The sequence below is a fragment of the Hyperoodon ampullatus genome, assembly GCF_949752795.1.
Source record: "Hyperoodon ampullatus genome assembly, chromosome: 13".
NCBI lineage: Eukaryota > Metazoa > Chordata > Mammalia > Artiodactyla > Ziphiidae > Hyperoodon > Hyperoodon ampullatus.
Window position 1 is genome coordinate 47,600,742 of NC_136926.1, and position 144,179 is coordinate 47,744,920.

The 144,179-nt window shown below is 41.5% G+C and overlaps 2 protein-coding genes and 1 pseudogene across 5 annotated transcripts; 2 read left to right on the forward strand and 1 right to left on the reverse strand.

Moving 5' to 3' along the window:
* Window positions 1-16,738: 16,738 nt before the first annotated feature.
* On the forward strand, window positions 16,739-23,240 carry TTR (transthyretin; the record flags this gene model as incomplete). Its single annotated transcript, XM_079718173.1, is given in 5 exon segments — window positions 16,739-16,807; window positions 17,821-17,944; window positions 17,947-17,950; window positions 21,737-21,872; window positions 23,133-23,240. Coding segments are annotated over 5 exon segments (441 nt in total).
* Window positions 23,241-43,125: 19,885 nt separating this feature from the next.
* Window positions 43,126-112,773, reverse strand: B4GALT6 (beta-1,4-galactosyltransferase 6; the record flags this gene model as incomplete). 3 transcript variants are annotated; one of them, XM_079718260.1, is made up of 9 exons in its annotated part: window positions 43,126-43,273; window positions 43,798-43,899; window positions 44,187-44,309; window positions 47,504-47,691; window positions 53,784-53,900; window positions 68,042-68,190; window positions 86,629-86,742; window positions 94,460-94,576; window positions 112,536-112,773. In XM_079718260.1, 9 exons carry the CDS (start codon window positions 112,648-112,650, stop codon window positions 43,126-43,128), a joined length of 1,173 nt encoding a protein of 390 aa, XP_079574386.1. The 3 variants fall into 3 exon arrangements, with proteins under 3 accessions (XP_079574386.1, XP_079574384.1, XP_079574385.1); XM_079718258.1 differs by having other exon boundaries at window positions 68,042-68,166; window positions 112,536-112,650; XM_079718259.1 differs by lacking the exon at window positions 94,460-94,576 and having other exon boundaries at window positions 68,042-68,166; window positions 112,536-112,650.
* Window positions 112,774-130,425: 17,652 nt separating this feature from the next.
* LOC307062461 (gamma-secretase subunit APH-1B-like) lies at window positions 130,426-135,847 on the forward strand (annotated as a pseudogene). Its single transcript has 4 exons — window positions 130,426-130,494; window positions 132,159-132,213; window positions 134,931-135,382; window positions 135,723-135,847. The product of its transcript is annotated as a gamma-secretase subunit APH-1B-like (transcript).
* The last annotated feature ends 8,332 nt before the right edge of the window (window positions 135,848-144,179 follow it).

Below are 144,179 nucleotides of genomic sequence, written 5' to 3' on the forward strand. Positions count from 1 at the left end.
CACCCAGAGGGTGGTAAAGGCAGGATTTGAACACAGGTCTGTCTGACCCACAGCCCATGTTCTTTCCTTGACTCCATGCTACCCTTATGTAAATACTTCCCCACCTCATCTTCTACTTGGGGTAGAAGGAGACATCAAAATGCTGGGAACAACTTAACAATACAGCGTGGTTGCCTAAGGAGATTTTCTCTGCAAGAACAGAGCATAATGACTCCTGCTAACAAATGAGAGAAATCCCAGAGGGAAGTAGAGATATGAATACCTAAGAAGGTTCACAGCCACAATGTTACGCCAGCAAGACAGCACTGAATGAGAGTCTGTCCTGTCTTTTTTGAGAAGAGGAGTGTGTTCTGAGTGCCTCTCAGCCCTGATTTCCTGCTGATCCAGCGGCTCCAGCCCTAGAGCTAAGAGGAAACAGCGATGAGAAGACCAATCTTCCTGAGTTCTAATGGCGAGACATGTCTCCCTTGTGTAGATATCATTTCCCTCGTATTTACTGGCTGTCACTGGCCCAATTTGGCCCCCGCAGCCTGTGTAAGCCCTGCAATTGCAACCCTTATACATTCAAGTCCAGATTATCCTTCTTAAAGGGAATCAACCATTGTTGAAATCCCCAGGTAATCCCCCAAACTCATTTGCACCATTTTTTTATACTGTTTTCCCAGAAAGCCCAAGCTCTAAATTGAAAGAACAAGCAAAGAGAGGTTGATGGCTTTGAATGTCAAGTCTAAGCCAAGAATCCAACCAAACATGGTACCAGGGTCCCAAGGAGTTCCCACATTCCCCAAGAGCTCCCAACTCTCAAGCCCATTCCTCTTCAGAAAGTCACAGACCTGTGCTTACAGCCCCAGAAGAAGCAAGGAGGCCAAGCTGGAGGAAGCAGATGCAGTGCAGCCCCCTCCCATGAGTCCAGGTCAGAACACAGGCTGGCTGCCTCCGAGGTTTGGATCTTAATGTCTGATTTAAAAGCATCCAGTGCAATAACTGTAGGGCAAAACCAGGAAATAACTAATAAGAAAGAGCCAGAGTGGTTTCCAGAGCAATTATGCCTGAGGGTCCTAAACACTGAACAGAGAGCCTGGGGACTTTGGGCCAGGATGGTCCCCCATGTCCCTCTCCCCAGGATCCCACCTTAATCTGGTCCCCAGCTAAAGCCGGAAGCACATGGCGGCTGACTCAATATACCCTTGTGTGGGAGAGTTACATGCCCTGACTCTCTGCTAGAGGTAGTAGCCAGCCCCAAAACAGAGACACTGAGCTAGCAGGATGGACAAGAGGTGAGTATGAGAGAGGAGGGGAAAGTGAGGAGGGAGAGGAAGGAAAGCTGGGATAGTGAAGATGGGGTCTAGACTGGCAAAGATTCATGGAAACGTCAGGATCGAAAGCCTGTCTTTCTCCTCTCCCCCCCCAAAAAAAAACCTCCCTGCCTCAGTCTTCATCACAGCCACAACCCCACAATGGCACCTGTCTTTCCCCCAAGCTTATGGGCAATTTCAGTCAGCACTGCCAGCCAAGCCCTTGATTACATGATTTCAAGCGTATAAACCTGTTTCCTCTCTCCTAGCAAGAGGTTTCAGTTGCTTGAGGACAAGATTATGCTTGAAACGTCCCTTGCAGCTAAGAGCTGGTACTGCAGGTAAAGACCCTCTCCGCGAGACGTGTGTTGACTCACTAATTGCACTGGCTCCTGCCAGCACGGGCTCCTGCCAGCACCTGTCCTAGATGAAGTCTTTGGCAGAAGGATGCTCGAGAGTTCCCCCTGCAGGAACATCTGCAGATTCAGGGGCCTCATAGGTAATGAAAATACATAGGGCCTGCCAGCCCAACCATTAAAGGGGATTGACGTTGATATTTCATCCAGAAATAGATGGTTATTTTTCAAACACACACACACACACACACACACACACTTGATTTATAAAATACAAAGTCATTTCAAGGCACTGCTGACCTCTTATTAACTTTATGTCATAGGGTTTTTTTCCTAAACAGGTAGATATTAGAAGTTCAGGTCCAAGACTTTTTTTTTACCTTAGAAAAAGAATTTCTACGTCATATTAGAAGGGGTTGGAACGCCTGAGCCACACACCGAACGCTGAAGCCTCCCCCAGTTCAGTCAGGCAACATGCTGCTCACTGGAGCCCAGGGTCCCGAGTCCCCATTTATGATCTCAACCTGATGCAGAGTTAGTGCCTCTGAATGAATATTTTTTGAACCTGCCAAAGAAGCTCTTCTGAATGCACAGAAGCCCAAAGCTCAGGGCAAAATTTAAATATTACTGATGCAACTGTCACCCTTGACCTGTTTGCAGGGAACTGCAATCATACACAATCTAGAAACGTGATTGAAACAGCTCTATTTTAGCTGACAATCAACAACAACGTCCAGCTCCAACCCATCCCCCTCTCCAGGGCAGATTATTTAGAGCCCCATCCTGGAATTCCCTGGTGGTCCAGCGGTTAGGACTCCGTGCTTCCACTGCAGAGGGCACATGTTCAATCCCTGATTGGGGAACTAAGATCCCACATGCCACTCGGCCAAAAAATTAAAAGTTTAAAAATTAAAGAAAAATAGGGTTTCCCTAGTGGCGCAGTGGTTGAGAGTCCGCCTGCCGATGAAGGGGACACGGGTTCGTGCCCCGATCCAGGAAGATCCCACATGCCACGGAGTGGCTGGGCCCGTGAGCCATGGCCCCTGAGCCTGCGCGTCCGGAGCCTGTGCTCCGCAACGGGAGAGGCCACAGTGAGAGGCCCACGTACCGCAAAAAAAAAACCCACGTACCACAAAAAAAAAAAAAAAAAATTTAAAAAAATTAAAAAAAAATAGAAAAGAACAGAGCCCCATCCTTGCATGGCCAGGAGGAGGGGACCACGAAGCTTCCTCATATTTCCCAACAACCACAGAGGCAGCAGAGCTCCTCCCATTCCTTTGACCTCATTTACGACCTTGATTTTTACAAACTATCTGGCGTGATATCCATGTCGCATAGTGAAGCCCACTGAAATAAACGGACATCACTCGAATGTCACGATTATTACTCACATTTCTACATGATTCATAATCCAAGAGGTAACTACTAAGTTAATAAGTATCCAAATTCTGACAGGACTTCCATATTTTATGATGTCAACATTTGCATTTGGGCAAAAAGGTAACAGGTCTTCAGTTGAGGTATGATATAGTGATTCCTAGCCTAAAAGCTGGGAACTGGAAGCGGACAGCCATGGACTTGCAACAAACAGAGCCAAAGTTTAAATTGCTTAAACAAAATCAAGGCAGGCCAGCCAACCCCAGACCTCATCCACCTCTACCGACTAGACCAGCGTTTATGAATTACTATGTGCCAGTCACCATGCTGTGCTTCTTACCCATTATTGCATTCAACCCTCCCTAACAGGCAGATTATGCTATTCTTATCACTGTTTAGCAGATAAAGACATTAAGCCTCAAGGGTAAGAAAACCCGGGTAAATCACCTCGTACGCAGCAAAGTCGGACTCAAACCAAGATTTTCGGACTCCAAAGTTCATGCATTGTCTACTATGCTACGTTGCCTCTCAAATAAAATAGTATTTCTTTGCCGAGCAGCCCTCACAGCCAGGGTGGGTGTGGGCAGATTTGGAGATGGCTCCAGCAGAAGAAAGTGGGGAGATGCTTAGAATGCTTTAAAAAAGTGGTGGCACAAAAATTCAAACTGTCTCCTTCACACATGCTCCAGCCAGGTTTTTAAATCCGTATGCCCTCAACTGGCCCTGATAACAAAGAGATTTCAAAAACCAAATATGAGCAGACGTGTCCTACTTACTCTTATTTGTGACCTTCTTAAAAAATGGACAGTGAGTCCCCAGTTTGGGCTTCTAAGTGCAGGTGCCATGTCTATAGCCCTTGAGGTTTCTAGGTGGAGGCCAAGTCAGAGAAGGACTCCGGAGATGGATGGGCATGGTGCCAGGCAGGGCGCTTACCTGTCTCGGGAGCTGCCTTGAGCCTCACAGTGTCCCCAAGAATGGGGATAAGAGATTGGGAACGCTGTGAGCTGATTGCAACTGTGCGACTAGGAACACTGTTCTATTCAAATCAGCCAGCAGCAGCCCTTGTATTCATGATGACTTTGGAGCAGTTCTCAGAACTAAGCAGTGGGGAGAAGGCTAAGTGGGGTTAAACATGACTCAAATAAAGCTATGGATAAATTTATTTTGTCTTTTATGAGAACATTTGTCCCAACTGAAGAATTACAGTGTTGGCATGAATATGCATTAAAAGAATAGAAGCTGAGTGTGTTCCAAGGGACTTGTATTGACTATACAGGCAGCTAATGACATGGTTTCCTTCTTTAAAAGAATCAGCTCATTTTCAGAGTGACCTTGTAGTTTAAACTTTTGAAATGGAGAACACGATGAGCAAGCTCCTCTGCTGAATTCATAAGTAAATAACACACAGCAGCACTGAACCACTATCTGGGTAACCCTTTTGCCTGTCGAAATCTGGGTTGATCATTGTTCATGCATCAGCCCTCCCAAGCTACTAATATCTGCAAATAGTTCTTTCTTTACAGGTTAAAGACTCCCTAATTCAATAGTAGCCACATGTCATAGATGATTTGCTTAGCCACTCTCAACAGAGAACTTGGGTATGGAGGCAAGGAAGTTTCTTATTTGCTTCATAGACACCTGGTCAAATGGATTTGTTTCTGAGCAAGGTTAGGGGAAGTTAGCCATGTACCTGGTCACTAGCCAGCCTAGCCCTTTTAATGTATCTAGCCAGCCCTGAACTCTGGTTAACTGAACCCATTGAGGATTTGTATTGTCTTTGTAGGTGTTCACAGAGCCCGAGAATACTATGACTCAAATTTGTGACCAACTGACCCCCAAATTTGAATCTTATTAAAAATAAAACTAAGGGGCTTCCCTGGTGGCACAGTGGTTGAGAATCTGCCTGCTAATGCAGGGGACATGGGTTCGAGCCCTGGTCTGGGAAGATCCCACATGTCGCAGAGCAACTACGCCCATGAGCCACAACTACTGAGCCTGCGCATCTGGAGCCTGTGCACTGCAACAAGAGAGGCCACGATAGTGAAGAGGCCCGTGCACTGCGATGAAGAGTGGCCCCCACTTGCCGCAACTAGAGAAAGCCCTCGCACAGAAACAAAGACCCAACACAACCAAAAATAAATATAAAAATAAATAAATAAAAAATTACTATTAAATAAATAAATAAAATAAAACTAAGGATCCAGGAGGTTAAGTAACTTGGCCAAGGTTACCCAGCTAGGAGGTGGTGGAGCTGTTAAAGAAACCAGACTCTGGACTCCATGGCCCAACCTCACTCCTGTGCATGAGTTGATCCAAGACAGTGGTTTTCAGACTTTCGAGCACATCAGAATTCCCTGGAGGCCTTGTTAAAACACAGATTGTTGGGCCCCACCCCCAGAGTTTCAGATGCGGTATTTCTGGGGTGGAACTCTAGAATTTACACTTGCTACTAAGTTCTTAGGGAATGCTGATACTGTTGGTCTGGAGCCAACACTTTAAGAACCACTGATCTAAGATGTGTGATAAGAAAGGAGAAATTGCTCCTTGGACCCCAAAGACACAACAGATTCATTCAAAAACTTAGAATAAAGCAGTTTGTTCCAGTTTCCAAATCTGTTCTGGGCTAAGTAAGTTAGGTGAAATTGTCTGCTAGAATGCACGTTTTGGAAGCAATGAAATGTCAGGGAAAAGACTTCTGCCCATCCTGCTGAACCATAGTAAAGGAGTTTGGGATTTGAGTCTGGAATCAATGAATGAAGAAATGAATCCTCAGACAAATGCAGAAGACAGATAGAGGCCCGTGGAAAATAATCAGTGTGAAGACGGCAGGTGAGCACAGGTGAGTGGGCAGGAAAACAAAGGTACTGGTCAGAGGCTAAAACGAGGAGCACTGGAGCTCAGACTCAGTCTGGCTCCATCTGGCATGTGCAGTCAAGAACATGGAACAATGTTGGTGCAGCCCTTGTGGAAAACAGTATGGAGGTTTCCCCAAAAACTGAAAAGAGAACTACCATATGACCAAGCAATGCCACTCCTGGGTATTTATCTGAAAAAAAACCCCACAAAAACATTAATTCAAAAAGATACATGCACCCCAATGTTCATAGCAGCATTATTTACAATCACCAAGATATAGAAGTAACCTAAGTGTCCATCAACAGATGAAGAAGATGTGATACATACATACAATGGAATATTACTCAGCCCTAAAAAGGAACAAAATTTTGCCATTTGCAGCAACATGGATGGACTTGGAAGGTATTATGCTAAGTGAAATAAGTCAGACAGAGAAAGACAATTACTTACTGTATGATACCATTTATATGTGGAATCTAAAAAATACAACAAACTAGTGAATGTAACAAAAAAGAAGCAGACTCACAGATACAGAGAACAAACTAGTGGTTACAAATGGGGAGAGGGAAGGGGAGAGGGGCAATACAGGGGAACGGGATTAAGAGGTACAAACTGTGAGGTATAAAATAGGCTACAAGGATATATTGTACAATATGGGGAATATAGCCAATACTTTACAATAACTATAAATGGAGTCTAACCTTTAAAAATTGTGACTTCACCTGTAACATATTATACAGCTGTAACATAAAATATTGTACAGCAAGTATACTTGAATTTAAAACATGTTTTTAAAAAAAGAACATAGGAAAATGACAGTTAGATTGTTGATCTGCCATCAGAAATGCCAAAAGTTGGGTGTGAAGGGCAATGCAAGTTTTGGTTCACTGAGAGAGAAAGCAAAACCTACCTGCAACTGGAGGTGACTCTTCCTTCATTTACTGAATTATTTGGTCAGCATTTTGGGGGGTGTTTCCTGTGTACCAGGCCCTACAATAACTAAAGACTAGGACGCAAAAAAAATCAGAAGGCATTGCCTCTGTTCTCAAGGCACTAACGCTCCAGGAAAGAGAAGTTGTGAATACACAGCTCTGACAAATGGCATAAATGTTTGAGGGAGTAACAGAAAGAAGAGAGGTAACTTCTGCCTAGGAAGAATCTAGGTTTCAGGCTTCTCTTGTTCTTATCATCGACTAAATGTTACTTTACCCCAGAGTTCTATCCTCAGACTTCTTACCATTAAAGTCTATCGGTGACTTCCAAATGCTGGATCCACCCCACAGGCTCGTGACCCTGAATCTCCATCTCCAACCTGATTTCTCCCAAGCTCCGTCTCCCAGGCTATCATTTCCAACTGTTATCAGGGCTTGGATGCCTGGATATCAACCCTTCAACCTCAACATGTCCAAAGCTAGATTCACTTTCTTTCATATTTCTAACTGAATAAGCCAATGGCTTTATCTTCTAAACAGCCTCCCAAGCTAAAATACTTGAGTAGACCTTGGCTCTTCCCTCTCACCCATTTTCTGTTCGTGATGTCAGCAGAATCTCTTATTTCTTTTTTTTTTTCTTTTTTTTTTTTTTTTTTGCGGTACGTGGGCCTCTCACTGTTGTGGCCTCTCCCATTGCGGAGCACAGGCTCCGGACGCACAGGCTCAGCGGCCATGGCTCACGGGCCCAGCCGCTCCACGGCATGTGGGATCTTCCTGGACCGGGGCACGAACCCGTGTTCCCTGCATCGGCAGGCAGACTCTCTACCGCTGCGCCACCAAGGAAGCCCAGAATCTCTTATTTCTACCTCTAGCACTGTTGCTCACCTGGCCTTTTCTCTCCATTACCATTATCTTCATCATCACTTCCCTGGGTTACTGAGACCACCTCCTCTCTGAAACCTCTGCCTCAAGTCTCACCTCTCCCTAGTGGGTTGCCTTTCACACACTAAGAAGCCTCTGGGCAGCTCTGTTTGCTCCTTTGGGCAGTTAACAGGATGAGAAAGGAGTGAGGGCCCAGGGGTAGCATGTCACAGGATCTGTCCAAGGTCTAGCTAGTGTTTGAAGGACCATTGCTGTCAACGGAGATGGAGTAGAACCGAGTTTTGGCCATCTCTGAATGTCAGGCAAAGGACATTCGACTTTATTTAGCTGGCCATGGGGAGTGAGAGAAAGCTTTTGAAGAGAGATGTGATGTAATCAGAGGTATGCATTAAGAAGATTAATTTGGTAGTAGCTTATAGAAAAGATTATATGGAAAATAGATTAGCAGGAAGGAACCCAATTAAGAATACTTGCAAAAGACTATGTGATGAGAAATGAAGGTTTGAATTCCGTTGGCAGCGGTGGAAACAGAAAGTAAGAAATGGAGGAAATATTTCGGACATAGAAGTGTTATTACTTTTTGAAGTTTGGTGCCAAAGAGGGGGAGAATTCAAAAGTAACTCCTGAAGTTTTAGCCCTGACCAACCGAGCAGAGTAATGTCACTTGGAGAAAGAGTGATGGGGGAGGGGAGAAGGAGGGAGGTGATAGGGGACATGGGGCTCACATTTAGTCATGTTGTTGGAGGCCTTATTGGGATGCCCAGAGAGGCAGGAGATCAGGGGACAGATGAGTCAGGCCAGAAAATGGAGTTGGCTGTTCTTACTCAGAGGATATAGAGCAGCTGTGGAGGAAAGGATCAAGACGGAAGGCTGCTAGGATACCTCTAGTTTAGAGATGACACGAACATTTGGAGTAAAAACTATCTTGTAAGAGGGAAGTAGTAGGGAAACCAGACTGTCATCACTGCCTTGCGTGATAAGAAGGGAGAAGTGACTACTCTTTAGTGGTGATAGGAACGGAAGGATGGGAAGGAGGTGTCACATTGGGTGCCGTGAGTTAGTTTTCAGGCATAAAGGAAGGAAAGAGGTGGGGAGAAGAGTAGGTAATGGATAATCTTAGAAGAAGACAAATTGATAAGATCAAGGTCAAAGTGGGAACATTAGTCTAGAAATGTGAAAAATGGGGGGGGGGGTGATTTAGAAAAAAATCATGAACTCTCTCCTGAATGGGGGGATGAAAGCAGGAGGGTCACGGAAGAGCTCATAGTAGAAATGAAGGTTAAAAGTTTAACACTAAAGTAAAAATACATAGAAATGGAAACAAGGAATCAGTAAGATTTGGATATGGATATAAGAATAATAGAGCTGAAATGAGGGTTACACAAGAATTAAATGAATTTTTTGAGGACATGATCAAGATAATTCTGTCACTTTTCCCTGAAGCAAGCTTAGCACATTGCCACCTTCCATAGGTGTCCTCCAATCAGATGGTGAGGAGACACTCGAATGGAGAAATGGCAGAAGATTAAGGAGAAGAGGTATCTAGGGTGCCTGGTGAGAGAGACACGTGTGTCCCCTGACCACGGGACACAGGCTGGGAGGGAAGGCAACACATCCCCAATGGGATTGATGAGGGCTCCAGGGTTTCTTGGTAGTTGGGAAATTTGGTACCACTAAAGAAAGCTCAAGGGAAATGGAGTCACTCGAGAGACCAGATTTCAGTTAAGATGAAGAGGTACACAGAGCACTTGGGACACCAGCTAAGGAGAGTTTGGGCACAGGAGGATTGAAGTTTTCTGGAACTCAGTGGAAGGGATGGGCAGGGGTGTGATCTAAGTGGCAGTGAGCACGAGTGAACAGAAAAGCTGAAAAGGAAGAGAAGAGAGAAGAGTTTGCACCTGTGGGGATGCAGGAGAGCAAGATGATTTGTAGGTTAACCCCTTTTGCTCATGTAGCAGGTCTCGAGGTCAAGTCAACTGGAAAAATCAATCATACTTCTGCATCTTTAAGTGATGAAGCATATCGATCTAAGAATTCCCCCATTGTTACATTCTCACAGCTCAGTGGTCCAGGATGGCCTCTTCCAGGACACTAAGGACCTTGTTTTGGGAAAACGTGGCTGCTGCTAGGACATCGGACTTGTGTTAAACTTGCATTTCTCCCTGGCCTCTGCCTTTAAATATTCAAATGACTGCTCTTTCCATAAATGAGAACTGCGGTTTACTCGGCTGTTGTTTTAGTTCACTGCCTTCTGTCTTTCTGTTGAGGAGCACCTGTCTAATCTTCTCAGGTTCTAAATACTGGAGAATCATCTACCACTACATCTTCAACACCCTGTCCCTCTGGTCTCTGCCTGCTTAGCACTGTCTGTTGTATCCGTCCCTTCTTTCTAGGTGACACCACACCAGCCCGACTACTATTGTTGACATTGTAAGAGGGGCTTTTGCTAAGATCGGGTCTCCTGGTGGACCCCAGCTGTCCATCTCCCTAGGGGGCGTTTCCTGGGTGAATTCGCCAACTCACATGGGCTGACCAATGTCCAAAGTCAACTGTGCAGGCTCAGAAACACCGTTTCATCTGCAATCTCAGAGATGGACTCTCGCGACCAAGCTCACAAACACTGAAATATAAATAAGAATTCAGTGTAGTGACATCCCATAAAAAACCTATCAGCCCCACAGGCCAGAATGATGGGTAATTTCTCTACTTCTGTGGGAAGTCTTTGTGACACTCTTCCCTACATCAGGGAAAATCCTGTTTGTAAAACTATAAATCTTCATGCCAAACAACAAATATTACAACTTCTTTTTTTTTTTTTTTTTTTTTTGCGGTATGCAGACCTCTCACTGTTGTGGCCTCTCCCATTGCGGAGCACAGGCTCCGGATGTGCAGGCTCAGCAGCCATGGTTCATGGGCCCAGCCGCTCCGTGGCATGTGGGATCTTCCCGGACTGGGGCACGAACCCGTGTCCCCTGCATCGGCAGGCCAACTCCCCACCACTGTGCTACCACGGAAGCCCACAACTTCCTTTTTACTTCCTTCCACTGCTAACCAATCTCAGGGATAACTCCCATTTTCTCACCTTGTATATGCTAGTAGATTCCATTAGGTTACAGCCATGCCATGCTGGCCTGGGGTCCATTCCATCTCTTTCCTCAGAGTTCTTAACCTCATTGTGTGTAAAATTAAATACAGTACAAAGGAACTCAATAACACTGAAATGACACTTTAAAATATTTTTCAAATTGTGATATAATATGTGTGCATCTTTATTAATTACAAAATCTAGCACTGGGTCTAATAACTACCATAACTCCAAAGTAGTGATGAGCATAAAGAATATTTTAAAAGATATCCACCCAGTAGATGTGTATGAAAATATCTGTGATTTCCATTGGTAACAAAGTCACAGATACTGCTAATAACTACTTTTGGTTTGTTGTCTACATTTATAATTTAAGGAAGTGCTGAATTTCAGTCAGGGATTTGTATAAATAAAGATGTAATTTTTTCGTATCCAATATCACAGGTTTTCTGAATTTTACCCACAGACACAAACAGTTTGTGGACCCCAGGTTAAGAAGCCCTATTAAGATGACTTGGCATGTCTCTGCATTTTTACATTACATGCTGATTTTATAATGTGCTTCTCACATCACAGGTTCTAAGTTCTTCAGGCAATTCATTCCAGTCTATATATACTACCTACAGTTCTCAGATACATTCTCCTTCTTTTTAAGAACATCGTTTCTTACATGTAAAAAGTATGAGATAATCATCAAAAAGTGGAAACAACTGAAGTACCCACCAAATGCTGAATGGATAAACACATTGTGGTATATCCAGTCAAATGAGTACTACTCATAAATTAACAGGAAAATTAATGAAACATGCAACAACATGGATGAAGAAAGAGAATTATATTAACACAAAGAAGGCTACAAAAGGCTAATCAAAAGGCTACATATTGTATGATTCCATTTATATGATTGCCTGCATGGGCAGTGAAAGAATGGGAAACAAAGGAAAAGGCTTTTTCCGTATTTATTCAGCCATCCCCGGAGGAAAGACACACTAGATAAGACAGAAACAAGCATTCCGAGCACAAGAAAAGTGTAGTCTGTTGTGAAGTAAGGAAATTTTCTAGGCTCTCCTGTAGGCTGGATGAAATAGTTTCAAAAAATTAGTCAAGTCCCTTTGCTCTAATTCCTTGCTTACTTGGCAACCATCTGACTGTTAATTAAATTGGTATTATGGTTTTAAAATGAATCTTTTATGATTACCTTACTATTAATGGAATCTTCAGGGCTTAGTCACCTCAAGGGGAGCTGACAAAATTGAATTCTTCAGCCTGCAAAGATCCAGGGCCCCAAAACACTGTCTTTCCCCCCTACCCACCCCTCTCCTTCATGAGACCCAGTCCAAACTCCTGGTCAACCAACTCTCCATTCTGGCTAATCAGCTTACTCACAAGAATATTAGTGGGCATTTCAGGGTCAACAGATCACTGGCTAGCAGTTGACATGCACCCTCAGAAAATAAATGAAGAAGAAAGAATGTATCTATGATACTTTTAAAAAATTAATAGATAAACTTGTCCATTAGAAGGGAGACGGCAGAAGAATCTTAAACAGAGAGCAGTCCTGAGCTGTTCATTAACTACCACATATTTCTGTAGTAAAAGGAGGAATAGCATCATCAAATTAGTCTTTTTTACCTCAGCTAAACACCTAGGCTTCAGCCCCATGCTCAGAATGTGAAGAAAAACAGTACATGGCTAAGAAAAGACATACATTTATAGCAGAAATGTTTCACTACTGCACCTTTGTTTTCTGGCACTTGATCCTACTGCTGTTGATATTCGCTCTACAGAACACTGTTTCTACAGCAACCACTTAAGGCTCTGGGAATGTGGTGACCCTTGACCTTAATTCATCCCTCTTGGTGGACCCCATGTAACCATCTTTCTAAAAGAGCTTTCACAAACTCAGATAAACATGGAAAGGCAGGCCCTCTTATCTTCGGGAGTTTATGTTTATCCTTATAACCCCCTTTCATCACAAATTGCCTGTCAGGCAAGAAACATTGGACTTTTCTTGTATTTGTCATTGCCATTTGTTCCATACCAGTATTCCTTTGACTAAGAATGCATTCCCACTCTCTTCATTTCTTCCTTCCTCCTCAGCTTTGCTCTTCTCTCACCTAAAACACCATAAGCTTCTTCTCCTGAGGCTCTCTTACTTTTATTTCATATTTATCTACATTTGCTCTTTAGGTCTCTGGCAGAATTTTCTCTTCTTTTTATATTAAAAATCATCTCTATCTCTTTAAGTTATTGATGATTCCACAATCAGATTCGGGATGCTCCCTGTACTCTCACTTTCCCTCTACCTCCTTGTCTTGTTCAAATTCAAATTCTACTAATGATTTCCAGGTCAATGATAGTTCAGAAGGCAGCAAGTCAAAGTGGCCAAGGGCATGAGGCTTGGAGGGTGTGCTACTGCAGTGAATAACAGAATCTACTATTAGGGGATGTAAATGGATGGAGTGGGGGTGTAACTAACATGAGGAGATAGGTCAGGCATAAATATAAGTTCCTGTATTTAGGTGAAAATTCATAAATGGTAACCGCAGGAAGATATCACCTCACATCTGTTAGAATGGCTATCATAAAGAAGAAAAGAGATAATAAATCCTTGCAAGGACGTAAAGAAAAGGCAATATTTGTGCACTGTTGCACTGCTGATGGAATGTAAATTGGTACAGCAACTATGGAAACAGTATGGAGTTTCCTTAAAAAAATTTAAAATAGACCTAGCATACAATCCAGCAATCCCACTTCTGGCTATATATCCAAAGGACGTGAAAAATGGATCTCGAAGAGATATCTGCACTCCCGTGTTCAGCATTATTCACAACAGCCTAGATATGGAAACAACATCAGTCTCTGTCTAGGGGTGAATGGATAAAGAAGCTATGGTATGTATGTACACAGTGGAATATTATTCAGCCATGAGAAAGAAGGGAATCCTGCCATTTACAACAACATGGATGGACCTCGAGGGCATGATGTTAAGTGAGATAAGCCAGACAGAGAAAGACAAATATTATATGACCTCACTCATATGTAGAATCTAAAAAAGTTGAACTCATAGAAACAGAGAATAAAAAGTGGTTGCCAGGGGCTGAGGGGTGGAAGAAATAGGAGAGTTTGGTAAAAGAGTACAAACTCACAGCTATAAGATAAATAAGGTCTGAAGACCTAACGTAAAACATGGTGACTATAGTTGATAACACTGTCTTATATAATTGAAATCTGCTAAGAGAGTAGAACTTACATGTTCTCACTAAAGAAAAAAGATAAATATGTGAAGTGATGAGTGTGTTCATTAACTAGATGATGGGAATCCTTTCACAATGTATACATATATCAAATCACCACTATGTACGCTTTAAATATCTTAAAATTTCGTTTGTCAATTATACCTCAATAAAGTTGAAAATAAGATTCATAAACGAAAAAAGCAGAGATGATGGATAATATATGGTGATTTTTGATCATTGCGACCAAGAGGTCATGATGGGTAGTGTTATGTTGCGGGGAATGTGGTCGCAGCTATTACAGTTACGAATGGGTTCAGGTTGCATCATTTGCAGTAGAGCATCTTCCAAAGAAGGTTACTGTCTCAAAGTCCTGTGTACTGGCCTGATTCTACCTGGAGCACGTATCCAGTTCAGAGCATCACATTTGAAAAGAAGCACTGACCACCGATGGGAGTGTATCAGAGGAGGAAGTTCTGGGTGATAAGGATTCTGGGAAATGTGTCTGAAGAGGAATCATTCAAAGAAGCTGGAATGTCTATTTGGCAAATAGAAAATAAGCTGTCACTCACCACTCAAATGGCTATAAGGAGACCAGCAATTTCAAACTCAAATTTCCAGGAGGCCAGGAAGGAACACAGAGGAGAGAAACAGGACATGTGTAAGGAGAGAAAAAAGCTCAAGCATGAGAGTGCCACTAGAGATGTTACCTAGCCTCAGAGTTGAAGGAGAGGCCTGGTCGTTGTAATGTCTGAGAATGACAGCCCAAAGATTATCATCACATGTGAGAATAGGCCTAATGCTACATTCTTTTCTGATTTCTCAAGAGAAGCCAGAAATCCACATTTTCATGCAATATGTCTCAATTTTTAATTTTAACAACTATTTCGAAAAAAATTTTAAAGACAGATTTCTCAGGCCAAACATAACATGTCTATGGGCTGGTGGCAGCCCAGTGTTGCCAGGTCATGATGTCTATGGGACACATTTCTCGGTTTTAACAGAAAGTAGCGCAAAGATGCATAGATGGAAGATTGACTTGGGACATGAGAGCACATTCGAATGTTTAGAATTCACAGTCAGAAAACAGACTCTCCACCCAAGCTCTGAGCATTGGGAAATAGTCCAGAGAATATTAGATGACAATATATGAAAGATATAAGAGAAAGGATTTTCTCCTTAGCAGAGATGTTGAACTAAATTATAATTATATTTTATACCAGAATAGTGGCTTACAGGTTATCAAGCGCTTTTGTATTATCTCATGTAAAAAGTTATTAGAATAGTTCTTTGAAGTAGAAAAGTATGTATTTCTCTTTTACAAATGCATGAGCTGGGTATCTGAGATATTACATAATTCACAGAAGGTCATCCTGGAAACTGGGCAAGAGAATTAGGACTCAGGTCATCGAACTTCAAATTCAAAACTCTTTCCAGTGCTACTTCAGAGTCAGACTCTAAGGCTATGAGATTCCATTCCTAGCTATGCTCTGAACTGGATTTGCTCCTTTGTTATTTTTCTGTGGTCAGTTTCCTCCCCTGCATATTTCCATATTCCTGGAATGCCTTCCTGTCCCTTCCACTACTCCCTGAAAGCCCTTATCCTTCATCACCTCTTGTCCAGTTTCTTCCAAGCTGTCACCTAAAGGAATGCTCCCCCAACTCTCTGTGCTCCAAACTGGACTCACCCTTGACATGTGATTGTCCAAAATTTTTGTCTATCTTCTTTGCATCTTCTACATATACATCTTTATCAGGACAAAACCTGTCTTAACCCATAACAAAGCCACATGCACTTATGTGCACACACATACACACAAGAGCTGGTACTTGATCAATGAATCATCAAATGATTATAATTGCTGGACTTGTAAACTGGTCAGGAGAAAGAGAACCTTTCGTCAACCATGGCTTCTAATTCTCACAGCCATTTCTACTTCCTTCCAGAAACTTTGATTCTGACAAAAGCCAGCTGGGTAGCCTTGTTTCGGCACATTCAGTGCAGGAGAGGCCATAAAAACTATCTGGTTCTTTGTATTTCAGGCTCGTGGATGCCAGTTTGAAATGTGTCATTATTCCTTGGGTCGAGAACCTTGTCTCAGAAGAACACAAAAATCATGGAGAAATTGCTGACTAAGTTAAGCTTCCAAATGACTTAGTTTGGCTGAAACATAGGTTTTTCAAATGTAAGCACTGCCAAAGGTTTTTCCTCGTTGACTCATGGATATAGCTCGAGTGCAACGATGCTTTCTGATGCACTATATTTAAGCCTGTGTAGCCAAATGTCATTCCATGTGAAATAAGTTATTACAATTTGCATCTATCATTTAAAATGAATGATAAAATGTATAGAAAATGGAAAACATGCATAGAAATAATAGGTAGGGAGGAATAAAATCTCCAAGAATGTTGCTGCATCCAGCCACGCACGGAGAAGAGTATTCTTGTTTGTTTTGATTGTTTTGTTTTGGTGATCTAGCTGGTCAAATGACCTGTTAAGAATATTTCATAGAGCTAATGTTCTGATGCTCTAATCTGTCTAGGTAAGTTTCATATTTGTGTGGGTTACTTATCCTCCCTTTGTTGACAAAGTCAGTAATCAGAATCAGCAGGTTTGGAGTCAGGTTGGCAGGGCTCAGGAGGCTGGCTGGGGAGAAGTGAGTATAAAAGCCCGAAGCTGGGAGCAGCCCTTCTCAGAGACCCACCAGTCCTTGGCAGAATGGCTTCTTCCCGTCTGTTCCTCCTTTGCCTCGCTGGACTGGTATTTGTGTCTGAGGCTAGCCCTGTGGTGAGTGTTCGACTCTTTGAAGTCCTTTCTTATGTCTCCTGTGGACGAAGTAGAAGGGACTCCTTCCTGCTTTGCCAACCAGCTTTTGTTAGTAGGGCCAGGGCACCCAGCATCTATTTTTAAACATAATTGATTCAAACTTCAAAAAGAATGAAATTCTGCAGAGCTCACTGAACTGGGGCTTGGATCCTGGGCGCTCTCCTCTATGGCTTTGCAATGGTGCCTCAATTTCCTCAGATAAATGGTAGAAATAAAGATCCGATATTCCAGAAGCTATTACTATTGAGTTTTCAGAAGCTTGACATTTGATAAAGTTGATTTCCCTTTAGCTAATCAAAAAGTATGTAGTGATTAACCTCTGAAAGGTTTGGCAGACAATGTTCTAGTCAGATATCTAACTCTTAAATCCTGAGAATTCCCTGGTGGTCCAGTGGTTAGGCCCCGGCCCTTTCACTGCTGCGGGCCCCAGTTTGACCCCTGGTTGGGGAACTAAGATCCCGCAAGCTATGCAGTACAGCCAAAAAGAAAAAAAAAACAAAAATTCTTAAATCCCCTAGGAGAATTAACTAAAACTATAAAAAGGGTCATGAAATCATCTGACATTATTTTACAGCAACTAGTAAGAGGGAATCACTACAGCAACAACTGAGTAAAATGCTCTCAGGTAAAACTATTTAGTCCTATGGCACAGTACATCTTTGCCATAATTCCACTCAAATGACGAGGCTTACTGAAGCAACTGTTCTCAGAGGGCCTATTTTCTCCCTTCAAGTTCGTTATACACACCCCCGCTGGAGCGCAGCACGTCCAGAGGCAGAAACCATTCCTTCTTTGGAGACAATCACGTCTCTGCTACACTGAGTGAGGGAAGCTCATTAACCATCAACACTTCCGTGGCTGGAAGTGGGATTCGCATGTCCTTTCTGCCTCGCTCCAAATCAAAGACCACAAAGGACGCATCCTGTCGCTCTGACCAACTTTGTTGACTTTTCACTTGTCTTCTCTCTGCCCAGGGCTCTGGTGAATCCAAGTGTCCTCTGATGGTCAAAGTCCTAGATGTGGTCCAGGGCATTCCTGCTGTGAACGTGGGCGTGAAAGTGTTCAAAAAGGCTGCTGACGAGACCTGGGAGCCATTTGCCTCGGGTGAGCTGCCCGGGGAACCCAGACGGAGGACTTGGTTATACCTTCCCATCGCCCTGCCACTTGTTAGAGAGAGGGGCTCACATTGTTACCAGAAGGGGGGCCCCTTCCAGGGCCCGAGAGTGGGCTCTAGTCTAACACTCGGAAATGAACTGTCCGAGGAGACGCACGTGCTGACAAAGCAAGAGACTTTACTGGGCAGGAGCGCCCGGGCAGAGAGCAGCAGGGTAAGGGAACCCAGGAGGACTGCTCTGCCACGTGGCTCGCAGTCTCAGGGTTTATGGTAATGGGGTTAGTTTCTGGCTGTCTCTGGCCAATCATCTTGCTTGTCCCCATATTTGGTCTGACTCAGGATCCTTCCTGGTGGCAGGCACATCTCTCTGCCAAGATGGATTCTAGCTCGAGGGTTTCTGGGAGGTCGGCAGGACCTATGGGCTGGCGTCTCCTCCCTCCTTTTGGCCCCTCTCGGGTTCTCCCAGTTCGTTTTCTGAGGCAGTGCCGTGTTCCTTATCGGGACCTCCTGTTGTGAGACAACTCATGCAAGCAGTTGTTGTCGTACCGGGCCAAGGCGGGCGGTTTCGGTCAAAGGGTCCCTAACAACATCATTCACTAAAGGTCCACCAAGTAAACTGAAAATGTGGGCAGAGGGAAAGCGGATTCTGAGAAGGATGCCCTCTTGCCTTGCTCAGCTGCAAGTGACCAGGATCCTGAACAGCATTCCGGGCAGCTTCCTACTCCCCACTACACTTCACCACATTTTGGGGTCATGAACCACATGAAAAGGGTGATGAAAACTATGAACTCCATGCCCAGAAAAATACACATATACACACATACAAAAATATGCATATAATTTCAGGAATTCCAGATTCCTTGATGCCCTTGCATAACACTCCTTGTCTTGGAATGTTAGGAAGGATGTAGACTTTGTGGTGATTTATTAATGAAAGGAATGGAATCTAGGGGCTGCATGGAGGAGGTGACTGTCTGTAGTGTATCTGGATCATCCAGAGTCCAGGGCTGTTGTCTAGCAAACCCTGGTGGAGCATCTACTCTGTGAGGCTGGGGCTATCGAGCTCCATAAGAAAAGACACGGAAGAGAAAGACACATGATAGCAGGCACAGCCACAGACCAGCCTCACCATGCCCCACTGCTGGGAGCCCAAATGACTTCTCACCTTCACCAGATGCTCTATAACTTTCACAGAGTTCTTCCACCTCCACTAGCAAGAGTTTCAAAGAAAATGCACATTAGTAAAATCGAAACCAACCAACTAAAAGAATGAACAACGAAGAAACACTCAGCACCAAGCGATACTGCTAAGAGTTTCTGTCCCCTGAGAAGAGAGTTTCTATGGGTTTTCAATGAATCCCAAGAATCTCATGATGATTCTTGAAATAGAATTTTTTTTTTTTTTTTTTTTACACATGATGATTCTTCATCCATCATTGGGAAGGCCATTTTCTTTAGTGTGGTTTCCACTGAGTTTTTATTTGTTGGTTCATTTATGTTTCTATAAAATGCCAAGAACACTGTGGAAATGCCAAGTTAAGAGAATATTCTAAGCACGAGACAGAATGGATGCCAAAAACATTCAGATGAAAATAAATAAATAAAATAAAAAGGTAAAAAAAACCAAAACAACATTCAGCTGTTTGTGGGAATTTTTTTTCTGATGATAAGACAAAAAAGGGAAATCCAATATTTTCTTCCTGGCAAGGAAGAAAGGTGGGAGGGTAATGAACAGAGTCAATAAAGACAACTTCCATTTTTACCTGTCTTAGTTTTTGCTATCTGATGGAGAGTGATTTCTAACACCAGCCATTGAGCAGGTACTTACATAGAAACAGAAGTTGCCTACTTTAAAAACAAAAAGGAGTTGCCTAGTATTTGTTGATGGCAAAGAGTTACCAAGGAGCCTAATCATATAAACAATGAAAAAGTCAGATATGGGTTTCTCCTTGTATTTTGGGGTTCCCATTATGTGTACAAATGATACCACCTCTGGAAGATACCCTCACACAACAGGAGAGAGAAGTGAGGCCCCCAGGTTCCCCAAGGGAACCGCAGTCAGAGAAGCTCTTGGCCACTTCCAGGGGTAGTTAACGAACCTTCGCCCAAACACCAACCATGAATCGTAATGACTATTTTTTTTTTTTTTGTAATGGTAACTGTCTGGTAATTAGTTTACTGAAACCTAAATTGGAACATGTAGACACAGAAGTACATTGAAAAGATTTTTAGCTTTCGGGAAAGGAAACCCATTGCAATAAAACGTCAGTCTTTTCAACTGACAGCAAGAACTCCTCTCAGTTTTCTATGTATGAACAAAATCCCGTCACATCAAATTATCCAACAAGTTAATAAAAACAAATTTTCCTGAAACTGCACATTATTTAAGTCCTCCAAATTAGCGGCAGTCAGCTCAATCTGTGCTTGGTGTTTCCCGGGGACTGTGGACCCATAGGTCAGGCTAGCTCTGCTGCAGGCTACCTGGGTGCCAGGTGGGCCCCAGGGAGGTCACAGCTTCAGTAACTGCCTTCCTGAGTGGCCTGGGATGTCCCTCCTCCCCCACCATGATGGTTAGAGCTTCTTTGACCTTCCCACGCCTCACCCACAAGCCCCAAGTTAGCCCAGTTCAAACGCTTCCCTGAGTTTCTAGATGTTCCTCTATCTCCTGCCATTGGCCTGGAACCAGGGTTTTCATCTACAACTTCCCCCTCAAAACACAGAGGAGACAAGGCCCCTTGCTGGGGAAGCCATTTACTTTCCTCCTTACTTTGTACTGAATGGGGAAGGGGCCAAAAATGTGTTTTTTGTTTATTAGTAATGGGTCCTGTTGGATTGAATGACTTAAGAACGTGTCTACTGCAGTTAAAAGAGGTATCGTGTTTATATTAATGCTTTAAAGTTTGGTCACTCCGGGAGCATCAGTTTACAGGAGTGTAAATAGGTGATAATGAATGCAATGAAGGACCCCACATTAAAAGTGTACCTCTCGGGCTTCCCTGGTGGTGCAGTGGTTGAGAGTCCGTCTGCCGATGCGGGGGACACGGATTCGTGCCCCGGTCTGGGAGGATCCCACGTGCCGCGGAGCGGCTGCGCCTGTGAGCCATGGCCGCTGAGCCTGCGCGTCCGGAGCCGGTGCTCCGCAACGGGAGAGGCCACAACAGTGAGAGGCCCGCGTACCGCAAAAAAAAAAAAAAAAAAGTGTACCTCTCTAGAAAATGTCAGTGTGGTTTTTTTTTCTTTTCTTTTTTTTTAATTGGAGTAAAATTGATTTACAATGTTGTGTTAGTTTCTGCTGTACAATGAAGTGAATCAGCTATATGTATACCTATATCCCCTCCCTCTTGGACCTCTCTCCTACCCCCCATCCCACCCACCTAGGTCATCACAGAGCACCGAGCTGAGCTCCCCGTGCTATATAGCAGGTTCCCACCAGCTATCTATTTTACACATGGTAGTATATTTATGACACATGGTAGTGTATTTATGCATAATGACTTTTTTGAAGTGAAACCTCATAAGAGAAAAAATCTACAATGAGCGTTTTGAAATATTCCTGACAAATTTCCTGTCAGTTAATTTTAGACAGTTACTAGAATTTTCCCTGTCCTGACCTAGTTGAGAAAAAAATATATATATATATATATATATACATATATATATAATCACATACACAAACTGCACTTGTGTGTGTACGTGCATGTGTGTGTGTGGTGTCACCTCAAAATGGCATTTATTCCCTCAATGCCTAACTTAACGTGGACTTTTGCACCTTCTAGGAAAACCAGTGAATTTGGGGAGCTCCATGGGCTCACAACAGATGAAAAACTTGTAGAAGGAATATACAAAGTAGAATTAGACACCAAATCCTACTGGAAGTCACTTGGCTTTTCCCCTTTCCATGAATATGCAAAGGTGAGTGGATGGATGCTTGTGTTGTTTTTTATTTTTTGTTTGTTTTCAATCCCAGAAAATGCACCGTTTGCACTTTGCACACCTTGGAAAAGTCGGAAGGAACGTACTGGACTAGCACAGCTTCCCTTTCCCATTTCTACAATCAGAAATCCACAAAACTCTGAAAAGCAAACTTTTTCTCTGTTTGATGATAACTCATTTAGTAACATGACCTGAACTTACAAGATGCTCTTTAGAGACTTCATTCCTTCCACTGACTCCTATTGTTTGTCTGTTGAAGAAATATTAATATGTTGGTTTATTAGGCAACCCTCCAGACCCCACTTAGGGTGTTATACAGCAAAAAATAAGTGCATCATTTTACTTCTCTAAAATCTGACAATTTTTTCATTGCAAAACACAACTGGCTTCCAGAGGTTTGGAAAAGTGATTTCGGACAATGCATACAGAGACATTAAATTCATAATAATAATAGCAGCACAATAGATAACACTTTTCAAGCATATACTACCACTGTTTTCTATATTTAACCTATGTAATCTTTGTAAGCAACCCACTGGAGCCATTCCTATTATTATCCTTATTTTACAGGTGAAGAAAGTAAGGCACAGGGAAGTTAAATAACTTGTCAAGGTCATGGGGCCAGTAAGGGGAGGAGCAGTAATATTTACCACCAGGGCCCAGGCTGGGTTTAGCCTCAAGGTGTGCCTCAGCTTTCTTCCTGTGAGAAGTCACGCTAAAAAAAAATAAATAAAGCCACATTTGTAACCCTTGGTTCACACTCTATTCCTCTGCTTATGAGGTAGTGGGAACCTCAGAGTTATCCATGTGCCCAATCTCCTTGCGTCTTCCTTGTCTGTAATAATTCCTTAAGTCATGTAAAATAGATGGCTGCTGTGGAAATAGAATGCAGACATGTCGGTCAGCGTTAAAGATCAACTAATTGCACGAGCAATTAGGAGCTCTGTGATCTCCCTCGGTCAGGTTAGGGCCACCCTGATTTTTAGTGCGAATTTGCCAAAAAAAAAGAGAGAGACCTGATTATACAGGCGGGAGTAAAGAATCTGGTTGAAAGGGCTGCGCAAGGCTCCAGCGGCTTAGCTGGCCAGCATATTTGGAGTTTTGCCTTTTGCTCACACTGTTCCAGAAAACAAAATAAGAAAGTAAAAATAATTTCTTTGGACTTGGAGTGGTCTCTCTGTCTGTGACTCATATTTGGAGGCTCTGCTGAAAAGCAATCCGGTCTGTGTTCCTTCCTAGGAGGTGTTCACAGCCAACGAGTCTGGCCACCGCCACTATACCATCATGGCCCTGCTCAGCCCCTACACCTACTCCACCACGGCCCTCATCAGCGGCCCCAAGAAGTGAGGGGCACCTGCTTCGGTGGACTTGCAGGATGAGGGACAGGACTTCGTGTAACCAACAACATTCCATTTTTATTAAAGCAGTGCTTTCACTTTATAGGCTATGTTAGAAACTCGGGCAGAGACAATAAAACATTCCTATTAAAGCACTTCCCATTTCACCATTTGAACTTGTTTTTTTAAAATTCCCCTGTTGTCCTCTCGAATAAAAAAAAGAATAAGAATCCAAATTTGACAGAAATGCAAAGGAACTCAACTTCTCTGGCTGAACTCTGGGGGAAATCCAAATTTCCAATGTTTTCCAAGCTAAGCACATATTCGACCTCGTCCGCAGCTATTAAAAACACACATTCTGAAAATGAGAGAGCTTCCTTTTCCTTTCACCTTTGGTGAATAGCAAAAGGCAAATTCTAAGGGTCCTCTTCTTTATTATGTGCATTTCCTTTAAGTGCTTCGCTGATTTCAAGAGTAGCCCAGCTCCACCGGGACAGACTTACAGTGACTCAAGCCCTCTAATCCGGTTCAGAATGACCACAGCCCACAGGCAGCTGACTAGGGGATGTGATCAGAGAACGCTCGCACCCCCAACTCACTTGGACTAACCCGAAATTCATGTACTGAGAGACTGCTGTATGCCAAGCATTCCTTTAGATGCTTTGAACCTACAGAATAAGATCCAGTGCCTGCGTATAAAGAGTTCACATTCTTTTAAGAAGATAACTATGTCAACGTGATTTGACAAGGGCTATGGCCCAAGGCACCATGCCTTGGTGGGAGGGTGGGAATGAGGGAGTAGCAAACAGCCTGGAGAAGTCAGAGAGGGACTCAGAATAAATTGCACTTGTTTGAAATTTGACTCTTAGCCATTTATCGGGTAGAAAAGGAGGAGGTATTCTAAGTAAGGAGAGCAGAGATTGCAAGAGCAGGCCAAGGGAAAGAGCTTGATAAATTGAGAGAACAGATGGGGATTAGAATGTTGGATCGTAGGGTGTATTGAGGTGCACTAGGTTGTGCTGCTGTAACAAACAACCCCAAATCTCTGTGCCTGAACACAAAGTTTATTTCTCATGAGTGCTAAGTCCAATGCAGAAGTTCATGTTCTGGTGACCCTCAAGGTGGCTTTCCTCCAGATGGTGACTCAGGGCCCCAGTTTGATTTATTTTGTGGCTTCAAGGGACACCTAGTCAGCAGACTGGAGGAAGAAATTATGGTATTAGCTGCCTCTGCACTGAAGTGTCACACATGATTCTCCCTGACATTTCACGGGCCGGAACTAGTTACATGGTCCCATTCAGATGCACTGAGCAATATGGTCCCCAGCTAACAGTCATTTCCCAGAACAACTCTACAGTCTGGAAAAAAAGCACTAAAAAATCTGTGTTGGTCAACAACCATTCCTGTCACAGTAGGGTTGGGAGTGGCGGGAAATGAGGCTGGAGTGAAGGCTGATGGCCCTGATGTCACCTTGATTTGGGGCTTCTACCCTCCAGAACTGAGAGAGAGAACCATGTGTCTCTGCCTTCATATGGCTGCCTTCTTACTGGATTATAATCTCATCTTTTATTTTTTAAATATACATTTTATTGTGGTAAAAAAACACATAAAATTTATCACCTTAACCATTTTTAAGTGTTCAGTTTGTAGTGTTAAGTATTTTCACATTATTGTGAAACAGATCTCCAGAACTTTTTCATCTTGCAGATCTGAAACTCTATACCCATTAAACAACAACACCCCTTTGCCCCCTCCACATGGCCCCTGGGGACTACCATTCTGTCTTCTGTGTCTATGAATTTGAATTTGAATTTACTTTAGATCCTCATATAAGTAGAATCAAACAGTATTTGCCTTTTTGTGACAAGTGTGACCTCATCTTAACCAATTACATCTCCCATGACCCCATTTCAAAATAAAATCACATTCTGAGGTACTGGAGGTTAGGACTTAAACATATATTTTGAGGGGGACACAATTTAACTCATAACACTTGTCTTTCATGACATTGACAGTTTTGAACAGTACTGATATCCGTTATTTTGGAGAACCACCCTCAGTCTCGACTCACCTGGCATTTTTTCAGGATTGGACTGAAATTATTGTTTTTGGTAAGAATACCACAGAAGTGATATCAGTGTCCATCTGAGTGCATTATAGTTAGGAGTTGATGTTGTCAATACGTCATATTCTATGCCCCATTTTGGATCAACAGAAAGTCTCACGTATTGTGCTGGTGTGGGTGGGAAGGAAATCTCATGGCAGCGAGGAAGAGGAGACAGAGAGGAAGAACCCTGGAACCTAGAAACACAGCCATGACGTTGTTGTTGTAGCTTTATAGGCTGGTGATGAAACCAAGATTCAACAAATGGAGAGAGGACAGTGTGTCAGTACTCTCCAGCCCAAATCCACCAGGAACACGTGTGTAGCTGAACCATTTGGACTTACTACTCATCCCGGCAAGAGAGAACACACAACACTCTCACTAAGACAGTATTAGACAGACCCTATCACAGGGTTTGGGCTTTGCTTGGGTGACTTGGAGGAGAGTCTAAGAAAGTGGTACTCCACTCTCTAGACTGGACGCCATCAGAAAGTGGGGACAATTCTATGGCTGAGATCTCAACAGTTCATCTGTAGGGAAGGCAGACCAGAGCAGACACAAAGCTGTGACTGGTAAAGCAGAAATAGTTACTCCTTTTAGAGAAAAGGGAGGTTTGGGATTTTGTGGGTTTCAGCGATTTTTTTTCTTGCTTTGTCGTGGTCTTAGACCGACATTGTTTGATGTTCTGTGAGATTGTCGTATCCAACAGAGCAACGATGGCCCAAACTAGCTTGTAATAAACTTGAGGCCAGTTTCCGAATGCCAGCAGCTGCTTTCCCACCCTCTTCCTCAATGTCTATAGAGCTGTTGAGAACAAAAAATCAGAAAATAGTGGTGATAGCTTTGCTGTGAAAGGGGAGAGAATTAGAGGAGTCCATGAAATTTTAGGCATCAATCGGTCCTGGCCAGCAGATTGAACGGACCACCCAGTCACTGAGCTCGGGAATGTGGGCAGAGGGCAGATTTGTAGTCAGCGATGGGTGAGTTCAATTTTAGCCACGGTGAGCTTGAATTCATCAAGCCAGTTTTCAGTCTCACACCTTGGAAGTCAGCATTGTGTGCACACATACAGGCAGAAAACAAAACTCGCTAATATTAAAATACCTCCTGAAACATTTGGATAACACCTGCCAAACAAGGAAATTTAGGGTGTTTATGCCTTAACCTGTATTTTGTTCACAAAGGTGACACTTCTAAGAACTTTTATTTCTCACCCAAACCCTCAGTCTTATGACCATTCCTTCCTTTTACTTCTCATTTCAGAGAAGACAACACTCCCGCCCCTGCTTCAGCCCCATGACTTCTTCTTCCTGCCTTTCAAAATGGAAATAAGCTCAGAATCAATTCCATTTTCCTAGCTTCCCATTCTCTGTGGGTTAGAACTGCCCCAGTTAATTTAAAGCCAAGGCAGATGGTAATTCATCTTTGGCAATCAGTGCAAATGCTGAAGGTCTGTTCCGGAATCACTGTCAGCCAGCAAGGAGAGAGGGGTTACCTGCAGCTGCTTAAACAAACACTGAGATGTGGAGCTTCCCCAGGGGCTCAGCAGTCACCCACCCACTGCCGCTGCCACTAATGTCACTCCCCAGGAGGCTGAAGGTTGGAAAACTGCGTATAAGGCAGGAATGCAACGGTGGGCTTGGGAGAGAACACTGGGGCTGGCACGCAAGCCCTGGTAGCTGCCCAAATGAGGACTCACGCTGAGCTGAGCGGACACGACTCGACAGCCTTCCTCAGGAGAGTGATTTGGAAAATACCCTGGAATATATTTCCAAGTATGTGGAGGACAGTCCCTAGCACATAGTCAGTGCTCAGTAAATATCTGCCAAAGGAATGAATGGAAAGGGTGGATCCAGGTAGGCAAATAGTTCTCATCTGAGCCCTTAAAGTCCTTGGGTTTTACCAGGGTGTTTTTCCCTCTCATATAGACGTGTGAGAAATGGCACCATGGAATGGACCAGTTTGTTGGGAAACACTAAAAGACTACCAGCTCCTGGGAGTAACCTCGTTCAAATATTCAGTGTCAGGATCTGCATCCTTGGATTGATTTCAAGAACTCAGTCACCGAGAATGTCTACCATACAATCAGTCGATTTTAAATGTCCCATTGGGTGCCTGGCCAGCTCAGTTGGTATAGCGTGAGACTCTTAAAGTTGCCACTGCCTAGGCCCAGGGCCAAAAGAAAAAAGTGTTCCTTTACTCAAAACTACAACTAAAGCCTACTGAGTGGATTTTGCCTCATTGTCTTGAAAGGCAGAGAAGCTCTGCTATTCCAGGCCTCCCCACAGAGAAGCAGCATGGGATGGGGGTCCTGCCTGGGGCCGGCACTGCAGGGGAGTCGGAGCCCTGCATGGAAGTTGGGGGCTTACCAGGAGTCAAGACCCTTCCTGTCTGGACTTCCTCTGTGCAGATCCAAATACTCAGCAAAATCCACGAATACTCTATAATGAATATTCCAGCCACATTGCCAGCAACCACTCCATCCATCCGTCTTCCACGGGGTAGCAATGGAAAAGCTCTCACCCTTAGTTCCTGGAGAAGGGGAGTGGAAGCTTCTCCACCTAAATCAATCAGTGAAATCTCATCATTTTTGCCCTGGTGTTTAGCCAGGGCCACTCAGGACCTAAAATGGCCCAATCAGAGGGAAACCCAGGACTTCTCTTTTATGGTGAGATCAAATGAGGTGCCTCCCTGGAAGAATGCAGCCCTGGCAGGTGCTGGCAGCCATCTATGACCACGAGGGGAGTGATCCTCAGGAGAGAGCCAGTTCCAGAAATGTGGCAGGTCAGTCTTAGTGACAAGGTGAAGCAGCTGAAGCATTTAATATTTCTCAAATTTTCACGGCCTTAACCAGTAGTTTCCTTATTTTTCAACAGAGTTTGATTCATTTTCTGTAAATCAATTTTTTTTAGAACAATGACTTTTTAAAATGATATATACTTTTTTAAAATAAACTTTTTAAAAAACTTTTTTTAAAACAAACTTTAATTTTAGGACAGTTTTAGATTTACTAATTTAGCTATTTTGTTACTTGTGACCAAGAATGTCTCAGTTGATACAGCTGTAGAAATATTCACCTTCCCTTGTTAAAAAGAGTACAAAAAAGTCAGGAATGGTTCTAAAATAGCCTTTCTCACATATATCATTAAATTGAAAGAATTCATCCTATGGTTTATTAAGAATAAAGTTGGCAGTTTTTTCAAAGATATTATAATAATGTCCAAGAAAGTAAAATTATAGTAACCCCTAGTTGTACAATAGAATTTATTAATAGACTATGATAAACATATTTAAAGTTGTAACCATAATGTGAAATTATTTTCATGCTCTAATTATTTTCCCATAAACATTTTCTCATATTTCTATGTGATCTTTATAATTTTTATTTTTTGAAAAATTTATCACCTTATGTACTACAGTTTAATTACACCACGCTCGTAATGTGATTATACTTAGTCTCAATTTTTGCACTTGTAGTTAGTGCTGTAATGAACATCTTTATGAAGCATACAGATTTTTTTTTATTAGTTTCTGCTTTATAACAAAGTGAATCAGTCCTACATATACATCTGTTCCCACATCCCTTCCCTCTTGCGTCTCCCTCCCTCCCACCCTCCCTATCCCACCCCTCAAGGCGGTCACAAAACACCGAGCTGATCTCCCTGTGCTATGCGGCTGCTTCCCACTATCTATCTACCTTACGTTTGGTACTGTATATATGTCCATGCCTCTCTTTCGCTTTGTCACAGCTTACCCTTCCCCCTCCCCATATCCTCAAGTCCATTCTCAAATAGGTCTGTGTCTTTATTCCTGTTTTACCCCTAGGTTATTCATGACTTTTTTTTCCTTAAATTCCATATATATGTGTTAGCATACGGTATTTGTCTTTCTCTTTCTGACTTACTTCACTCTGTATGACAGACTCTAGGTCTATCCACCTCATTACAAATAGCTCAGTTTCATTTCTTTTTATGGCTGAGTAATATTCCATTGTATACATGTGCCACATCTTCTTTATCCATTCATCCGATGATGGACACTTAGGTTGTTTCCATCTCCGGGCTATTGTGAATAGAGCTGCAATGAACATTTTGGTACATGTCTTTTTTTGAATTATGGTTTTCTCAGGGTATATGCCTAGTAGTGGGATTGCTGGGTCATATGGTAGTTCTATTTGTAGTTTTTTAAGGAACCTCCATACTGTTCTCCATAGTGGCTGTACCAATTCACATTCACACCAGCAGTGCAAGAGTGTTCCCTTTTCTCCACACCCTCTCCAGCATTTATTGTTTCTAGATTTCTTGATGATGGCCATTCTGACTGGTGTGAGATGATATCTCATTGTAGTTTTGATTTGCATTTCTCTAATGATTAATGATGCTGAGCATTCTTTCATGTGTTTGTTGGCAGTCTGTATATCTTCTTTGGAGAAATGCCTATTTAAGTCTTCTGCCCATTTTTGGATTGGGTTGTTTGTTTTTTTGCTATTGAGCTGCATGAGCTGCTTATAAATTTTGGAGATTAATCCTTTGTCAGTTGCTTCATTTGCAAATATTTTCTCCCATTCTGAGGGTTGTCTTTTGGTCTTGTTTATGGTTTCCTTTGCTGTGCAAAAGCTTTGAAGTTTCATTAGGTCCCATTTGTTTATCTTTGTTTTTATTTCCATTTCTCTAGGAGGTGGGTCCAAAAGGATCTTGCTGTGGTTTATGTCATAGAGTGTTCTGCCTATGTTTTCCTCTAAGAGTTTGATAGTTTCTGGCCTTACATTTAGGTCTTTAATCCATTTTGAGCTTATTTTCATGTATGGTGTTAGGGAATGATCTCATCTCATACTTTTACATGTCCCTGTCCAGTTTTCCCAGCAACACTTATTGAAGAGGCTGTCCTTTCTCCACTGTACATTCCTGCCTCCTTTATCAAAGATAAGTTGACCATATGTGCGTGGGTTTATCTCTGGGCTTTCTATCCTGTTCCATTGATCTATCTTTCTGTTTTTGTGCCAGTACCACACTGTCTTGATTACTGTAGCTTTGTAGTATAGTCTGAAGTCAGGGAGCCTGATTCCTCCAGCTCCATTTTTCGTTCTCAAGATTGCTTTGCCTATTCGGGGTCTTTTGTTTTTCCAAACAAATTTTGAAATTTTTTGTTCTAGTTCTGTGAAAAATGCCAGTGGTAGTTTGATAGGGATTGCATTGAATCTGTAGATTGCTTTGGGTAGTAGAGTCATTTTCACAATATTGATTCTTCCAATCCAGGAGCATGGTATATCTCTCCATCTATTTGTGTCATCTTTAATTTCTTTCATCAGTGTCTTACAATTTTCTGCATACAGGTCTTTTGTCTCCTTAGGTAGGTTTATTCCTAGATATTTTATTCTTTTTGTTGCAATGGTAAATGGGAGTGTTTCCTTGATTTCACTTTCAGATTTTTCATCATTAGTGTACAGGAATGCAAGAGATTTCTGTGCATTAATTTTGTATCCTGCTACTTTACCAAATTCATTGATTAGCTCTAGTAGTTTTCTGGTAGCATCTTTAGGATTCTCTATGTATAGTATCATGTCATCTGCAAACAGTGACAGCTTTACTTCTTCTTTTCCAATTTGGATTCCTTTTATTTCCTTTTCTTCTCTGATTGCTATGGCTAAAACTTCCAAAACTAAGTTGAATAAGAGTGGTGAGAGTGGGCAGCCTTGTCTTGTTCCTGATCTTAGTGGAAATGGTTTCAGTTTTTCACCATTGAGGACAATGTTGGCTGTGGGTTTGTCATATATGGCCTTTATTATGTTGAGGAAAGTTCCCTCTATGCCTACTTTCTGCAGGGTTTTTATCATAAATAGGTGTTGAATTTTGTCGAAAGCTTTCTCTGCATCTATTGAGATGATCATATGGTTTTTCTTCTTCAATTTGTTAATATGGTGTATCACATTGATTGATTTGCATATATTGAAGAATCCTTGCATTCCTGGAATAAACCCCACTTGATCATGGGAAGCGTTCAGGTTTTTGTTTCTGTTGAATTAAGTGAATGACTTAACATTTCTAGGCATTTATAACTCTTAGGCTGAGTGGGGCCTTGGGCATCAAACCTCCTGGGAAAGAGTCCTGGCTCCACCATTACAAGCTGTTTGATCTTGGACAGATTACATAAACTTTCTTTGCCTTGGTTTTTTATTTTTTGTAAAATGGGAATAATCATAGCACCGCCTCCAGAGAGTTATTTTAGAGACTAATTGTCATAAGACATGTAAAGGGGCTTAAAACATTGCACAGTACATATTAAGTTCTCAAGAGCTGTAACTGCAGATATTATTTGCAATAAGAGTATGAACACATTAATGTCACAGATTCTATCTCACTGAAGCCATACTAGTTCTTATTTTAAATGTTTTGCTGGGCTTCCCTGGTGGCGCAGTGGTTGGGAGTCCGCCTGTCAATGCAGAGGATACGGGTTCGTGCCCCGGTCCGGGAAGATCCCACATGCTGCAGAGTGGCTGGGCCAATGAGCCATAGCCACTGAGCCTGCACGTCCGGAGCCTGTGCTCCGCAACGGGAGAGGCCACAACAGTGAGAGGCCCGCGTACCGCAAAAAAAAAAAAAAAAAAAAAATGTTTTGCCACTTATATATATATTATTATATCTCATGATTACTTTACTTTTTATTTCTTTGATTACTAAGGATGAAAATTTCTCCTGTATTTATTCTTTATGTGTATTATCTACTCCCCTTGATAAGTTTTTATTTTATTCAAGTATAGTTGATTTACAATGTTTTGTTAATTTCTGCTGTACAGCAAAGTGATTCAGTTATACATATATATATTCTTTTTCATATTCATTTCCATTATGGTTTATCACAGAATATTGAATATAGTTCCCTGTGCTATACAGTAGGACCTTGTTGTTTATCCATCCTATATATAATAGTTTGCCTCTGTTAATCCCAAACTCCCAGTCCATCCCTCCCTCCTCACCTTGGCAACCACAAGTCTGTTCTCTATGTCTGTGAGTCTGTTTCTGTTTTGTAGGTAGGTTCATTTGTGCCATATTTTAGATTCCACAAACAAGTGATATCATATGGTACTTGTCTTTCTCTTTCTGACTTACTTAGTATGATAATCTCTAGGTCCAACCATGTTGCTGCAAATGGCATTATTTCATTCTTTTTTATGGTTGAGTAATATTCCATTGTATATAATGGAATATTATATCTATAATATATATGTATGTGTGCATATATATATATATATACACACACACCATATCGTCTTTATCCATTCATCTGTCGATGGACATTTAGGTTGCATCCATGAATAAGCAAGTTTTTAAAGTATGTCTAATAATCTAAAATGTCTGTGACTTATTAATTCATATCGGCACATGTATTACTTTCCCCTTGCCACTGCAATACCACAAGTTCAGTGGCTGAAAACAACCCAGATTTATTCTTACTCTTCCGGAGGCCAGAAGTCCAAAATCAAGGTGCTGGCAGAGGTGTGCTGCTTCCGGGTACTTGGCCTCCAGAAGTGGCTGTCGTTACCTTCTTAAACTTCTGGAGGCCACTTGCCTCCTTGGCTCCTCGCCCCTTCTGACAAGGCCGCTTTTGGTTACATTGGGTCACTCAAATAATCCAGGAAAATGCATCCATCTCAAGAGCCTTAATTTAATCACACCTGCAAAGTTCCTTGCAAAGCTTCCAGGAATTAGCATGTGGACATCTTTGGGTGGCCATTATTCAATCTCTGACACCATACGGGTATTGATGTATCCAACACACATTGATTGAGACCTGGTGCTAGAGCTATAAGGATGCATTAAGACACAGGGTTTTCCTGCAAGGAACTCACATTGTTAGCAATGCAGACAGGCATGAAAGAGACAGAGAAGGAAGGAGGGAAGGAAGGGATGGAGGGAGGGAAGGAGGGAAGGAAGGAGGGAGCAAAAGAGGAAAGGAGGGAGGGAGGAAGGGTGGAAGGGAGGGAAAGGAGGGAGGGAAGGGAGGGAGGGAGGGAAGGAAGGAAGGGAGGCAGGGAGGGAGAGAGAGAGGGAAGGAGGGAGGGAAGGAGGGAGGAAGGGAAGGCAGGAGGGAAGGGAGGGAGGTAAAGAAGGGAGGGAGGGAGGAAAGTCAGTATTGCCATACAAATATTAAAATGCTATGGTAGCATAATAGGAAAAAAAACTTGTTCTGATTCCTGGGGGCCTGGAGGCCTCAGAGGAGAGGACAGATGAGCTACTCCTTAGAAGCTAAGTAGGAGGCACCAGGCAAATAAGGAGGAAAAAGCCATTTCTGGAGAGAAGACTGAATTGCAGGGGAACAAAGATTTGAGAGTGCATTAAATATGCAGAGAAAGGCAAGCAATTTGGTTTAGTTAGAGGCTAGGAGGTTTCACATCAAAGTAGCAAAAGACTGAAGGGCTATGCTAAAAAGTTAAAGACCGGTAGGCAATGGGGAAGCTAGTGAAGGTAAATGATCTGCTCTGACCCAGCTTTTTCACAGCCCAGTCTTGTGTCTGGGGTGGACTGAATGCGGGGAGCCTGAAGGCTGTCACAACTGTCCAGTGGAGGGGTGGTAAATACCATTTATATTTCTTTTTTTAAATTGATAGCTAGTAAAAGAAATGGAAAGAAAAGAACTAGATGATTTTTGTTTATTTTTGGCTGTGTTGGGTCTTCGTTGCTGCATGCGGGCTTTCTCTAGTTGTGGCGAGCGGGGGCTACTCTTTGTTGAGGTGCGTGGGCTTCTCATTGTGGTGGCTTCTCTTGTTGCGGAGTATGGGCTCTAGGCACATGGGCTTCAGTAGTTGTGGCACATGGGCTTCAGTAGTTGTGGCACATGGGCTCAGTAGTTGTGGCGCATGGGCTTAGGAGCTCCGCAGCATGTGGGATCTTCCTGGACCAGGGTTCAAACCCATGTCCCCTGCATTGGCAGGCGGATCTTTTTTTTTTTCTTTAAAAAATTTTTATTTTTTAATATTAGTTTTTATTGGAGTATAGTTGATTTACAATGTTGTGTTAGTTTCTACTCCACAGCAAAGTGACTCATATACATATACATGTTATACATATCTCCACACTTTTTTACATGCTTTTCCCATTACAGGTCTTTTAAGTGATAGGCAGGTGACATTACAAAACAGCTGTCCATCCTTCTCAGCCATGGCCCAAGTCAATCCTTAACCAGCTCAAGTCTTCCAAGGCTTGGGATGCTAAATCATTGAAGGATTCTCTTCTCAAAGCAGATGGGAAGGGAGTCTACTGCTGCCCCTTAATGCAACTTGTTCCCTGATTCAATCCTAGTCCTTCCCTGGAAACGCCAGGTGGGCCAGGAGATGAGTCTGATTATGGTTTTGCCAGATCATGTGACACAAAAGAATGTCATTAGATGAACTAACTCCCAATTAACAAGGGCAGATACTTGGGCTAGACCGTGTGGCATCTTTGAAGGTCTACCACAGAACTCTGATTTCAGGGGCGCACAGCCTGAAGAGGAGTCCTGACTTAACAAGAAGCCAAGTAAAAAAAATTATGGGACAGGGGACTCTTCTGAGGAAGGCCAATAACAGATTGAAGGGAAAGCCATTTGAAAAGCAGTGAAAAAGTAAGAAGAAAAAAGACATTACCTACTGTGTCCACACCCTCTGGGGATGGGGTATAAATGCTCCCCAGAGGCAGGAGACTCACTGGCTCCTTGAAGACCTTCGACTCGGTCTTCAGCCGGGCACCTCACTCCCTCCAACACCATGCCTTACAACTTCTGCGGCAGGCGGATTCTTAACCACTGCGCCACCAGGGAAGCCCACAACTAGATGATTTTAAAGTTCCCTTCCTGATCTAAAGTTCTGTGGTATCATGATTCCTATTCAATTTGTTCTCCCAGTGGGATTGGGAATTATAATACTTTAGCTACTAGGCTTAGAATAAAAAAATCTATTTGCTGTACGCCCAGTAAATGACTCATAAAAGAAGTTTTTAGATAAATAGCTACTAACATTTTTTATTAAACAATTACTCAATTATTTCCTCTGATGTATACTAACAAGCCTTTGAATAGTTTTTTCCCTTACGAATGCACACTATAAAAGCAATGCCGTATTTTTTGTAACTTCGAAGCAGCAAAACCCCTCAGACTGCAGACTCGGAAGAACAAGCAATGTTTGCTGTTTAGTTTTTTTTTTTTTTTTTTAACTTTAATAAGTTGTTGGACTTTGAAGTTAAAGTCTAGAGTCAGGAATTAGTTTCTAGAAAGGTTTTTATAAGACCTTAACAATACAAACTAAACTGTGTACAAAAAAAAAAGAAAAACAGTAAAAATGGGAAGAACACAAGACCCTGCAAAAATGCATTAGTGACGTTTATATAACGCAGCAAGAACAACGACTGAGTAGGAATCTTTCTACTTGTTAAGGTCGATCATTAGCTAATGAAGGATAAACTCATTTGTTCTGCTCTGCTCAAATAATTTTTTAAATGTTTCTGTTTAAGATCGATTTTAGGGTTTGCTTTTTAAATTGTTTTTTGATTACATAAAAACATTGACATGGTTCCAGTTTCTATGTAAAAATCTAAAGAATCAGTCTCACTGCCAGCCCTGTGCCCTCCACCCCTTGCCAGCCTCTCCCCCCAAGGCCATTTTATTAGTTTCTGGTTTTTCCCGCTAGTCACTGCTTTGTTTAAAACAACAAACAAACATATATTTTTACTTCCCCTTCTTTCATTCACAAAAGGTAGCATTTTAGATATGTGTGAACCTTATTATTTTTTCCCACAGGATACTATCAGTCTGGAAATCAGTACATATCAGAACACAGAATTTGTGCCTCCTCTTTTATATGCCTGTGGAGGGCCCCAGGGCATGGTGACCAGAGCCAATTCAACCAGCTGTCCCTCCGCAGGCATTCAGGTGCTCCCAAACTTTTGCTACTCTCATGCCTCAATGAATAAACTTGTACATATGTTGGTTTCATAGTTGTAGGGATGTGTCTTTAGCGTAGATGCCTAAAAAAGGATTTCTGGGACAAAGGGTAAATTCTTTTAGTCATTTTGCTAGATACTGCTAAATTCCCCTCCATAGAGGTTGTGACCTTTTGCATCCTATGTATGAAAGTGCCTGATTCTCCACTGTCTCACCAACAGTGTTGGTGAAACCTCTGGACTTTTGCCAATCTGATAGGTCAGAACTGGTACTTTGATGTAATTTGAATCTGCATCTCTCTTATTGTGAGTGGAGTTGATTATCTTTTATATAGGACCTTTGAAGTCATAAATTCTGAAGTCATTGTAGATGCTCATGCAGTTGTAAGAAATAATAGAGGGAGATCCCTGGACCCTTTACCCAGCCCTCCTCCCTGTGGTCGCACGGTACAAAGTTATATACAGTGCAATGTCACAACCACTAAATTGACATCCACACAGTCAAGTACAGAACAGCTCCTTATCTTTCTTTTTATGTGACATTTTTATGTGAGTTGGACGTGACCAGGTAAACGCATTCCATTCACTTCTTCCACTAATTACCAAACAACAACAAATGAAGCCTACCAGAAGATTCCGAAAGGTGGGGTAAGGAAGACCAACTGCCCAGAGACACAGAGAGTCGAGGAACAACCCAGCCATGAGTCCTGGTTCTTTTCTTGCCTCTCTGATATCCCAGCCTGGGTGCTAGAGAGGTCAGCAACCAGAAATGCCCATAACTGACCCAAAGAGAAAAAGCCCCTCAAGAAATGCCTGCTCTCCACATCCTGAGAACCTAGAAGGGCACAGACCAGCAGGCACCGTTCAACCATACTGTCTATTCTCCAGAAGGGCACCCTAAGAATAGCCAGGGCCTTTCCCACCCCCACTGAGGAGCAGAGGTGGCCAAACCCTATCGCCCCACCCACTCCCCGCCCCCATCTCCTCCGTGGTGATAAGCCTGTGGGTGGAACTCTGGGAACTCCCCTCTTTTATGTGGCCTGAGACTTTTGCCCCTTCTTCTGTTGGGTTTCCAAGTAGGTTATAAGATAGAGGAAAAGAGGTTGGCTCCCATGAGAAGCCCTTGGCGAGCATCTCCCTTACTTGGCTGTAGCCTCCTTGGGGGAAGGAACCGGGTCTTAAGTCATGCCACCAGAACATCCCAGTGCTTGAGACACAGCAGGTGCTTAATAAATGCCCTAAAATACTGGGGTTGGAGAGACTAGAGACCAGCCTGCCAGAAGCTGCTAGACAGGCTGGAAGACTGCATAATTATCCTATACAAAATGACATTTATACAAGGTCAAGGGATAATGGAATAACGTGGGGCGAATCTGGTTACTCATAGTGACCCTGTTCTGCCTGAACAAAAGCACTCATGGGATTTCATTAAGACTCCAGGGAAACTAACAGCCACCATGATGTTTCCTGATTCTAACAGTGGTGGTGGTAGAAGAAGAAAGGAGAGCAGGTAAAGGAATGGAAGAAGGGGAGGAAGGATGTGTAAAAGAAGTTGAATCCTTGGAAATTAACTAAATATGCTTTAAAAACCACCTCAGAAGGAAATGATGTCCCAGAGGTAAATTGACGCCTTCTCCTTGATAAATCAAGCAGGTGTTTTCAGGATCTGCTCTCAAACTCTTTCATCACAGTATCTGCGCCTTGTGACAACATTTATTTTGTGGTATCATTCTTAAAATATGACCCAAGACAACTGTCATGAAAGAAAAACTTGTCACTCTAAAGCTGACAACTGACTTAATATAAGCCAAGCTTCTGCTCAAGAGTCCAGGACTGTGCTAAGTGCTCTACTAGAATTAGCTGCTTTCATCATTTGAACAATCCTCAGGTAGTTCCGATCGTCCTCCATTGAGAGACCAAGAAATTGAGGACCACAGAGGTTTAAAATTTTGCTATAATTTCACAGCCAATAATAAGGAATCTGTGAATTCAAACTCAGATCAGTCTGAATCCAGAGTCTTTGCTTATAACTACCACCTTCCACACAGTTCTACTAAGAATTAACTGCAAATATTCAAGGTCTATTGCAGAAAAGCACTGATCTCAGCTATCCTTCTGAAGTGTAGCGTTTCCAGCTGAGAAATACTCAGCACGTGCAGAAAAGCTGCTCCTTCAAGATGCTCTGTTGGCTCTTTAATATTGCATGAGTGAAATATAAAACTGAGTTTGCAGAGGGCACAAAGGAGCACCTCATTTGATAGGATGTGGGTTTTCAGGTGTTTCCAGTCTCAGTTTTACACACAGAGGACAGTAAACTCCTTGAGGGTAGGTAATGTCTGCTGCTTCTTGGAGATCCTCCAGAGCACAGACTTCAACTAATGGAGTTGGAAACATTAAATTAGCAATGCAATTCAGGCCCACCAAAACATGTTGTAGGAATGTGCTGAGAAAAATACAAGTTTTATTTTTCAACCCATATATTTTTCTTTTAATTGTAGTATAATTTTGAGTGATATAGCACTATCTTTTCTGAAGTCACTTAAATCAATAGCAATAGAGTACTCCTTAATAAACGCCTTTTCTAAATAAAACAATTTTGGTCCAGGATATCTCCACAGCCTTAAATTCATACAAGGAAAAACTTTTTTTTTCTTTTGCATCTTTATGAAATGATGGGTGTTTAATCATATCATTATGCTGTACACCTTAAACTCAGACAGTGCTGTATGTCAATTATATCTCAATAAAACTGGAAGAAAAAATAAAGACAACAAAAAAATTATAAAACCATTAAATTAAGTTGGCATGATTCATCAGAAGATACATTAATACCATAGGCAGGAACCTGGGGCAGACTAAGCGAACTCTATTTTATGGCTTTGCATGACTACATGATTATGACTTAATGATTGGCTTTATTTGTGATATATAGTGGACAATATTCTGGTAGCTCGTACTATGCATACAGATTAATAGTACTGAGAATTCATTACACAAATAATTAAAGTTGATAAAAGTCATAATCTCACCGTCTAGTCCCAAACGCAAATCTAGTTTTGAGGTATTTTTGAGATTTGACTGTTTGCCTTAAAGATATTCAGACTCCTAATATCTGAAAAACAAGAAGGGAATTGCCCACAACACACCAGTTTAGTTTACTGAAGTTGTGCAGGGAGAAGAAAGGTATGCTAAAAATGACTTCTTAAATATTCATTTTGATACAGTAGATTACTAATTGCATTGATGAAAAATATTTAAATGTCACGGTGTCTCTTCTGAGGTCCAAGCTATGAGGTGATCTCTAAATGTATTTAACAGACACTGTTGCAAAGGCATGTGTGATCACCTTACACTCATGGTGTAATCCTAGTGCAACCAAGGTATTCACCAGCAATTCACCTGGAATTCAGGAACACAAACACAACAAAACCCCAGATAACCCAAAAAAAGTTCCTGAGAGAAAATAATTACATCATCACACCAGGTCTTTAGAACATTATATTTCATAAAAGACAATGATAAAAAAGTACAAACATTTCCATGAGAAGCAAAAAAAAAAAAAAAAAAAAGAAAAAAAATGAGAGTACAAGAAATTACTAGCATTTATTTCAGTGCATTTATATAGAAGCCTTTCAGATCTTAATAAATAAAATAATCTTAAGTACACTTCCTTTTTCTGATAAACACCATGACCATTTTAGTTCTCTCATTGGCATATCTGCAAATAAAAGATAATAAATCTAGAGTACCAGTATTTGTCTGAAAAGTACACAACGAAATACAAAAGAGATAAGCAAAGGCCAAATAAAATGACACAAAGTCTGCTTTCACGTGTACAGAGCCTCCAAAAGAAGGAGAATATTGTATTGGATATTTTCCCATTTTGTTTTAAAATGGATATCAACATCTTGGCTGGGAAAGGAGAATGAGCAAGCTTTAATACATTTTTGTATTTACATAATATTGCAAATAAGGTTTTCTTACTGAACACCTTTTCACAAAATACAAACAGAAATTTATAATTAGACTTAAAAAATATTCATTAAACCCCAGTTTTGGCAAAGACTTAAATGACCATCTACACTGTGAATGAGACATAATGTTACAGCAAATGTGTACACTTTTTCCTTTTCTTTTCTACAAACAGGCCCATTAATCATTACTACTTTCTCTAGTTGAAAGGCACTATATAAGTTTCCCAGTAGGGCCATAAGGAGCTCATAACTGTGTCCACATATATACATTTCTTGACTTTCTGAGACTAAGAAATACAACACATAAGTTATCAGAGGATGTTTTCATAATTTTAGAAAGGTTTCAACTTGCTTGACTTGATTTGTTTAGAAATGGAATATTTTTTCTGTAGACGTACCTAGCATTGCACCTGATAGAGTAGGTAATCAATACATGTTCACTAATAAATCAACCAAACTATAAAGATAGTTTGCATTTGCAATGTATTTGTTAATTTTTATGGAATACAGTTATTTTTATACAATGAAGATAACTGGGCAAAGCTATGTCACTTATATGCAAACATATAAAAGCTACTATTTATAGGCAACAATCAATTTGAGGTCTGCACTTAAAAAGAAAATAAAAACAAACAAAAGACAAAAAGCAAACTACTGAGATGGCTTTCAAAGGATGACACACCGTATTCAAAACTGAAAAAAGCAGAATATTCATGGCCCACTCCTAAAACAAAAATTACTACTAGATTTAATCCAAGAAAATAAGACAAATACTAGTAGAACGGAGTTCTCTTGAAACTATAAAAATGTGTATCAAAATGAGAAGATTCCAAAATGTGGGCAGCTCCATATTAAAGAGAAAAATATGTTTTCCTAAGAAGACTCAGAAACAGCCCTAATTTCCCCCATGACTAAAATATTTAAGTATTATTGGGTTAACTATGCTCCTATGCCCCTAGTATCTTGTTAGTGATCAACAAATGTTAACTTTCCCAACCTACTTTCTTTCATTTCATCAAATTAAAAAACTACATTGGCTATGAGAGACAGAAAGTGAATAGATACACAATTTAAGAACAAATACCTTGCTTTTCAGAAGGTTTGATTTTTCATTATTCTGAGTTACCAGCAAAGAAATGAAAAACAAATATTTTGGAAATATTTCTAAGAAATAAATGTAGAAAAATTCTGCTTGGTATCAGAATAGAGAGCTATCAGTTTTCTCAAAGTGTAAGAATTTCAGTTATTTTATGATTTGGTTTGTGGTCATTTGTGTTACTAATATTTGCCATAGAAAATGACAACTTCAAAATTAAATTTACAACCTGAGAGATAAATAACCATATTTCTGTGTTAGATGAATAATCCATTTCTATTGTTCCTCATGTTGTTGAAGATTCACTTTATAGATACTTAAATTTTTGTTTTAAATTTGTGAAAATATCTTAAGATATTTTAAAGAATCTTTGGTTAACCATAATTGATAATTTTCAAAGTAAGGATACTGTTTGGTTTTGCTATGAAAATGCCATCCAAATTTAAGAGTAAGTAATATACTTGATGTCAGGTAGAGAAACCTGTTTTTAGGGAAGTGTCTTATTAACACCAATGCATTTAAATAACTGATAATGTATTTTAATATAATTCTATTAATTTATGCTTTTGTGAGGAAATTAACACCAGACATGTGATATCTTAAAAGTGAAAAAAAATACATGTAGTTTGAATGAAATTGGCTGACATTAAAAAGGATCCTTCCAAACTTGAAATCCTATGAGACTAATAATCAAACTTAAAATTTGTTTTTATCTACTAAGCATTTATCTTCATAAAAATAGAACATTTAATTTCTTACTAATAGTATAATTCATTTGTATATTTTAAGTACTACCGGGTTTTCCATAACTCAATCTTTTAAAAAACTGTTTTGCTTTTTTTAAATGAAGATTTTTTTTTTTTTGGCTCTTCTGAACTGGAAATAATAAAAGCGCTGCTCACTATGAATTAAAAAAATACAATGTACAACCACACGCAACCTTGGGAACATTTTTTGAGGCACAAAATCCCTGACACTTACACCAGAGGTACATGAGAGATGTTTAACATAAAGAGGTCCTTTATATCATGTCACATCATAACTTTTAAGATTTTCTTGGTAATACTCATGCAATATACACAAACAATATGGTTGTGATTTAGCAAAATCCGATGAGATTGCAAGCAAGGGGAAAAAAAGAGGTAATCCTCCGTAGGAAGAAAAGCTAAGTCCTTTCTTCTTACCCTTTAAAACCCTAAGGAAGCTGTGACTTCTTCCACACAAAAAGCTGAAGGTATAAAGCTCAAAACTAGTATAACAGTGTACTGTATTAGTTGGCTGTCAATTATTGACAGTTCCTTCATTTCACACAAGGTTAACCTTTGTTTAGTGACATAAATTTACATTGTTTTATTCCATGCAAATAAAAAAATGTTTATAAAAGTCCCATAAAGGCATAACCCATTACATGCAAAACTGCCAACACATCTTGTTTCTCAACAATTTGAACACATTAATTTATATCACATATGTACAAAATATGTTTAAATGGAAATAAAGCATTCTCTTGAATTAAATTATAGATTTTAGTATAAAAATTTTCTCTTTGTAGGGAGCTCTCTTGACTGCCAGACTTAAGCAACAGCATCTGGTCTCTGCAGTGCTCGCCATGGGGTGTGTCTCAGGACAGAGGATGGGTGGGTGGAAGAAGGCTGACTGTATACAATCCCACAAGTAAACACTGAGAACACAGGCTCTTCTTCTCACCACCCAGGGCACTGTGACACATCCATTCACTGACCTCCATTAAGAGTGCACTCCAAGTTCCCGATCCAGCATTGTGGTCTATCTTGCCATGAGAGCTACTTCTTTTAATAGTCTTCAATTGGAGCTAACTCTGGCATGAGGTTTACAGATATATTTGTATACAACCTATCAACCAGTATTTTTGGCGTATATACTAAATTGTTCAACCCATCGATGTACTGGCGCTCTTTTGAGTATCTTAGTAATTTATACCTATAGCATTAGAGAAAAAAATTAAAAGTAACAGAAACATGTTTGAAAAGAAAAATTGATGAGGAATATGCTCAAGGTCATTCTTATCATTAAAGCACTTAAAGCTCTGTACAATTTTTGGTTCTTACGCATAATTAAAAATCTTTCTAGACCATTATTATAAATTAACATTTTTACTAGTCTTAAAATGCTACCTGAAAAAAGTTATTTTGCACTCTTACACATTAGATATCCTTAGGAAATAAAATGAATTATGCTTTATGTTAAGGAAACATTTTCACATAAATAATTAACTGGGCTCTTTAATATTACAGGAATACATATATGTGTGTGTGTATGTAGGTATATGTATATGTATATCTCTTCAAAACAAGCACAAAATGCTTTACTTTTATAAACAAAAATGATATCGACAGAAAATTCCCTTCAGAAGTTTTTTGTGGGGAGTGCAATGCATTTTTAAAAAATCTTTCATAATTAAATAATTTTGAAACCTTGATATCTAAAGATGATATTAAACTTACCGTCCTAAGAACTGGACTTCACCTCGATGGTGATGAGGAATAGACTTGTATTTTCCCAGGTCACCCTCTGGTCTTGTTACATTATATCCAGCATAGTGAACCCTACAATACAACATACAGAAATGAAAATACATTAAGAAATAAAATCTAACATAAAAATAGATTGAGTTCAATTTAAAACGCAAAAGAATGCTCTAATGTACGCACTGTCAGTAATTTCAAAAGGGTACTACTCTCAATAAAAAAGGGAGAAACATAACATAGGATTTAGGAACCTCAAAAATTTTCCACCCCAAAGAATCCTTTCCTGGAATAGAAAAGTATTGTTTACTTAATAGAAAGGAAATTTATAGAAATTCCATTATTAAGCAATTTGTACCTCAACATACCTATTCCAGAGGTCATCGTCTTCTCCTCCCCATCCCCAGAAGGCATTAGGAAAACCATTGATCTTTCTGAACTGTTCCACTGTCAGTCCACTTACACCGCCAAAAAACTCTTTATAAGGAAGACTAAAAAAGAAAGCAGAATATAGCATTCTACAAATGAAATCAAAACTGTCTGCCATATGAAATCGAGTTTTCAGTCTTTTACATGTTTTGCAAAATATACCCCTACTTCCATATAAACAATTATGTTGATTAAATCATATTCTGGGAAATGTAAAGTACACCAAGAAACAAAACATCTTTACACTCTAGTGAAACAAGTACATCTAACTGTGTTATGCAAAACACCTGTGGTAACTGAAATTTAATATTTAGTATTGTTACTTTATAAGACTCAAAACCTAGTGTTCAAAAATGGTCTACTTTCACACCAAAAGTAGACTTGATCAATAGCTGCTAAGGCAATGTTAGATGCTACTAAGCTAATTTCCTAAATTAATTGATCTTAATTTATTAAATACATTATTTATCATAGAGACTAGGATAAATATAAATTAGTAAAAACAAGTCTAGCATTTAATTTTGAAAAAACTAGCTGCCTATTCCTGTAATGATCTTCTCTGTTTGGACTACACTCCCAAAATATTCATGGATATTTACAAATATATTTATTTTTAATGCACTAATATTTAGAAGAATGACAATTTTTTGAGATGTAATTGACCCTGTATTAGTTTCAGATGTACAACATAATGATTTGATATATGTATATACTGCAAAACGATTACCACAATATGTCTGGTTATCATCCATCACCATGCATAGCTACTTTTTTCTCATTATGAGAGCTTTCAAGAGCTACTCTCTTAGCAACTCTCAAGTATACAGTACAGTATTTGTTAACTAGAGTCACCTTGTTATACATTACATCCCCAGCACTTGTCTTGTAACTAGAATTTTGTACCTGTTGATCCCCTTCACCCACCCCCAACCCCTGCCTCTGGCAACCAAAATCTGTTCTCTTTATCTACAAGTTCGGGTTTGTTGTTTTTTTTTTTTTGATTCTGCATATAAGTGAGATCATACAGTACTTGCCTTTCTCTGAGAAATGACTATATTTTTAAATCTGAATTTTATTTTCCTTACCTTTCTCTAACTCATCCTCCATGGAATTTGTCAAAGTTGTTTGTTTAGAAACAGACAGGTTTTCTGATGTTGAGGCAGCATCCCTAGACTTGCAGTCCTGAATAAATTCCTGTGGTCCCAAATGTGCTACTGGGGAGCCAGGTGCCAGAGCCCCTGAATAGACGAGGCCAATGTGGAGGAACAGCAGAGAAAACACGACCACACGCAGCCTCTGAAAATCACTCTGAGGGAAGTCTGGCCAGGACTAAAGCAAAGCTGCCTCAGAGGAAGAAAGGGGGCAGATTTCACTTTTTTGTTTTAAGGACTCTGGATTCACTCTCTGCAGGGAGGAAGTGCTGTGTGCCAGCTGGGACCTTGTGTGGCCACAGAAGATGAGAGAGGCAGCTCCCACAGAGAACTCTAGGCTGCAGGAGAAAGCAATCCTGGTCCCACACTGGGCCAAAGGCACCCCAAGACAGTAACAGCAATACTGACCCCAAAGTCTACCACGGTGCCCCAGGGTACCTCACGAGGCTTGCACTGGGGAAGTTAGGTTCTAGTTATGATACCAGTTGGGGTCCAGTAGGGCCAATAAGTGCTCATGGCACCACTGTGTTTCCCACACCAGTTGCATTATGCTTGCCCAGGCTAGTGGTTTGGGAGAAACCTGAAATCAGTAGATAGGTAAAAATGGATAAGTGTGTGTGTGTGTTCACTGACATGTATAAATTGCCAAGCACGTTAATTCCATTTAGTGTTCTGCTTAAAAGCAGAAACAATCAACTGCACTATACCCAGAATAGAAAAAGATTAGATAAAATGAAGGTGTAATAGATAAAGAACAGAAAATGGAAGCTTGACAAACACAAATCTAGTAGTGTTTACCCGACACTGTCCAAAGGGAGAGAGACACTGCTCTGGGGACCTGAGCTTTCTGGTCGGCAGCCTTCACGGTGTGGGCACCACTGTGGGCAGGGACACCTCATCACACTCCAGCCCATGCACTGTCCGGCCCGTTCCCTGCTCTGCTGCCATTCTCTCTAATTTCTATTCCGACTTCCAAGATACCCTATGCACCCTGGGATTAGTCTAGGTAGATATGAATATTTTACGGATTAGAAATTAATATCTTCAAATAAAAAATTAATTTAGAATTCTTAGTTTATATGACATTTATGATCATCTTTTAGTAAAAATCAATTATGCTCAATTTAATTTGACTCTAGTGGGCTGACTAAAATTGAGTTTCTAGAAGTGCTAAGAATCAGGTCCTGAACCTGGATGACCCTCCCAAGGTAACGCCAGACTTGGATTTCAGAAACCATGGTAATAAGGAAAAGGTTTTCTAATGATGACAACAACCAGTCTAAAAAAACAAAACAAAACAAAAAAAGGCACTCTTCCTGTTTCAGCGCTAATTCACCTGGTCTCATCACTGAGACTTTTTGCTTCTCTAACTCAACAGGTGAGGCAGCAGGCAAAACAGTGATGAAGGCAACACCTCCCCTGCTCCAGGCTACTTTCTCTCCTCTCCACTTCCATGAGTCAATGAAAACTGTGATCCCTTTCCCAAATTAGACCTTTAATGTCAATTTAAGTCACTGTCACAGCTCCAATGACAGTATCATTTCAAGGCATCTCCAGTCAGAGAACGAAAAAATGTTTCTTATTATCAAAGGCAGGTCAAGAATCCACAGCTTAGGAAGAAGAAAATATACTGCAGAAGAGCGGGCCTTCACTGCACGGGAACAACCCTGGGGGAGGGGAAGAGAGGGGAGCCAACCTGTGCTGTGTTCCTACCTGCGGCAGCCCAGCGCCTGGGATCTCGCAGAACCCATGGATGGGCTCTAGTACTCCCTGAACAAGGAAACCAGTGTTCAGAGATCCAAGGCCTAAGATGCAAATCCAAGCCCTCTAACTGCTAAGCGTGAAAATCAGAAGTTAGGTCCACATTTCCTTGACCGTAGAAACCAGGCTCTATTTCCCACCACCCCAAGCTGAAACCTGTGTGTGAGGAAGTGACTGGATGTACCACAAGCGACCCTACATCCCGGCTCCCTGGGAGGATGGGCTGGAGTTAAAGATACTCTCTAGGCTCTTGAGCCCTCTCAGATCCAGGCACATAATGCTGCTACCATTTCAATGATATGATTTTGCAGGTGTGCTGCAAAAGAAGAGTGTACATTACTTACATATACATGTATTTATCCAGCTTGGCTGCAAAGTGACGTGGCATTTCTCCACATCCGTAATAGTTTCGGTCATTTTCAGGTAGATGATCCACATCGTGGAAGATTACACAGTCCCAGACACTGTCTTTCATGGCCTCTTTGAAGCCCACATTGAAGAGCATTGCACGGTTAAAAGGCTGTGTGCCAGTCTTCACAAAGACAAAAACAGAAATATACTCAGGCTTTGCCATGACTTTTTTCTATACCTTTATAACTTGTTGAATCATGGTCAAATACTAACAATAAATACATATAAACCAAATTGATAAAATAATAAACATGTTTCAGGATTTTCAAATATACTATTTAAATTATTACATAATTTTATACTTTGGTAACACACAAGAAAACACTGTTATTATCAGGGCCACTGGTAGATCATCAAATTTATATAATGATATAATTCATGTTTCTGTTTTACTTCAAATGTATCAGGATATAGATTATTTATGACCAGGAAAAAAAATAAAGCCATTGAAAATAATATAGGTTGTATTTTTTAGCAAAGCTTTCCATATGGTGTCCAGACTAAAAGAAGCAGGAAGCAAAGTAACTCAAGAAGCAGTAACCCTTCTCTTATATAACAAGGCCAGGGAGGGCTAACTTTGTATTACTAATGCTTATAATAGAGACAAAGGCATTTTCAGAGACAAAAACAATTGGAACATATTACACAAAACCCAATTTCCTTTATTATAACCATTTTCCTTTATTCCTAGGGAAAATAAAGTGTCCAGACAACAGTTTCTATTTTTATTATTCTTGTTTATGATAAAGACCAAGAGCATTTGAAGGGACAAAAAAAGTGGGAACTTATTACACAGAACCCAACTTCCTATATAATGACCACTTCCCTTTACTTATGAGGAAAATTATATTAAGGTGCATTGGCAATAAAAGGTTTCATGCTACAGCTAAAGAAAATTAAAGAGCAATTTACCTATGCCTTGGCAATATTTCTCAAAATCATTTCCAAAACATAAAACAAAAAAGGATTATGAAAGAAGTGAATGAGAGGCACAATGCAGTCATCACCAGAGTGCTCCCTCAAAAGGGAAAAATAACTAATTTTTAGTCCTGGGTCCTGCACTAACTTGAGGTAATAGAAATCACTTTACTTTTTATAGCTTTTCCTCACCAATGAAATGGAGAGAATAAAAAGGAAAGGCAGCTAAATTATAATATTATTACTGGTACATCATCAGTTTGAACAAATGACTTTCCTTTAAGATTTAAAAAACTGTTTTCATTAAATGTGGACATAACACTTAATGGCTTATAATAAAAATAAGAAGTTTTATGTCTAACCCACCTTCATCTTCCAAAAGCAATACATTTACACACCTCTAGTAGTTTATTCTGGTACTTATCTCCTCATTTCAAGGTAATGAGAGTTTTGATATCCCCTTGCCTCATTAAGTTTTTAGACACTATTGATTTCTTACCATGGTCATTGAGGATTTATACCTCCCCATTCACTGCCCCCCATCCATTCTCCCAACAGAGTTATGTCATAATTTTTTGTTAAGTCAATGGTATTTGCATTATTATCACTGTATATATATGAGTGTTGAGTAAATTATGATTCTGTTTTCTTTCTCAAACTGAGATTCGTAAGTGTCTTCTGTTTTCTTACTTTTCTATTATAAGTATAACTTTGTACAAAAGCCCCAGCAGGCATGCCCTGTATTTTTTAATAATTGATGCAATCATTGAAACACATCAAACCATTTATCGATTCCTCCTCCAACCACCCCCCAAGCCCAACTCCAGCTGCCACTGCCCTCGCATCTTGCTCCAGTCTTGACTCGTCTGACCATGTGCAACTATCATCCTGGGCCTCCTCTTTCATTCCCTACATCATCGGTGTCCTTTACTTGGCTCTCTCAATTTGCTGAGGAACATCCTTCAGCAGCTTCCTATCTCAGGATCCACGGGAGAAAAAAGAAATATCTATGTATCTATATATATACACACACACATAGATATTATACATATATATATATATATTTTTTTTTTAGCCAATGAATGACTGAAAATGCCACCAATCTACCCTCACACTTGATTGACATTCTGACTGGGTAAAAACTTCTATGTAAGAATTACTTTCCCGTAGAATTTTAAAGGCATGTGGCTCCACAGTCTTCTAGGTATCAGCACTGCTGAGTAGGTTCATATGATTCTGATACATAATCACTGGTAATTTTTCCTACAGAACCTTTTTGATACCTTCCCTTTTTAATTTGCATTCTAAAGTTTCAAAATAATATGCTTTAAAGCTCTATATTTTATTCATGTGTACATGTGGACCCCTTTAATCTGAAGACTCATGTTTTTCCTTCTGGAAAATATTCTTATTTCTTTGGTCATTTTACTCCACCCCAACCCCGTTTTTTTCCTGCTATATTTTTTCAGAACTCTGATTAGTAAGTGTACTTGTTATCTACTGATATGTAACAAATCACAGCAAAACTAGTGGCTAATAAAACCATAGTCATTTATTATGCTCAAAGCACCTGTGATAGGAAATTCTGACAGCACGGCAAAGATCCCTGATCACTGCTCCATGATGTCTGGGCATCAGCTGGCAGATCCACTTCCAAGAGGATTCAGTCACACAGCCAGCAAGATGACGCTGGCAAGTCAGTTCTTCTCCACAGGGTTGCTTGAGTGTCCTCATGACATGGCAGCTGGCTTCCCCAAGAGCAAGTGATCCAACAGACCAAAGCAGAAGCAGCAATGTCTTTTATGACCTAGCTTCAAAAATCACACACTGTCACTCTGCAGTGTGGTTGTCCACACAAGTCAGCCCTTATTCATTGTGGCAGGAGACCATACAAGGAGGCAAGGATCCTTGGGGACCACCTTGGAGGTGATTACCCCTGTGAGGCATTGATATTCTTAATTTCTCCTGCTTTGGTTCTAGTTTAAAGAGTTATCTTCTTAAGTTTATCTTCCAGCCATTCTATTGAAAGTTTTGTTTTACTTATCACATTTTCTTTTATGATAACTTTTTTATTCTGATTGTTCTTTGTGGTGTTTTCATTTCACAGATGCATTATCTTTCCTTCACTCTCTGTGGACAGTGATGATGAGTTTTTATTACTGTTTATTTCATTTTTTAAAAAAAATGTTCTCTGTCCCCTCCACTGTCTATATTTTCTATAATCCCTTTTCTTGGATTGGTTTTGTCTTCTTTTGTGGGAACCCTTCACCCCCCATTCACGGTTGAGAGCAAGGCACTAAAAAGCTGAGGGGAACCTCCACATACGTATGTGAGGTTGTGGCACAGCACTCTTGGCTGCACACACACCACACACGCACACGCATGTACACGAGCAAATCCCTAAGCCAAACTGAAACAGAAACAGAAGCCCCAACCCTCCTCGCCAGCGCTCTGTGTGCCACAGCTCAGAAAATGGCAACACACTCCTTCACGATAAAAACCCTGCGTCCTGGTTGACCATTCTCCGTTGCTCACAACGTACGTCCACTTCAACAGCAAATAATCTGACTTCTAAACCCAGTGTAGCCCAAACCCAGCCACTGCTCACCTCCCTCCAACACCACCGTGGCCTGAGTCAGCATCTTCTGCTGCCTGGCCCGCGGCAGAAGCTCCCGCTCAGTCTACTCTCCGCACCGTCATCTTCTCCAAAGACCATTAGATTACGCCATTCCTCTACTCAGAAGCCTCCAGCACCTTCTCACCTTCCGCGGACAACCCAAGTCCTCCCCCAGGTTCTTCATTACCTGCGTCTCTCCCACCTATGATTTCCTCCCTCACGTCTTTCTTCGCTTGTCGCTCCAGCAACACTGACCACTTTGCACAAACACACCGTGCGCTCTCCTGTCCTGCCTGGAACACACATCCCCGAACGTCAGCATGGGCTGCTCCTTTGTTCAGGGCCGCTCCCACCTCACCTCCTCCGAGAGCCTTCCGTAAACACTCTGAAGGAAAGAGCACATCTCCCTGCCCCTACCGCTCTCTCTGCCCCGACTCTTAGCTCCGGGCACCACCTGACATACCCCACGATTATTTACTGCCCTCCTTCCCTCACGAGAACGAGAGGCCTCACCTGGCTTGTCCCCTGTCTCCCCTTTGTTGAATGAATGAAAGCGGGCTCCATGGAGGTGATAAAGTGAGGAACTGGCCTCTTCCTCTGGAGACTTCCCAACATTAGACCAGGCATTGTCTCCCTGGGGCTAAGCTACTTCTCAAGTGAAGAGGCCGCTCATGCCCTGCCTCAGTTGAAGGGGTTGGGGGGATTCACACCGAACGACTGGCTTCAAACAGCCAGACAAGGAGAAGGACAGAGGGCACTTGGGGTCCGCAGGCAACCCGACTCTGCTCTGAGGTGCCAGAGTTTGGCTGCATCAGCACCGGAAGGACCCGCGCTGGTTTCTCCGAGGAGAAACTTTTCATTTTCTACAAGATACAACAGAGTAATCACCTGGCAGCACAAGCCAACTTAAGAAACTAGGGATCTGACTGTTCTGCAATCAAACTTTTAAACAATCCCTTAGTTTAGCCCAGTGCTTCAGTTCATCTTTCAAGGGCTGAGATGTGCAGGGGGGCTTTGTCCAGCAGACTGACTCAATCCTTGTCACCATCCCCCTTGACAGCACGCGGGTCTGAGCCCCCTGTGCTGGGCTAAGGGAAGGCGTGTCCGTGCTCCACCTGCCTCTTGACTCTCAGAGATGGGCTGAATCACTCAACTACTTCCATCTCTTTGTCTTTATAGTTTAATAACTCATTAAAAGTTCTTTTCTTTCATTCATTTTAGGAGTCTGGAAAGGAAAAGAGGGAAATATGTTGTACCCCCTTCTATATTTAACTGTGAGTTCTGAGCTGCTCGTCAAAGGCTTAGCCCTTCTGGCACCAGTCCAGCAGGAAAATGACTCTTCTATTTCATATGTGGTAAAGATGTTTCTAGCTCAAAACCACAACACACTATCAAACATACAGGCCTGAATTAATATTGATCAAGGCTAAGATTCAGACTTAAGACGTTTATAAAATATGGACCTTAGCTGCTCTGCAGACTTCTTCATCACATACACAAAATAATTCAATGGTGTGGACTCGCAGGAGAAAATGCCTTTAAAAACACAGAGGCAGATATCTCATCCAACACATTATGAAGACTGAAGTTTCAAAAAAGAAAACTAGCCGTTGGTAAAACGGATCTAGAAGTTTATAACTATGGCTATCATGAAAGTAGCTAAAATTTTTTATTTACTATCAGGTTAAAAAAAGTTAATTTTCATAATATAGGTGATTGCATTAAAAAGCACGTATGCCCTATATACATCATTATATGAACAGGAAACAGACCTTAAAAGGGTGATTTACACACAGAGAACTATAAGTTACATTAAATACCCAGTACTTCCAGGGGGAAAAATAGAGGCAAAAAAGCTAAGAGTGAGAAAATAAAATTCAAAAAATAAATAAATAAATAAATAAAAGGTAGAATCAGCCACAAAGGACGTGGGAAAACACACTAACTGTAACAATCTTAGGAAGAGAATCTGAATATTTTCTAATATTTCAAAAACAAACAAAAACATCCCAGAGGCATCTAATATAAGCTAGGTCACTTTCTGTCTACTGATAAATAAAGAAATACATTTTTAGTCAGATTTAGTAAAAAGAAGGACCAATCAGGATAAAATGAGGTCATCAATGTCAAAACCGAAAGTATCCAAATTACAATGTATTCTAAACATGAACAAAATGCACTTTAGAAATACTATATAGCAATCAGTGACAAAATTCAGCAAGGACCCTAGTGTTTGGGAAGTGGGGCTGGGGAGAGACCAAGGAAGAAATCCAAGATGACACCTTAAGTACAAAAGCAGGTGATGACAGAAGTAGAAAAACATAGAAGTACAGAAAATACCTCCAAAGGGTTTAAATAAGTCTGAAAGAAACTGTACATACGGAATACTGATATTAAAGTATTTACAGAGAAAAAAATAGCTGATAATATGAATAACTATACATATATTTCACTTTAATAGGTAAGACATTAGATGATTTAAAATGATAGGAACACACCAACTGATAAAAGGATTAACAAAATGTGGTATACACAATTAACAGGCTCAATCCAAAATGGAATTTTACCCAAATATGAAACCAAGGATTAACCTTAAACTACACACTTTTAATCACACAGTATCTAAGAGTTTACTACGTTCTAGTATACCTAGGTACCATTTTGAAAAATATTCTCACCTGTTCAATGACATAAAAGGCAAATTCCAGCCGCTGCTTTTGGAGCATTGGAATCAGATGCAAGAAAAAAATTGGAAGATGTTCATGGCGATTACGGAAAGGAATGAGAACTGCCACCTTTAAAACAAAAGAGTCACATATGTAAATAAATACAGCAGCAAGCCCTAGAGGTAAAAGATAAAAACTGACCCTTGAGATTCTCTTACTCATGAATTTTCTCACCAGAGATCCAACAATGGGCAAAAACAGACAAGGCCCTTGCCTTTGTGCCATTTAAGCTCTTGTGAACCTGGAGAGGTATAAATGGGCTCTGAAGGCCGTTCTAGGGATTGTGGTCCTTATCCTATGAAAACCATGAAAGTCGTGGCAAGATTTTAAAAGAGTGATAAAATCAGCTTTGGTGATGGCAAACACTACTATGAAGAGCAGTGTAAAGCAGATTGGAGAAAACCACAAGTGGGCTCAGGGAGCTGGTTAGAGATTAATGCAAAGTCAAGACAAGAGGTAATGGTAGCTTGAACAGAGGCCGGGTGGAGGACAAGAAGAGAAGTACATAAATTTTTGAAACATTGAAGAGGTAAATGAATAGGATTTGTTCCTGGAATGGATATAAGGAGGGAGGGAGAGGGATGTGTCGAGACTGATTTCTAGGTTTTAAAGTAGATCATAAATAATAAGTTTATGGGTTTTAAATTGAATTTAAAAGAGATTCCACCTGAATATCTAGTATCTAACATGGCTTACCTAGTCTAGAGATATTTTTGAAAAATATAACAGATATATCATGGAATATAAATGAAGTTTGATAATTATATTAATATAATATTTTTCATCTAATCAAAATGCACAATTAAATTTTTGATACACTGCATGTTTATTTCAGTGGTAGGATAATATTCAGTTTAAAATTGATAATAAAATTATGTTAAAATGTTAAGCTCAACAAAAAAGATAAGGTAAACAAGCACAAGCATCAGAGAAATTCATCCCTTAAATAAACCAAAGAAATGTGTATCTTATGTAATCAAAAAAAAATTAACGGGAATTAAAATGGTTTCTCAGTAGATCAATCCTTCTTCTAATAAGAAAAAAAATGATCGAGACTCTCAAAATCAAGACTAAAAATCACTGTTTACAAAGTGTGCTACTATAATATGGGAATAAATGAATGATGATCAATCATCACTTACTCAAGTCCTCCTTCCTGGATCCAAACTTCATCATACAAGTCAAGTGACCCTACAATTCAGATTTTGCCCTTGAAAAAGCTAAAATGTTTTCTAACCATGGCTTTTCTTAGCAATTTCTGAGCTAAGCTAGCCTTATTATAATTGTGAATTTTCTAAAAACTGAAATTAGAACAAATAAGTTTTCTACAGATTATAAATTCTAAAATCAGAAGACCTAAATAGGCATTTCTCTAAAGAAGACATACAGATGGCCAACAGGCACATAAAAAGATACTCAACATCGCTAATTATTAGAGAAATGCAAATCAAAACTACAATTGAGGTATCACCTCACACCAGTCAGAAGAGCCATGATCAAAAAGTTTAAAAATAACAAATGCTTGAGAGGGTATGGAGAAAAGGGACCCCTCCTACACTTGTTGGTGGGAATGGAAATTGGTGCAGCCACTATGGAAAACAGTATGGAGGTTCCTTAAAACACTAAAAATAGAGCTACCACATGATCCTGCAATCCCATTCCTGGGCATATATCTGGAAAAGATGAAAACTCTAATTCAAAAAGATACATGCACCCCAATGTTCATAGCAGCACTATTTACAATAACCAAAACATGGAAGCAACCTAAGTGTCCGTCAACAGATGAATGGCTAAAGAAGATGTGGCATATATACACAATTGAATATTAGCCATAGAAAAGAATGAAATATTTGCCATTTGCAGCAACATGGATGGACCTAGAGATTATCATACTAAGTGAAGTAAATCAGACAGACAAAAACAGATATTATATGATATTACTTATATGTGGAATCTAAAAAATGATACAAATGAATCTATATACAAAATAGAAACAGGCTCACAGATGTAGAAAAGAAACTTATGGTTACCAAAGGGGAAAGGGGAGGAGAGGGATAAATTAGGAGTATGGGATTAACAGATTCACACTACTATATATAAAATAGACAAGCAACAAGGATTTACTGTATAGCGTAGGGAACTATATTCAGTATCTTTTAATAACCTATAATGGAAAAGAATCTGAAAAGGAATATATATTCACTTTGCTGTACACCTGAATGAATCACTTTGCTGTATACCTGAAACTAACATAATGTTGTAAATCAACTATAGTTCAATTAAAAAATGCCAAAAAAATTACAAATTCCAAAATCATTAGATTTTCAAAGAACATAAGAATCAAAATATGTCTAATAACAATGTCTATGTGTCATTCTATATTTTGGATTTCTAAATACAGCCTAATAAACTGGTTAAACAGAAAATTATGTAACAACATTAAACATAGGACTTATTAAAATTTCAACTATACCAAATAAATTTTACTGATGAATGAATAAATGCAAATAATTGACAATGCATAGGTTTAGGATCTGATCCTACTTGTAAAATCAGGACATGACATTAGATGTAGTCAGTAGAAAATAGTAACATTTACCTGTGTATTTTACATTACCAAGATCATTCATGAGGGAAAATTTTAAATTATTAAAATAGTTTTATTTTAAAAGAGAACAATACCTGGTTTCATAAAATTGAAGACGTCTAAACTAAAAACTCCACCACTAATTTTCCCTTAATGATGATGAGATAGTGGAAAAGAGAAAGAGACAATGGCTGTTCTGAGGCTGATATTTTCATGTCTACGTTGATTCACATTTGGTAAGTGGTAGGAACCAAAGAGGCTCTGGTGCCTCTGCCAGCCCCACTCTGGGTCCCATTCTTCTTTGGTGTGCTCCATAAGGTGGCTCTCGGCTTATGAGCCTGAGGACCACGAGGCTACAGAACAATACGGAACCCACATCTAAGAGTCCCTCCTGTACCCCACACAACGGCCACGGTTGGTGCTGAGCACTCCCTTCTGACTGAGGAGACTTGCTGACAGGCCTCAGTATCCACTGTTGGCATCTCCACGGAATTCCCAAATCTATACAACTCCCAAAGCAGTTCAGGAACCCCTAAGTTTACTCTTAGGATAGGAAACTGCTATGAAAGTGAAAGAAGAAAAAGGAGTTAGATGGCAAGTACAAATCCCTACCACTGACCTTATCTGAAATATATCAGTGCGATAACTTCTAGCAAAATTAGAGCCGAGCTCGCCCTTCTTGGTTTTGAATTTGGCCACAAGTTGGCTGCCTATGATGTAAATGGGCTATAAAAGCAGTTAAGGGAGCCGGAGGAAGATGGCGGAAGAGTAAGACGCGGAGATCACCTTCCTCCCCACAGATACATCAGAAATTCATCTACACGTGGAACAACTCCAACAGAACACCTACTGAACGCTGACAGAAGACCTCAGACCCCCCAAAAGGCAAGAAACTCCCCACATACCTGGGTAGGTCAAAAGAAAAAAAGAATAAACAGAGACAATAGGATATGGACGGGACCTGCACCAGTGGGAGGGAGCCGTGAAGGAGGGAAGGTTTCTACACACTACAAGCCCCTTCGAGGGCGGAGACTGCAGGTGGCGGAGGGGGAAAGCTTCGGAGTAGCGGAGGAGAGCACAGCAACAGGGGTGTGGAGGGCAAAGCAGAGAGATTTTGGCACAGAGGATCGGTGCCCTCAGGCACACACCAGCCCGAGAGACTTGTCTGCTCGGCCGCCAGGGCGGGCGGGGCTGGGAGCTGAGGCTCGGGTATCGGCTTTCAGTCGGAGCGCAGGGAGAGGTCTGGGGCTGGCGGCAGGAAGAGACCCTGAAGGGGTTAGTGCTAGCCCGGAGGGAGTCCGGGGAAAGGGTCTGGAGCTACCGGAGAGGCAAGAGACTTTTTTCCCTTTTGTTGCCTGGTGCGCGAGGAGAGGGCATTCCCCTCCCTCCCCTCTGCCTGAGTGAGCCAGAGCCCCCGAATCAGCGGCTCCTTTAAACCCGTCCTGTCTGAGCGAAGAACGGACGCCCTCCGGCGACCTACGCGCAGAGGCGGGGCCAGGTCCAAGGCTGAGACCCGGGAGCTGTGAGAGCAGAGACAGGGAAATCTCTCTGTGCAGCCTCCGAGGCAGCGGATTAAAGCTCCACGGTCCATTTGATGTGCCCTGCGTCTGTGGAGTGCATGAATGGACAGCGAATCATCCCAAATTGAGGAAGTGGACCTTGAGGACAAGATTTAAGACTTTCCCCCCCTTTTTTTTCCTCTTTTTACAACGAATTATCCCAAATTAAGGAGGTGGACTTAGCAAGATTTCAGACTTTTCACCCTTTTCCTCTTTTTACAACGAATTATCCCAAATCGAGGAGGTGGACTTGGAGAGCAAGATTTTTGATTTTTCCCCCTGCTCTCTTTTTGTGAATGTGTATGTGTAATCTTCTGTGTAAGATTCTCTCTGTATAGCTTTGCTTCCACCATATGTCCCAGGGTTCTTTCGGTCCGTGTTTTTTTTCAATAATTACTTTTTAATTTTAATAACGCTACTATATTTCATACTTTATTCTATTTTACTTTACCTGCTCTTTCTTTTTTTCCTCCCTTCCCTTCCTCCCTCCCTCCCTCCGCTCCTCCTTTCCTTCTTTCTTTTTCTTTCCTCCATCCCTCCCTCCCTCCCACCCTTCTTCTTTCCACTTTCTTTTTCTTTCCTTCCTCCCTCCCTCCCTCCTGTCTTTCTTTCTTTCTTTCCTTCCTCCCTCCCTCCCTCTCTTCTTCCATTCACTCTTCCTTTTGCTTTCATTCCTCCCTCCCTCCCTCCTTTCTTTCCTTTCTTTCCATCCTTCCTCCCTCCCTCCTTTCTTTCTTTCTTACTTCCTTCCTTCCTTACTTCCCTTCTTCCTTTCTTTCAATCTCTCTTTCTTTCTTCTACTAATTATTTCTTTCTACTTTTTCTCACTGTTATTCTGAGCCGGGTGGATGAAAGGCTCTTGGTGCTGCAGCAAGGAGTTAGTGCTGTGCCTCTGAAGTGGGAGAGCCAACTTCAGGACACGGGTCCACAAGAGACCTCCCAGCTCCACATAATATCAAGCAGCGAAAATCTCCCAGGGATCTCCATCTCAACACCAGCACCCAGCTTCAGTCAACGACCAGCAAGCTACAGTGCTGGTCACCCTATGCCAAGCAACTAGCAAGGCAGGAACACAACCCCACCCATTAGCAGAGAGGATACCTAAAAACATAATAAGGCCACAGGCACCCCAAAACACACCACCAGACGTGGACCTGTCCACCAGAAAGACAAGATCGAGCTTCAACCACCAGAACACAGGCATTAGTCCCCCCCACCAGGAAGCCTACACAACCTACTGAAACAACCTTAGCCACGGGGGACAGACACCAAAAACAACGGGAACTACGAATCTGCAGCCTGCAAAAAGGAGACCCCAAACACAGTAACATAAGCAAAATGAGAAAGCAGAAAAACACACAGCAGGTGAAGGAGCAAGATAAAAACCTACCAGACCTAACAAATGAAGAGGTAACAGGCAGTCTACCTGAAAAAGAATTCAGAATAATGATAGTAAAGCTGATCCAAGATTCTATTTCCCAGATCCAAAATCTTGGAAATAGAATAGACAATATGCAAGAAACAGTTAACAAGGACCTAGAAGAACTAAAGATGAATCAAGCATCGATTAAAAACACAATAAATGAAATGAAAAATACTCTAGATGGGATCAATAGCAGAATAACTGAGGCAGAAGAACGGATAAGTGAGGTGGAAGATAAAATAGTGGAAATAACTGATGCAGAGAAAAATAAAGAAAAAAGAATGAAAAGAACAGAGGACAGTCTCAGAGACCTCTGGGACAACATTAAACGCACCAACATTCGAATTATAGGGGTTCCAGAAGAAGAAGAGAAAAAGAAAGGGACTGAGAAAATATTTGAAGAGATTATAGTTGAAAACTTCCCTAATATGGGAAAGGAAATAGTTAATCAAGTCCAGGAGGCACAGAGAGTCCCATACAGAATAAATCCAAGAAGAAATACGCCAAGACACATATTAATCAAACTGTCAAAAATTAAACACAAAGAAATCATATTAAAAGCAGCAAGGGAAAAACAACAAATAACACACAAGGGAATCCCCATCAGGTTAACAGCTGATCTCTCAGCAGAAACTCTACAAGCCAGAAGGGAGTGGCAGGACATAATTAAAGTGATGAAGGAGAGAAACCTGCAACCAAGATTACTCTACCCAGCAAGGATCTCATTCAGATTTGATGGAGAAATTAAAACGTTTACAGACAAGCAAAAGTTGAGAGAGTTCAGCACCACCAAACCAGCTTTACAACAAATGCTAAAGGAACTTCTCTAGGCAAGAAACACAACAGAAGGACTATACCTACAATAACGAACCCAAAGCCATTAAGGAAATGGGAATAGGAACATACATATCAATAATTACCTTAAATGTAAATGGACTAAATGCTCCCACCAAAAGACACAGAGTGGCTGAATGGATACAAAAACAAGACCCATATATATGCTGTCTACAAGAGACCCACTTCAGACCTAGAGACACATACAGATTGAAAGTAAGGGGATGGAAAAAGATATTCCATGCAAATGGAAATCAAAAGAAAGCTGGAGTAGCAATTCTTATATCAGACAAAATAGACTTTAAAATAAAGACTATTAGAAGAGACAAAGAAGGACACTACATAACGATAAAGGGATCGATCCAAGAAGAAGATATAACAATTGTAAATATTTATGCACCCAACATAGGAGCACCTCAATACATAAGGCAAATACTAACAGCCATAAAAGGGGAAATCGACAGTAACACAATCATAGTAGGGGACTTTAACACCCCACTTTCACCAATGGACAGATCATCCAAAATGAAAATAAATAAGGAAACACAAGCTTTAAATGATACATTAAACAAGATGGACTTAATTGATATTTATAGGACATTCCACCCAAAAACAACAGAATACACATTTTTCTCAAGTGCTCATGGAACATTCTCCAGGATAGATCATATCTTGGGTCACAAATCAAGCCTTGGTAAATTTAAGAAAATTGAAATTGTATCAAGTATCTTTTCCGACCACAATGCTATGAGACTAGACATCAATTACAGGAAAAGATCTGTAAAAAAATACAAACACATGGAGGCTAAACAATACACTACTCAATAATGAAGTGATCACTGAAGAAATCAAAGAGGAAATTAAGAAATACTTAGAAACAAATGACAATGGAGACACGACGACCCAAAACCTATGGGACGCAGCAAAAGCAGTTCTAAGGGGGAAGTTTATAGCAATACAATCCCACCTTAAGAAACAGGAAACGTTTCGAGTAAACAACCTGACCCTGCACCTAAAGCAATTAGAGAAAGAAGAACAAAAAACCCCCAAAGTTAGCAGAAGGAAAGAAATCATAAAGATCAGATCAGAAATAAATGAAAAAGAAATGAAGGAAACGATAGCAAAGATCAACCAAACTAAAAGCTGGTTCTTTGAGAAGATAAACAAAATTGACAAACCATTAGCCAGACTCATCAAGAAAAGAAGGGAGAAGACTCAAATCAGTAGAATTAGAAATGAAAAAGGAGAAGTAACAACTGACACTGCAGAAATACAAAAGATCATGAGAGATTACTATAAGCAACTCTATGCCAATAAAATGGACAACCTGGAAGAAATGGACAAATTCTTAGAAATGCACAACCTACCAAGACTGACTCAGGAAGAAATAGAAAATATGAATAGACCAATCACAAGCACTGAAATTGAAACTGTGATTAAAAATCTTCCATCAAACAAAAGCCCAGGACCAGATGGCTTCACAGGCGAATTCTATCAAACATTTAGAGAAGAGCTAACACCCATCCTTCTCAAACTCTTCCAAACAATATCAGAGGAAGGAACACTCCCAAACTCATTCTACGAGGCCACCATCACCTTGATACCAAAACCAGGCAAGGATGTCACAAAGAAAGAAAACTACAGGCCAATATCACTGATGAACATAGATGCAAAAATCCTCAACAAAATACTAGCAAACAGAATCCAACAGCACATTAAAAGGATCATACACCATGATCAAGTGGGGTTTATTCCAGGAATGCAAGGATTCTTCAATATATGCAAATCAATCAATGTGATACACCATATTAACAAGTTGAAGGAGAAAAACCATATGATCATCTCAATAGATGCAGAGAAAGCTTTCGACAAAATTCAACACCCATTTATGATAAAAACCCTGCAGAAAGTAGGCATAGAGGGAACTTTCCTCAACATAATAAAGGCCATATATGACAAACCCACAGCCAACATTGTCCTCAATGGTGAAAAACTGAAACCATTTCCACTAAGATCAGGAACAAGACAAGGCTGCCCACTCTCACCACTCTTATTCAACATAGTTTTGGACGTTTTAGCCACAGCAATCAGAGAAGAAAAGGAAATAAAAGGAATCCAAATTGGAAAAGAAGAAGTAAAGCTGTCACTGTTTGCAGATGACATGATACTATACATAGAGAATCCTAAAGATGCTACCGAAAAACTACTAGAGCTAATCAATGAATTTGGTAAAGTAGCAGGATACAAAATTAATGCACAGAAATCTCTGGCATTCCTGTACACTAATGATGAAAAATCTGAAAATGAAATCAAGAAAACACTCCCATTTACCATTGCAACAAAAAGAATAAAATATCTAGGAATAAACCTACCTAAGGAGACAAAAGACCTGTATGCAGAAAATTATAAGACACTGATGAAAGAAATTAAAGATGATATAAATAGATGGAGAGATATACCATGCTCCTGGATTGGAAGAATCAATATTGTGAAAATGACTCTACTACCCAAAGCAATCTACAGATTCAATGCAATCCCTATCAAACTACCACTGGCATTTTTCACAGAAGTAGAACAAAAAATTTCAAAATTTGTTTGGAAAAACAAAAGACCCCGAATAGCCAAAGCAATCTTGAGAACGAAAAACGGAGCTGGAGGAATCAGGCTGCCTGACTTCAGACTATACTACAAAGCTACAGTAATTAAGACAGTGTGGTACTGGCATAAAAACAGAAAGATAGATCAGTGGATCAGGATAGAAAGCCCAGAGATAAACCCACGCACATATGGCCAACTTATCTTTGATAAAGGAGGCAGGAATGTACAGTGGAGAAAGGACAGCCTCTTCAATAAGTGGTGCTGGGAAAACTGGATAGGGACATGTAAAAGTATGAGATTAGATCATTCCCTAACACCATACACAAAAATAAGCTCAAAATGGATTAAAGACCTAAATGTAAGGCCAGAAACTATCAAACTCTTAGAGGAAAACATAGGTAGAACACTCTATGACATAAATCACAGCAAGATCCTTTTGGACCCACCTCCTAGAGAAATGGAAATAAAAACAAAGATAAACAAATGGGACCTAATGAAACTTCAAAGCTTTTGCACAGCAAAGGAAACCATAAACAAGACCAAAAGACAACCCTCAGAATGGGAGAAAATATTTGCAAATGAAGCAACTGACAAAGGATTAATCTCCAAAATTTATAAACAGCTCATGCAGCTCAATAGCAAAAAAACAAACAACCCAATCCAAAAATGGGCAGAAGACTTAAATAGGCATTTCTCCAAAGAAGATATACAGACTGCCAACAAACACATGAAAGAATGCTCAGCATCATTAATCATTAGAGAAATGCAAATCAAAACTACAATGAGATATCATCTCACACCAGTCAGAATGGCCATCATCAAGAAATCTAGAAACAATAAATGCTGGAGAGGGTGTGGAGAAAAGGGAACACTCTTGCACTGCTGGTGGGAATGTGAATTGGTACAGCCACTATGGAGAACAGTATGGAGGTTCCTTAAAAAACTAAAAATAGAACTACCATATGACCCAGCAATCCCACTACTAGGCATATACCCTGAGAAAACCATAATTCAAAAAGAGACATGTACCAAAATGTTCATTGCAGCTCTATTCACAATAGCCCGGAGCTGGAAACAACCTAAGTGTCCATCATCGGATGAATGGATAAAGAAGATGTGGCACATATATACAATGGAATATTACTCAGCCATAAAAAGAAACGAAACCGAGCTATTTGTAATGAGGTGGATAGACCTAGAGTCTGTCATACAGAGTGAAGTAAGTCAGAAAGAGAAAGACAAATACCGTATGCTAACACATATATATGGAATTTAAAAAAAAAAAATGTCATGAAGAACCTAGGGGTAAAACGGGAATAAAGACACAGACCTATTTGAGAATGGACTTGAGGATATGGGGAAGGGGAAGGGTAAGCTGTGACAAAGGGAAAGAGAGGCATGGACATATATACACTACCAAACGTAAGGTAGATAGATAGTGGGAAGCAGCCGCAGAGCACAGGGAGATCAGCTCGGGGCTTTGTGACCGCCTGGAGGGGTGGGATGGGGAGGGTGGGAGGGAGGGAGATGCATGAGGGAGGGGATGTGGGAACAGATGTATATGTATGACTGATTCACTTTGTTATAAAGCAGAAACTAATAAAAAATAAATAAATAAATAAAAATAAAATAAAAAACATTTGCAAAAAAAAAAAAAAAAAGCAGTTAAGACACATTATAGATATTTAAGGAAAGAAGCTATTAAAAAGCTGCAGAGTCCATATTAAAGACAGCCCATATTAATTAAATACAATGAGGCTGAGTAATCAGTTGAACATATAAGAATAAACAAAGGTTGTCATGGCCCCTAATATAGTAATTTCTTCAATAAAACATTTAAAATATTGAGTTGATTTTTCCTTAATATTATATGGAAACAGAGTATTATAAGAGAAAGAAAATGACCAGTGTCATGGCAAGTTCAAAGAAGCTAAACTGTCGTTTTTACAACAAATGCATGTCCACATATTAATGAGACAGTTATCAAAGGTTTTGAATATGCCTAAAGTAAAGTTTTTATTAAAACAAAGCTAAATAGCATCTAAAAATTCATTTGGCACGTCCCTTCCTTTGGCTGTGGAATGTCACTGTCAACAGTTTACAATTTATTGTCTAGGAAGAGAAGATCTCGGTATTCTGTGGTAATTTATCTCAAGATTTAATAGCCTTTGTTTCAGGACATTCTTTCTTACATGTGCCCTAATTTGCTGTTGGAGCCACTCTCCTGTCGCAGCATCTCCACTGGAGATAGAACTAAACATCTGGTCATTACCTTCGGAAAAACAAGAGTCACCTTCATGAATCTCTCCTCACCACCTCTTGTTCAAGCAAAATTATCCACACGCACTTTGCTCCCACTTTAAAACCACTAATCTTACAGAATTTATGCACCTATTTTTCATCCTTGCTCATTTTCTCCTACACTCACCATGAAGAGATTAGCAAGAAAAATGTTGACTACATAAATTTTCCCCACCAAGACTTTGTCCTAGTTTCAAACTTCAAGCACACTACCGCTATGATGTCCCTAAATGACATGGTTTCAGACTTGCCTACCTTTAAGGGTGCACTAGCTGTCTGCCACTGACTAAGACAGAACAGAGTAGAAGCTGCCAAGCCTTCATTCTCCTGCAGTGTTTCAGGTCCCTCCTCCCCTCCCCCTCACTTCCAGCGCGTACAGGAGCTTCTTAAACAGGAGGCACGCGATAAAAATTGCAGGTTCACGTCCCTTTCCACCAACAGAATCAGAATGTCTGAGGACTGAGTTCAAGAATCTTCTTTTTTACCAAACACCCCAGGTAGCTCTGAAACACGTGGCTAAGACCCATCTTTGAGGAACCCTGGACTAGAAACAGAACTCCAGGCCTCCGAGCAGATAACTCCATCAAGCAGTTGCCTGATTCTTTAAAGCCTTAGGTTTTAGACCAAAGTGGTTCAGGCCTCCACCTGAACCCTGAATGGAACATAGGCAACATCGCAGGTAAACACTTCACTTTAATGACCTGAAAAGCATCACCTTGCTCCTCTGCCAACCACCGTTTTAGAAATAATCTTGCCTCTACAAGGCACCCGACCTGTGCTCAATCTTCCACTGCGACCTGCGATGTTCAAAATACCTAGGAATTGGTGAAATCACTAATTTTAGAAGATTAATTCCACTTAATTGGTCTTTGATGAACTTGGCTGGTATTTTTTTAAAAGAAAAAGATCCTCAAATATTAAGAATCAAGTTGATGCAGATGTTTCATATAAATCTAGTTACTTCTTGTTTCCTTCTCACTCAACTCAGTTCCAAGATTAGAATGGAGCATTATTAGAATGTAAACAGGTGGCAGGGGTGAGGTGGGGGAAAATTATTTGATTAAGTATAGCAGGTATAGGTCACCTCTGAAAGATCTCCAAACTCCCTCTCATACCTTGAGCTGCGTAGCTCAGAACTAGAGACTATATTCTGAGAAGGGTTTGTGCATAACTGAAATAAGAGCAACAGTACCATATAGTTCCTAAATAAAATAAGCCAATTTTTAGATCCCTGAATTAGCTGGCTCCTGAAGCTTCACTTTCAATACTGTTACCTACTGATTCACTGGAGTTTACAGTCTACTAAAATCTGTAAGTAGAAACTACTTATGTGTGATATACCTCTCCCCTAGAAAATGAGACGAAAACAAACGCTAAAATTTAAAATCCAACATCTTATATAGACCACTGGAGAAAGGACAAGAAGACTTAATTTTCCTGATCCCAACTTATCCTACTGCTATACCACATAGTGCACACGCGAGAGGTATACATCACGTGTATTAATATACATCTGAGAACCAACCTCCATTCTACCCCACAGCCTTTGTGATTAATTGAGTATGCTTTTTCTTCTGTTAGCGTTCAACGTACATACTCATCACCCAAGTAAGAAAAAGAATTTATTTTGCCCAGGACATTTTTTAAAGTAACATTATGTAAATTGGGCTATATTTTATATACAAATGTGAGGAAACTCAATCATGAAATAGGAAAACATTCATTTATTATCCGAATCTGATCTGGGAAATAGTATAAAACAACTGCAATATAGAATGTGTTGCCCAAATCTGTACTGGAATCCATTTCAGCAGCTTTACAACTTGTTTGAGGGAAAAAAACCCAAACATTTAATTAATAATTTGTAACAAGACATGTATCTGTCTCATAAACTCAACTCAACAAACCTGGGTTTAGCGCTTCCCTTTTATACAAGAGAGGATAAGCTCTACGTTAGGGATGCAGACGTAAATAATACACATCCCCCCAACCTCCCCAAACACAAAGAGTTCAAGGCCATTCAAGTCAGAGGGCTTTTATCATAAGCTTAACAGCATACAATTCTCCTTCCCAGGAGTGACTTTTTTTGGTACTAAAAGACAAACATTTTCGCAAAATACTGATATTTAAAAGAGGAACTGAAAACTGTTTCCAGATTCAGGCTACAGCACAATCCTTCAGGATGTAATATCTGATTTAATCATATGTAGTTTTCACTTGAATTACATAAATGCTGTTTCCTATTCAAACATAACATTACATGAACACGCGCTTATTAACCAATTTCACAGTACTGAGAACAACTCTGATTTAAACCATGGTTTTCAATTTTTTTTTAAGCAGCAGGGGCAGGCCCACTCTGATATATCAAAAAGATTAAAAGCCTGTGCTCTGCCTTCTGAAACAGAGGCAAAGAAGAGCCCGAAGTTCTTCTTTTTGTGTCCTGCAGTGACCACCGAGCAGCGTCTTTAGAATGCTGGGACTCAGGAACCCCAATGCTGGGTCCAACTGGAAACCACTGTTTCCAGGCCTTGGTGGGGCTATGCCTGTAGGTGTCAGTAACCACTAGGGACAGCAGCGGGAAGCAAAGAAATCACAGCCTCTCTTCCAAACAGAACAGGAAAAATCATCTGTTTTCCAAGCCAATCTCAAGCGAGGAACTTATCACCAGGACCTCCAAGAGACTGAACACAGGAGCATGTATCTGTATACGCACAGGTGCCGTTCATCTTCACAGGTAACACGATTAACTCACATTTGGACTGTGAATACTTACACATTAAACACAAACATTTTGATGTCTTAAATTTATCAAGACAAAGGGATTTGACTATATATTCTGAATCAAACACACTTTTCCTCAAATGCATAGTAACAGTCACACTACTTATGAAAAAATGGACCTCACCTTCCACCTGGGTTTACAGTCTTTAGGCCTCCAGTGACCTCCTGGCTCAATATCTAAATCCTTGGAGAAGAGGTGATGAATTTCATCAAAACTGACTTCACTTACATTGACATTGAGGAATCCCCCTAAAAGGTCAAAAATGTGAAGAATTGTTTTAATACGAAGTCAGACAAACAACAATCAGTAGGGTGATGGCATAATGTAGTTGCTGGGACAGTACCATTTATTCCTGTTATCACCACATAATTGTTAATATCACCTTTCAGTTTTAGCTTGGATGATAAATTATATGGTCATCCTACTATCTTTGGTAAATCAGCCAAAGAAAATCAAAGCACTTAAACTTTTTGCTTTTGAGTAATATGGTGAATATTATAATATTCTTTGGGAAATGTTTGCATGTCATTACAATGTAGCTTATCATTCCAATTTATTCAAGTATTTAAAAACTATTTTTTAATTTCAACATAATCAACACAGGAGACTATGAACACACAGTACGTAAGAGTTAATTAAGCAGTTAAGTTTGACGGGGAGGTGAATCTTAGCTTCTATGTACTGGGGAAATTATCTAACTTCTCTGTGCCTCAGTTTCCTTATCTGTAAAAAGAGATGGTAATACCTGCCTCCCGCTGTGGTTGTATCCATTAGATGAAGCAATGCCAGGCACAAAGGTACACATTCAGTAAATTTAGCTACTATTACTGTCATCTACTTTACTGACATTTCTTCAGAGAGAGAATTCACAAACACAATTCAACAAATTTATTTTGAGCACCTACCATGCATCCCCTTGACATGCAAAACTAAAAAACTATAAACTTCTAAGATGTTCCTGGTCTACTAAGCACTCACTCTCCAAATTAACAAATATATGATATTCCTAGAAATGTTTTTACTAACAGTTTTTCTAACGTATACCATGGAAACAGGAATGACTCTTGGATGGAAAACCATTTCCATTACCTCCAACAAAACCAACTAAGAATTAAGAGAACTAAGGACTAACAAAACTAAGTTCTTTCACCTCCTTGTCTCATGAAATACAAACCAACAACTATTGAGGTTTCCCATTTCAAGTCCTCTGAGCTCAGTGGCGGTGATTCCACACATACAGTCAGCCCTCCATATCCACAAGGTTGGTTGAAATCTGTGGATGCAGAGGCCACATATGGAGGGCTGACTGCAAGGGGCTTGAGCATCCTCAGATTTTGGTACCCTGGGGGTCCTTGAACCAATCCCCCTTGGATACTGAGGGATGACTGTAAAACACTCAGTTCCTCTTCGAGGGAGCCTCTTTCCTTTCCTCTCTTCCTGCTGTTCTATATTCTGTAAGGTTTCACAGCCACTCGTCTTCCCATCCCCTCTTCAACCTAAGTAGGAAGGAACGTCTGTCAGTGGCTTCCACTAAGCACTTAGGCATACTAGAGAGAAGTATTTCAAAATGTAAATGCCTAGGTTCCACAGAGTAAGCTAGGAAAAAATCTGCGATCTTCTAATGTCTGCCTGTTCTCCTGACAATGTTTGCTGTCTTTTATAACCAAATACCCATCCTTTAGTGTGACAAGATATGCAAAGTAGCTAATCTTAGAAAGGTCAGATTTACCTAAAGAGTAACCTAGGAACTTACACAGAAAGGATAGATCAAATGTAAGATCCATAGGTCAATGTGAGTACAGACTACCATGACTCAGCTGACAAAACAGACTCTAGCACTGTAATAAGACAAAATTCACACAAATAAATCTGATGCATTTAATGGTATGTATAATTCCTAAAATGATAGTAATTAGGCTAAATAATAAGCCGTTCATATAAGGAACTGAAGTTGGTATTCCTTATGCACTTTTAAGCCAATTGTTTTGCCTTTTTCCAGCTTTATAGCTTCAACAGCTGTAATCAACATTATTGTCAGCAGTTTTCTCCAGTATCATTTGCAGTTTAATTTTCATCTTGAACACACATGTGCTAGCAAATTAAGAGGCAGGCCTTATATCTTTCTCTTCAGTAGACAGGGCCTCTGGTGTCCATCACTTACAATCCGTGATGCCCAAGGCACCCGAAGTTCACCTCCCTCTCCATCGGCCCCCCCATTCACATTCCTCAGAGACCCTTAGCAGCTTTTCTATGTGCTTATTGCTCTTTGATCTGAAATCTTAATATCTTACTGGCTGAAGGCCAAAGATGACCCAGTGGCATGAGGCTGTCATGCCAGGAGTAATAGCAACATCACTATTGGGGGTGGGTATGAAGGGATGGGGGACCGGCTCCAGGACAGGCAGCGCCACCGCTGGAAACAGCAAGTGTGTGATCAGAAAGAGAGAGAAAGAAAAATAAACACTAATTAGTGGAGGTGGAGGTGGCGGGGGAGAGGTGGTGTGATGAGAAAAAAATAACTTTTGTTTCTCTGAAAAAACAACCACTTATTTCTGAGTTGCTGCCTGTGCGTTTCACAGTGTGATACCCCTGCTCACACCCAGGGTCTGGATATTTAGATAAGAACTTGAGTTTAGGGACTTCCCCGGTGGCACAGTGGTTGGGAGTACGCCTGCCAACGCAGCGGACGCAGGTTCGAGCCCTGGTCCGGGAAGATCCCACATGCCGCGGAGCAACTAAGCCCACGTGCCACAACTACTGAGCCTGTGCTCTAGAGTCCACGAGCCACAACTACTGAGCCTATGCGCCACAACTACTGAGCCTGCGCTCTGGAGCCCGTGAGCTGCAACTACTGAAGCCCGCGCCACAACTACTGAGCCTGCGCTCTGGAGCCCGTGAGCTACAGCTACTGAAGTCCGCATGCCACAACTACTGAGCCTGCGCTCTGGAGCCCGTGAGCCACAGCTATAGAAGCCTGCGTGCCTAGAGCCCGTGCTCTGCAGTGGGAGAGGCTGCCGCAGTGAGAGTGTCACGCGCCTCAGTGAGGAGCAGCCCCCGCTCGCCACAACTAGAGAAAGCCTACACGCAGCAACGAAGACCCAATGCAGTCAAAAATAAATAAATAAATACATAAATTTATTAAAAAAAAAAAAAAAGAAGAAGAACTTGAGTTTAGGATTCCCACCATTTAAGTGCCTGCTCTGCTTCTCCCGGGGAACCTTTTATAATAAACACTCAGAGTTAAGCCCACAAAAAGTTAGCGACCTCCACCCCGGCAACCCTGTAAGTCCTAGGTGCTTGCTGTCCTGCTCTCCATCTCCTGCTGGCTGGTGACCTGGGGTGGAGGACGGCACTACCCCGCCTCACTGTGCCCTGGCCCCCTCTGGGACCCGTGAGTGAATCCTGAGACTCTACTTCCTTTGTGTGGGTGTACTGAAACTGCACCTTGCATCAGAATGACCCCCTGGGCTCCACTTCCCCAAAGCGGGAGCTCGGATGCCCAGGGAGCTACCTGCCAACCAGTAAGGGTGGCTGGTGCCCCCTCACACGGCAGGTCATAATCCTCATGTTCTTAATTCAGTACAGCAGCTCCAGCTGCTGAATACAGTTGAAGAGGAGGAGAGGATCGTGGGCACAGTCTGTACGCCCATCAGATGCCTTGGAGCTGCGGGTGGCTCTCTTCCCCTTCCAGACTGCTCAGTCTCCCTGGGAGGATCTACTGCTAGCTGGCGGTCAGTGCCACTGCGCTGCACTGTTGTGTGTTGTGCCGCCAGGCTCTGCTGATAATTCCCACCCTAAACTGTTGGTGCTGTAAAAGGTCAGACTCCGCTGCAGAGACGAGCCAGCAGGCCCCAGTCTGAAGCAGCTCTGTCTCCCATTATTCTCCAAAGGAGACCCCACTCGGGGTCAGGTGTGGAGGTGACTGGCGACCATCACATATGCAAGTCTGGGCACTGGGCCAAGGCGAGCTAACCTGGACGGTCAGGCTCTGCCTCTTTCCCCCACGCAGGGACAGGGCTGGGGGGCAGCCTATGACGTACTGGGAGCCAAGGAGAGCTCCCCAGGGCCCTGGAGCCGGAGGGGCAGGCCGGCTGCTGGGCCCCCTGTGTCGGGTCAGGACCGGGTGCCGAGCCTGCAGAGCCGGCCTAACCCCCGAGGAGGCAGTGCTAGCAGGGCCATCGTGGCACCCGGGAGGCAAAACGCTGCAAGGCAAGTGCATCACATGCTGCTAAAGGTGGGGCCCCAAGCGCTTGGTACCGGCTACTCCCACGTCCCCAGAGGAGGTTAAAAAACTACTAGAAGCCTGTGAGACCCCCGCGGCTTGGGCGTTACTCAGCATAGTGGCATATCTACATGCCAAGTCGTGAAGGCCACGTTTTCGGGGCCTGGAGCTTGCCCCAACACATCTGCTAATGTTGCACCGGTGGAGGTGGAGGTGGACCCCGACCCTCAGCAGTTGACTGGGACCCCCTAGAATGGGAGGTGGCAGCACAGGAGTTAGGGAAGAGGCAACCTCTGTCCCAGGCATTCCCTGTTAGAATCCATCATACCAAAACATCCAACGATGGCCAGTGAGAACGAGGAACAGAGACACCTAACTATACCATGATAGAAATGCAAGATTTTTTAGAAAAATTTGTTCAAAAGAAGAGGGAGAAGGGCACTGATTGGCTCTTAGGGGTCTTCGGAACTGGTTCCGAGCTTTGTTTACAGAGAAAGAGACCCCGCCAAGCCTCCGAGCCCACAAGAAAGAGACCCCTCCAAGGCTCCTCGGAGCCCTTCTCCGAGGAAGAAGCTCGGCCTCCCTCACAAGATGAGCAACAAGCTCTCCATACTGGCAGCTCCAGAGATCAGGGTCCCTGATGACTTAATCTCAGGACAGTTGAGTGCAAATTAGAAGCCTTTTTTCAGGTGCTGCAGGCTCTTCAGGAGACTGTGGTCCCATCCCGAAGGAGGATGCTGTCACCTCTCAGAATGTTCCCGCCCCAGCAGCAGAACCCAGGATCCCACACCCTGATCTGTGAGAGTGACAGCCACCAAGGCCCCTGTCCTAGGGACCCTGCAGTTCCCTGAGCTTGTCCCTCCTCTTGGGGACAATCACCTGTTCACTTCTCTCATTATCCACTGGGATGCTCTCATTGACACTGGAGCCCAAATTACATTGCTTCCCTGAACCCCTCCAAACATAAATGAAGGGCGCCCTGTAAGTTACAAGGCATAGCAAGTAGGATAGCAGAAGTCACTACTGGAACAACCTTTCTTAAAAATCTTTTAGCGGTGGCCCCTTAACCCTACCTTTCCCTGACATGGGTATGGATGCCCTGACCACACACATAGAGGAACAGGACCCACACCTGGTCCCAAGGAGTATAATCCCCACCATCTTGGGCCTTGCAGCTCTGCCACCGGGGGGGGGGGACCCTGACTCCTCTGGCTTCCCTGATCCCGCAACCTGTGCCCACCGTGGGTCCCAGGCCCCGGTGTCATCACACACGTGGTTCTCCATGCGTTTCTCCTTCCCTCCACCTCCCCGCACCCCGGAGTCCTGTCTGCTCACTCCAGGGCACTTCAGTCTCCCTGAGAACAATCACATCACTGAACAGACACCCCCAATTCAGCTCTCTGCCCCCTCATGTCAAAGCCTGCCACATTCACCCGCATTATACTGGGAGTAGGTCTGCTACTACCCTCAACAGGACTGAGGCGCCTCAAGGTGACCTTGCACTGAGCATAAAACAACACGTCATTACAGCAAACCCCAACCTGGGAGCCAAGCCGGCCGAGCACTCTGGGCTGTTAGAACAAAGCCCAGCCTCAGCTCAGCAGCAGCAGTGTGATTCTTTAGCACAGACAGCTTGGGTAACCGTTTAGCTCTAGATTACTCACTGGCCCAGGAAGGAGGTGTATGTGCTGTAAGGGGCACCACCTGCTGTGTGTATATTAATAATTCTGGACAAACTCAGACAAATTTACAAAAGATGGCCCAAGATGTGGTACTAGTATTCCACAATCTCACCTAAGTTTTAAATCAAATACCTATCTTAACCTTATCCAAGGGCTTTGATTTATCTTCTTGGCTAGACCCCAACTAATGGGAGGAGAGTGGTTACAGGCAGGATTTCAAATTGTCATTTGTCTAGTGATATCGCTGATGGCACTTTTGCTTTGCTCAAATGTTTCATGTGCTGGGTGATCAAAACCCTGCCAGGGGCTTTTACTATCTCCACCTTCCAGACAGTGCCTATGATTTTCCCTAAAGATTAATGGTGAGGCATCACGGGATCCACTGTGATGAGAAAAACAACTTTTGTTTTTCTGAGTCGCTGCCTAGGCATTTCACAGTGCGATAACCCTGATCACATCCAGTGTCTGGAAGTTTAGATAAGGGCTTGAGTTTAGGATTCCCGCCGGAAGTTCCCACTTTGCTTTTCCAGAGGCACCTTTTAAAACAACCACTTAGAATTAAGGCCAAGAAAACTCTGTGACCTCTGCCCCAAGCACCTTATAAGAAACAGGGGCTTGGTACCCTGCTCTCACCTCCTGGGACGGAAGACCGCCCTTCCCACCAGCTCTCTCTGCACCCTCCTCCGCAGCTCCCAGGATCCTTAAGTAAGAAAGCTTATGACTCTACTTCCTTGGTGTGGGTGTATTGAAACTGCACCTTCCATCAAAACAACCCTGTGGGTTCCACCTCCCCAAAGCGGGAGCTCAGATGCTGAGGGAGCTACCTGCCAACCACGTGTGGGGGGCTCATGCCCCTTTATTCAAACAGGTCATAATCTGCAAATTCTTAATTTAATATACCAGCTCCAGCTAGTCAACACATGGTATTAGAAAGAATACTTATTTCCTGTGCATAGAAAGTGAAGGGAAAGGGGCATATTATAGAGAGTGGCCAGGAAGAGGCACAGGGAAGATGAGCTAGTGGTGACACTGTTTCCAAACTACCCCCAGTGGAAAGAACCTCTCGAGGTGAGCCTGTGGTCAGGACCTCAAGTCCTTCCTCCCTACTGCACCCACTTAAGGCTACTCTCATCTCCTTTACCTACCAGGTGTCCCCTCCAGGTTTCACTCAAGGAAGTGTTTCACCTTCCCACACTGTTGGTGGGAATGTAAACAACCATTATGGAGGACAGTATGGAGGTTCCTTAAAAAACTAAACATAGAGCTATCATATGATCCAGCAATCCTACTCCTGGGCATGTATCCAGAGAAAAGATACATATGCACCCCAATGTTTATTGCAGTACTATTTACAACAGCCAAGACATGGAAACGATCCTATTGCCCATCGACAGAGAAGTGGATAAAGAAGATGTGGTATTTATACACAATGGAATACTACTCAGCCATAAAAAATAATGAAATAATGCCATTTGCAGCAACATGGATGGACCTAGAGATTATCATACTAAGCAAAGTAAGTCAGACAGAGAAAGACAACTATCATATGATATCACTTATATGTGAAATCTAAAAAAAAAAAAGATACAAATGAACTTATTTACAAAACAGAAACAGATTCACAGACTTAGAAAACAAACTTATGGTTACCAAAGGGGAAAGGTGGGGGGAAGGATAAATGAGAAGTTTGGGATTAACATTTACACACTACTATATATAAAATAGAAAATCAACAAGGACCCACTGTATAGCACAGGGAACTCTGCTCAATATTCTATAATAACATACATGGGAAAAGAATCTGAAAAATAATGGATATATGTATATTTATAACTGAATCACTTTGCTGTACACCTGAAACTAACACAACATTGTAAGTCAACTATACTCCAATATAAAATAAAAATTTTAAAAAGAAAAAAAAAAAAAAAGGAAGCATTCCACTGCTCTAAAGCCAGGAGAGGAGGCATCCTGCTTTACTTGCAAAGAAGCAATCAGCCAGGCCAGCCCCCTTTACTTCACCTGATGAGATTTCAAGGGCAACTGAAGAGGAAGGACCCAGTGAGCTCCAGGGACAGATCCCCACCTCCACTCTGTGCCGTGCCTGAGGTTTTCCAGTGGGGACACACGCTCTCTCCCCCCAGTTAGAAATTAAAAGGTCAAAAAACATATCTATTGGCTGAAATCTATTTACCCAGCAGTGCAATCATTCAGCACACAAATATAAACAATGTAAATAGTGATTTTCACCCTTTGGAAGGTGGGACCAGGGTTAGAAAGGAAAGAGCAGGAAAACTGGACGCCTAAGAGCGAGAGGCTGCCACTTACCGTGAAGGAAAGTGGAAGAAGACAGTCAGTGGTGAGCTACCTCTCAGGCTGCACAACAAAGCGTAGGTGCCAACCTCTTCTGTGTTGTGTGGGAGGGAATAACTTGGTTGTACCACTGGTTACACGGCACATTCACTCTAATGCCAATTCAGCATGAATTGGCAAGACGTGCAACGATGCCTCCTGCTTTGGGAAGTGGGACCTGAGTGGCCTGGGATCCGTTTGGAACAGCACAGGCCCAAATCAAAAGTTTATGGTTGTGTAGATTACAACATATCACATGACATGGTTTAGGATATTATTTTTTCTATTAAAGTATAATTCTTAAAATAGCAAATATTCGATACATATGAATTACCTGCATTTAAATTTTACTTGAAATGTAAGAAAAAAAATGTAAGGCATATCATCTCTAGCCAAAGAGCTGTTTTCTCCATAAATCAACAAGTTTCAGTGACTACTTCACTCAGTTTGGGGCCTACCTGTATTTTTTGGTATCTAAAGCCTAATTCTGGATACTCTGGCTCTTGTCAGTATTTTACCCTCAGGGTTCCCAGTGTGCACTGCCCAAAGACCGTTGTCAGAGAAACCCCTGAATTTCCTCTAGAAATATCCCTTCAGGTGAATTCTTTTCCAAAGTCAGAAAACGATTTTTAAGATAAGGTGGCACATCCCTTCCCCCACCCTCTGGGCAGCTGACCAAGGGCAGCTCAGAGGCTGAAAGGTTCCATGAGTCATCTTGCCCCCAGTCACACACAGCCGCCTTTGAAGCCACCACTAGAAACTGCCCATGTCCCCCAGTCACACACAGCCGCCTTTGAAGCCACCACTAGAAACTGCCCATGTCCAGTGCTTTCCTTTGGCTTCTCAACTTCTGGAATTGTATAACGTCTACCTAAACAAACAACTTCTTACTTCAATTATTCTTGAAGTGACCAAATCCTAGTATTCTAAACAGAGTGTTCTTTTTAGTCACACATCTCCAATATCAAGGGCAATGCCTGGACACAGGATGGGTGAATGAATAAATGGATGGATGGACGAACGAATGGATGCATGAATAGATGAGTAGGAATGGCAGAGCTGGCCATGTCAAATCCCGTCTCACCTCCCTCTGCTTCCTTCCTCCCTGCATTTCCAAACCTTGGCTCCATCAGGTGCTAAAATATGCCTTTAAGACATTCGTACAAAAGATGTCCCACAGGGGCTTCCTTGGTGGCGCAGTGGTTGAGAGTCCGCCTGCCCATGCAGGGGACACGGGTCCGTGCCCCGGTCCGGGAGGATCCCACATGCCGCGGAGAGGCTGGGTCCAGAGCCTGTGCTCCACAACGGGAGAGGGCACAACAGTGAGAGGCCCGCGTACCGCCAAAAAAAAAAAAAAAAAGTGTCCCACATGTCGATGACCCAGCCTCCTGGACAGTCCAAGTTCTCATCGCCTAATCTTGGCCACAACACACCCAATTCTAACACCCAATTTCCTCCCTGGCTCACTGTTTTCTCCTGCTTTACTCCGAATGACTGTCTGTAGCCTCTAGTTAACAGTCTTTGTTATCTGCTCCCAGCTTTGCCTTGTAATCCCTCCAATGAACCTTGGTCCACATCTGGAGGCCTCATATCCTTTATTACATTCTTCCAAACTGTTCTCTAGTCCCTGACTATTGAAAAAATGACAATCTCCTTTAATGTCATAACCCACCACCACTCTTACTATATTTCCTCAGTTCTGAGACACATGTCATCCATGTTTTAGCATTCTGACCTAAGGACATACCCTACAGTGTGTGCATTTAATGTACTGCTTCTTTCTTGTTTCCAAGAAGCCATTATGAAATTAATGATGTGGTTTGTCAAGAAAATACGGTATATCACATACCCCTCTGGCCTTTTCCCATGTGTTTTCTCGAACCATTCAGTTGCCAAGAAATTTCCATATACTGTATCTCAATGTCTTTTCTAGAATACCACCTCCACTCCTCATCTTAAGTAAAACACTATTCTTCCTTTCAAACTGTGCTCAGTGCTTACTTTCTGAGGCCCACAATCTTGGGGGTGAGGCATATAAGAAGGTACTCTGAAGATTATACCTACACCTCACAAAAATTAATTACTTCCTTCTTTCATAAATTTACCTCCTTTGAAGTTTACGACTTTCAGCCGAACCACCTTCCAATATGCAGCCACATTCACCGAGAAGTGCCCTCCTCTCCCTGGACATCCTCCATGTAACACCCAGCTCCACATTCACACCCTGAGCGCCACTATCACCTAGAATGACTGGCAGTGTCAGAGTTGAAAGCCAGTCAGTTCTGGCTTCAGCTTCTCTCTGCTGTCTCCACATTTTTCCTGTCTCTATGGTCTCCTAATAAAGCAGGTGATTAATTTTGGTGGAGTGGCTAAGAATCACCGGGCCTGCCTGTTGAGAACGGAAGTCCCGGGCCCATTCTCAAAGCCCCTGTGTCGGTAGACATGCATGGGTTATGTTTGTGGATACCCAGCTTTACCTGAACACATTTCAGGGGCTTGAATCGCCCACCACTGAGTCCTGCCTCCCAGAGGAAGAAACTACCTCTCCACTCTCCCAACCTCTCCAGCAAAGAGAAGCAGTCAAGTGACAAGATGCACCCAAAGGTGACTCTGAAACAGAAGTGAACATGAGGACGTGGGCACTCTGCAAAGCTGTCTTTCAGTAAAAGTGCTGGCAGAAGCTTCTGGCATTAAGGACCCCAGGAGTGGCACCTCTGGGCACGTCTGGTCGGAACTGTGATCTCTGCCAAGTGGCAACAGGAGATGCTGCCCAGAGTGGTCTGGGCCTTGCTCTGGTGGCTCAGCCTCTGAACCGACCTCTGTGGCCACCCAGGTTTTTTTAACCAGCATCCCCGTGGCTTCTGGTGTAGATCATCTCTGCCCCACAAGTAGAGAAACCCAGCTCCACGAGTTTCACCCAGTCACAGCAATGGACTGAATGTTTGTTCTCCCCACCACCCAAATTCATATTTTGAAATCCTAACCCCAAATGTGATGGTTTTAGGAGGTGGGGCCTTTGGGGAGTGATTACATCATGAGGATGAAGCCTTCATGAATGGGATTAGTGCCATTATAAAACATACCCCAGAGAGATCCCTCACCCCTTCCACCATGTGAGGATACAGCAAGAAGACAGCCATCTATGAAGCAGGAATCAGGCCCTCACCAAATACTGAACCTGCTGACACCTTAATCTTAGATGTCCATCCACCAGAACTGTGAGAAATAAATATTTGCTGTTTAAGCCATCCAGTCTATGGTATTTTTGCTATAGCAGCCCGAACAGACTAAGACACACCCATATACTCACAAACACTGTTATTTTCCCTCCCTTCCTGACCTGCCACACCTGATCAACAATTTTCCATGCTCAAATTCTTCACCCAAGAAATACCACTGAAGAAAATCACGTAAGCACATAATCCCACCACTGAGGTGACAGGACCTAATTTACTGCCTTAAACATAGTAAGCTTTCAGCAGAAACAAGCGTTATATTTTTTGTACATTTTGACCCCCACGGGGTAGGGAGGGCTCTCTTGGCTAACCGGTTAGTGAGCACCTTTTCATTTATGATTGCTTGACTCCTGCATGCCCTACAACGTTCAAAATATCTACTCCTCCTTTACTCCACCCTTCTTGGCTGCCCCCTCACATGTATGTGGCCTCTCCTACTTTATTAGGAGCACAGAAGCAACAGGCCTGAACCCCCTTAACTTTCTCCCCCTCATCTCCAAATGAACGTCACTCCCGCCTCAGGGCAAGAGGTGTCCCCCTACTACTTTCCAAGGCCAGTTCTTCGACCTGAGCACATTCTGTGTCCTGTCACTTTCTCCAGGATCCAGACTTCCTGGATGCTTCCCTCCTCCTCCCTTCACTCCCCATCTGTCCAGAGTCTTCCCCTCCACACCCACAGCACTTAAAGTTCACTTAAGTCCATCTCTTCCTAAAACCTTGTCCCCTTGATCCCACCTCCTCCACAGATTCCTTCCCCCCAGTCTCCTTCCCTTTCCCACCAAACTTCTTTGTTTTATTCATTTATTATTATTATTTGGCCACGCCATGCAGCTTGCAGGGATCTTAGTTCCCCGACCAGGGATGGAACCTGGGCCCCCTGCAGTGGAGGGCAGAGTCCTAACCACGTCCTAACCACCGGACAACCAGGGAAGTCCCAAACGTCCTTGGTTTTTTTTGTTTTTTTTTTTTGCGGTACGCGGGCCTCTCACTGTTGTGGCCTCTCCCGTTGCGGAGCACAGGTTCCAGACGCGCAGGCCCAGTGGCCATGGCTCACGGGTCCAGCCGCTCCGCGGCATGTGGGATCTTCCCGGACTGGGACACGAACCCGCGTCCCCTGCATTGGCAGGCAGACTCTCATCCACTGTGCCACCAGGGAAGCCCCCAAACGTCCTTGTTTTAAACCAACTAGTTTTTACAGACTTCTGAGTCACTTCTCAGGACAGTATATCTTGCTTCTCACGCTGCCGCCCCACTGGAATTGTGCCGACTGTGGTTCCATGAGTGTTCTTCGTGCCCAATTCAACGGCCTTTCACAGTCCCTCATTCTACCTGCTCTGAGGTATGTGACAAGGTGGAGCCCTCTCCTTGCTATCCTCTGGAACACTCTCCCGACTCCCCTATGTCCCTGGCTGCCTTCCCTTCTTTGCTGACCTCCCCTCGCCCCTAGGGCACGGATGTTCTCCAGGGGTCCACTCGTAGGACCTCACCTCCTCTCATCTCCAGCCCAGATCCCTCTGAAGAAATTCAGACCCCAAAAGAACTCTCCTGAGCTTTAAACAGAACAGGTCCAACACTGAACTCATTCACTTCCCCGTTCTCCCAATGTGAGGTTTATCCCGCATTATATGTTTCAGTTAACGGCCACCGAGCCAGAAACCTGGAAAGCAACCCTGATCCCTCAGCTGGTCACCACATCTCTTCTCTTCTGTGCCACAGCCCCGGCACGTGCCCGTTCTTCCTCTGGGGCCCTTGCAGGAAGCTCCTCACGGCCCTTCCAGATCCCGGCACTTCCCCATGCTCATCCATTTTCAACTTCTCATCAGGATCATCTTTCCAAACTACCGTCCTAGTCACACCATGTACCTACCTAAAGCAGATGAAGGTTACATTCCCTAAAGCAGTGTTTTCTGGGGCTTCCCTGGTGGCGCAGCGGTTAAGAATCCACCTGCCAATGCAGGGGACACGGGTTCGCGCCCTGGTCCGGGAAGATCCCACATGCCGTGGAACAACTAAGCCCGTGCGCCACAACTACTGAGCCTGTGCTCTAGAGCCTGCGAGCCACAACTACTGAGCCCATGTGCCACAACTACTGAAGCTCGCGTGCCCAGAGCCCGTGCTCTACAACAAGAGAAGCCACCGCAATGAGAAGCACGAGCACCGCAACGAAGAGTAGCCCCCGCTCGCAACTAGAGAAAGCCCGTGCGCAGCAACGAAGACCCAACGTAGTCCAAAATAAATAAATTAATTATTTTTAAAAAGCAGTGTTTTCTGTTTTTGTTTTTACCCTTTTTTGTCCCTAGACCCTTGGAAAACCAGGTGCCCTTATCTTAGAGAGATACACACCGGGCTGTAAACCAACCCTCTACACACACTCTCAGGGGCTCCGTTCCCTCTGATGCCCACCTCACAGATGTCGACAGATTCATGGAACCCAGGCAGCCCTCGGGCTGGTGAGTCCTTTACACAGGGCCCTTCACCTCCCTATGCAGCACACATCCCACTACACACCCACCCCGGTCACAGCGGACCACTCCCCATTCTCAGAACACAGGGCCTCCTGTGCTCGGACACTGGCCCCTCAGCTACCTGCTGAACCATCCTGCAAGACCCACTTCCAATGTCCCCTCTCTCTGAAGTCTCTCCTTCCAGAAGGAAACTGCTGTCTCCCTTTCGTCACAGAACAACCCTTCCTCCGAATGTGTCACCAGCTCCAGCCGGCAGGCACGTACTCAGCTATGTTTCTCCCCGCCTGCCCCTGCGAACAACACAGCGGCGGCTGCAGGCGGGTCACTGCTCCGTTCCTCTGCAATGGCCCACATCACTCTTTTCTACAATAAATGTGGGCATTATGGTTTGTTACATTAAGCATTACCTGAGCTTCTCTGAAGTTTATAAATTCATCTCAAAAAGTCCTTGTAGCTTTTGTTATGCTTCTAAGGCTAGCAACTATAGAAACTATCAGGGTTAAACCGCAAAGGCAACTACTCCAAAAATGCTAAGGACAAAATATATATAAGTCATTACAAATGCACTCTATTTGAATAGGAATTAAAAGATAGGAAATCTACAGGTAAGTCCATCTTCATTTTAATGCAAAGTGCACAACTGACATTTTCCATCTCTAACCTCATCCAGAAAATCAAAACATCCATGCTAAGCACTTATTATTTTTCAGCTCTAGATAAAGTGAATTGTTAGCATGGAGAGCGTCACATAAATATAATAAAACTGAAAGTGGATTTACCCTCTGGAGAATCTATAAATACTAACAATAACAAAGAAGTATTCACTCATATTGTACAAATAACATTTAAAATAGATTTTACACTGTAATTGATTGTGAAATAATGCTGAAATCCATGAAATCAACTTTATGTGAATTCCAACTGGAGAAGTTCAAACTTCATCTTTATGGTAATCCAGTGCCAGCAAAAACCAAAAAGAAGTTACAGCTAGATAATCAAACAACAATTTTAAGCCTTAACTTCACTTCTGGTGATTATAGGAATTCAGTATTATACATACTTGAATGTTTTTCATCTAAGTAGATCATCTTCTTACACAGACTCTCCTTGACTATTATTTGGGGAGGTATGGTATTCAATTATTTTGTGTGATATGACAATAAGATTTTTATACTTAGGTATTTTATTATGCTGTTCTCTTTCATCAATGGGAAACAATTCTGTTAATTAAAAACAAATTAAGGATGCGTAGCTAAGTAAAAAATGCCTTAACTGGGCTTCCCTGGTGGCGCAGTGGTTGAGAGTCCGCCTGCCGATGCAGGGGATGCGGGTTCGTGCCCCGGTTTGGGAAGATCCCACATGCCGCGGAGCGGCTAGGCCCGTGAGCCGTGGCCGCTGAGCCTGCGCGTCCGGAGCCTGTGCTCCTCAATGGGAGAGGCCACAACAGTGAGAGGCCTGCATACTGCAAAAAAAAAAAAAAAAAAAAAAAAAAAAAAAAAAATGCCTTAACTCCACACATTTCCCCTAGGTTTCTCACTCCCTTGATCATCGTAAAATCTGGCTCCATCATTCAAAGAATGAGGAAAAGGAAAGGGAACAGCAAATTAACGTCTACCAAGCTTCAAGCACTGTGCTTCTCTTTATCCTCACAACACTGTGAAGTGGGCATATAATCCCAGATTTTACAGATAGGCAAACTGAGGCTCTACTTTGCAGTGGTCACAGGACTAGTGAGGGGTCTCTCCAGGATGGCTCGTGCCAGGCCCATTCCTAAGGAGTTATCTGTATGTGGGCATATTTTCTACTAAACCATCCCATCAGGCTGGCCACAGCTAATTGGACAAGGGATTGGTGCTAGACCCAAAGCCAGCAGAGCCATGAGGAGGCCTTCTGTGAAAAGGTAGCTGGCCAAACAGGTGTGATCCTCTCTTGCAGAAGAATGCAAGACTGATGGGAGCAGAGGGGAGGAGCAGGACCCCAAGAGAGTCAGCGAAAGGCAGTGAGAACAGCCGCGACACAATCTTTCAAGCACTTGACAGGAGCATTTACGAGTTATGGGGCCGGGGAAGAGGAGGGCAAGCAGGAAGGCCTGGCAGGCAGACGCTCTGAAACAGGCTTTAATTAGTATCCAGAAAGCACTAATTAAGAAAATGGCGGGCTTCCCTGGTGGCTCAGTGGTTGAGAGTCCGCCTGCCAATGCAGGGGACATGGGTTCGTGCCCCGGTCCGGGAGGATCCCACATGCCACGGAGCGGCTGGGCCCGTGAGCCATGGCCGCTAAGCCTGCGCGTCCGGAGCCTGTGCTCCGCAATGGGAGAGGCCACAGCGGTGAGAGGCCCACGTACTGCGCAAAAAAAAAAAAAGAAAAAAAAGAAAATGGCAACTAAACCAAGAACAGAAAGATTTCCTAAAACTATAAATCCTTGAACATGCAAATTATGAAAAGGAAATTACTGTAATCAATATTTCAACAGAACATTACACCCAGTGGTTTCAGTACTACACAGACAAAAACATTCATTTTTAGAAAGCCAAGGCTGCAGTGACAAAGTAACGACAAATACATAGCCACAAAAACCATAGCTTCCTTCTCCATTATGGGACAGCAAGGAGATAACAATATTAGAATCAGCTGAGAATTTTTTTTTAAATACTCAGGCCCTGCATCCAATTAATAAAATCAGAAACTTAGGGGTTGGGTCCAAGAATTATGGAAGCTACGGTGCAGCCAGGATCAATTCTAGATCAGTGGGTCTGTGGCCCAAGGATCACCAACATCAGCATGACCTGGGAACTTGTCAGAAATGAAAATTCTCAGACCCCACTCTACATCTACTGACTCTGAAACTCTGAAAGTGGGTCCAGCAATGTGTGTTTTATAAGGCTGTCCAGTGATTCCAATGTACCCTAAAGCGTGAGAACCATGGTCTTAGATGATAATAAAAGGTGAATCATACTTTTTATTACAGATATATCTATCAACAACATACTGAAAAAATCCTACAAACATGACAGGCAAAGACTAACTTCCTCAATAAAGAAAAGTTACATAAAGACATAAAAAACACACCTTAGATACTGAGGACATTAAGACACGTGGATAAATAAGCAATTCAAAATAACGTTTATTTGGGGCTTCCCTGGTGGTGCAGTGGTTGAGAGTCCGCCTGCTGATGCAGGGGACATGGGTTCGTGCCCTGGCCCGGGAAGATCCCACGTGCTGCGGAGCGGCTGGGCCCGTGAGCCATGGCCGCTGGGCCTGCGCGTCCGGAACCTGTGCTCCGCAACGGGAGAGGCCACAACAGTGAGAGGCCCGCGTTCCGCAAAAATATATATATAAAAAAATAACGTTTATTTGAATTTTAATTACATAAAAATCAAGGTACTAACTTATATGTACAAAGTATGCTTAAAATCGGAGACACAAACAATAAAAAACTGCAAAAAAACAGCCGTGTGGCTTCTGAGTGATTACAGAGGTTTTTTTTAAACAATAATGTATTATCTTCATAATTTTGAAAAAAAATGTTTAAAATACAGTATCTTGATCCCTACCTCATATTATACACAAAAATTCAAAACAAAATTGTAAAATTATTGGAAGGAAATAAAAGAGTATTCGTATGGCTTTGGGGTAATAAGGAAAGCTTTCTTAAGACCAAAACAAGCAAAAACCTTAAATAATGTGATTGATACACTTAGAAACATAATTTTAAACGTCTATAAAATAAAAGACTCCATAAACAAAATGAAAAGACAAGCCAGTTGCAACACATATAGCAGACAATAGGTCACTGCTGGAATATATATAAAGAATTCCCACTGATCAATACAAAAATCTAATTAACCAATAAGGAACCGATAAAACGGTAACTGAGTCACAGGAGAGAAAACTCAAAACTACTCACAAACACAGGAAAAGTCACTCAAACCTACCAGTAATGAAGAAAGTAAGAATTGAAACAAGATACCTTTTTTAATTTGTCATAGCAATAGCAAAAAGTGTTTTATCTATAAGAATAGCAAAATTTTTAAAGTCCATCAATATCAAAGTGGTGCATTCATGCTTTGCCCCTGGGGATATAAACTGGTACCGCTGCTGTGGAGTGCAACCACACCAGCCTACCTAGCAATTCCATTTTTAGGCATGAACCCTCAAGCATACACACACAGGGAAATCTGTATGATGTTGTTCCTTACATCACTGCTTTGTGGTAGCAAAATAGTGGAAACAACCTAAATTTCCATCAGCAGAGAAAAAGGTAAATGAAATGTGGCACATTTATTCAATTATTCAAAGATACACTATAGAACAGTTAAGGGAAATAAACTGATCTCTATGTATCAGCATGGACAGTTCTCAAAAAATAATTAAGAAAGCAAGTTACAGAATGAAGTGTAATTTTAAAATCATTTATATAATTTCTTAAAACCTTTGAAACGTTCTAATTTCCTATCTATGTAAAAGATAATGTTAAAATCATTTTAAGGATAATTTTAAGAATACACATCAAACTCACAATAGAGGTGAGGTTACTTCTGGGTAAGGCATAAGCTTTTTCTTTAGCTTTTCAATCCTCCACCCTTCCCAAAAAATTGCTTTGCACCCCTCTCAAAAAAAAGTCAAATAACATGCTACGTGATATGAATATGAGCACCCCCAATAATGGCCTGAGGGTGGTGTGCTCAAACCATGCGATTTTATTTTATTATAATACAAGCAAATAGTTAAGTCAAAAGTAGATGAAACTTACGCATGTAAGGCAGCTTTTCTGGGCAGGGGAGGTATGGCGAATATGTGAAGTTTCCCGGAAGATACGTTGTTGCTTGAACAAGATAATCACTTGAATTATTGCCTTCAGGATAATCTTAGAGAGAGAGAGAAAAGTTACAACCAAAAAATTGTCTTTTGCTTTGCTCCTAGTATGAAATGTGTCACCGTCACTGTGTAAAGACTACAATCTGTAATCTGCAGCAGTACTTAAAAGCAATTATCTATAAAGAACTAGAGAAAAGCAAAATACAGCTGCCGTGACTACTCTCCCATTCACCCTTCACCGCTGCCAGACGGGACCTCTCAGCATGATTTCCCTGGGGGAACCTGGGACAGGTTTGAGGAGCAGCAAGGCCTGATCCATGCGTACACACAGAGCAGGCCCATTTGCGACTGTAAGAGAACAGGTGCTCCCACCCTTCCCCCAGCTGAGCCACTTCAAAAGAGGGAGTGACAAAGTGAGAGAGTGGCATGGACATATATACACTACCAAACGTAAAATAGAGAGCTAGTGGGAAGCAGCCGCATAGCACAGGGAGATCAGCTCGGTGCTTTGTGACCACCTAGAGGGGTGGGATGGGGAGGGTGGGAGGGAGACACAAGAGGGAGGGAATATGGGGATATATGTATACATATAGCTGATTCACTCTGTGATACAGCAGAAACTAACACACCATCGTAAAGCAATTATACTCCAATAAAGATGTTTAAAAAAAAAAAAAAAAAAGAGGGAGTGAAAGTACCCCAGGGGATCCTCTCCAGTATCAAACAGCCCAGGGTGTTCTGGACAGCCACACAGCCACAGCACACTGCTTCCACATCCACAGAGCAGAGGGTGGGAGTAATGTTTTCTCACCACCTCACACTTGAGAAACTGCGATTTACCCACTCAACTGACTTTTGTAATACAGCCCATTTAAAGTCCTTAAATTAGTCATTCCCAACCCGTGGGCTGCAGTTTCTAGAGAGCCCTGGAGCTGTTATTACATTAGGTCCATTATCTTTAGAGTCAGCAAATTATGGAGCACCGAGGGTACGGTTTAGAGCACCAAAGTCAAGTGCTGAGTTCAAATCCTGCCCCAACACGCACTAGCTTTGTGGTACAAAGCAAGAGAACAAAGTTTCTCATCTGCGCCTACCTCATGCTGTCGTTTTCAGATTTCAGAAAGATAAGTGTACAAGTGCTCAGAACAATCCCCAGCCCATATGCATATTCAGGAACTTCAGCTATGAGTGACTGCTTTAGAAATGAGCCCCTGACTCAACCTGGAACAGTCAGAGCCTTGGGAATTTTAAACTTGGAACCAAGGAGCTCACATTTCAGTCCCCTTCTGGAACAAAGTTCTGAGATGCAAATCTGGGAACCATGACCTGCCAGCTTCCTGCTATGTAAGAGGAAGTTGGTCTGAGAGCATGAGACCAACATGTGGTGAGTAAGAGATGAGAAATGGAAACCGCTGATTAAACTACCATCTGTCTTCTGGATCACAAACCCTGTACCCACAGGAAATGAAGTTCTAGTAGACACTTTAGGAAAATGTGAAGACTTTCAGTCTTCAGTAATCTGCTCTGATAAGAGAGGTATTCCTATCAGAACTGGCCTGCATGCAGAGTTAGAAAAGGGGAGAACAGGCATATTACTTAAAAGAGAGGCCTGTCAGCCAGAGGCCAGCAAGCAAAAGGCTGAAGGTCAAAATCACAGCCCTACTGAACTGTAAAAGCTAAACCCTGTCATGGTAGAATCCTGGAAATTGAATATGAAGCATGTGAGAAGAGTCAAAGAAAACTAAACACCTCCCGTCCATGGCTTGGCCTAACATAAATATTCACTCATCATCAAAATACAGTAGATGACAGGAATTCCCTAGCAGTCCAGTGGTTAGGTCTCCACACTTGCACTGCCAAGGGCCTGGGTTCAGTCCCTGGTCAGGGAACTAAGATCCTGCAAGCCACATGGTGTGACAAATAAATAAATAAATAATAAAGTAAACTGAAGAAATTCTTTAAAAAAAAAATATATATATATATATATATATAGTAGATGGGGATGCAGCCTGGGAGCCAGGATGGCACTTTGGAGCAAAGAGACACACCCCACCTTCAGGCTCACCTTCTGGAAGGGGCCTTGCAGAGCGGAACCCCTTATGAATAAGTGGAAACACCTTACAAATTTGGAAAGGCATCAGTAAGGCTTTAAGGTAAGTGTTTTACCAGAAAACCCCAACATGATAAATAGGAACCAATGATGGTACAATGGCTAAGGCCTATTCCACCAGGAAGTGAGAAAGCCCCAGTAACAGAATCCTTCCCAATGCCTTTCTCCAGAGGAGCCCTGGAAAGCATTTGATAAGGAAAATCCTCTAAGACAAAGGAGGGGGAGGGATTCAGTGGACATTAGCTGTTTTGTACGCCAAGACACATAGGGACGGACTAACACCATGGAAACCCCTCTAGGAGCCCATACTCTGTATCTCACCCATAGATATCTGAAAGATTTAAAGATACTAAACATAAAATAAGTGTAAGGAAGTCCAATAAAGTTCTGGTTCTTTTTTTGAAATCCCTTTAAAAATATATATCTAGGGCTTCCCTGGTGGCACAGTGGTTGAGAGTCCGCCTGCCAATGCAGGGGACACAGGTTCGTGCCCCGGTCTGGGAAGATCCCACATGCTGCGGAGCGGCTGGTCCCGTGAGCCATGGCTGCTGAGCCTGCGCGTCCGGAGCCTGTGCTCCGCAACGGGAGAGGCCACAACAGTGAGAGGCCCACATACCGAAAAAAAAAAAAATATATATATATATATATATATATATATATATATATATATATAGATATATATCAAATTTCAAGTTATAGTAAAAAAAAAAAAAGTTCTGCTTTTATGGGGACTCCCACTATGCTAGCCAAGCATCTACTCTACACAATGCATTTGTAGTAGCTGAAAACAGAAGATAGATAAGCTTGTCCCTGGGAGTGCACTGCCTTTATGTGTTCCAAAGGCAGTGTGTGTGCTCATTTCCATATAATCCTGAAGAAGATAAATATTAACACTCACGCATTCCTAATTTCTTAATGTCACGTAGTTAAATTTAAATAAGGGTATTTTCTTACTGTAAATAATTTATTAATTCTTGTCATTAAAGCTTGGGCCCCTTCTCTTAGCCACACACTATGACTCTATAAATCCACACCTAACTCACAGAGATTTTAAGCTCTCCAGACACCTCTGCAACACAAACTGTTAACAGCAGCCTCCCTTTGGGGAGTCTCATGGCAACAGGAGGGCTGGAGGACTGTTTCATTTTTTATCCTCATGCTAAAATGATTGAATTTTTTTTTTACAAAAGAACCCATGGATCACTTTCATCAGTTTTCAAAGAACTAATGTTAAAAACAAACAAACAAACTTAAAGACATGCAGTATCAGTATATTCATGTCCTTTAAATACGAAGTTTTGGAGCTAAACATGTTATTCTTGGCTACATCATTACAAATGATCATAAGGATCTCAACTTATTGTCAGACTAATAAAAACATCTGTATCCCTTAAGTACTGTGTCCAGTGGTAGTTATGTCATCCCAAAGTATTATGTATATAAGGCTATCCACCCCCTTGCCATTAGTCTATAAACCTCTTTTAATTGAAATCAAATTACCTTTGATTTCTAGCATCTAATAAAGGACCTACAACACAGTAGAAACTTACTGCAAATAAACATTTCACAACTGATAACATAGCCAACAATGATTTAAACTTTTGGAGACTCTGATGTAATAAACCCACAAAATCGTTATTCCTACAAAAGTGGTGAGGCCCGTGGAGTATAACCCACTGCTTTCAAAATCAGGAGTCTTAAAAGGTGATGCATGACAGATGCACTGAAGGCTGATCCACCACAACTGCTGTAAAATGTAGACATTATTTCATCTAATGAATGAATGAAAACACAGTGAGACCTGGCCCCTGCCTTCTTCCTTCCAGAGCCACACCAAATGAAAAGGAAACACAGAATGAAAACTGCTGGACAAGTCCCCTCTTCAGCTCTCACTGGACCTTAGGAGAACAGGACCAAAGGAGACCTCTCCAGGGCTTTGGTTTCCCTGCAAAAGGCAGCTCAAAGCAGGTAACAGAACTCAATGAGCATTCCAGTCTATTTACTGCTAGCCTGTCGTATCAGTCTGGCGATGTCTGAGGGCCTCCGACCACGCATCCACCAAATGAGGAAGTGTGCTGGGTTATTTCTAACAAACCTACCAGCTCTAACACTGTGTGACCCTTGTCATCTGTTTTGATAACTGCTCACTGAATACATTTTGTTTTCTTAATTTGACTGACTCCATGGGCTACAAGGCAAGGCACCATTTGATTATAAAAGAACATGGTTTCTTTACAAAAATTTTACATACATCTCTTTACACTTGGTGCTTCAGAACATTCAGGCACAGGGTTAAAAACTCCTTTTTGGAATCAAATGTACTTAGAAATATCACAATTTGCCAGTAAGTGTTAAATATTATGTTTTTTTGCAAACTATTTTCATTGGCATATAACACTGTATTAGTTTAAGGTGTACAACATAATGATTTAATACATGTATATATTGTGAAATTATTACCACAAGGCTAATTAACACCCATCACTTCACATGGCTACAGTTTTTTTTTCTTGTGATGAGAATTTTAAAGATCTAATCTAAGTGATAGTTTTCTTTTTTTTTGGCCATGCCAAGTGGCATCTGGGATCCTAGTTCCCCGATAAGGGATCGAACCCATGCCCCCTGCACTGGAAGTACAGAGTCTCAACCACTGGACCACCAGGGAAGTCCAAGTGATAAATTTTAAATGAGTCAATACATGTTCATCAACTCTCCCGTGGAGCTCAATTAGCTCTTTGTAAACCTTAGTGTCCATTATCTCCTTTTTGGCAGATTTCATCTGTACAAGTCTGTGCAGAAATAAATCACTGCATTATAAGTAGCTATTTACATTTCCATCTCTCTCAGAAACCTAGAGATCTTCATGTAAAGGGTGGATTTTTTTTTTCTTTTGGTAGGAATCCTTTATTTATTTATTTATTTTGTTTTGTTTTGTTTTGTTTTTTTGCGGTACGCGGGCCTCTCACTGCTGTGGCTCATGGGCCCAGCTGCTCCACGGCATGTGGGATCTTCCCGGACCGGGGCACGAAGCCGTGTCGCCTGCATCAGCAGGCGGACTCTCAACCACTGCGCCACCAGGGGAGCCCGATCGTTTATTTTTGAATATTACTATTTGCCTTTTACAATGAATGCTAAACGCCAGATCTTCATTTTATTCTAATAATTCTATGAAACGGGGTAGATGAAAAAGCTGGGCATAAAGAGCTTGCTGAATCTTTTAAATATACAATAGCTAGTTGGTATAAGAACAAGTACTAGATCCAGAGTCTTCTGATCCCTAAACCAGAGAACATCAGAAGTCTGAAAGACAAGCTCTAGTCCTGGTTGACTAGTACTAGCTGTGCAGTCGTGGGTCAATCACTTCGTCTGGGCCCTCAGTTTTCCCAGCTGTATAATAATGGGGTTGAAGTAGGTGATCTCTAATGGTCCTTCTAGTTCTAAAGTTCCAAGATTATTTTCCCTAAAAAAGGTAACGTGACAACGTGGAAGAAAGACTACGCTGTTTAAAGGCACAGTTTCAGGAAGATGTTTTTCTTCATCTTGTATCTCTAATATCTAGCTAAGTATACCTACACTAGCTACTCAAGATAAATGAACACGGCAGAACCTCACAGTTGCCTATTCAAACTCCATTTTCCCTTTCTTCCTCGGTAACAGAACCCCAATTTCATTCAGGGCAGCAGGGAGCCCAGCTCAAAGACTATCATTCCCAGGTGCCCTTACAACTAAGTTCTGGCTAGTGAGACGTAAGCGGAACTACTACGTGGGACTTCCGGGAAGGGTCCTTACAAAGGGGGCACTCTATTTCTTCTTCTTCCCTCCCTTCCATCGCTCCTTCTAATGACCCAAGGGCAAACATAGAGACTGGAGACCCACAGCCATCTTAGCCTGGGAAGCTACATGACAGAGCAGAAGTGGGAAAGCGTGTGAAGACTTTCTCCACAACAGAAACAGTCCTCCATCCAGACTTCCTTTGTACAAGAAGCCTCATGGGTTTAAACCACTGCAGGCAGGTTTCTCTTACAACCAAACCTAATTCCTAACTGATGCAATAACTGACGGTCTCCTGAGAAGAGTTGCACCATCAGTAAAGGAACAACCATGTGAAAAATTTCCAAAGGTTCATAAAAAGCAAACTTCCATCAAAGGATGTTTCTTCACTGAAACTATGACTTGGTGAGGGGAAGAGAGGATTTCCTTTTTTTCAGCTGTGGGATGCTGCAGTGGGGTTGAGGGCGGGGTTGTCTTGCCCAAGTAACCAATTCTCCTAATCAAAAACGCATCATTCACGCATATAACTTATTCATACTCCAGGAAAAGAACCTGATTAGGCACAGATTTTATTAGCACTCACTTATACAAATACAGTAACTTAAAGATGCTTAATACTTCAGCTGAATGAACTTTTAGTGAATACCTTCACATCAACTTATTCAACCAGGACAAGTCTTAGCAAAGCTTTTAAAATGTTTAAACTTCTCCTAAAATTGACCTACTGTTCAGAAGACCAATTAATGCAGAAGACCAGTTCATGAGACTTTTACCATATTATTAAAATATCAGCTCAGATGAGACAGTCTTTCTAAAGGAAATTTCTTTAAACTTAAAAGGAAGAAGAAAATTAAGAGTGTTTGATTGGCGGCATCATAATACAAATTAGGCAAATGACTAGGACAGATTTTGCAGAAGCATGTGTGACATTAAATTAAGAATCAATATGTCACACTCTTGAATTTTTAGAAGTGTCTAAAAGTATTACCCATCTTTACACCCATTTTAAGAAAATATACCTATGGTTGGGAGATAGGGACTTCCTATTAGGGTGTGGGGATATGTGTGTGCAATTTACAGTGGCACAGTGAAGAACTGTTGACATAAGTCTTTCACTTTAACTGTTTAAAATGAGAATACAGTGGATGCAACAACTGATAATCAGCCGCTGAACCCTTTAAAATAACACCCAATTCTACTTTAGGAAGACAATGTGGAAACACTGCCAGAGAGGAGCACAAGCATCCTCCCACAGCAGCTGAATCTATTTACATCATTAAATCGCTAGTTTGGCCTATTACATAGGTTTTAACCTCATGTGATTCTGATGGAGATTCTTCTTCCAGATTATATTTTAAAAAGACAAGAGCAGCTACTGATTTCCAATTTTATATGATTTCTCCCATTAGCCCCTACAAAGGCCATACAATTATTAAGACTCTTCTATAACTAAAAACAAGTATTTTCTAGACATAGCTGGGAAACCATCTTAGGAAGTAGAATGGGCATAAAGAAGATGGCAGTATGGCTAAGATGAATAAATTACTCTCTTTGTGGTTAATTTCTTTTCAACACAGTAGGCAAATTGAAAAAGTACAAGCTGTTTTTCATATTTTGTTTAAGTTATGTTTGCAAGAATTAACTTAAGTATCTTTATACAAAACCCTCATCACCTTGGTGATCATACCCTTATATACCCTAGAATACATGACAGTCCCAACTCAAGCAGTGAAAGACCCTCCCAGTGCACTTAGTAGGAGACCTTCATCTTTAACAGGAAGTTACTTGGAGGCAGAACCAGAGCTGAAGAGATTTGGTTTACTGATTTATGACTCTAAGGGTAAGAAGTGGAAGCAAAGCAAAATTAAACAGGAAGCAGTCTTACCTGTACCATTGAGTGTAGTGTTTTTATTTGTGTACAGCCTGATCATATGTCCTATTGTTTTTACATTCTCTCTCAACATTATTCCTCGAGCTTGTACCATAAAGAGATATGTGTTGGCTATAAAAGAAAAAAAAAAAAGAGAGAGAATGTCATGACTCAATAAGCTTTTTTAAAATTTTTAAAAATAATAATCAGAATTGAGGAACTGCCCAATAGACCCAAACTGACTCAATTAGTACAGCCAAAGGGAAAACAGAAATATAAAATGACTATTTCCCATTATCAAAAACTTACAAAAACAAACTCTTTTTAAAAAACAATAAAATGAAAAAATTAAAGTAGTAACATCCATCCACCAAAGAGAATGAGACTAAATGAACAAACTGATATATCGTAATTCCTTTATCCATAGATGATTTTCTACTATAAAATATACTTAGAAATTTCAAAGAGGCATTTTTTATAAGTATTCAACCATATACTCCTAAAATTCACTTTCTCTAATTCTATATTAATTCCCTCAAACCAAAGACTCCACAAAGGTGAGGATTCCTTCTTGAATCATAAATATATCATAAATCAACATATCTAGTATGGGTATGGATCTTGCAAATTCTCAAGGCATTGGTGGGGCATAGTGTAGAATAATCTAGAATCAGTATCACTTTTTGTAATTTCTCTTAAATACTTGAACTTTTACACTCCCTTTCAATCACAAATCTACCTACCAGGACTGTAAAAGCAGATAAAATCGAAATCAATGTGGCATTTTCAAGCTGTTAATCTAATTCTCCAGAGTAAGTGCTTCAAAAATAATCTCTAATCTCCTCCTTTGGGAGAAACTGGTAATTTGACAAAGATCACAAAAATCCCTGACTTTTGAGATGGCAAGCCTCCTCAGACAGGCACCGAAGTCAAGTCAAAAGACCTTTTCTTTTTTGGTCCTGATTCTGCTACCATGGGCAGCTCACTGGATCTCAGTTTCCTCACCCAAAACTGGCAGTACTGCACTAGGTTTCTCTAAAGCCCCTTCTACTCTAACTTCTCCAAGCATGAAGCTAAAAATCATAAACTCCATTCAGACAAGAGGAGGAAGCTCATTTTCATGGCAAAACCAAGAAACTGCAAGGCTCGGTTAATGGCTCTTTCAATTTTAAGATAAGCTGTCTCCCAACACAGTAATGACACTCGCAAAAAATGAATGCCGAATGAAAAAATCAAAAATGCCGACTCATTTTCTGGGCCCAGTTCTGCTTCTTCGACATGGTACAGAGAAATGAGAAAAACGTTTGCTACCTCCTTTCCCATTTTTTTGAAATTTGAACTTGCTCAAAGTACAAATGAACAGAAAATAGATAATGAGAGTAGAGAAGCAGAGTGTATTAACACTCTTTCTCTCACCCATAAAAGAGAGAGAAACAGAAATCCAGGTTTCACATAAGTTTTACCTCAATCATTTTTAGGAGACTGTCCACATCCTCTCTAGAAAGCAGTCCTATAATTAGATTTAACTTGTTTAGGCTTGAATTTATTATACCAGGGTTACAAGCCCCACAAGTTTTTATTACATTTTTGCTTTCTCATGGACTTTAAAAGACAAACGAGACAGTGAAGAATGAAAACAAAGAGAACAGCCAACCAAAAATGTGGGAAAATGTTCAAGAAAAGCCAAAGTAACATTAGCAACTCTACCTCAACCAAGATCTCAAGTTCAACTGAAACGATGCAGGAAAAAAAAATGAAATAGATTATGAATGCCAACTGATTTACAATCTCTCAGATCATTTAATCCTAAAGTTATACACGAAATCTGTTATCAGTGGTGTAAATATCCTAAATATGTGTTATGCACCAAACTGAAAAAAAAAAAAAAAAGACCTGTCATGGAGAAGTAGGACTGAGCCAAGGGTTGTTAAGCCAAGACCAGTACTGATTCCCAGACTTGGAAGAAACAGTACTGGCCTAAGCAAGGATATACTAGGTGAGAACACATGTGCCTCACTGTCTGTCCTGGAAACAGAACTTTAAAAAACTATACAGCTTTTACTTTTAATTAACACACCTACTCTTATAAAGAAAATGGTTTGAATCTTGAAACCAAGTCAAATTTAAGAAACAAGGAAAATATCCAGTATAGAAAAGGATAATCAAAGTCAAATTCTCCTAAAAACTTTCAGAATATCAGGTAACAAAACTGTTAAGAAAATTTATTACTGATGGCACCTGTGACAAAGGTTAATCATTTACCAAAAGACTGCATTTACTATTCATTAGATGGATGGAGAAAAAATAAAGGAAAGTGAGACACCAAGCTCTCCAAATGGAAATCTATTAGTTTATTTTAAATCATTCACAGCTAATTGAGTTACATTCCTTAGGTTAAGAGTCCTCAGGGGTTTAATCCCTAAAGATCAAAACCCATTAAGGAATGAAGTTGTGTTTAAACAGAGGCATTGTTAACAGGAGGAAGGCCATGTGTCAGTGTTTCAAGGCACAAGAAACCAGCACTGAATGGTCCAGACTGTCTGATTACCAAACATCATAAAAGTACAGTAACCCACACTCAAATAACTATACTTGTCTGCTAATTATCATTACTATGAAATATAATATCTTATTGGCAAGCCAGGAAATCCTTGTCTAAAATTTCTATTCCAACTTACAAGAGACTACATTTCAGAAAACGAATAGGGAAATCTTTCCCATCCTTGCCCTCTGGTCTCAAGACAACTCAGAAACACACTAAAAACTACTGCTGGTTAACTAAAATGATGCCATGTTCTCTAATTTAGTTCATTTGCTATTTGCCTCTGCATTGTGAGACATAAATTTAACTTCTTTACCTCGTCTGTTGTCCAGGGGGGAAAAACTACAACTTAAAGAAAAAAAACTTCAAAAATCAACAGTTTACAACAGCTTATAGGCATCCTACCCTGGGTTTGTGAGGAAAGATTTATGAACATGCCTCATTCTCAACTTAATAAAACTAAGGAGTACATTTGCCATAAAGCTGTGTCTCTCTACCTCTTTCCACACGCAGCTTTGCTCATTGAAAGCACGCTATGTATTCAAGCCAAGGAGACTGTGCAGTCTGCAGTGATCTGGAAAGGCTTCCTGAGTACTGAAGGACTCAAATACAACATCCCTCTGATCCCGACATCCAGGTCCTTTAACAAAACCAGAAGTCAACTACAGAGCTGATTGTGAGGGAGACTGTGTTGGTTAGGCATTCTCACACGCAGCTATAAACGCAGTGCTGGAGCTAAAAAAGACAAGGTACAAATACAACCTGGGGAGACACACAAAAGTAAAAGTAGGAACCATGGTGGTGAATTACCACAGGAAAAATTATCTAGAAAGGAGATAAGAAGGTGAAGTTCAGACCACAAATAGGAGACACAAAGATAAAAGACCCCGAGATGAATTAATCTGAGCTTGAACATGGTGAAGAAGTCACTGGACAAAAGAAAAGGGAATGATCAACCATGTCAAATGTCACCACAGAGGCTAACAAGAAAGACTAAAACACAATAGCTTAGAAAATAAAAAAAACTAATAACCTAGTGCATACTCTACTGGGCATCCTTAGAAGTTCTTTACATAAACTAATCTATGTAACCCTTACAAGCAACCCTGTAAGGTAGGTACTAATATTCCCATTTTACAGATAAGGAAATTGAAGCATGGAGTTAAGGGACTTGCTCAAGGTCACACAGTTATTGGCAAGTAGTGGAGCTAGAATTCACCCCCTGCAGTCAGCTCCAGCAACCCAGCTCTTTACCACCAGCCCAGTTAGCCTTGAAAAAAGCTATTAGATCATGGTCAACCTTCAAGAGAGCAGTTTCACCCAAATAATGGAAACAAAAGGAAACTAGTAAGGAGTTGAGTGGATGAAGTGGAAGCAGTCCAGTTTTAGAACAGGTAAGTGAGAGCAAGGTCAAGGGAAGTTTTCTTGTAAAAGGAGAGACCTGAGCATGACTGTGGCCTGAGTGGAAGGAGGAAAGATGAAATTTAAAGCGAAGGCACTAAGAGAAGTAAGAGGAAGGAGGGAGAAGCACATTTCCATCAATAGGCCAGTATAAGCAGAGGCTGTGAGGTGCACAGCTGCAAAGGATACACAGGGATAAGCAATCCAACTTGAATAGTGTTGGCAGCAATGGAAAATAAGTTGTAAAGGTCCAAATGGACGAATGGGGTGAAAAAACAGAAAGGAGAAGAGGGGACTAGAGCTCATTGTGAAGATGAGAAGTAACATTAATGAAGGTGAGACAGTGCCAGATGTGGAAGGTTAGAAAGACTGGGGTCGGGAGAGAGAGCACACCACAGACATGGGGACACACAGGCATGGCCAAGCAAGGAAAGATGGAAGACGAGAAGCAGACTTCCTGATGGTCACCACAGGACGCCAGTGGGGGCAAAGCGGAGCAGAAACGCTCTGAATTGAGCATAACCGCCGAAAGCATCCCAGGGGGGCAGAATGTTGGAGAGCACAGATTTCTAAAGGGAAGGGAAATGAGTTAACACTGACTGAGTAACTACATTTGTCAGGCAGTGAGCTAAATGTCATATATAAATATACTTAAACACACATATAATTACATTTCACTTAATTCTTATGTAGCAGGTTGAATGGAGGCCCCCAAAAGACGTGTGCACATCTTAATTCCCAGAACCTGTCAATGTTATCCTATTTGGAAAAGGAGTCTTTGCAGAGGTAATTAAGTTAAGGATCTCGAGATGAGAAGATCACCCTGGATTATCTGGGTTGGCCCTAAATCCAACGGCAAGTGCACATACAAGAGAAAGGCAGAGGGAGGTTTTTACACACACACACACACACACACACACACACACGAGAAAGCAATGTGAGGATGGAGGCAGAGATTGGAGTGATCTGGCCACCAGCCTAGGAAGCCAAGGAATGCCAACAGGCACCCAAAGCTGGAGACAAGGAAGGATTCTCCCCTAGAGCCTCCAGAGGGCGCACAGCCCTGCCAACTCCTTGATTTCAAATTTCTGGCCAACTGAACTGTGAGGTGATAAATTTCTGCTTTAAGCCACTCAGAGTGTGGTAATGTGTACGGCAGCCCTAGGAAACGAATACACCGCCCCAGGATACAGGTACAACTTTCCCCATTATGAGATCAGAAAACAAACTCAGAAGTTACACAGCTGGAATTTTTAAAAATCAAGATTCAAGCACTGGTCTGAATGACCCTGAGGGGCAGCTATTTGGAAGAAGCAATGGCAGAAATCTCCTCCTAGAGGAGAGAGAGGGGCTAAGAAAAAGAAAAATCTTCAATGTAAAAAGTTATGAGGGAAGTGACAATAGGAGGGATAAACAGATTTCAACTAACGTGAGGAGGAAGTCAGAAGGGGCGCTTCAAAGTCACAGGAGAGAAAACGGTTTCCCATATCATCTACAGAACATGTAAGGAAATAAACAATATGGAAAAAGGCAAAACGCTGCATATAGACATCCCTTGACAGTAACCATAGAGATCTGAATCAGGCAGTCTCTGAATTTCTAAGAACTCACAATAATCTATTTCACATGCTTGTAAGTTTTCTTCTTTCCACATCTAGCCCCTTGTGCAACAAGTTTCCAGACATTACTCATGCAAGTTTGTAAAAGCTAAATATATTATCTCTAATAATAATGCTGTAAACCCCAGGATGAGGCCACACGACATGTGAAATACAGTTCATACTTTGCCTAGGACCGAAGTATTGCTTGAGTTAAAAACAAAAAATAACAGACTTCTAGGCTATGCCAGGCTGTAAAACAAATGATTCCCTTTATGTCAAAGCACTATTTAAACAGAGTATCTTACCATGGTGATAATAATTCAAAGTCAGGTATGGGCTCAAGAAAATCTGCAGAGCAAATAATTACTAGCCTATAATATCCTCCTCCCTATCTTTCCAGTAAGTCAACAGGCTGACTAATAAATAGAATGAAAGAATTCTGTGGTCAGAATCCCATTTTATCAAGCAATCAGGAACACAATGATCACATACAGTACGGATCTATTTCAGATCTTAGCCAACAGCTCAAGCTTTGCTGATGTAGACACCAAAAATTAACAAAAAATTCTTTCCAACAGGTACTTTTACCACTTCCACTCTGCAGTTCAACAGTTTTAAGTTTTTTAAGTTATTTGAGGGTATTACTTGTGTTTGAATACTGATCAAAGTTTAATATTTTTGAATAAAATTTGACTTTTCCAACGTCTTATTAAAGACGTTCAGGATAGAGATGTGTTTATTCAATAAATATTTGTTGACTAACTACCAACTGCCAAGCAGTACCAGAAACTAAGAAGCCATGGGGGTTCCTCTGTAAAAACCAAAATCCTGAAAAAGAATAAACTGCCTAAAACATCGGAATTACTTCTACAACAACCAGATCATCACTTCAGCCTAGTTTAAAGTCAGCTGAAAATCCAAAAACTAGACTCTGAACACATGATCTAACACATGATAGCTCTCAGGACTGTCATTTGTTAATTCACTGTTATTCACTTAAACACATAGCCTCTTTAAAGCATGACAGGAGCCTGAAGAGCTGAGCTATAAACCACATTAGAGAAAAGTAGAATCAGGAGGAAATGAGGGAATCAGGGAAGGAAAAATGCAGACAGTTACATTTTTAATCTAATCAGTAAGGAAATTTACCTAATGAAATTACAGACTAAAAGATGAAACCATAAATAAACACATCCAGGAAACATTATAAATCTGCTGAAAATGAATGATTTCAGAATACATTTAAAGTGCATGCGAAATGAACCTCTACCCACTTAAGAATGCTATCTTGAGAAAAAATAAAAGGGAGACCTATTTGAACTATGTTTTACAACCATCCCCAATTTCCCTGTGTTTTCACAATTAAAATACCTTTCATAATTTCAACTTACTTAATCATGGAAGTAACTATAACTGGCAGGAGAAAGGAGACACAGCATGGGAAATGAATTTCAAAGATTTCCAAAGCTAGAGCATATTTTCAAATCAAAAAACAAGGCATCTTCTCATTCTCTCCCATTGGTCTCTTTTTAAAGATTTATTTTTATTTACTTATTTTATTTCTTGGCTGCGCCGGGTCTTAGCTGCAGCACGCGGGATCTTTTAGTCACTGCATGCAGACTTCTTAGTTGTGGCATTCAGGATCTAGCTCCCCAACCAGGGATTGAACCCAGGCCCCCTGAGTTGGGAGGGCAGAGTCTTACCCACCGGACTGCCAGGGAAGTCCCTACCATTGGTCTCTTGATTCAAATGAAAATAAAGTCCAAGTTCTCTTCCTCCAAGCCAAACTGGAAATTGCACTATAATTAGAAGTCATAATATCTGAGCGATTAACTTAATTACCAAGAAGGCAATTTATATAACATGATTTCAGTAAAGAATTATTAACACTAGCAAGCTCCAAATATTTAAAAATAAAGAAAGAGGGCTTCCCTGGTGGCTCAGTGGTTGAGGGCCCGCCTGCCGATGCAGGGGACGAAGGTTCGTGCCGCGGTCCAGGAAGATCCCACATGCCATGGAGCGGCTGGGCCCGTGAGCCATGGCCGCTGAGCCTGCGCGTCCGGAGCCTGTGCTCCGCAACGGGAGAGGCCACAGCAGTGAGAGGCCCGTGTACCGCAAAAAAAAAAAAAAAAAGAAAAGAAGTAAGTTCCCAGGGTCCAGAATTACCTGAAGTATTAATTAAAAATCAACCAGGATCGCAATCAGAATCTCTGGTGATAAGACCTGGGTTGCCTTAGGTAAGGCTTAAGCACCTTCATGTTTGAAAATTGAAAAACCATTCTCTAAACATCATTAACATTTGTTAACAAGCAAAAAAGTAGAAGCTTCCTTTCATAATTAGTTTAACTTATACCAAATACATCCTCTTTTTTTTTTTTTTTTTTTGTGGTACGCGGGCCTCTCACTGTTGTGGCCTCTCCCGTTGCGGAGCACAGGCTCCGGACGCGCAGGCTCAGCAGCCACGGCTCACGGGCCCAGCCGCTCCGCGGCATATGGGATCCTCCCAGACCGGGGCACGAACCCGTATCCCCTGCATCGGCAGGCGGACTCTCAACCACTGCGCCACCAGGGAGGCCCCCAAATACATCCTCTTTAATACAGCTTTCTAATTTACGAACAATTCATTCAGACAATGAAGAATCTATGTTTCATCCCTAACGAACATACAACACAAAGACCTTGGAGAGCCAAAGACTTTTACTAACTCGAGTAAATTAATCATGAAAACAAAGATACGAACAGGAAGTCATCCTTATTACGCCTCTGGAGAAAAAAAGTTAATTACAAATTTGAGATTTAAAATCACTAAGTTATGTTTTCCTACACATTTTGCCGTGCCACATAGCCAAAAATAAAACTGACAAACATCCTTTAAGTTATCTTTCCTATTTTAACTGAGGAGGGTTTTTGCTGTGGTTTAATCTGAACTCTGTCAAGTTCTGCTATGATGGAAAACAAGTATGCCCATGAAACAGAACAAATTAAGTCGGCCCAGTATAGGATATACATGCTAGAGAGAAATAAAATTGGGGTGCTACCTGAAACTCTCCAGTGGGCCCAAGACATGAGTAAAAATACCTAGTAATAACTAGAGTAAACAATTTTCCATGGCATTGTGGGTATCCTCAGAAAACCTTTTAACCTTCAGTGGACCCAATCTTCAACTCAAATCACAATATTACTCGTATATTATTCTCTTTGTTATTATCTTGACAAAAGGCAGAAGTGGAAAGAAAAGACTTTATAAATATTCAATCACTGGAGCCTCTGGGAATCAAAAAAAGAAAAAGAAAGAGATTCAGACAGAAAAGGAGAAAAAAGAGAAGACAAGGGAGAAAGAGCTGGGGGCAGGCTGCTCTGATTAAACTGGTAAAAAAAAGTGCAGTCCAAGCAGTGGTGGCAAGAGCTAGCATGGTCTAAGGCGGCCAGGAAAATGGACCGGAAGGAGAAAACTGTAAACACACAAAGCCGGAGGGGCCCTCCATTCGCCAGAACTCCCAAATAGGACCTAGGAAATCCAAGTTCTAGAAAAATCTCTCCACAACGCACCTCCTTCTCACCACCTCCACATTTTCACTGAGGGTAAGACAAACATGAGGGGCAGGCTTGAAAGGGAAAAGGAGTCACAAAGGCAGGTGGGTAGAAGTGGGCGCAGGTGGAAGAGCGAGAGGGCTGCAGAGATGAACACAGCACCGAGGAAACGAGGGCAAGGGGCTGAGAAGCCTGTCCAGGCCCCCAAGCAAAGCACCTTCCCCAGCCTTAACCTGTGGTCATCTACTTTCGGCTGGAGAACAGGTAATGAAAGGAACGCTTGGCAGGCCGCTTATTTCATTGTTTACAGCTCAGTTAGAATGGTCTGGTTTGGCTTCTTTACAAAGAGCGGAAAACCTGCCCCGTAATTATGCTCCCTGCTCTCACACTATCCAGAAGTGTTTCCTCTCTTCTCCGTGGGGTATTCCTTAAAGCTGAAGAAGACAGAGGTCATATGTCCCCCAAATCTTCAATGTTCCAGGGCAACTCAGGCACAGAAATCCCAAGGGGCATGGTTCAGCTTTTCCAAAAAACATCCACTTCAGTTCTTCCAACAACAATGCATGAGACTCTGGGCAAGTGGTGATCTTTAGGGGCCTTTCCTTCTCTTCCTTTACAACAAGGCCATTCTCCTAGCACGGGGCAGGGGGTGCGGAGCTCCAATAGCAGACCTCTGGGATCTTGCCCCTGGGGCTTCTCTGCACACAGCTCTGGCTCCAGAGCCAAGGCCTCTGTGTCCAAAGTTCCCATGGCCCGGGGCCCTCAGACAGAGGGGCTCCAGTGGGGAGAGGCTTAGCCACAGCTGCAACCACCAGAGCCTAATGCCATGCGCACAAGCGTATGTGTCCTGAGAAGCTTCGCAGTACATCCTGTGATAAACAGGCTGGTCACAAGATGGGTAAGGAAATTACTCACCCTCTGTACATGTAACACTGCCCCGAGAGGAAAATGCATTCTGTTGCCAAAACAAAATTCCAAATAGTATTTGGAATACCTACCAATACAGAGACGACAAACCTAGATTAGGCGGTTCTCTCTTTAAGGCATCCACAGACAGGGCTATTTTTACCTTTAATAAACGTTAAAAAGTAATAATGATAAACACTGCTGCAGAATAAATGCGTCACTACCTCATTCTGCCACGTTGTTTAATAGACATCAAATTTACTTATAAAATAGTAACATGGAGAATGGTATTTAGCATTGTCAGATTTCAATGAATCAATATCCCCTTCAAAAGTACCTAATTTCCCACAAGGTCATAGATTTAGATTCACTCATGCTGAAACAATATAGCTGAGTTAACATATACGCTCAAGAATGGCAACCAGAGAATAAAATAATAAAAATAAAAGAATGGCAGGCTTCCCTGGTGGCGCAGTGGTTGAGAGTCCGCCTGCCGATGCAGGGGACACGGGTTCGTGCCTCAGTCCGGGAAGATCCCACATGCCGCGGAGCGGCTGGGCCCGTGAGCCATGGCCGCTGAGCCTGCGCGTCCGGAGCCTGTGCTCCGCAATGGGAGAGGCCACAGCAGTGAGAGGCCCGCGTACCGCAATAAAAAAAAAAAAAAAAAAAAATGGCAACCTGACGGCGGTAAGCAGTCTCTGAGAAGGCTCCCCTGCCCCGTGAGTGTGCACTGGACCTAGAGACTCTTTTCTGACAAAGAAAATATGGCGAAAGCAATGGGGTTGGGAGCTGCCCAATGGAGAGGTGCCAGGGCAAGGAACTGAGTGAGGCCTCCAGCCAATAACCTGCGAAGAAGCAAAGTCCTCAGTCCAACAACCCTCAGGGAACAGAATCCTGCCCAGATGCACGTGGGTGAACTTGGAAGCGGATCCTCCCCCAGTGGAGCCTCCAACCACAGCCCTGAGCTACACTCTGTAGCCGAATAAGAGACCTTGAACCAGAGGCATCCAGTCAAACCGTGTCCAGATTCCTGGCCACAGAAACTATGAGATAATACATGTTTGTTGGTTTAAGACCCTAAATTTGGAGGTAATTTGTTACAAAGTAATAGATAACTAATACACTGACCAATCCCGGCATTTTCTCCACTGTTCCTCATCCCCTGCCAGCCCCTCCATATTCTTCCAAGGTGTCTAACATCCAACACTAGAATGGTATTGATGAGTGGGCAGGGAAGAGAACGAACTGGAGCTGCCATACCAAAAGCAGTGATTTAATTGGAAACAGTCACTCAACAACTCTTCACTAAGCCTCTAGTATGTGCCAAGGTAGAAACCAAATCTCTTTTTTTTTTTTTTTTTTTTTTTTTGGGGCACGCGGGCCTCCCACCGCTGCGGCCCCTCCCGCCGCGGAGCACAGGCTCCGGACGCGCAGGCCCAGCAGCCATGGCTCACGGGCCCAGCCGCTCCACGGCATATGGGATCCTCCCAGACCGGGGCACGAACCCGTATCCCCTGCATCGGCAGGCGGACTCTCAACCACTGCGCCACCAGGGAGGCCCGAAACCAAATCTCTTAACCTAGTCTAGGAAACAGTTTATACTAACATTTGTTCACGTAAACAGAGCCGCTCACTCTAAGAGCTCAGTCACCCACCTTATTAGATATGCATGTCCTCAACCTCCCTCTCCATATGCATCTAATTTTTGCTATCATGAATGTCTTTATCTCCTCTCCCATCTCCAAAATTAATCTACCCATATACTTGATCCCACTCCCTCTACCTGGTCTCCCTGATTCCAGAATTGCTGACTTTAATCCATCCACACCAGTACAGCCTAAGTACTTCTAAAATGCAAACCTCATCATGTCACTCTCCTACTTAAAATTTAAGCTCAGTGGTCTGACACTGTCCTCAGGCTGAAGTCCAAGTTCTCAAACCCAGCTTACAAGGTTCTCTATGGCTGGACCCGTATTTCTCTCTCTGGCTTTGGCCCGCACTCCTCTCTGATTTCTATGCTTTAGTCCCCTACCCTTTTTCTTTTTTTTTAAACTTTCCATTTCTCTCTCATCTCTTAGCCTTCAAATATCCCATTCCTACCTGAAGTACTTTTCCCCAGGCCCACCCTTTAACCACCTAACTTAAGCTTCTGGCCTCAGCTTAACCTCCCTCTTCTCCCTGACGCCTAGTCTAGTGCCCCCATCCACCCATCCGGTGCCCCATAGCAAACTGCACTCCACACTCTTTTCCAGAATAGCTGCTCTGCCACTGTGCGAATTTCCCACTGGCTATGAGCTCTATGAAGGCAGGGACCATGTGGATCCTGCTCAGTGCAGAACCACAGACAAACATGTATGAATAAGTAAATGAATTAAGTCTTCCTAGATCATACATTGTAATTTGTTCCCTTCCTCAAATCTTCAAACCGTGTCCTCACTCCCTAAGCGTCCACATAAGCTCAGGTTTTCCCATCTTATAAGGCTCCTTTGATCCACTTTCATCTGACCTCTGATTTACAATCCAACCCAAGGCAATCCAATCCAAGGCTAGGCAATCTGGCTGGTGCCCTACGACACCACAAAAACAGCTCCTGTAGTGGCTGTCACAGAGCTCCTACTTACCAAATCCATGATTCTCCTTCCAGACTTTACCCCACTGAACTATATGTCCCACTGCAACGCTTGTTTTGCTGATCATCATTTTTATTTATTTACTTATTTTTGCGAAGGTCTCTCTTCACTTTCATGATCTCTCTCTCTTCCTTCATTTTCTTATTCCTATTTCTCCACTTGCCCTAGGCTGATGGATTTCATCTGTGGCTACCTTGTCTTCAGCCTCCACCAGCTGTCCTTGGGCAGCCATCTAAACTTTCCACAGTGTCAATCACACTGCTTCCCATTTAGGGTTGGGGAGTGAAAAAGGTAATAGAGCCTCATGGGAAACCCTTCAAACTGCACTTGGGCTTCCTTCATATTCCAATTTAACCCCTATCATTCCACATTTAAGAGTAACTAACTTAGTGAGTCACTTCTGCTTGCACAAGTTAGTTTTATTAACTCAGGTGTGTCAGGGGAAAAATAGATATGTAGCATTCACCTATATGCCAAAGGCACCCAAATCTCTCTCCAGTTAGACATTTCTCCTGGGCTCTAAGCCCTTATGTCCATCTGCCTCCCTACTGACAAGTTCTTCCTGGCTATCCTATAAGCGTCCCAACTCTATATCTCTAAAAGCAAAATCGCCCCCTCAAGGCACTTGCCTTTCTATAGTCCCTACGACCCACAGCCTGGTTGTCTAAGCCAGAATACAAGCATCGTCTTCAAGCTTCTCCCTTTCCTTCAACCCCACTATTCACATCCTCTCCACTCTGCCCTGATCCAACTACAACCTTGATCAGGTTCGAATCTTCTATCACCTGAGCTACTGTAAAAACTTCCCACCTGGTCTCCCAGCCACTGGCTCTGCCCACTGTAACCCACACTCCATGCAGAAGAACTGCTCTAAAACAAAGGATTCCAGCATCCCCCTTTTCAGAACTTCTGATGTTTCCTGCTACTCACAAGACAAAAATATTAGCATGGGAAGCCTGACCAGTAAGAGAGGCCCAGAAAAAAGAAATACCCGACACGGTGGCCCAAACCAAAAGAACCCCCCAAAAGAGCCACGGTGACCAGAGAACTCGGTGAGGAAAGAAACCAGAAGGACCTTTGAAACACAAAGCAAACTGTAACAGCTCAGAAGAGCACAACCAGACTCACCCAGCCAGGAGGCTAAAGGGCTGCCATAAGAAAGCTGCAGGCAACTAACAAGCTACTCTCTGAGCAAACTGAGAGAAACCCAGCCAGAACGTTGGGGGGGACTTTGAGCAAGGACCTACTAAGCCACCCGCTCCCACAACACACCCCCACGCCCTGCCCACCCATCCCCAGCTCCACCTGACCCAGCAGGGCACCAACCTCCTTGAGACCCAAAAAAGCAAAGCACAGGGTCAGGTGATTCCTCAACGGGCCCACAGGAATTCACACCAAAGTGGCCCAACCAGACTCCACCTCTACGCAAAGAAGAAAACAGCCTGAAAGCAAGTCTAGCAAAGGTCAGGACGGTCGGTGAGTCAAATGTACAGTGAAATCTCCCACTCCCAGGGGAGCTGTGCAATCTCCCCCACAATACTACCCCGCTGATTAAAGGCTCATCAACTTCTTTCTTAACCACAGACAGCTTTAATAAAGCTGTGTGAACCAAGGCCAGTTTCTCTCGGCCAGGAAGTTCAGGGACCCCCAAGTGCCAGAACACGAGGCCGGGCAGGGGAGACTCGAGACTCTTCCCAATCTGGCCCATCTACCAACCCACGTCCTAGATGGTAGCCAGATGGAAATACTCCTATTTTCTGGTACCTACCTTTGCTCATGCTGTTCCCTCTGACTAGAGTCCCTTGGCTCAGTCCAGATAAATCCTATCCATCTCCTCCTCTGGAAGTCCTTAACCAGACCTCGCTCCCCACGGCATGCTTTCTGAGGACCTGATGCAGCCCTTTCACGGCGCTCATCCCATTGTATGAGGGAAGGAACTCTGTCTTGGTCATCTTTTTTCCTCAAACAATGTCTAGCCTATCTGAGGTGCTCTATTCATGTTTGCTGAATGAATCTATAAGTCAGTTCACCTACTCCTTTGATACAATAGCAGGTAAATGACTATGTTGTGTTATATTGAAAACAGTTTCACACTAAATGGAACTCCATTTTCAATTCAGCCAAGGCAAGACCTTAGGGGAAGACTGCACTCACCTTTTTGCAATCATGCACAAAAGTAGAAAGAGAATGAGAAAAAATTCAGGGCACCAGCCTCTACTGGGTGGGCTAGAGCAATGTGTCCATGGATTTCCAGGGTGGAGGGTGGTCTGCAGACCAATTTCCCTTAGTACTAAAGTTCCTAATATAAAGAAAGTTCCTGTGTTTCTTGCATGAATTAGAAATTTCAAGGAAAGTGTTTCAAATTATTCTTAAAATAATGAGCTTTGAGTTTGCTGGAATTCATTGCAGATTAAAATCCAAAGAGTCAAAAAGTTGTTGAGCCACATGAGAAAACATTGGAAACTAAACATATTCTGCTATCTACAACTGTGTGGTACTATCTTCTCAGAAGGAAGAGAGGGAGAGGAAAACACTGAGGAAGGAGACTAACAAGAGTAACTAAAATGATAGGACTGACTGCGTGGGGGAAGACACACGACAAAAATAGGTCTCTGGGCAAAAAACATAGGAAAATACAATTGATGTCTACTAAACAGGTTGATGTGGATAGGATCAATATGGATTTTTTAACAGAAGAAATTTGAAACATTTATTTAAGATCAATTAAAAAATGCTCTCTTACATAACATGTATTTTACTCATAAGAAAATTCTGCCCCAAGATGTAATTCAGGCTAAAATATGAATTATTTCAAAAAGATTCTACGTATATCTAATGTAAACTAGTTATAAGAACCTAATTAGTTTGGGGTATGGCTCATTAATAAGAAATCTGTGATGCAGAGGTAGAAAACAAAACTTATGGTTACCAAGCGGGAAGCAGGGGGAGGGATAAACTGGGAGACTGGGATGGACACATACACACTACTATATATAAAACAGATAATAAGAGCCTACTGTACAGCACAGGGAACTCTACTCAATACTCTGTAAGGACCTATATGGGAAGAGAATAAAAGAGTGGATAAATGTATAACTGAGAAGTAAAACAACATTGTAAATCAACTATACTCCAATAAAAATTAATTAAAAAAAAGAAATCTGTGATGAAATGAGAAGTATGCATAAGGCATTTCTGCAGCATACCAAAGTACTGTGGTTGTCTTGAAAATCAAATTGTGCAATAGATCATTGCATTGTGAGCTGAACGAGCCACATTTTTTTCACGGAACATCATTTTTACTTAAAGGTACAAGTGAAAAACTATGGTCATTTAGACTTCTGTATTTGACCTACATTTCCCCCAAAAAGAGCAAAATGAGCCTGACGCTTCAAGAAAAACTGACAGTATGTGTTACCAATGACAAAATTCAACCTTTCAAGCAAAAATTTTAGTTTTGGAAAACTGCTTCTCAATAATTAAAAGTAAGGAGGGTTTTTTGCTGCTAAATAATGCTAGTTTGAGAAACAGATTCAGTTTAACAAACTGTTAACACTTCACAAGTTTTGGTTTTCATTCTTCTTACTGGCTTCAATCAATTTTTTTTAAGTTATAAATTAGAAGACCCAAAAGAACATAGTTTAAATCATGTCAACCTAATTGCCTAGAAGACAACTGCCAAAATTTTTATGCCATGTCAGTGATTGTTCTATGGCAAACATTAAGTATAGAAATAAGAAAGATATATTACTATCTCACATCAATTGAATTTTAAGAATCTATAGATAATATATTAATTCAATAACAAAAAATGGCTATCAAGTGAAAGCTGGAATTCTGATTTCCTTTGGTTAGCTTTTGGAGTAAAGTAATTTTAATATGTTACTCAAAATACCAAGAAAGTAAGAAAATTGTTATCTAAGTGCAAAAAAAACTTCTCCAGAATCTCTCAAAGTTAAAATATCTGATAAAATAACATCCCCCAAAGATGTCCAACCTTTAAAGAGCTACATAAGAAAGTAAAAATTGCTGTAGAATGAGAAGTTAATTGATAAGACTTCCAAAATGGCAGAGAATTTTAAGAAAAAGCTTGCTGAATATTTTGGCTAACTACTCTCAAATCCACTGAGCTATCACTGTCATTTCTACTACAGGCTTCAAGAGGTATCCAATTTAGCCTAAAGAAAAAAACTGCATTAAAAGAAAATAATATGTTAAAATATTCGTATTTTTTTCAAACTTTAACCCCAAACCTCTATTTCGGGATATCAAGGTTTCGACAATTTATGCCTTCTCAAGCATCATTCTGAGCTTATACGTCTTACTTGAACCTGAAAATTTAATCAAGAAAATAATTTTTAGGAAACACAACAGTCTTGATGAGGTTTGGTGAGGTCTGTTTCTTCCCTCCCTCCTGCAATCCACTGAAATAATCTACTACCATGTGAGACAATGCCCTGATAATAATTCCATCTTAAAATTCTGCAGGTGTTTTCACTGTGTAAGAGGCCATACATACATTTTCAGCTCACTCAGGGGAGAAATGGTACTGGTTCAAAAAACTACTAATGTCTAAAAAGAAATGAGAGGAGATGCACAATGTTACTAACTAATTTAACATTAAATACATAATAACCCGGAAGAACTCAGAAAAGTTCTGGAAATACAATGTTTTAATATCCACATGAAGTTCACATTTTTTGGTCATGAGAATGCCACACTGGCACCTTTTCAACCAGAGGGGCTGAGAAACCAGGATGTTTACTAAAGAGGTTAATTCAAGCAGATTATACAAAAGTGTATTTTGGACTAGAAAACAAAAGAAAAAATGGTAAACAGGTTAAAACTGTAAACTATCTTGCATAATTGTTAATTTAATCATTTTATCTCAGAATTCATCCTAACAGGTAGCAGGGGCTACCTACCCTTGAAAAGCAGACCCAAGCACACTAAACAATTGGAGCATTGTTTTTACTAGACAACTCATCGCCTAAAAATTCCTGAAGTGTGGCACAAATGTTCATTGACCCCATTCTAAAAAAGCGACCTAGAACACTGTACAGTCTTGAACTCACTCACATTCCCTACTGTGGGTTTCTCCATCGTGTTTTTACATCTAGTTAATATAGCTGAGAGTGTTTGAATAAAATTACGATTACTAAGTTTAAGCTTAAAAACTTAATATTAAATGGATAAAGCTGTCACGAATACTCAAGAAAGCGACCAGGGCATCTCGGGCCATCACACCTTATTTTGTTCTGTCCATCTAACGCAGTCTTTAAGTTGTTTAAACGTGCACTGACAAAACTCACATGCCAAAGCCATGCCCCGAAGCAGTTTACGTGACAGGTCTGAAATCGCATTTCAAATAAAATGCTTTCTGCCGGGCCCCTGTTTATACAGCTTCCAAATCCCGTAAGTAACATGCTGCGTTTCCTTCACTGTGACCGTGAGAAGTGAGGGTGTGTCTCGGTGCTTACCGATGCCCGGAGCCACATAGATGAAGTAGAGGCAAGACGAGGAGAGGGAGAAGAAGAAGATGAAGGCGAGGAGGGAGCGATTGGAGACCCGCATCATCCGCCTGAGCACAGACATCTTCCTCTTCACGGCCGGCAGCTCGGGCTGCGCTCTCAAGGCGGACTTGGGGGCACCGTCCAGGCCCTAAACTTCCATGAATGTGCTAAAAACCCCGAGACTGCAGCGGGGTCCGCGCGGGGAGGATCTGGGATAGAGGGGCCAGAGCGGGAAGGAGGAGAGAGGAGGGAGCCGACGGAATGAATGAGAGGCGGGGGAACCGGGGGAGGGGAAGAGTGGGAGGACGCGCGGGAAGGGGGGAGGGGACGCACGGCGGGGGGCCCCGGGGACCAAATGACCCGAGGAGGCCGTGAAAGGGCGAGGACCCGCGTTCGATACGCCAGGTAGCGGCGGGAGGAGGGGCTTTAAGTGGGGAGAGGTGCGGGCTACGCGCCGCGGCGCCCCTGCGGAGAGGGCCGGCCGACTGCAGTACGCCGGGCTCCCCCGCGGCTCCGGCTGCCCGCGCCCGCCGGGGTCCAGGTCGCGAAGCCCCTGCGCTCAGGGTCCGGGCAGCCCGCGCTTGGCAGGCCTGCGCCGCCTCCTCCTCGGGGCCGCGGCGTCTCGTGCCTGCGCGGGGCTAGCGTGGGCGCCGGGGCCGCAGCCGGCGCGCGCAACGCGCCGGGGCCCGCGGGGGCCCTAGGGGCAGAGGAGCTGGGCGCTCGCCAGCGCGCAGCCTCCTCCTCATGCCGCGCCGGGCCCCGGAGTCCCGCGGCGGCCGCGGGAGCCGAGCGCAGGCGAGGGCGGCGTCCCGGCCAGCGGCGAGGGCGCTCCGGTTCCGGCTCCTGCCTCCGCCAGCTGTCCGCCCGGCCGCAAGGGCGGCAACCGCAGCAGCATTACCGCCGCCGGCCCGGGGTGAGGCGCCCCCGCCGGCGCCGCCCCCGCACGGCCCGCGGACACCAAGCGAAGAGCCGCGGGGCGACTCGCGCGGCGGGCGGAGCCGAGGAGCCCGAAGAGGGGGAGGCCAGACGCCGTCGGAGCCGCGTCTGAGTCGCAGAAGAGGCGGACCTGCGAGGGCGGGGGACCCGCGGAGGAACACCGGGCACGCGGGCGGGACCCGAGACCCCCGGCAGCCCCGACCCGAGACCCCCGGCAGCCCCACGCGCTAGCTCGGAACTGCAGGCGGCGCTGCACCGGCCCCGAGGAAACCTGGAGGCTCCCGCCCACCCTTCCCCTCCCCTCCCCTCCCCTCCCCTCCCCTCCCCTCGTCCGAAACACCGCGCCTCCTGATTGGCCTGCGCCGCACCGCGCCGAACAACCTGCCCCCTCCTCCCCGCGCCGCGACCGGCGCCCCGGCCGCCTCCTGCGTCACCGTCGTCCCCGCCCGCGCGGGGACCCCGGCGCTCCCAGTGCTGCCGGGGGCTGAGGGACGCGTCTTGAGCCTTGGATACGTTCCACTCTGGGGATCGATAATGAAAGATGCTGTGTCTTTATCTCGAGGAGGAAGCTTCTGTGGTGTGGTGTGCGTTCCTCCCAAAAAACACGCTCCGGGAACAAGGTGTTTTCCAGTACTGGATTAATGGAACCTCCCATCCCGCACTTCCTATAGAAACATACTGTCAGGATGTGATACGGATCTATGTATATCTCATAATAGGACTTGCCTTCCCATTTGAAGGTGAGCACTGAGTAGCCCTACTTTAGCTGTATCCGTTCAGACGGGGAGGAAAAGACTTCTGTGCAGCCAATAGGCCCTTGAGCGCTGCAGCACCAACCAGCTTCAATGGGCAAATTGCTTTAATGCACCTCCTAGATCGTGGTCTACCCTTTGTTCAAAAGCTACTTTTTCCTACTAGCTGGTTCTTAGCTATATCGCAATTTTCCAACGTGTGTTTGTAGTTGTTTCTTTTGCAGCTGATCAGGTAGAAAGTGACTGGATGCCCCCTACTGCCATTATTTGCTCAGTATTTCCAGATGCAGTGGTATTGAACACCACTTGACTGCCAGCAAATATGGTACCTTCTTAGCAAGAGACCCATGCCTTCCATCGTCTCTGAGATAGTACTATGCTTTGTGGAGCCTGTAACACCCGAGTTTATAATTCCACCAAGGGCTTTTATTAACTGAAACTCATGCCAAGCCACTACCCTCTGCAAGCCTCTCTTCTCAGCCTTCAAATGGTGGGTGTGATACCAGCTTTCAAGTCTATGGGATTAAACCGGGTTACTGTGTAAAATGCTAAACATGATGTCTGGCACCTAAGAGGTTTCCTTACCTCCCTTTAGACAGTTAACTGGATGGAATCACCAGTTCAACTTCATTTCTTAATATTTTGCTTTTTGGAGTACTTACAAGTTACTGAACTTCTCTGGCTAATTTGATATTTAATGTGAAAGGAAATGACACTGTTTGGTAACATTTTTAGATGCTTGAGGGAAATCTGAAATACAAAATGGAGCAACATATTAAATAAGAGATAAAACTCACTTGTAAAAAAAATACGTATGCAAGAGAAAGAAATCCATGAGTGGTGAGGAAGCAAAGTTGTAGTACTTCCCCCTCTGACCCTGCTGACTTTTATCTCTCTTTATTTGCACCAGTTCAACTGTTGTTTATAATGCTAATACCACTGTGCTGGCTTGGCAATGGATAATTCTTCCAAGGAAAAATTGGCTTTTTGAAAAGAAAGTTTACTATGAAACTAAGTGGGAAGTATTAATATCTTAGAAATTGATGATTAATCTTATTTTAAGAAATCTGAAGTCTGTGTACAGATGTGCTTGGCTGGCATAGATGACTGCCATTGGTATCTCTTAACATGGTACTTGTTAAAAATGATTAGTTCTCCCCTGGAGTTAAGCAAGTACCAGAAAACCAGTTTAGTCGGTGCACCCTTTAGCATTGTTGCTCACCAGCCACAGAGAGAGGCAGCCACGCCTCTAGAGCCAGGCAGCCTGCGGTTGGATCCCAGTTACTCAGGTCAAGTGACCTAAAAGTTACTTAAAGCTCCCTGTGCCTCCACTTCCTCATCAGCTAAAGAAGATAACCATAGTGCCTATTAGGGTTGTTGTGAGGAATAAACTGAATGAGTTAATTCTTCCAAAAAGCTTGGGAGAGCCTGGTACCTAGTAAGCACTATTTGAATATTTGTTAATTTTTTTTAAATCTCTCCTTTAGATTACTCTCTGCCAACTAACAAGTTATGCTGGTGTCTTCCTATTTAAAAACCAAATTTCCTACTGATTCAGCCATGAAGTCTCAGTCTCTAATGGTCTGAAGGATGCCTCAGGGTCTCAGTTCATTTGTAAAGCAAAGGTCAATGAGATACTCAGAGCCAAACCTTTTCAAGCCCAGATTATCACCTGACACTTCCTCAGGAGCCAGGTAAGGCCCAGCAGAGGAGTGACCTTACAAAAATCTACTAAGTTTCATTTTATAACAAAGAGACCTTAAACATAAAATCATAAGACATAACTTACAGTAGCAAGACACAGTAAATTTCATTTACCTGCTTTGTTCTACATTTAGTACCACCAAGTATTCCTTTTATTATTTTCTGTCCACTAGAGACCCCGTGCTCTTAATTATTTGGGTATCAAACTGAGTAAGTTACAACTAATGGTTTTCTATTTATATTAATCAGAAATATATTACTGAGGAACTTCCCTGGTGGCACAGTGGTTAAGAATCCACCTGCCAATACAGGGGACACATGTTCGAGCCCTGTTCCAGGAAGATCCCACATGCCGTGGAGCATCTAAGCCCATGCGCCACAACTATTGAAGCGCACGTGCCTAGATCACGTGCTCTGCAACAAGAGAAGTCACTGCAATGAGAAGCCCCCACACGGCAATGAAGAGTAGCCCCCGCTCGCCGCAACTAGAGAAAGCCCGCGTGCAGCAACAAAGACCCAATGCAGCAAAAAATTTTTTAAATAGATAAATAATATTTTTAAAAAAGAAATACATTACTGAGATTGTAATTACCACAAAAAAGAGAAATGTACTTGTTTAATGAGATGGATGACATTTTACTTGGTCTGGGCTAGGATAAACAATATCCATTAAGTGTTTTGGACTTGCTCGTAACCTTGGTAAAATAAAAATCAGTAAGTTTTTTTCCCTTGTGAATTGGGGAAAAAAGAGAATGAAAGAGCACGTAGATCTCAGTTTTATGATTGCTTAGGGCTCCGACCTCCATATTATAATCACTGATTAAATATAGTAATTTTATATTTTTAAATACATGGTCTCAGCATCTGAGATTCAGTTAAAGAAAATTGTTAGGTTGATAGATTGTGCTTAGACAGTTGAATTTTTTTACTTACATAATTGGAACGTAGATTGTATAAGAGTTAGACATTGGCATGATTCATAAAATGGAATATGTATTCCAAAATATTGTTGTGGTACAGAAACTTCCCTTAAATAAAGCCCATTTTCCCACTGATTTCCATTATAAATATAGAGTTCTGCTGAGAAAAAAATATTAGTCCCTATCTCTTATTTAAGTTATATTAAAGAAATCTTAAATTTCTTACATTTGAGATCAAACATAATCACCTTAAAGCTAGATTTTAATAATCTTACATATATGAAATAATCCAGAACTTAATAATACTCTATTATAGTTAAATTTGAAAAAACCACCGTCGTGCCAACAATCCTCAGTTCAGCAGTTGACCCAAATTTCATACTCATCTTAAATTGCCTTAATCCTTTCATCCTGAATCCAAGATCATTCTTCCACATCATAAGAATGCCCTGTAGCATTTTCAAGTATTCAGACCACTTTCCTATCATTTCATAACATCCCTTTGGGGGAGATATGGCAAGTATTATTATATCATTTGGGCATGAGGAAACGAAAGCGCAGTGAGGTACAATATCTGCCCTCAGGTCACATGGTGATCAGTAACAGAGCTGAGGAGAGAGCCAAGATGTTATCAGCTTCATTCAGTGCCCTTTCCACAAACAACACCAGCTCTCATTTTCACACGAATTCCTTTGCCTATCAGGGCAAATATTTGATTTAGTGTATATTTTAAATATTTCCAGAAATAAATATATGCAATCCATTTTTCAAACTTTCTCTACCAATTTTGTGTCAGACATCTGTATCAGGAACCAAATAAATTGTACTACATGGTACATAAAGTTAGGACCCAACTGTCTAATTCTTGCTTGTCATCAGTTGTTAAGTCAAAATGAGAAAATGAATAGATTGTGTTTGCTTCATCCATTCTTTTTCTCAGCTTAATGCTAGGTCCATTCAACAGATTGCTAGTTTCCCCTTCAAGGGAATCTGAGCTGCCGGGCACTAGCCACTGACTTTCCCCCTGGAAAAAGAAGCCTGCCCAATGGCGATGGAATGAGAATCTGTTCGGAAAACTATGAGGTTGGAAGGTAGAGGAAAAGACAATAAAAAGGAGAGATAGGCGATTGAAAGAGTAGTTGACTCACATACCAGGCAGTGCCCTGTGCCTTACATGGAGAGGATGCTATTCAGGCTCCCTCCAGGGTAAACATAGAGGCTGCCTCTTGACTTGCTTGAGGCTTCCTTTGTATCCAGCCTGCCTGAAAGCTGAGGGAAATCAAAGTCTCTGCACATATGTAACCCAGATACACAGGCACCTCGGGTATTGTGCACACCAGCTGGACCATTCAACCCTAGAGAGAAGGCCCATAAACTTGGCTACTGAACAGACAAAACAAATATCCACATTCCTAGAACAGCCTTGAATTCTAAATAGCAGTTAGTCCTAGGTAACTCTGAGAGAGATCTTTCTTATTAATACACATATCCATAATAAAAAGAAGGGGAAAAAACTCCTGTTACTTGATGCAGTTAAAAGAATCTGCTTGTTAAAGTCAAAATAGCCCACCCTCAGTCACTGGATTGTTTTTTTTTTTTTTTTTTTGCGGTACACGGGCCTCTCACTGTTGTGGCCTCTCCCGTTGCGGAGCACAGGCTCTGGACGCGCAGGCTCAGTGGCCATGGCTCACGGGCCCAGCCACTCTGCAGCATGTGGGATCTTCCCGGACCGGGGCACGAACCCGTGTCCCCTGCATCGGCAGGCGGACTCTCAACCACTGTGCCACCAGGGAAGCCCCATTGGATTTTTTAAGAAGTCATTTACTGAACACGATTCTATTTTGATGATATATAATAGTTTCCCAGAACTTAGTACAAAAGCAGGGCAGTAAATAATTATTGAATGAATTAATTAACACAGTCTTAACTTTTACACTATTATGTATATTCTTTTGGGTTTAGTGTAACAATGAGTACAAGTTAGTTCACCTTATCTCATCCAGAGCATTTTATCAAAAGAGCCATCTTCATAGGTGAATGACTCATAAAAGTAGAGGATAAAATACGTAGGTGAAAGGAGTATCCTATGACAGTGTTCTTCTATCAGATTAAGAATCCTATAGCTGTGGCAGACAAAAGCATTTTAAGAAATGGAATTATGATATAGAATAGCTTTTAGTGAAGGACATTGGTAGGCCATTTTCTATCTATTTTCATATTTAACATAAGTCTCATAGGATTTTCTCAGTCTGTGACTAAATCACTCTGGGAAAAATACTGCTTTCAGAGCTTAAATGGGTAAATGTTGAAGTGAGAAATAGGTTTCAGGTAAATTTGAGAAAGGATTTCAGTGTTTCTGTGTCTGGAAAGGGAATTTTGGAATACTAAGGTCCTGACTTGCTAAAATCCACAAGTTCATAGTCACAAGCTTGATGTAAGTTATTGTAACAAGACGTGAAAACATAAGAACTTTAGATACCTCAGAGCTAACTAAAAGAAAGAAAGAAACCAAAACATTTTCAGCCTGAATAGTATGAATAATACCAATCCACCATGACCAGTAAGGAATGCCCCAGAAATGCAAGAACCTGGTAACATTAGGCAAATTATTAGCATAACATATTAGGTCAAAGAAAAAAAACAAGTGTCTTTTTTTAAGTAGGTAAATGTATAAATATAGGACAGTTTATTTACCTATCTTATTTGTTAAAGGACATGGCTTTTCAGGTTGACTCAATTATGAATAAAAATATTATAAACTTATGCATTTCATTTTGGTTATATACCTAGTAGTCAAAATTCTTGGTTTTATATGTGCATGATCAGATTTCAGAGATAATGGCAGACAATTTCCCAAAATGGTTATACCAGTTCACAACCTCATCAGCAGCATTTGAGAGTCCAAGCGCTCACCTCACCAACACTTAGTATAGTCAACCTTATTAATATTAGCATTTCAGGTAGAATATAATGGTGTCTCATTTTGGTTTTAATTTGCACTTTCCTGAGGGCTAGTGGGATTGAGCAATTTTTCATAAATTTATTGGCATACACTATCTCCTATAGAGGCTGGAAAAGCATTTGATACAATTAAACAATTTCTGATGTTGAAACTCTTCATAAAATAGGGTTGAGGATATGTTCTATTTTGTAAAGAGCTATCTCAAGCAAATGGCATCAGTATGATTAATGGAGAATCATACTCATTAGAACCATGAAAAAGATATGGATTGGAAGGAATTAGCAATGCACTTGGAAAATAAAATTAAAGGGTAAAAATAGTGGAAAGAAAGTGAAAAAAAATTATTGTTATTTATAAGTTTATGATTACCATAAAGAGCATTAACTGGAAAACACATTAGATCTAATAGGAGAGATTAATAAAGAGCCACTCAAAAATATATATATACACACATAGTTCAGCATGGGGATACATTCCTAGAAATTAGAGCTCTAACTGGACTTAATTATACAGAGTCCTATAGTTCCTATGGAGAAGTATTTTAAGCATTGTACTTAAGCAATTGCCAATCATCTCAGCTTCTAACAATGTTTAGGATGTCCTTCAAAATGTCAAAAGGTTTCTACCAACCTCCTAATCTTCTTTATCCTCTGCTTCCTAAAGCATTTCCTTAAAAACATCACAAGTTGCCAGAAAATTTGTATTCTAACCTAGTGCCTGGTCCTTCACCCTATTCCTCTGTAGTAGGTAGAGTGCTATGGTACCATAACTTTGGAAGTCAATTCGTGTCAGAATTATTTACCAGAACTCAAAATAAATCCCAGGATGGACTTCCCTGGTGGCGCAGTGGTTAAGAATCCACCTGCCAATGCAGGGGACACGGGTTTGAGCCCTGGTCTGGGAAGATCCCACATGCTGCAAAGCAACTAAGCCCATGAGCCACAACTACTGAGCCCACATGCCACAACTACTGAAGCCCGCACACTTGGAGCCCGTGCTCTGCAACAAGAGAAGCCACCACAATGAGAAACCTGTGCACCACAATGAAGAGTAGCCCCCACTCGCTGTAACTAGAGAAAGCCTGCACACAGCAACGAAGACCCAACACAGCCAACAATAAATAAATAAATAAATAAATAAATTTATAAAATAAATAAATCCCAGGAGAAGCTAGAGCAGAGAAAACAACACACGTTATAGGATTACTCATCTCAGGATGGCTAGGACATTACTCACTGTTTATGTTTGGTAGCAGTGTATTCCACTGGTACCTCATGGGTCGAACATATGATGGCACTTAGAGCATTCAGAAAAACCCTAGTAATAGGGTAATATGATAGAATATTCAATATATAAATTCATTGTTATACATATAGCATATGCTTTCTTTTAAAATATAAAGATAGGGAATTCCTTGGCTATCCAGTGGATAGGACTTGGCGCTTTCACTGCCAGGACCCTGGTTCAATCCCTGGTCAGGGAACTAAGATCTCACAAGCTGTGTGGTGCAGCCAAAAAAATTAATTAATTAATATAAAATAAAATATAAGATATATAGCAAATGGAAGATATAAATTACCTGATTATATTACAAAATTGATAAAATTTGATAAAGTTACCTGGCACAAACATTAACCTGTGAGATTATACAATAAACAACCACAACAAAAAGATCACAAGAACAGCAGCAAATATATGTAAATAATACCCATGAATAAACTGAAAAGGAAATGCACAAAACCAATATGAAAGAAAAACAAGACAAAAAAAATTGGAGACAGGACTTCTGGTTTCCACATAAGGAGCTTAGGAATTGCTACTCTGTCTGAAAGACAAGTAAAATATTGAACAGACTGAAAAAAGTCAACAACTCTTATTGGATCCTTAAGGGAGATGAGGACACAGGACAAGCTGCTGTCCCCAAGTTTGGAGAAACAGCCACGGCTTCCCAGAGCAGAAAGTGGTGAGCAGAAACCACCAAGGGAATCAGTGCTGGAGTAGGAAAACCTGAACCATAACTGACAAATTGCTGGACGCTCAGTATGAACAGGTCTGAGAGTTAAAAACTTCAGGGGACCCAGTCATGGAGGACCCCACACTTTTGTGAATTTCATCTCCAGGAGCTCAAACATGTTCTCATGATAAATATCAGAGGAAAATCTCCTCATGATTCCAGGAGAGCATTCTGTTCTTAACAAGGCCTGCCCTCAGGAGAAACTAGTTAACCAGAGCCTAACTGGTTGGGGCATTATCAGAGCCTAACTGACCTGGGGAAAGGACCTATCCAACTCCAGTCAGCTCTAGTCATCTGGTCCCACCTAAGGGGGAGGGAAAAGACTGAGAAACACTTGTGAAGTTCACAGTCCAGAGGCATAGGCTCACTAAAAGACTGAGAGCTAATCATAGGACTATAGAAAACTTCTTCTTCCCCCACACCTCACCACCACATTACTACAGACCTACTTATAGCAGTTCCTTTTATGCAGTACATCATGTCCAGCTATCAAGAAAAAATTAGTAGGCATATTAAAAGATAAGAAACACAATTTGAAGAGACAGAGCAAGCGTCAGAGCCAGACATGGCAGGGATGTTGGAATGATCAGACGGGATTTAAAACAACTATGATTAATACGCTAAGGGATCTATTGAATAAAGTAGACGGCATGCAGGAACAGATGGGCAATGTCAGCAGAGAGATGGAAATCCTAAGAAAGAAGCAAAAGGAAATGCTAGAGATAAAAAACACTTTGACAAAAATGAAGAATGCCTTTAATGGGCTTATTAGTAGGATGGCCACAGCTGAGGAAAGAATCTCTAGACTTGAAGATATGTCAATAGAAACCCCCCAAACTGAAAAGCAAAGAAAACTAAGACTGAAAAAAAACAGAATATCCAAGGACTGTGGGACAACATACACATAATGAGAATAACAGAAGGGAAAGTAAAAGAGAAAGGAGAAGAAGAAATATTTGAAACAATAATGACTGAGAATGTCTCCCAAATTAATGTCAGTCACCAAACCACAGATCCAGGAAGCTCAGAGAACACAAAGCAAGATAAATGCCAAAAAAAAACCTACACCTAGGCATATCATTTTCAAACTACAGAAAATCAAAGATAAAGAAAAAAATCCTGAAAGGAGCCAGAGGGAAAAAATACCTTTCCTGTAGAGGAAAAAAGTTAAGAATCCCATTTGATTTCTGCTCAGAAACCTTGCAAGCAAGAAGAGAACGGAGTGATATATTTAAAATGTTGAGGAAAAAAAAAACAAAAACACCAACTTAGAATTCTCTACCCTGTGAAATTATCTTTCCAAAGTGAAGAAAAAATAGACTTTCTCAGACAAACAAAAATTGAGGGAATTAGTTTCCAGTAGACCCACCTTGCAAGAAATGTTAAAAGGAGTTCTTCAGAAAGAAGAAAAATAATAAAGGTCAGGGGGCTTCCCTGGTGGCGCAGTGGTTGAGAGTCCACCTGCCGATACAGGGGACATGGGTTCGTGCCCCGATCCGGGAAGATCCCACGTGCCGCGGAGCGGCTGGGCCCACGAGCCATGGCCACTGAGCCTGCACGTCCGGAGCCTGTGCTCCGCAATGGGAGAGGCCACAACAGTGAGAGGCCCGCGTACCGCAAAAAAAAAGATGTGATTTAGCATATTTGAATCTGACTTATCTTCTTAACTCTACCAAATTAATGAGGATAATAAAAGTACTTACACAACGGGGTGTGTTAAAAGATACTATCTAAAACTTGTCTATAAGGCAAAGAGTTCAGCATGTGCTTTCAGTGTCATACTGGGGCACTGTTTAATCAGCCCACTCACGGATTATTTCATTATCTACGGTAACATGCCTTTGGTTGACTTTTGCACAGCCCTTTTTGCATGATTTGTACATGAATTAAGATCTTAGACTCCTTGTGGAAAGGAAAAATTTGTTTTTTCAATCCCTATTGTAGTATATGTTAAAGCATTAATTTTGTTTTAGTTGGGCTCTGTCTTCAAGGTCCCTTGTAAAATATTTTCTGTTAATTTCTTTACTTGAGCCCTTATGCCTCAGTTTTTGTTGAATAATAAATTATCTGTCATTGTAAACAAACAAACAAAAAAAAAGATCTTAGACTCTTTGGAGATAAGTGCTAACTTGAAGGTAGGTACAGCAGAACCACAAGTAATTTCTTTTGGGTAGAAAAGATGGCCCCAAAGGTTTTTATGGTTTTTAAATTGCCCTATTGATCAATCTTATTCTAACATTCCTCTTAAATGCCTATAAATACCCAGTTCTTCAAAATACTCCTTGAACAGCTTTATTATCTTGCTGACTCTCTCATTAATGAGTTAATAAATCTTTTAGCATGTCCATACTATATTGGAATGATAATCATGTCTTTAGCTTCTTGAAAATTATATTTAGACAGTTATTTATGATGGTTAAATGAGACAACATACCTAGAACATAGTAAGTGCTCAATAAATATTAGATATTATTAAGTTTCATACACTGTAAAAGAAAAATGTAACACTATTCATAGAGGGAATAAATATACATACATATGGTGTGTATAAATGTGTTGTATGTGTATATATACATCCATACTATACATCTATTATATTATTATATATATCATATACATAAAACATTTACTATCAGGAGCCTTATATAACTTTTAAGAAACCTCCATATTTCCATATTCCTATAATTGACTTTAATGTTTTTTAGAAAATATTAATGTTAATAACCAATAACAATATACTCAAGCCTGTCTTTGGCTTAATATCCCTGAGCTGAAAGTGCTTAAACAGAACAAATCAGAAACAATAGCAGTACAATAAGATAACTCTGAGAACTGTACTAATTCAGTAAGAGGTGCTCACTGACTGCTCCGTGAGAAATACTAACCATGTGACATGAGTAAATCGCGAGAGTCACTTATTTATGAACTTCCATCTTGAACATTTATTCATGTGGCCCTGGTGTGTGTAGGGAAGATGGATAAAAGGCAGGAGGAAACAGCACAGAGAAACATAAATAAGCACTACTAGTCCATACCTTTTCTCTCTTCATAGGAGTGGCAACACAGAAAAGTGTCTGGGAAGCTATTTACTTTGCAAATAAAAATATGTAAGTCAACTTTTCCTAAACTTTTTACTCAGGCACCCAAAATGATTAACTATACCTCTATGAGAAATGATCAATTGATTTATTTAAAAAAATTTTTTAAACATTCAATGCCACCTAGGAAAACAGAATCTATTTCTCCCTCTTCAATAAAATATTCACTCGTGTTCCAAGATACTATAGTATTAGCACATGGTAAAATACATCACTAGTGCCTGTGACCCAGTATATCTGCCTTGAAAGATGACCATTTTATTGTTTTCTCACTCATAGAAGCTGATCAACTGACCTCATTAAGAGTTTTTGCTTTTACCACAATGAGTAAGATGGGCAGAGAATTTTGTATTCTTCCCTGTTCTAGATGAAAGGGTTAATTTACAGGATAAGTTAAACATGTGCTATCCGTGATTTAGAATATTTGAAAAGAGTAAGCCGGGAAAGAGATGAATAAAACATTTTTCACAGTAGTAAATTATTTAAATGGTATTAATTAACTTAACCCTTTGCAGAAGCCTCCCTGACATTGTCGTTTAAGGACAGGAGCTTCTAGGCAGTTTCTTATTTTAATATTCTCCCCCAATTATCCATGGATCATAATAGACTCATTAGAAAAATTTAAAAACAGAAATATATTGAACAAAGAGTAGAAGTCTCTTAATACCACCATAGACCACTGGCTCTATATTTTTTTAGATATTATACTTATATACATATTACATAATATACTATATATTGCAAATATTACACATATGATATATATTACAAAAATAAATGAAATCATCTTAAACATATTATTCTTTAACCTGACCTTTTCACTCACATATTATGGACATTTATCACTGTCAATTCATATAGATCTACATTATGTTTTTTGATGGCTGCATAGTATTCTTCTGCATGACTGTATCATGAAGTAATTTAATGTATTAATTAACAAATTGCAGTTTACATTAGGATCACCTGTGAAGTTTGGTGATTGTCCTGCTGCCAGTGTCCAAGCCTATACATATTTAGATTCAGAAGATCTAGTGTTTGGCTCAAACATCCATATTTTTAAGAGTGTTCAGAGGAGATTCTAATACAGACCAAAATTTGAGAAACACTTGGTTAACAACTTTCTTGTTGGTGGACATTTAGCTTCATTTTTTAAATTCATAACATTGTAAGAATATTGACATCTGAAAACAGAAGAAGTAGAAAGTTAGGAAGAATCTTATTTCTCTCTCCCTCCCTTTATTCCCTTCCATCTTTCCTCCACGTTTCCCCCTACCCCCAGCCTCTGACCTTCCCATTTATTCCATGGAAGGAAAAATAGTAAAAGATTAGGTAGATTTTAGGAGAAAATAAAGAGCTGAAGGAAGCTAGGACAAATAAAGGGGAGTTCAACAGAAGATACTGGAAGATATTGTCAGAAGGAAAGAAAATAATGTCAAAAAAGCAAAGCATTCATTAATTCAACTGATATATTTAATTAGAAAGATGCAAAATAGTGATGTAATATAGGAGAGAGACCATCTTCAGGTTTTGGAATTAAGTGACTGAAAAAACATGAGGCCAGGTGGGTTATTCTAGATGCATCCTTATGAAATAGAAATGCCTGTTTTAGATTAGTTTTCATTTCATTAGAGCATCTACCTATGAATTCAATTTTCACAACTGTTACAAATGTAAGCAGTAAAAGTAAATGGGTTCTCTTTCACCCTCTGGCTGTGTGATCTTTGACAAGCCAAGCTCCTCTTGCATCAGTTTCTTTGTCTGTAAAATGTGTGAGCTAGATTAGATTAATCTACAAGCACCTTTTGCCTCTAACATTCTTTAATTCCATGAGAGAGGAATTTATTTTGTTTTGCAATTAAACCTATTTCAGAAAAAGGGCCTTTTCTTTATTCCGGTTTTAAAACCCATGGGCCTCTGTGTTTCAGAATGCTCATGTGACTATGAGTATTCTGAAACACAGAGGGCCAAAGAGAATTTCATCAATTGTGGGAAAGTTTTAATACTTCAATGGAAATCAATCTACAAAGAATAATAAGTAGGGAAATGATGTCTCTAGGATACCAACAATTTAAAACAAGATCTAGGCAAATAGAAAATTTAGGCTTAAACTCAAAGACTACCTAGCAACAACTCAGAGACTTTTCATCTTTCAGAAATAAGAAATGCATAAATGTAAACTATGTTTTTCTGATTGAAACAATTGCCTTGTCAGGGTAAAACCAAGCCACACAGTATAAAATGAAGAAAGACTGCCTAGGCCGAAATAAACATCAAGTAAGTGACAAATGTTTTAATATCAGTGAGACATAAGCTGACACAGTAAGTCCCCTACATATGAACCTTCTAGTTGAGAACTTTCAAAGACGCAAATGTGCCCCTGTATGTAAGCTGTTGTACTGTACTACTGTACTTTTCAAGTTACTGTACTGTAAGATTAAAAATGTTTTCTTTATTTTTTGTGTTTGTTTTTATGTATTATTTGTGTGAAAAGTATTATAAACCTATTACAGACAGTACTACATAGCTGATTGTGTTAGTTGGGTACCTAGGCTAACTTTACTGGACTTAACGATCACGTTGGACTTAATGAACGTGCTCTTGGAAATGTACTCATTCATATGTAGAGGACTTACTGTATAAATAAGCAATGCGGTGATCACACAATATCAGATGGGAGATTCCTGCCTGTTTGCTGGCCTAATGGCTTCCCATGACTCCCCTTGTAGTGTGTTGAATCGTGGCCCCCAAAATAAATGTCCACCCAGGACTTGTGATTGTGACCTAATGTGCTAAAAGGTCTTTGGAAATGTAATAGGCATAGCCCTAAATCCAATGATAAGTGTCCTTATAACAGAGGAACAGACGATGTGAAGACAGAGGCACAGATTGAATGGCATCTATAAGCTGAGGATTGCCAAGGATTGCTCGTAGCCACCAGAGCCAGGAGAGAGACATGGAATGAAAACTCCCTTAGAGCCACCGGGGAAACCAACCCTGCTGATACCTTGATTTCAGACTTCTGGATTTCTGGCCTCCAGAACTGTGACAGAATTAAATTTTGTTGTTTTAAACCATCCAGGTTTGGTAACGTGTCATGGAAGACCCAAGAAACAAATACACTCCTTTAAAAACATAGTTTCCAAAAATACTGATCTGCTCAGAGTTCCCTGAACAAACTGTACACATGCACATGTGTACAGATAAAATAAAAGATGAAAACAGGTGGGGTGTAAAATAAAACAAAGCAAAACAAAATAACTCTGATAAGCTCAAGTTAATTGGTGCCTTAAAGGACTGTTGGCTTGGTGTTTTCAGATATACTGATATTTTCCAAAGAAGCCAGAAATTAAGTTTTTCATCGGAAATGTTCTAATTATTAAATGTTGGCAATTAAATCAGGTTAGTTTGTTTTTCTAACTGTGCAAACTGTGTCTACACAGCCCACAAGTTGCCGGCCAAGGAGTGACTCTAGTGTAGACTGATATTGGCCCATAAACCACATGTCCAATATGGTAGCTACTAGCCACCTACAACTATTTTAATTTTAATTAAATAAAATTTAAAATCCAGTTCTTTGGTGACACTAGCAACATTTCTGGTGTTCAGTAGTGACCTGTGGCTTGTGCCTACAGTAATGGACATTGCAGAAAGTTCTATTGGACACCACTGAACTAGAGCAAGAAGAAAACCTGAGCTGTTTTGCTGCCCGCTGTCAGGACCTTCCCACTGGTACTACAGTGCTTAAGTTACTGCTCCCCCAAGCCCATTCCTGCCACTTCCCTTCCACCTGAACAGAGAGAGGTCACACAGGCCACCTACAAGGCTGGGCTTCACTGTAACTGAGAACAAGTCAGATCCAGGACAGGCCTGGGGATTAGGCAATGTGTGTCTTTAGTCTTTCCCACATCCCGGCTCTGGGACTAAAATCAGGCCACCACCCTCCCCTTTCCAGAGAGATTCAGGGCCTCATATTCTTCACTTACTCTCAAAAATTATTTTTAGGTCGTTCAACTACAGTAAAATGTAAATAATGGATACTTAACTGAAGTTTCTCCCCTTCCCTCGGATAGTTACATTTGCAATGTACACAATTCTAAGAATAAAATGTCAAGCCTAGAGAAGGTGGTGAGGCAGGATTTTTTATTCTCATGAGAAAAGACCATGATCTTCTCCCGGGAGCATCTGAAGTCCTCCATACAGGCAGTGAGCTCAAAGAAGCCAGAAATCAAGTTTTTCACCCGAAATGTTCTAATTATTAAATGTTGGCAACTAAATCAGGTTTAGTTGCTTTCAATCAAGCCCTACGCAGGATGTGGGTCAGTAGTTTCAAAAGCAGCTCGCTTGTGAGAATTACCCATGTAGGATCACCAGCTTTAGCAAGTCAAATACAAGATTCCCAGTTAAATTGATATTCAGATAAACAATGACCAACTTTTTAGTATAAGGATGTCCCATGTGCCATGCATTGTGTGTTTTACCTGGAAATCCTATGGCGCTCTTATAAAAATACTGTTTTTCTGACCCCACTAATTCTAAGTCACTCAGATATAGGAACCATTGATCATAGCCAATTCACTTGACTCTCAGTAGTGTTTCATTTCTTAGCCAAATCTCTGTCATGTTTAGAACTGTCTTTTTAATGGAATCACAGCCTCCTATGGTGAAATATCAAACTACACATGACTGTGGCCTTCATTATGCTAATCTGACCTCATAACAACCCTGTAAAGTAAGAAAGGCAAAAGTTTCTCCATTTTGTCAATGAGAAAACTGACGCTCAGAGACTTAAAGAAATTTCCCAGGCACAGCTGCTAGTAAATGGCAAACCTAGGACCCAACCTCAAGTCTTCTGGTTCCAATTTCAATGCTCATTCAACTCATCAGTGCTGTGAGTGAAAGGGGGTGGGAATAATACAAGACACAGAGAGAGAGAGGAATTCAGACAGAAGCTTCTGAAAATGTTTCATCAAAAGTATGGCTAACTAACCAGTTACCACTCAACTCACAGCTCTCTTAACCACCAGTCAACTAGGAGGCTGAAGGGGCCGACCTGTGACCCAGAGTTCAAAAGGTCCCAAGTCTCCAGGAATCTAGGGGTCTCAGAGAGAATTCAGAAGTGGGTAAAACAATCAAAATGGTCTAGAAATTGGCTTTGGGTCTGGTAATGAGAGTGATGACAGAGAATGCCTGAAAGAAAGTTTTATGCTCAGTACTGTTGTTGAACTGAGTAATGAGATACTCAGCCTGTAATCAACCTCAGCCACCTAGTTCATACCCTAGAATTTCCTCACAGTAACATAATGATTAGCTCTGCACCTGATCTGACCCTATGGGCTGCACTGCCATAAACAGGGTCAGAGAGGGGTTACCACTGGGGAAGGAGAGGAAGTAGAGAGACACCATGAACCTAGGCTTTTAGACAACATAGGAGAGATAACTGCCCCATTCCAAATGAATGCCCGGAGGGGATGGCGGAAACTGAGCTGCCTCCAGAGCACCTCCTTGAGCTCTCTGCCGTTGAGAGAGATTCCTTGGAGGTACCGCAAGTCATCACACATCCGCAATGACATCCAACATTTATGTGCTACCAGAAGAGATCCATTCCGTTCTAAGAAATACAGTTGGTATAGTGAACTTCCAAAAGAATTAGAGGAGTTGAAGCAGCATCTATCCATTTTAGTACATGCCTCGTGTTTAATCTTTTCTATGAGCTATTAATATACTGAATAACATGCACTTAATGGTGAAATCCCAAGGCATTCTTTTTATAGTGAGGAATAAGAAAAAGAAGGAAATTATCACCAATAGTGCTCAATATTTTCCAAAATGTTTTGGCCAAACAACAGACCAAGGTAAAGAATTAAGTGCTATAAACATTGAAGAGGCAGTGACAAAAATTATTTGCAGTACAGCAGAAACTAACACAACATTGTAAAGCAACTATACTCCAAAGAAAAAATTCTGATTAAAACAAAATTATCTTTATTTGCAGATGACATACTGCTTCCTCCAAAATCTGGAAGTAGTACTAACAACTACTAGACTGAATAACAGCTTTTTAAGATTGCCAGAAACTAAACTCAGGACTTCCAGGATAAACATGGCTACCTAAGTTATGATTTTTCCCTGTTCACTTTGTGGAAGTCACATAAAAGCAAAAAGGAGAATGAATAAAATTCCACAAGCTCCATTTTCAGCAAAACCAGGAGTCCGATATACTATTCAGACTCTAAAACATGCAAGATCTGCCAAAATCAGCAGAGATCAGCTAGAACTCATGCCTGTGTTGGGGAAGAGAGCATGAAGAATGCTACAGGGCATAGCAAAAACACATTTCTTGAAAATGGGGAGCCCCTCTTAGAGGCAAAAGCCCATGTCCCTTGTTTGCATCAACAAGTGGAGGAAATGGGTTGAGAAAGGGGGAGGATGGGGTAAGGGGGCAGCCGAGCCTCCCTGAACCATGTCTCATCCAAAGAAGGAAAGGGGGTAGGGCTGCACAGCAAATGGGGGCACACAGGACCCTCTACAGGAGGTGGACTCTCTCTGAGGCTGCAAAGAAGTCCTTCAACTAGCCTGATCTTTCTGCCCAATCTCTACCCCCCAGGAACTTCTCTTCTAGGAAAACTCAAATCATTTACTGATGAGTCATAAAATAACCCTTTTTTGTTGTTGTTTTGTTTGTTTTGTAATAAATTTTATTTATTTATTTATTTATTTTTGGCTGCGTTGGGTCTTCGGTGCTGTGCGCGGGCTTTCTCTAGCTGCAGCAAGCAGAGGCTACTCTTCCTTGCGGTGCAAGGGCTTCTCATGCAGTGGCTTCTCCCGTTGTGGAGCATGGGCTGTAGGCGCGCAGGCTTCAGTAGTTGTGGCTCATGGGCTCTAGAGCACAGGCTCAGTAGTTGTGGCGCACAGGCTCAGTTGCTCCGTGGCATGTGGCATCCTCCCAGACCAGGGCTCGAACGCGTGTCCCCTGCATTGGCAGGTGGATTCTTAACCACTGCGCCGCCAGGAAAGCCCTAAAATAGCCCATTTTTATTGGGTGAAGGATGGGCACAGCATTGACACAAAGCTAATACAGGAAAAAAAACTGTGAAAAACAACAACAAAACTTAATAATAGCTGAGTGCACTTGTCAGAAAACTATGACTATCAAGCACTTGAAATTTGTGAGCAAACATTTAACATGAATTTTTAAACTTAGAGAAGTGCCTCTATGAAGAAACACTACAAAGCTGAAACTGCAAAAGCTCAGAGATGTAAAATAATTTAATTAATTAATTAATCACCTTAATTTAATAAAAAATGATCTAGAAGAAGCAGGAGACAAAAAATTTACAGAAATGAAGAAAATTTTAAAGGAGAATAAAATAATAATCAAAAAAATTTAAACAAACTAAAATGGAGATAGAGGAAAATATAGGTGAATATTTTTATAATCTTGGGATCAGAAAGGTTTTCCTAAACATGACCCCAAAAAAGTTAAAACAATAAGGAAAATATCGATGAATTTGATTATATTAAAATTAAAATTTCTGTATAAGAGAAAAACATAAATTAAATTCTGGGAAACATTTGAAACATAAATAACAAACAAAACTTGATATTCTTTAGCCACACACACATATATTTTACAAGTTAAGAAGAAAAATATAACACCTCAACATAAAAAAGTCAAAGGATACGAACAGACAAGTCAAAAATAAGAAACACAAGTATTACTAAATAAAAAAGAAAAATTCAAAACAGAATGGCAAATGCCATTTTTATAAAGAAAATTATTTCAACATTTGTATGGCTCAAATGGGGGGAAAAAGCCACGCATGGATGAAACTGTCAAAATGTTAAATCTTATGTGGAAAATATTTTATGATGAGCGTTACTACTTCAGGAATCAGAAGTAAGTAAAATATTTCTATATTTTTTAAAAGCACACAATTAAAACATCGCAACAACATCAAAATAAGACCAAGGTTTAAATTAGTGTTTCTCAACAGGGCTGCTTTGCTTCCCCAGGGCACATTCAGCAATGTCTGCAGACATTTCTGGTTGTCACAACTGGTAAGAACTGATATTGGCAAACAGTGGAAGGATGCCAGAGATGCTGCTTAATATCTTACAACGCACAGGACAGCCCCTCACAGAAAAGAACCATATGACCTAAAATGTTAATAGTGCTGAGACTGAGAAACTCTGACCTAGATGGAAATAAGACAGGGCCTATTTGTAAGAGAGAAGTAGTGAGAAGATTCTGTGTTGACTTAATGTCTTATGATTAGCCTACATCAGAAATCTCAAGGAACTATTTCAAACTGTTCGGAAGTTGCCTCACATTCACATCTCTATATATCCCTGTGGGAACCAGCATCATACTGCACCTAACCCCGTGGCCTCCGCAGAGCTGGAAGGGTGATGCTTGTAGAATCAGCCTTGCAAAACCACTGAGAGGCAGCCCTAACTTCCAAGTCAGGAGAGCACAGCTGTACAGGCAGAATCATCCTAGATAGAGGTGAATGGCCAAGAGGGTGGGTGTGACCTCCCACTCTGCTCCTCTCTATTCCTGCCTGTGGGAAGGCACTGCTTATGGGGGAAATCAGTTCTAACTTCCCTGTGGACCCTCATAACCAACGGCTTCCCAGAAGATAGAGCTATGTGTTGGGGTTTTGATGACCAAAGTACCTTTTTTTGAGTCCCTAGCAAGAGATTACTAAGGTAAGGTTTATTGGAAGAGAAATGGTTTTCTAAATTCTTTAAGCTTCAGTTAGTACATCAAGATTCAGACTTTGCCGACTTTACCATTAAGCCAGGGATAGGGAGAAGCAAGGCTATGCTGTAAGGGGGATCCCTGCCATGCGAAAAGGAAGGTTAAAGACTATACTTTTCATTCCCAGAGAAGGTGGAAAGGGAAAGGAGAAAAGGGGAGCAAACGATATATGTGTTCTGGCAACTTGCTCCAGACCAAATTCCAGAGGGAACAAAGAAGTAGATGCGTCTAGACAAATATGAGGGAAACTTGGAGCTAGTTGCTTCCTTCACCATATAGAACCTGGGAAAGCTGAGAGCCTCCAAGGAGAGGTTGTATCGTATGTGACAGGAAGAGAACAGATAGATGAACCTGAAATACCACGCCTGGTTGCCCATGCCTGAGTGGAGGGTGCAGTGCATCCAGACACTAGTGTGTGCCCTAGGAAGTCGCAAAGAAACGCTGAGATGACCAGTGGACTTTCTGAGGCCCAGGATAGAGAAATGTCAAGCATTTCAAAACTAATGGGCAAATGGTGGATTTTGGCTATGGACACCATCACAATACCAAACACCGCCAGGTATTACCAGTCACTAACCCTTCAGAGGACACCAAACCCCAGAGCAGGAACCAGAGAGGGCTCAGAAGGACCGGTCCTCTCCTATGTGGATAAGAAGTCCCTCAATTCCTTGTCACCATGAGAACCCTTAAAGCTCCCCCAACCCAACCCAATAGATGCCATCTTGGAGATGGGGAGAGAAGAAGAAATTTGAAGATGGAGTTGAAAGAGACTATTTGAATTGAAAAGGACTGAAATCAGTGAACTGACATGCGTGTGTCCCCCTGCCCACTTTCCGTTAAGTCCATGACTGAATATTTGAGAAGCCTACATTTGCTTCCATATCTGAGCAGTGGTTTGTAAATGTGTTGCACCTTTTCGGGGTTTCCTCAGAAACTGAATCAGAGTGAGATGTCCCCACTTGTGTCTGAGCTTTGTCAGAAGGAGTAACTCTGACTTTAGCCAGAAGCCAGAGGAGGGAGCTGGTAGCGCTCATCCCCCGTGTCTTTCTTTTGTTTTATACACTCACACGCATGTACACACACACACACACACACACAATTAAAACTTTTGTTTTAAAATGGTTAGTTTGAAAGGAATAAAACAACTCTAGAGAATGCTTTAATTAAAAAAAAACCCACAAAATCTTACCAACTAAAAATTCTTGTCCTAAGATGGACCAATACAGAAATATCTGCTGATCTTTGGAGTGTTAGTCTCAGTCCTTATCCAAGAAATGTGCCATTTTGCATATTATAAACCTTTTTTTTTTAAAGCCCGTGTGGGCTTGAAGAGTATAAACCCAGGTGAGACAGCACCCTCTATGCGATTAATAGCTTTTGTTTCTGGTTTGGGCTTTGGAATCATGAGTGGAGTATTTTCCTTTGTAAATACCCTGTCTGACTCTTTGGGGCTGGGCGCGGTGGGCATTCAAGGAGACCCTCCCCAGTGCTTCCTAAATTCAGCTTCCATGACGCTGGTGATCATATTGCTGCACGTGTTCTGGGGCACTGTGTGTTTGGATGCCTGTGAGAAGAAAAAGTGGTACGCCTTTCTTGTAGTTCTTCTCCCCTATCTGCTGGTCTCAGCCCTGAGCTTCATAAATCCTCGTTATGGATTAAAGCTGGTGTCTGGGGGCTTCCCTGGTGGTACAGTGGTTGAGAATCTGCCTGCTAATGCAGGGGACACGGGTTCGAACCCTGGTCTGGGAGGATCCCACATGCCGTGGAGCAACTAGGCCCGTGAGCCACAACTACTGAGCCTGCGCGTCTGGAGCCTGTGCTCCGCAATAAGAGAGGCCGCGATAGTGAGAGGCCTGTGCACCGCGATGAAGAGTGGCCCCTGCTTGCCACAACTAGAGAAAGCCCTCGCACAGAAACGAAGACCCAACACAGCAAAATAAATAAATTAATTAATAAACTCCTACCCCCAACATCTTCTTAAAAAAGAAAAAAAAAAAAAGGCTGGTGTCTGCATACATCATCCTGGTGCTCACAGGCGTCTGGACATCCTTCGTTTCTGCTGGAGCCTGAAACTCTGCCTCCTCTGCCAAGACTAGGACTCCCTCCTCTTCAAGCAGCGCTCCAGATAACCTCCAAGGACCAGCGCTTCTGAAACAGGAAGCTGCGCCTTTAGAAGAAGCGCAGCTGTGTCTTCTAAAAGTCCATTTTCCTGGTGAAATTTAGAATAAACAGTACTATCTAGATACGATATGGCTTTCATGCAACGGCTTTCTGAAAGGGATACATCAGTGGTGTGCAGCCTGGCTGCAAGTTGGAATCACCTGGGAAAACATAAAGACTAATGTTCTGGGCTCCACCCTCCAGATTTAATTGGTCTGGGCATTTGGTAATTTTTTAAAGCTTCTTAGATAAAACTCCGATGTGCAGCCAGGTTGAGAACTATCCATGTCCAAATAGGAACTTTCTGAGAACACCATAAGTAAATAAGAATGAGATGTTTAGCTATCTCCTAACTCAGTTTATGTTGAGCAAGTAACTATCTGAATGTCAAATAGAAGTCATAGTCGGCCTTTGTCTTTTAAAGTTCTGAAGTCACAAAAGGCTAAAGGGCTGTCATCTCTGTGAACTGTTTTCTCGTACTTCACTAGTACTCTGTTTTATGAGAACATGGTAGGCTGTGCTTCTAACTACAATAATAAATTGCACTGACTTACTAGGATTAAAAAAAAAAATTCTTGTCCTGTATTTCTTTTCTTTTTTCCTGTTCTTAACCTTGGTTGCCTTATTTTTTTAACTTTATAATCTCGCAGGTTGTGCTTTCATCTTAAAATTTATCTCTCTAGTTCTACCTTTTATCTTTTACCTGTTAGGCTTTCAGTTTTTAAATCTATTTTAAATTTTTATTTATTGTCATAATATCTATTAGACTTATTTATTTAAATTCTTAAATTTTATACTCTTCCCCCAAATCTTTTTTTCCATCTTTATATGGCCAAGTTGAAAAAACAGGGACATGCAGCAGCAGAAAGGGTCAAAGTGCTAAAAGGAGAGAATGGAAACTTTCTTCTCCTACATTATTTTTGGGCCACAAGACAATTTTCTAGAAAGTCTTATCCATTATTCACACTTTATTTTAGTATGGAATTTCTACCATGCCACAGGCCTCCTGGTGGCATTAACTTCTCAATAGTTCTCAATAGATACCAGGTTTCTGGTGCCCTTTCACAGTAGCCTGGTGCTACTTCCCATCCATTTATATACCAGGAGGTTGACCACCCTTTCAGGCAGTTCTCAGGCTTCCCAGGGACCCAGAAGAAAAGAGGCAAACACTGGCTAGAGTGAAGGATATACTATATAGGGCTTTTTTTCATTTTGTGCTTCTGTTTTTGTTTTTGTTTTGTTTAATAGTGCAACTTGGACCTCTGTTGGATCCTGGGAATCCAGGTGTGTCTAGAAGGGCAGACAGTAAATAAGCTAAGGATCTCCCCTTTGCATTCTCTTACCGACCAAGGATCCCAGGAAGGTCCTACAGGAACATGGTAGAAGCTTAGGTGTTTTGAATTTTCCTCTTCCTAGGGTAGAACAATTGCAACATGTGGGAGTCTCGGGTCTTGACAGTGCCTCAGGGCTCTAGCCTCACTGCTTCTTTTCAAACTGTTAAAAATATTTTTATTGTGAGCTAGAGTAAAAATACATTTTACATGGTGATCCAGTACACACACACACAACACACATATTGACACAAATAACTGTTTTATCAGGTAATACCCTTACCCCATATGATAAAGTTAAAAAGCAACAAAGCTAATATAAATGTGATTTTATGATTATTTAATTGCAACATTATATTCTATATGTCTCTAACCTACTAACATTATTTCTTTACTCCTGCTTTGCAAATGGGAGTTTGAAACACTAAATAAAGGACTTTCCCCAAAGAGTTAGCTTGCTACAAAGTAATATAAACAAATACAACAATAGCTAACATTTATTAAGATTTAGTATGTGCTAGGCACTTTCCTATGTGTACTTTGGATGATAACTCTGTGGCAAAGGTACAAGTTTTATTTTCATTGCTACATTTTATGTAAGGAAAAGGGCATTTAGGGATTAAGTGGCTGCTCTAGATCACATAGCCAATTGCAAAACAGATCTTAGATTCAAACCCAGACTTCCTGGCTCCAAAATTACACACTTACCCACTAAATTACATTTTTCTACTCCCATCTATCTTCAGGGAAATTTAAGTAAAATCCACCCCCCCCACCCCGCCTTGTCCTACTCAGCTTAAAGGACAGGACCAGTAAGGCTATGGTATCCCAAGTACCTAACTTCTTTTGGTTACCCTGGAGATATTTCACCAGTGAGCACAACTCTAGCCCGGGTGATGGGGTGACATTGCCAATCAGGATATATTTACCTTGGCCTCCGAAATCCAGGATGTGGCACAATGAACAAAAATATCATCTAAGAAATAACATGACACCAAGAGACACACCTCTTTAGCCTGGTAGAATCCCTAGCAACAATTCTCTCTGACTGATCTTCTACATTACAATCAAAGTTATACACAAATTTTAGCCTGTTACTCCTACAATTAAATATTCATGACTTTCATCATATACTCATAGAGTCTAAATAAATTATTTTGCAATGTATGCACATGTCAAATCGTTATGTTGTACATCCCAAACTAACATAATGCATGTCGATTATACTTCAGTTGAAAGGAAGGAAGAAAGGAAGGGAGGGAGGGAGGGAGGAAAGAAAGAAAATTATATATGGCCCAACTTAATTTGAATCTCACTCTGTAGTTCCCTATTCACAAAACCTTAATTTTAGCCCTTTCGCACCTTGTTTGCCTAGATCTTTACTCATCCTTAAAAATCCAGTTCAACCAGAGCAGAATGTGAAAGCTTCACCTGTGTAGATACTCAAATAGCCAATCATTGGAACAGAAATAGAGTTGAAGAGAATAACAGTGATCCAGGAACTCAAAAAAAACAGAGAGAGAGAGAGAAATGAGGGAATGTGATCTGGGAGTTGGTGGAGAACACTAGTAATGTAGAGAAGTGGTTGAAAAGCCTGGTGACTTGAGATTCAAGAGTGGATGCTTTGGGAGGAGATGAGATGACCTGGAAGAGACAAACAAGAGCAAGGATGATTCTCAGCACTCTTCTTGAGAAGCCTGCAGAGGAAGCAGTGTCCTAGGGGGAGAGAGAGATTTTCTTCGGAAAGACTTTGTTTACAGAGGGAATTTAAAGTTTAAAGGAGAGTTTTTTAAAAATCCAGTTCAATATCATTTTCCCCACCTTCCCCAGCAAAAGTAAGAACGGCCTCCAAAACATTGTAAGAGATAATTCAAGTGGAGTTATTGCTATTACTAGTGTAATAGTATAAGATGGTTTACAGAGGCAAACAAGAACCTCTTTCAAAATGCTTTGATAACGATCCTCTAATGCTACCTTGGGCATGCCCCTCTCAAACGTTCTAGGTAAGAGAGTAAATCGGTACAGCCTCTGTGGAGAGTAACTAGATATGACGGTTAAATTTTTTGTGTTAACTTGGCTAGGCTATGGTGCCCATTTGTCTGATCAAACACTAGTCTAGATATTGCTGTGAAGGATTTTATAGACATGATTAACATCTACAATCAGTTGACTTTAAAGGAGTAAAGGAGATGACCCTCAGTGATGTGGGTGCAGCCCATCTAATCAGTTGAAGACCTTAAGAGCAAAAAAAAAAAAAAAAAAAAGAGAGAGAGAGAGAGAAAGAATAAAAGGAGTTCTGCTCCAAGATGGTGAAATAGAAATCCATCCTGGAGGGTGACGTCATGAAGATGGCACCATAGGTCATTCCTGACTTCAGCCCCCTCAAAGGAAGACCAGCTAGCAACTATCCACAGAGGAGACACCATTGTGAAAATCCCAGAACCTGGGGTGGAGACAGGAGGTGAGGCTTAAGCCTCACCCTGGACCACAGAGATGGAGAAGGACCACACTTGAAGGGTAAGAGAAGTTTCACTTGGAGCTTGTTGCCCCTCCCCTAGGCCAGCGCAGCACTGCCCCAAGAGGTCCCCCCCATTGGTCTATGGTTTCCCCAGGGGGAAAAAGAGAGCCCAAGGTGGACCTCCAGCTTCCCCGGCATTTCAGACACTTCACAGGAGCCCCACTTGGGTCTCTCCTCATGGGGATCACAGGGGGAAATCTGTGGCCTCGACCACTGGGTATCAGATAGAGATGGAGAAGGAGAAGAGGACTTAGAACAAGCTCAGATCTACGCAGACTGTGCTCCTGCTTGCAGAAGAGCCTGGGCAGAGATTCTGGCCAGCAGCTCTGCCCATCTATGAAAGTGTGTGTGTGTGTGTGTGTGTGTGTGTTTTGGGGGTGGAGGGGGACAGATACACCTAAGCCACTCAAAACAGGTTGGCAGGCAGGAGCAGGGCAGTGGGAAACAATTTGGGGGAGGATGAAGAGAGAGGAAGCAAGTGTCTCCTTGGTTCCGGCTGGGAAAATATGGCAGCTGCCAGAAATGTGATAGATTTGTCACAAGCATGTGAAAACACCTCAAGAATGGTGTTTGCTCACATTATGTACCCTATGCCTAGTGCAGAGTGTGGAATATATTAAATATTCGTTGGCTGAATTCAAAGCGAAAGTATGAATGAATTAACCATATAAATTTAAAAAATCCTTTCTGAGTTCCCAGCCTGCTGGCCTGCTCTACGAAGCTCAGACTCAAGACTACAACATCACCTCTTGCCTGAGTTTCCAGCCTGCTAGCCTAGCTTACAGATACCAGACTCACCAGCCCCCGTAATTGTGTGAAGCAATTCCCTGTTTTTAAGCTACAGATGTACTCAATGTGTAAATGAAATTATGCAAGTCCAAGGCTCAGTAGTACTGCAGAAACAACTAAATGCCCTTCACTGAACTATTAGTTGGAAAATTATGGCACACCCATAGCTAGAGTTTGCAGCCATAAACAAGAAAACTCTCTATATCCTTACATTGAATTTTACCCAAGGCAATATTAAGTGAAAAAAAGCAAGACATGGAATAAAGTGTATGGCTTCTACCATTTGTATAAAAATAAGGGAGAAGATAGGGTGATACACACACACCCACACCACTGTCTCTGAAAAGATATATAAGGAATTGGTGATGTTGGGTAGTATTGGTTGTTTCTGGGGAACAAGAATGTTCTTTCATAATTTTGAAATTTGGTCAAATATATTATGAAAACAAATTAATTTGAAATGAAATTTAAAAAGCACACCACATAACATTGTTAAAGAAGGGATGCAGGGCTTCCCTGGTGGCGCAGTGGTTGGGAGTCCGCCTGCCGATGCAGGGGACGCGGGTTCGTGCCCCGGTCTGGGAGGATCCCACATGCCGCGGAGCGGCTGGGCCCGTGAGCCATGGCTACTGGGCCTGCGCGTCCGGAGCCTGTGCTCCGCAACGGGAGAGGCCACAGCAGTGAGAAGCCCACGTAATGCAAAAAAAAAAAAAAAAAAAAAAAAAAAAAAAAAAAAAAAGAAGGGATGCAGAATACTGGATAGCTGCACAGAACTGCTCACGGGCTTGTGATTTCTCTGCCCTCTAGAGGCTGCGTTGAGAAGAACTTGACAAAACTGTTACTGTGGACCTCTCATCAGCCGGCCTCCAGTTAGTCTGGGGGCACAGGCCTGCAGTGGCTGCTTACAGGATGGTTTTCCTCTGGCTACAATGCCTTCGTTTCAGCTGGCAGCAGTGGTGCCTGTAATGGTGGTGTCAATGGCTATTAGAGTGGGAGGAATCAGAACTTGAAAAACCATAGCTCTACTGAAATCTCCTAGAATCACACATGTTGAAACAGAAATGAGGGCAGGTCTTCAGTCACTAATGAAATACTGATACTTCTTTATTATGGTCAAAAATATAAAACTAGAAAATGAAACTGTAGAATGACTTTTCTATTTATGAATGTAGCCTTTTACATAAAAAATGACTTACATAATAAATCATGAGGTCAGATTTTAAACCCTGGCACACTCAACATGTATAAAAAGAACTTTGTAATCACATGTTCTCACTGCAGGCTGCAGCTGGAAAATATGGAAAATAAACAGTTTTTTTAAATTATTTAATCTTTTGAAATTTAAATATGTATTATAACAACAATATACTTCTACCATCACACAGTCATTGTTAATATTTTTCATATTTGCTTCTAATTTATTCCTAAAAAAACTAATATGTATTTTCCAATTAGAAAATGATGACATAATCATTACTGATAATGTTAAAATATGAAAACTTTAACGATGTTATTAGGGCTAACCAAAACAATATGAAATTGGCAGAAATAAGTATATTGTTCTGTAATAAAAATTTTCAAGTCAACGTACATATTTATAACCTGTAAAAGTCTCCTCTAAAAGATCACCAAAGACTGTTTATTTAATCCTGTTTTAATCAATGTTAAATTCTTTGCAAATTATTACATGATATATTTCAGTAAGAGTTTAAAGGAGGAAGAAGCCACCTATTTTATGTTCATTGTAAGTGTTCTTAACAGTCATCATTGAACAGTATTAAGTAGCCAGGGAGCAGATAGGTTGGTTTAGGTGCTTTGTAAACCCAGTTAAAGATACACCCTTTGATTTTCCAGAATATAAACTCTTGCCAGGATCCCTCCTCTCTCTGACCATTAAATGCTGATGATCCTCAAGATTCTTTCCTGGACCTGTGTCCTCTATAAGCTCTTAGCACCAGTTCCTTGCATTCTCCTGGTTTACTTGTCACTTGCAGGCCGGTGACACCTGGATCACTATCTCCAACACTGGACTCCCCACTGATCCAGGCTTGCTGGATCTTTCCATACGTATATTCCCTGGGTGCATCTAACTCAATGTGTCTAATAGGGAACTCACCATTGTTCCCCCAAAACTGTTCCTTCATCAGCGTTCACTGGCACCTGCTTAGTCAGTCAGGAACCAGTGAGCACCCTTTGCTATTCTCCCTTCTTGCCTTCATGTCAGATTTCTCAAGCCTGTCCAATTTTACAGCCTAGGTGTTCTCAATCTCCTGCCCAAGATCAGGCTCTGAACATCTCTTAGCTGCATTGTTTCAATCACTTCCTAATTATCCTTCCTGTATTCATTCTTAGCTTTCTCTGCATTCATCCACAATGCTGTCGGAAGGATGCGTTCAAAATGCACTTCTGGAGAGAAACTATCAGTTGAGGTCACACAACTTGGTCTATGAAAAAGCATGAAGCCATATAATCCTGCTATATCTCCTGGTTTATTAAATTTATACTTTTTTAATGTATGGAGAACTTTATAACATATAAATAAAAGTTTGTAAGGTCGTTTTCGACTTACAAAAGCCTGACATATAACCATCTCTTACCTAGACATGGGTGTCTCATTCAGGAGTTCCCTTCCTCCAATTTCCTGCTGAAAACAGAGCCTCCCCATTGTACAACTCCAAGATTATTCAAGTCCGTGTGAGGGGCACCCCTTCAATGACAACGGTGCCCCCTAGTGTTGGCAACAGAGCGTTACTAACTGGATGTCTTCTCGCTATTGTGCTGGAATCACCGGGGATTCTAGCGTCTTCTCTGCTGCCTGCTTTCCCATCACCTTTACTTCCCATTTCCTTCCACTGCTGAGGACAAGTGCGATCTTCGCCCCTCCTGTTGCTTCTCGGGATGCCTGTGTGATTCCCTACTGCCACTTTGATCATCAGAGCCCTCTTTAATGGCCCAGGACTCCCTCTGATGCCACAAGAAACCTCCTCACTGCTAACCGCTGCTTCTGAGGCTATAAAGCAGAAGAACCAGAGTGGGCTGTATGGGAACTGGAGAGTGGGGAGATGCGAACTGACCCCACTGAGTGGAACCCAGAATTGACTTCCTCACAGAAATAATGCTATCATCCCGGCTATGTACTATTATTAACACAGTAATTAAGTACAGAGGTGCTAAATTGAACTTTGAGGGTCATTCTAGAAAATTAAACTACTACCTAAGCACTATGGCTGTCGGAAAATGCATTCTTAACTGATTTAGAGAGGAACACTTGGAGTGTAATCAACTGATAGTTGAGCCCAAATAAATGAATCATGTTAATGTTTAAAAATCCATTGGAGGCAACGCACAAGTGAACTATTATGTAATATTCATCTTCACTAATATGTGTATTTTCAGCTGTTTTCAGGAGTGGCCATTTTCCTGCAATTGGGTACACTGAGGTCAGACTTAGAAGTGGAATAATGTAGACAATGATCTGTATCCAAAGTTCGTTTCTAATGTTACTCCTCTTTTTGCCCCTTTGCTCCAGCCTGACCGCGTTTCTTGAAAACACCAAGGTCAGGTCCACCTTTGAGTGCCTCCGCTGTCCGGAATACACTTCCCAAGAGTTTTGCTTGACTCTCCCCACGGCTACATTTGTCCTCTCCCGATGACACCAGAGCT